Here is a 142,603-nt window from a genome sequence, read left to right as displayed (position 1 = left end):
TTCCTGTCATTTTGTCCTCGGGTACCAAAGAGAGTCGCACGACCACGGTATTGCAGCCAGTGTTTCGTAAGACAGAAACCGGTTGTGATTCGAGAAAGCCTCTTTCACTGGCAGATTTCCACTGTCACATCTGGGGCCTTGTCGCATTAACGTCATGTTGACTATTGGGACCGTTTCGCCGCCTTGAAGCACTACGTATCCCCCACCCTCTTCTGTCGGATTTTCGGCTTGCGGCGGAGCCAGAATACACGAAGCTTGTCCTTGATTTTCCCTTCTTGAGGCTTCACCTCCTTGTCCCTTTTTGCTGGACCATCCGCGACCTATAGAGTTCTTTAGTCCGGGACCAGCGCTCCGAAGCTCGATGTCCCGCTTTATCACAAAGGAAGCACCGATTCGTTGCACGCAGCATCGCTGTTGGAGGTTCAGTCTTGCGAGCAGAGTCTAACACGACTTCCGTGGATAACTTTTCTCTACCTAGATTGGTCAGGTTTTGTGCCTCTATAAAACAATCGGCATTCTTTGACAACACAGCGAGGGTCTTACAGTTCCTTTCTTTCAGGAACACTCGCAGTGACGCAGAGCATCTTCTCAAAGACTGTTCAGCAATCATGGTGTCCCTGAGGGAGTCGAACGTCCTCTCAATATGGGACATTTCAAGCCAGTGGTCAAAGTAGCCCGGTATTCTACCTGCATATTGTAGGCCAGTCTCATTGTCTTCGGGCCTTGCGTTTCGAAACTTTTCTCGGTATCCCTCAGCAGTGCTCCGAAAGCGCTGAAGGAGAGGAGCCTTCAGCTGGTCGTAGTCTAAGGCTGCATTAGAATCAAGCCGTCCCATGACCGTCAACGGTTCTCCTGTCAGGCAGAGGCTTAGGTAGAGTGCCCATTTTGCGCGGGGCCATTCCTGACTTGTTGCCACTCGCTCAAAACGTTGCAAGTAGGCGTCTACATCATCCCGGGCTTCGTTGAATTGAATTGAATTGAATTTTATTTTCGTTCATTCAAACTAGTGTAGACTGAGACTAAAGGCATAAAGCTTGACAAAGGTCTCAGCCCCCGCGAACGACAGGTTTGACAGCAGGTCACACACATATGCACAATTTTGCGCGTTACAACAGCGTTGGTTACTGTGAAAATTCATGGTTGCAATGATCATGGTGATTCGATTCTTCAAATATAGGGTACAATGTACAATAACGGCTAAGTGCAAGTAAGTATTTGAGATGCTAATGGTATGTTGATATTGTACAATTATACATGAAATAAACGTCAGGTAAATTATGGAGCAATATAGAGCAACAACATGCGCAAGAAAAGAAACATCATAATTGTGTGCCAGAAGTAATAAAACAATGGGAACAATACGTGGATGCAAACATATTTGTGTTAATACAAAAGTCAACAATAGATACTAAATGAAATATGTGAATCCTGAAAAGACAATCTGAATCTGAAAGGGCGGGATCAACTTATGAGGACTGAATAGCTCAGGAGCCGCCCTGGTAACCGACTGTTCCGTAGTTCTGTCACTCTGTGCGCTTTGTGCGCCAGCAGTTTTTTCCTGGAGCTCGATCTTGAGCTTTAGCACTCGTTCTTCCACTTCTAATCGTAGACGCTCTTGTTCTGCGTGCGCTTTCACGTCTTCCCGATGTTGGGCGCGCTGGTCGCGTTCCCTCACGATTTCTGTATCAATCCAACGATTTAACTCCGCTCCTGTCATTCCTAGCTCTTTCCCTATGGCGTACAACCTCTCAATCTCCATCGCTCCTCCTGTGCGTTTGAAAATCCTGGCAGGCTCGCCAAAATTTGTGATAGGAGGATGTGGGCCCAGGCCTCAAGCACACAGGGATGGCACAATGAACACAGAGAGGCTTCAATGACACGGGGACAGGACTAGGATAACGTACACGATAACACACACACAGTTCCTTTCATAAATGTCTGTCGCTTAAGTATAGTCACGCTCAGCGTCAATGTAGGAAGGCGTCCGATAGCGCGTCGGTATCACACACTCATGGCGCGAAGAGGCGCAGAGATGAATCTCGAGCGGCGAGTGGCGCAGGCGCTGGAGGCCGGGGCGGATGTCCGGAACACGACGAGCCACTCGCGCGACAGCAGGGTCGGGACGCCTGCCCGCCACAGGGTAGACCGTTCGGAAGGCTTAGCTGCACCGGAACATGCCGGTGTCGGATGCTTGCCCAGCAGTGGAGCAGGCCGGTTGAAGCCCAAGGACAGCCCGGCCTGTTCTTCTAGCACACCCAGGAACACCGGCCTTGGGTAGACGAACTGGTCGGCTCGTTCGGAAGGCCAGTCCAAGCAGCTCAGGCAGATCGCATGGCTGCCGTCTTGTCTTGTCTTGTCTTGTCTTGTGGCCATGAGAGTGGCGCGTACCCACTAAGAAGCAGGCGGTTTTCCGTATGGTTAGAAGTAGAGACAATCTAGATTTGTATAATGGAGCGTGGGACGATAGTACTGTAAATTAGAAGTTTAATTAATTATTGTTGGGAATTCCAATAAAATAAGTAAACGTGAAGAAATGAAATAATATAAATTATGGATAATTTCAGAAATTCAGCAAGGTACTCTTTTTGTGTCTCTGGTGAAATTGTAAACTGCCAGAAAAGCATCCCTGTGGCTGGATCCCAGTGAAGTCGCCCCAAAAGAAAGAATGGTTGGCGAGGTTAGCGAAAGGCTAAGTTTAGTAAATGAGTATTCTAATAGTTTTCTTTGTCTTAGAAAGCGGCGGCAGGAGAGAAAGTAATGTTCGATAGTTTCAGGCTCACTGCAAAAAGAACATAGAGGGGACACTGCGAGACCAGACCTGTGTAAGTATAAATTTAGAGGAGGTATGCGGCATCTAAATTTTGTAAAGGAAACTTCCAATTGCCTTGAAGTACACCAATTAGTATTCCATGGGAAGCCAAGATGGTGGAAATCAGAAGAGGGTGTTAGCATGGATATTGCAGAGTTTTGAGATATAGCGAAATTTCTGTACCTAGCCGCGGTGACATAAGCCAATGTCGGCAAAACAGATATGATAGGGCCGTTCAGGGAAGCTCGTGCGAGAGAATCAGCCATTTCATTCAAATGCAACCCATGATGTCCGGGTACCCAAAGCAAACGTACTTTTCGTAAGTACGGAGGCACCATCGAACGAAATGTTCTTAGAATTGCTGAATTTAAAGATGCAGTTAGTGCTGTGCATACAGATAGCGAGTCGGTCACAATAACAGCTAATGGGTCATTTGGGGGCAGTTTTCGTAATGCTAGTGTTATCGCTAATAATTCTGCCTGAAATATAGGTGTGAAGTCGGGAAGGCGAAGGGAGTAAGACCACTGAAGAGATTCAGAGATACCCACTCCTGCCTTCTCATTGCACACAGAAGTGTCCGTAGCTATTGCATTGTCAGTAGTTAGCTGGTGTAGGTGGCCGTTTAAGATATTAATTAAATCTCGCCTTGGTAATAGCTTAGCATGATTTGGAAATATGTCATCGAACTGAATTTTGAGGTCTGGTAAGGCATCGTTTGAATGGTAAACATGGTGTAGGGACACATCCAATTTTTGTAACTGTTCTTCAACGAATATTACCTGAGGACTGTGGAATCTCGACCACGATACTTGGAAAAACTCAGACGGTTCAATGATAAATATATATTGCGTACGCCTTCTGAAATAATCACAAATTTTTAAAAATGTCTGAACCGTAAGTATGCGGAATCTGCAATCTAGGGTGGGTATATGAGCTTCCTGATAAAGAACAACGTTGGCAACAAATCTAGGTAGCCCAAGGCATGACCGTAGAGCTTCTCTTTCTAAAAGTACCAGAGGTTTAATTTTGTAGGCCGGGCAACCGGAAAATATTACGCAGCCGAATTCTAATATGGGCCGAATATACATTTTATAGATCATCAGTAAGGTATCCCTGCGTAGTCCAGAGCGTCGGTGGCTGAGCCGGCGGAGCATACCTACGGCTCGTTCTGCCTTTGTTTTAATATATTCAATGTGACTGTGCCAGGTGAGTTTGCCATCGTAAATGACACCAAGGTACTTGACTTCGTCAACTTGGGGAATGATTTCCTGTCGGTATTGTAAAGATATATGCACCTGTGCAGTTAATGGGAAAAGTAATACCGCACTTTTGCTAATAATTAACGACAAACGTAACCCCTCTAGCCATGTCTCCAGCATTCCTAAGTAATTCTGCAACGACTGTTGTAGTGAATGTATATTATTTGCGGACGTAAAAAATGCGATATCGTCGGCATAAACATAAACACGTACTTCCGGAGACAAAGGAATTGTGCTTAGCAAAATGTTAAATAATATAGGAGAAAGAACGGAACCCTGTGGCACACCTCTTGTCTGCTTGTGTTGGGAAGTCGAAATACCGTGTTGGTAACAATAAAACTCTCTATCTCTTATAAATTCATAGATCCAAGCGGTTATATATTTAGGAAAATTCGTAGACTGAAGTTTATCGAATAAAATACCATGTTCTACAGAGTCGTATGCTTTTGATACATCTAGCGTTACCAAAGCTGCGTACTCTCGTTTGCGGCGAGCAAGTTTAATGCGGCTCTCTAAATCTACATGGGCGCACCATATGGAGTGACCGGGACGAAATCCAATCTGGCAAGGACTGAGAAGGGTATCATCCTGCATACAATTTGTTATGCGGCCGTGAAGAACTCTTTCTATTAATTTGACGACATTGGAAGTAAGAGAAATCGGTCCTATGTTGTCTAAGTGAAGTCCTGCTGATTTTTTCTTTAATAATGGAATAATTTTAGCTATTCTCTACTCTCTTGGAGCCCATGTATTTTTGAGAGAGAAATTTATTATGTTTAGGAGGTCCTGAGGCGCATAATCAAATAGAACTTTTAGCATTCCTGTTGTAATTCCATCTGGACCGGGGGCTGACGTCGGTAACGAACTAATAATGCCTTGAAGCTCTGTCGCTGTTACTGTTTCAAAGTCGTCTCCTAAGGGAGGTTTCTGTAGGCCTAACGGCAATTTATGTTTGAAACGTTGCGCAAGTCCTTTAGCAATTTTCTCAAGTGATTCCGATACTTCTTTTGCTGTTAAAACGACAGAATCGACATTCACGGGCGCCGGTATAACTTTACGAGATCGAAGAAATTTAAACAGTGCCTTTTTATAGCAAGATTTCGAAAGGTATGTGTAGTGCTTGAGGTAGCAAACGTAGGATCTAGGGCAGATCGCGACTGACCCCGTACGAAAGTATGTGCTCTCGAATTCAGGCAAGAGAAATTATTCATTAAGACCCAATCCCACAAGCGTTTTCCACAAGTGTCCGTTCGGAAACCCCACGACACATGATGAGAATTAAAATCTCCCACCAGTATGATGTTCTTCTGACTGCGAGCAATAGAGATATCCAGATAGCGGGTATCTTGCACTCCAGCGGGGAAGTATTATATCCAGTGCTAAGATTTCACAATCTGGGGACATTATCTGGTATGCTATAGTAGCTCTATGGCAGATTTTTGAAGACACAAACAAAACTAAACCACCGCCTCGAGATAGGCGATCCAATCAAAAACATCGGAAATTTTTTAGATGAAAAGTCTGACCAGCAACAAGCCAAGTTTCCTGTAAAATAATAATATCTGGAGAATATTTAGAAATAAGATATAATAAATCTGTTGCAGCGGAAAGTATGGAACGACAGTTCCACTGAATTACTGTTAAAGTTCCTATTGTAAATAAATCCGAGCAGCAGAGACTGCTTGGTCTAAAACGCTCTCTTTTAAGAAGTCCTTCTTAGTAGGAATCTCTCTAACGTACTTTTTTGCCTTGGAGTTGGTGGGAGAGCTAGGTTTTTTCTCTGTCGGTGACCTTGTTCGTTTATGAGATCGGGGGTCCATATCTACATCTTGATTGTCTATCCCATCTGTGTCGGAGAGACAGGTTTGGTCGACTCTCTCAGAAGTTGATGGCTTTGATGAATTGTTATTTGTGAATGTCTGCGTGGTCGATATTTCAATTGGTGGAGTCCGCGGTACACCCGACACCAGATCCTCAATATTGGCTTTGTTATTTAATTGAAGCCACGTAGCTAGTTGTGAAGACAGCACCTGTACAAGGGAGTCGGTGAGATTTGTCATGATACGCTCCATTGCTTTGTCAATGCCTTTTCTACGGAAGCTGCCACAGCCTCAGAGATTGAGTTTTCCAATGTTTGACGGGCCGTTATACCAGCATACCCTTGAGATCTGCTCTGGATTTCTCCAATGGCCTCACGACGAGAGCATCGACGTCTATCAATTATTTCAAGGATTTGTACTTCTTTGCACCTTGCAGGGCAATTAGGCTCATCTGCTGGGTGGGAGCCACTGCAAAGGCAGCAGGACTCATTTCGGGAAGAACAGTCATTTGAATGATGTCCTTCTCCACACGTTCGGCATCATGTGTTTGACCTGCAGCCTTTTATGGAGTGTCCGAACCGCCAGCACTTTAGACACTGAAGGACACGAGGTCATAGAGGCTCAACTCGGTATATAAGTGGCCATGCCTTGATTTCCGATGGGCGGTTCATTCCAGCAAAAGTAGCAATGACTGCTTCTGTGGGTACGCGCTTATTGTCAACGACACGGCTGCAACGATACACAGAAATCACGCCTGCCGCTGAAAACATTTCCAAAATGTCTGCCGGACATAGACTTATGTCGACACCGCGAACTAGGCCTTTCGTACATGCAAGGTGATGAGGAATGAAACTGCTCACCGGATGTGTCGCGAAAACATCGCAATTCAGTAAATCTTGAACACAAGCCTGGTCTGACGAGCAGCAAAGAATGCCCCCTCGGCCGAACTGTCGAACCTCGGTGATTTGATGAAAATTGGCCGAGGCCATCCGGAGTTCGCTTTGAATTGCTTTGGGATTCTTCATTCGAATCACTCCGCCATCACTCGGAACCAAAGCCACAGGAACGCTGCTCGTCCCACTGCGTAAGAACAGCTCCACCGGCAAATCAGAGTTAGGAACATAAGCCGACCAGGAGGAAGCCTCCTGGCCTGGCGATGACAGCGACATTGCAAAGAAACAAGTAATTACTCTGGAAGGTTAGCAGATATTGAAACAAAAGATAAAAAACAACTACGTAGAAGAGACAGAATAAAAGAAAACCGCCAGCTACTTGACCAGAACCAGTGTTCGGGAGCTCAGGCACCAGGCCACGTCAGCGAACCAGAGCCAGCGCAAAATGGAACCTAACCTCTTCTTTTCGATCGTTGGCCCGCTGCCGCACAGCAATCACGCGCATTCGGCCGCGACATTCAAACAGTCCAAACTCCTATCACAGTACGTCAGAATGCCCGGAATGCTGAAATACTTATTTTGTATTAAGCAAATGCTAGCTGCATAAAGCAGTGCCACATTTTGCAACGTTTCTTGTGACTTGACATCGCCAGCGCCACTTCGGGCCTTTTGAGTGCACTCAAGCGTTTCTGGCTTGGATATTGTATCCTTCAGACACCAGATAGCGCGCCACTCAATTCGCAGCCAGGTTTCGCAAGTTCTAGGGAAGTGCGATTACCTGAAAAATATTTAACACAGCGACATGGCGACTCGGGAGGAAATGTTCAAAAACAGTAGAATGCATGAAAGCCTGCTCCCGAGCCGCCAGTGCTGCTTTCACTAAGGCAATAGCATGCCGTTTATGCGGTTAAGCGCTACTAGAATGATTGGATTGGAAAAACTTTAATAAAAGTCCTGCAGGACGCACGTCAGCGCGCAGTCGGCGTCCTCCCACGCAGGCACCGGCAGGGGGTACCTGGCGGCCGCTACGCGAGCCGGCTAGACGGCGCATTGCTGGTCTTGTAGGAGCGGGCTTCGTATGGTCATCTCCCACTTGGCGGAGGTAGAATCGGGCGGGGCGTTTCTGCACTCCCAGAGCACGTGTGCGAGTGTCGCCGTGACCCCGCACGAAGGGCACGCATCGCTGGGGTAAACGTCCGGATAGATAGATGATGTGTAAGGTGGCGGGTTTTGGATAAGTATGTGTCTGCAACAAGCGTAGCGTTAACGCCTGCGGCTTGCTCAGTTTGGGGTGCGGGGGCGGAAAGAGACGTCGTCCCAAGTAGGTGTTTCGTGATTTCATTATACGTTACTGGGGCGTCCCTGTTCGCCGAGACGTGGTTGCCCGGGGGTGACGGCGCGGTCGGTAAGGGCGCGCGCAGCGTCGTGGGCTGTTTCGTTGAGGTGTGGGCGGGAAACCAGATGACGGTGTGGTGTCTGAGGGTGCTCGGATCAGCGCCGCGGAGTACGCGTAACGCCTGGTCAGAGACGGCTCCTCTCTCGAACTCTCTGATGGCCGGTCTCGAGTCGCTGATATTGTCTTTCGTTTATCTTCGAGCATTGCCAGGGCTACGGCCACATACTCCGCCACCTCGGGGTCACGTGTGCGTAACGTAGCGGCGTTTAAAGTCCGTTGCGAGGACGAGACCGCTACCGCGGCGAAGGCTCCGTTCCATCGGTAGGCCGCGGCATCCATGAAAGCGACGTCGTCCGCTTTCTTGTTTATGCGTTCGAGGAATGCAGTGGCCCGGGCTAGGTGCCTGCCTCGATTGTGTTCCGGCTGTACGTTTCGCGGAATCGGTGCGATCGTGATCAGGTTTCGGAGCTCGCGGGGAACCGGCGTATACTCCGGTGGACCCTGGGTGTTCGGTGGGAAGTAGCCGAGCTCGCGCAAGGTGTGACGGCCGGTCTTGGTCATCGTCAGTCGTATGATCTGCGCTCTCTCTTGAGCCTCAGCGATCTCTTCGAGCGTATTGTGCACCCCAAGCTCGAGGCTTCGATACGTCGGCGTGGAGACCGGGAGCCCAAGGGCCCGCTTCACTACCTTTCGGATGAGTACTGAGCTTGTCACGCCCCGATTGTTTCCACATGTGCATTGCGACGTATGTAAAGTGACATAGGACGAACGCGTGTACGAGACGCAGCAGATTGTCTTCTTTGAGGCCGTGGTGATGGTTGGCCACTGTCGTCTAAGCTGACGACAAAGACGGACAACGGACAATTGTGGACCGTTCGGATGTTTGATCCGCGCGCCTCGATAATCATTCCCAATACTCGTATGGAGTAGACCCTGGGGATTGGCCGACCGTCTCGGGTGCGGACGGTGATGTTGCACTCAGGAGGTAGTTTCCATCCCTTAGGCCTTTTGCCTTATCGTTTTGCGCAGTACAACAACAGCTCCGATTTGGTCGAGGAGCACTTGAGGCCCCTGTGGTCGAAGTAGGACTCGGCGGTTTCGACTGCCTCCTGCAGAGCGGATTCAATAAACCGTCCGACCCCGCGAAGCACCAGATGGTGATCTCGTCCACGTATACTGTATGGTTGAGGCCTTGTATCTTCGAGAGGCGTTCGGATAGCCCAATCATCACCAGGTTGAACAGCGTCGGCGAGAGGACGAAGCCCCGGGGGGTGCCACGCTGTCCGAGCTCGACTTCTTTCGACGTGAGGTCTCCGGTATGGAGCACGGCCTTGCAACGGGTTAGGAAGGAGCGGACGAACTCTTAGAACCGACGCCCGAGCCCTAAGTCCGCGATCGCCTTAAGTATTGCCGAGGGCTCGATGTTGTCGAACGCCTTCTCCAGGTCGAGGCCGAGTATGGCGCGGGTGCCCCAAGTGGCCCCGTCGTCTATGATCTGGTGTTTCAGGAGAAGCATCCTATCCTGCGTCATGCCGATCATGTGGTGTGTGAAGCAGTCCTGGTCTTCGAGATAGCGACCGACTCTGTTGAGTACGACATGCTCGGCCACCTTACCCACGCACGACGTGAGCGAGATGGAGCGAAGGTTATCGACGCCAGGTGCTTTGCCCGGTTTTGTAATGAGGATCGCCTGAGCGAGTTTCCAGGCGTCAGCTATTTCGCCCCGCCCCCACACGTCCGTTGATGGCGCCCGTGAGGTACACGACCGGAGTGGTCGTCTAAGTTTCGCAGGATCTATTTGCTTATGCCATCCGGGCCCGGGACGGAACGGCCGTTTAGTTCGTGGAGAGCCCGGCGTACCTCTTCGACGGAAAATTCGGCTTCGCGGAGGGTGTTGCCGGTACCAGTGTAATCGGCACGTAGGGTGGGCGGGCCTGTGGGTATCGGCATGTACTTTAGCACAAGGGTCTTGACGACGTCATCTGGCGAGGCGGTGCCTTTGGCCTGGTGAAGGACTTTGGTGAGCGAGTGTCGCTGGTTCGTGCGGGTGTTGGTGTCGTCGGGCAGGTGTTTGAAGAGGTTCCACGTCTTCCGGTTGCGGACCTGTCCATCGACCTAGTTACACACCTCGTCCCATTGCTGTTTGGATAGAGCGTTGCAGTGTTCCATTATGGTCTTGTTAAAGTCTGCAATGCGTTTGCGGAGCCTGCGGTTGAGACGCTGGCTCTTCCATCGGGTCAGTAGAGACTGTTTGGCCTCGAGAAAGTGGGCGAGGCGGCTGTCCATCTTTTCGGTTGGCATATCCGGGCTGAATGTTCGTGGCCTTAACGACGTCGGCCTTGAGCTGAGCCGTCCACGTCTCGAGGTTCAGGGCAGTATCGGGAGGAAGTCGTGAGGAGCAAGTCTTGCGAAAGAGGTCTCAGTCGACTCACGTGTACGACTTGGGCTTCCTGACGATGCTGGGTAAGTGCACGGCCAGTATGAGATGGTCGCTGCCAAGGTCATGCACGAGGCAGGTGAGATTTTTAGAGACCAGCGTGGCGGTACCACGCCCTCCCGCGAGGCCTGGTAATCACTGGTAACCGGCGAACATGGCGGTGTGTTTCTTGCAGTAGGATTACGTGGTGCTTGGCGTCGTGGCTGCGTAGGTATTGCTGCAGGGAGGCTTTCCGCGCAGTGAAACTCCTGCAGTTCCACTGCCAGATGCGGAACGCTTCATCTCGCCTGGCGATCTTGATGCTTGTGGGGGTAGGCCCGGCCGCCTGACGGTTGGCCATAGGGTGTTGTGGCGAGACCGGTTTACCAGCGGCAATGGCGGGGGCTACAACGTTTTCGAGTTAATGTTCGACTGTCCCCAACCGATTACCGTGGGCCGTGAAGGTGGGCTGTACGTGGACCATATTCTCTCCGAGAATCGCGGCTGTAAATCTGACGATTGTCGGTTTCATAGCGGCGTTTTCGCGTTTGAGTAACGCTATCTCGGATGTGTTAGTAACGTGCTCTGGGAGTGAGCCCGACCTTACCTGTGATGTCGTGTCGTTTCTTCTTCCCCAGACGACGTCCGTCCAGGTGAGGGTGCCTCGTGTCTTGTTACTCGTTGGTGGTTCTTGTTACTCGTTGGTGGTTCTGGCGAACTTGACCATCGTTCACAGGAGGGGAGCGTAGCGGGATCGAGAACGGGAGCCGTAACGGGACCCGGGCCCGAACTTGGAGCGAGAAACGGAGTGGTCCCGAGATGCGCCGCGCAGCTCACTACAGGAGTGGGCCCGGGGGTCGGCTCCGGGATGTCGATGCCCGCCTGGAGCGGCTCCGGGATCGGCCCCTGGATCTGAACTAGGATCGGTTGTTCTCAGCGGCCCTGCCACCTCCAGGGAGGTGCGGGTAGTCGCCGTGCGTGGTGGTAGCGATGGCGGACTTGCGCATCGTAGTACAGTCGTCGCTGTTCTTGGAGCCCATCGCCGTCGTCGCACCACGTATTAAATGTGGTAGCGTTCCTTGCAGGTTTGTCGTCGTTGAGATGGGGGCCACCGCATAGCTTACATTTGGGTGCACAGTGGTGCTCCCGAGTGGGGTTTGGGGCGCCACAGCCTCGGCAGATAATGACCACGGGCTTTGGGCACACGTCCGCACGGTGGCCGAGCCGACCCCAGTTGTAACATATATCGACCTGCGTGCGGTATGGCGTGCAGTGCATGAGAACCGATCCGTAGCGAACGAAATTGGACTCTCGATGGCCGTCGAATGCCACGAATACTGTGGTGGTGGTGCCTATGCGCCGGGCGGCCAATGCTAGTGAATTCCTGTCATTGACAATATTCGAGTCGATGTCCGTCGGCCCGTCTTGCACGGAGGCCCCGCGGATGACTCCCTTGCAAGTAGACTGGTACCGCTTCGTAGGCGCTGATCTTGTGGGTAACACCTTGGATGCAAATTTGCTTTACGCGCGCCTAGCGGTTAGCATTTTCTCTGGGCGAAGTGCTTGCCACTAAGATATTCTGTTCGTTGGGGCATGGCGTGTCCGAGTGTTGTTGTGCCGGCCGAGGCAGCAATGGCGTGCAACCACCGCAGGGCAAACCTTTGCTATGTTAAGTCCGCCACGAGGCCTTATAATAATACGGATGTCATCGTTTTGGCAATGGCGGCATTCTGCTCGTGCGGATGATGGCGTTTTTGCCGTTTTCACGGCCGCGGGTCTCGGCTCCTCCACGTTTCAACACGCCATATGGCGGAGTAGGGTTGACGCTCTCACGTTTGGCTGCGGCGCGGCGAGACGTGGCAGTCTGCCAGCCTTTATCTGGGCTGATTTCTGTTGTGTCGGCAGCGGCAGGCAGCGGGGGCCCGGCGTCCAGAGAGCGCGCGGCGAGCACCCGACGCAGAGAAGGAGACGCGGAGACAACTGCTCCCGATGAAACCGAACCAAGGACTGCGCCGGCTAGCGGCCGTTCATTACACGTAGACTCCACTCGCCAGATGGCACCTCCTGCTCGACACATGACCGAAGGGGGGTGCGCCATCTACCTGGACTACAGCGGAACATAAATGAATGGTAACACGGAGATCTCTCAGAGGGAGACACTATACCACATCATCCCCCCTGGAAAACAAAGTAACCATACCGTGAAACGCGCACACAAGGGGCGCACTTAAGTCCAAGAACAAATTCAGGCCGTTCCCCCCCGCCCCCCAGTTCACACACACGCGCACCAGTCTTTGGGCACCATAACACAGGCAGTCATTGAGGAACTTCCGGTGCGTTTAGCACTTGACAAGAATATACAGGTGACATGCTGCACTGCAAACAACTCAATACAAAATCCGACAAGAAACACGGGCACAAGATTCATTGCACCGCATCAAAGAAACACATTTTATACCTGTGTTAACGAAACATGTGACCTGTCTCCGTAATGTCACAGCGAGTCCCCTAGCCGTGACATTTCAAAGAACGGCAATACGCTCTACACTCAAGAAACAAAATCATCGAGCCATGGAGGCCGTTTTCTGTTACGATGAGGACGTGTGCCTACTTTAGAAGAACTTCGGGGTTTGCGACGCGTATCGGTCGACTTCGAAAACTCAGTCGTCCCACTAGCATTTCCCTCCCCCTAGTTTGACAGTTGAATGTGGGTGTCGCTCAAAGCTGGAGAGGGTTGCACAGGAAGCTCCTCTCGACGTCCCAACAAGTCCTGGGAGGCTACTGATTCCCCCGCTGAATCGACACGACTGCTGACTGTGTAGACTCGGAAGTGATAGTCAGACGAACACTTAGCTGATGCTTATGACTATGAAAACACGATGTCACGACAGACGAGTCATCGGAATGACTAACCAGGTTTGAATATGAGTACAACAATCTTTATCACTTGTGGACAATGTACTATATTTTGAATTACCTACTACTATGGTTAACTTAGACGCATTCCACATCTTCCCATTTCTCAGTACAAAAGTAGATGGTCCTATCTGGGCCTTAACTGTACGAGGTTTACTGTACTTAAAAATCCTTTCCTGTTAAGTCTTATTTTGACGGTGTCTCCCACCTTGATACGAGTTGCCTGAGCACCTGTACGTTTGTCTACATATTGTTTAGTTTGCCACTGTTTTTGCGAGACTCTCTCTCGGACTTGAGGAAGAAAACTTTCCTGTACCGCTATGTGCTTGTGCAACCTAAAGTTGCTATTATTCATCTTTGGACGAGGTTGATGACCATGAAGTAGGAAAGCTCGGGAGAGACCCGTTGTAGCATGCGGCGTAATCCTATGGGAACCCAAGAATTCTGAAATGCTTTTCGAAGTATCTCGACCTTCAAGCCTAGCTACCTGCAGATGTCCCTTAATGACTCGGTTGAACCTTTCTATTTGACCATTTCGCTGAGGTTGAATGAGCGATTCCCTTTTCCTTTAGGTAATCTTGGAATTGTTTTGAGACAAACTGCGGACCATTGTCCAAAACTATAAAGTCCGGTAACCCTTCACGGCTGAAATCCTACTCTAGAAGCTTAATGACGTCATCTGTGGAGATGGAATTAGTACGAAGTACTTCTGGCCACTTTGAGTAATAATCAACTGGAGTGACTAGATACCTAGGGTAAGACGTGTTTATTGGACCAATGATGTCCATTACCAATTTCTGCCAAGGGCCGTTAGGCCATTCGACTGGCTGTAATGGGGCTACATGAGGCTTTGCAGACTTGTCTGCCAGCTTACATACATGACAATGCTTTACATACTGTTCTACAGTACTATCCATCTGGGGCCACCAATAGCGTTCACGAAGAAGCTGCTTGGTACGAACTATGCCCTGATGATTTTCATGTGCCAGCTGTAGACATGTAGGTATTAGAACACTGGGTATTACCACACGATCACCACGCATGAGTAATCCATCTACAAAAGATAATTCTTCATTTACATGGAAGTAAGCTATTAAAGCATTGTCTGTTTTTCTTAGAAGGCCAACCCCCTGCCAGGCATTTACTGACCTTCTGAAAAGTTTCATCTGTACTTGTTGCAAGTTGCACTGTTTCCTTGTCAACGACCGATGTAACTAGGGATACTATTTCTTCATCCTGAATTACATTCTGAGAACCCTTTACTGGAAGTCTAGACAAGGCATCAGGTACTAAATTTTCTGATCCTTTGCAATATTCTATCTGAAATTTGTAACACAGAAGCCTGGCTGACCATATCGAAATGCGAAGAGGTCGACGACCTGAGTCACCGGCGGACAGTAATGCAACTACTGCTTGATGGTCAGTTCGAAGAGTGAACCGTCTAGCCCAGAGGTAAACATGCCATTTTCACACGCGAACAGACATGCTAGCGCTTCACGCTCTCCTACAGAATTTCGTTCTGCAACCGACAGAGTTCTAGATGCAAATGCTACAGTTTCTAGCTTAGAACCATACGGTTGTTGTAACACAGCACCAACACCAACATCAGATGCATCAGTCGTGACTACTACAGGCAATTCAGGGTTGAAAATCCTAATGATAGGGGAGCATGTAAGACGAGCTTTCAACTGATTGAAGCTACGTTATGCATCATCAGGCCAAGGAAAACTTTGCCCTTGCCTGAGCATGAGGCGAAGCGGTTCTACTAATTCCGCGTAGTGGTCAATGAACTTGGCATAGTAAACCAGCTAATCCTAAAAAGGATTGCAATGACTTAATATCTGTAGGAGCAGGCACATTCAGAACTGCTTTTACCTTGCTCTCCACAGGCGAAATGCCTTCCGCTGAAATTTCATGGCCCAGAAAAGTCAGTTCTCTAACAGAGAAGACACAGTTTTCATTCAACTTCTCTTAAGTTAGCATTATGCTCAGGTTTTGTCTCACCCCATACCAAAATGTCGTCAAGGTAACAGACAACATTCTTACAACTCTTCAAGATTTGTGACATCATTTTCTGAAACACTGCTGGCGCGGATGCCAAGCCAAAACAGACACGCCTGAACCTAAATAAGCCATCATGAGTTATGAATGTAGTGACATCTCTACTATCTTTTTCCAGTAACAGCTGATGATAAGCAGATGCTAGATCCAGCTTAGAAAATTATGTGGCACCATCAAATATTTGTAATAACTCCTCTACGTGCGGCAAAGGATACCCATCAATGACAATGACGTTATTTGGTTCCCGTAGGTCTGCACAGAGCCGGATGGCTCCATCCTTCTTGCGCACTACACCGAGTCGAGACACCCACTCAGAAGCCTCGACGCGCTCGATGGCGTCGCAGTCCTCGAGACGTCGTAGTTCATTTGTGACCTGGTCACGGAGAGCCAGGGGTAGTCTGCGCAACTTTTAAGATACTGGTTTCATACCTTGCCGCCGATAAATTCGGTGCACAAAGTTGTTGACGAGACCCAACTCGCCACTGTAGAGGTGATCAAAACTCGGAGGCACACCTTCGGGGTTCTGTACTGAAGGAAGCGATGCCAGGCAGCATGTCAGTGACGTACCGTCGATTTGTATTCCCAAGCGTTGGATGGCGTCTAGACCCAACACTGATGTTCCCGTAGACGTTACGTGAAACGTGACTGAGCACGACCTTTGGAAAAACTGGACAGCGGCTTGAGACAGGTTTTGAATGTCGATGCGTTGCTTGGAGAAATTCCTCAAGTCCACTGTTGTTTTTGACAGCGTGTGCTGTCGACCAAAATTATTTCTAAAATCTTCGGCAGTCATCAATGACACAGACGCTCCTGTGTCCACGAGCAGCCGCATGGCGACGCCGCTGACTACGGCCGGGACTAGCAAATCTTTTTTAGTTTCCAAAGTGCTTACCGTTAAGACAGACGCGGACGGCTGCCCTGCGGAAGTTGACGAAGACAGTGTTTCTGCAGAAGAGACATGCTGAACGGTACGGGTATTTCGGCATACTGAAGTAAAATGAGTGGCAGGCGTTGCACCGCCGATTTCTTGCTGGACAATTTTTGTACGTTGCAATATGTTTCCTGCTGCCACACCGATCGCATGGAGAACGGTCTTAATTAGGGTCTTTTTTCGCATCCTGTTCTTCATTGCGGGTCCCGGAGGAGCCTCGTGGAAAATGTCGATCATCTGGGCAGCCTCCCGGAAGAAGTCGGCCATCTTGGCGGCTCCTCGGAACACATCGGCCATCTTCATGACCTCCCGGATTACGTCGGCCATCTTGGCGGCTTCGCGGACTACGTCGGCCATCTTGGCGGCTCCCCAAAAGAAGTCGGCCATCTTGGCTCGTCGACGGAACGCCAAGTTGAGCTGCCTCGATCATTTGTATTTTTTCGGAGTCGAACGCGCGGTACGCTCGATGCAGGGCTTCTAAAAAGCGTCCGATTTCTTCCGCCTTGTCCAGGGAAAGGTTTTCGCCATGGAGTTTAAAACTTTTCGCGAACGCTGGCGTTCGCTACCCCATGTATTATTTGATCTCGGACGCGTTCATTATAGGTTGTGCCAAAATTGCACTGTACCGCCTTCTCCTTCAGTGCGGTCACGAATTCCAAGAATCCTCCCTATAACTGCCTTTGACAGGTGAATTCGTGCCTCTCCGCCAGAGCATTTGTTGACGCGGCGAACAGCCGGTCAAGCCGCTGCAAGAGTTTCTGGAACTCTGACGCCGGTGGGACCGTATCGATAGACGCTGACGCTGAGCTTTGCCTTTTAGTTGTCGAGGAGGGTGCGGTCTCTCACTGTGCGTGCCTTCAGAAGTGCCCGTTGGGATGAGTATTCATTTCTGTGAGGAATGTCTTAAATTAATTATTAAAGAAAGAAAGGACGCTCCAATTGCATCTGTTTCTTAACGTCTCAATAGCGGGCCGAAGACAGGTCAGCTGTCTCCTCGGAAGACCTGCCAGCGATATAAAAACTATGATAGCTAGTAGCCGTATCGCCTAACTTCAGCCTGGCTGAGGTTACTCGGCAGATCTCCGAGGCACTCCAGTGCCGAGGCGAGAGATTAACCCTGAGGAGCATTGCTGCAACCGCCATCCTTTTTTTTTTGGGGGGGGGGGCCTTTAAATCCTTACACTGCCTAAGGAGACACTCCTATTTCCAACGGCATCAACACATGTAGAGGTGTCTTGAGTCACTCATCCCCTGAAGGCTCCATCTGCAATAGAATGCTGTCTTCCGGCATTTCGCAAAATGGGCGGAGTGTGATGCTGCATATTTTGCGCTGGAGAAAGATGAACACTTCCAGTAGACCGCGGGGCCATGTTTTCGCTTGTAATGTTGCTCAAGTGCTACTCGTAAGGACACCAGCACGAAACATGTAGCACACTCATTCTTTGCCGGAGGATACACTCAAACAATGTCCCTGTCACAAGCCCGCCCCGGCAACGGAACCAGTATTCACTCCTGATCTAGAGGTAGAACCTTGCACTAACGTTGTGTCCACAGACGGATCTGCCACGTGCACATTTTTATTAATGTACTCGGCTGAAGAGGTCGACTTACTGGCACAATGCCAATGATGGACAGCTATGCTTTTAGAGCTCCGAAAAACGCATCCACAGCCGGAACAATTCCAGTTCATAACAAGCCTGTGCTGCTGATCATAATGGCGCTCCAGAGGTGCCAGCCGACGTTCAAGATGCGGACACAGGTGACATTCAATATTCATCAGAGGGTATAATAAAACATGTACATTGCTGGCCATGATAAAACTATTCGGTAACTATTAAAAATAATCAGAGGCCTCCATCCAAATAGCGTACGGAGGCGCTATTCTATATGCAGAACGATGTAATCAAATGCTGCATACAGACTAGCTACATTGCGTAAATAAAGGCACTGTGGCCACATTTTAAGAGCTCTGGCATATCTGTGCCCATTCAACAGGTATTCAGGGAATACAGAAAGAAGGAAAGGGGAGATGGAAATTCAAGATGATGAGCAAAGCGAGGGCAAAGTGAAAGGAGGAGCCAACGTTTGGATGAGTGGACTTGAAGAAGACAAGCCCACTTGTCGAAACGTTGGCTCCTGTTTTCACTTTATGCTCCTGTTACTACCTGTTGACTGTGAGCACAACGAGAACAAAGGCCTTTTTTTCTATTTGGATGCACCAACTTTAAAAATATCGCAAATTATAAAACAGATACATGCGCATGAGCGACATGACGTCACAAAGCATTTCATATAGGTTACACATGTTAAACATTGTATTGGAGAAGCTGTATTCATATTTTCGATGCTGTGGCTTAGCCATGCCAACTCAAGCGATTGTAATACGGACCTAAACACCACCTGGATGCAGTAAACCTCACAAAACATCACAAGTGATAAAATAAATGAATGCAGATATTGCATGTAGACCAGACACACACAAATCTTTATGAAGGCACTGTACTCACATTTTCAAAGCTCTGGGATGTCTTATGCCAACATTATAAGACCTCTGCCACCCTTCCTACGAGTATGCAGCAAAAAAAAATCACACGATAGAAACAAATAAACACAAATGTTTCTAACAGAATTGTATGGCACTAAAATATTACATGTTGACTAAATATATTACACATTCAATTTAATATAACAGCACTGCACTTTCAAAGCTCTGAAAAGTACCATGTGGACTAAAAGACTGCACTTTAGAACGTCCTTCTTAACTTTTAAAGTGCACATACCACTAAGCATTTCTTAAAGCAAACTGAATATTTCACATTATGAGATCACAAACATTTTATGGCCATATGCTATTGTACCGTCCAAGAATGCTGGACAGATTATCTCTTGAAATTATGGACCCCGCCAGAAAAGCTCACGATAAAAACAGGAGAAATAATCCTAGAACAAAGCATGAATAAAAAAAACTTCAAATAAAAACGGGGAAGAAGAAGAGGTGCCGAGCAGTGCGGACGTATCCACGTCGGCTCCCGTGTTCTTAACTGTTTTTGGGCGTCTTTCCAAGAAGAAACCTGGATATATATACCTCACCGGAACCGCCAAGTTTCAAGGAATCCGCCGATGCCCGAGTTTTATCGGTGGGTGGACTTTTCGTCATATTCTGAGGCTTTTGCTCTACGATCACGCCGGCGAGGGAGCTAGCCCTAACGGGCACAGCCTGGTCTCGGCGCGGCGGTGCAGGCAGGCCTGCCTGTAGAGGCAGCCCCACGCTTGCGTTTTGCCGTCTCTGTGCGCGACCGAAGCGACGACACGTGCGTTCATCGAAAGCGACGCCATGCCCGAAGTCGTAACTGTGGAAGGCATGGACGTAACCCAGGAAGATCTCAACGGTGCTGGGTGGATCACCGCCCTCAACAATCGTAAAAAGCAGGAGACGAACAGGCCGCCATTGCGAGATGGCCAACGTGGTACCGTGAACAAGCCGGCTGGCTGCCGCACTGCCAAGGGACCGGCTAAAAGTCTGTTGTCGCAAGTAACGGCAGCTTCGCGACTTCCGAAGCTCCCGAAGGAACAGATCAAGATTATCGTGCGCCCCAAGGGAGGCCTCGACGTATCAAAAGCCGACGTAGTGCTGCTCGCTCAAGCCCTGGCCATGGCGGCGGCCCTGCCTGAGCATCAAACGAAGGAAGACACCATGTGCCCAAACAAGGTGCAGAATATTTTAATCATCTCTACTCCGCACGCCGTTAATGCAAGGGCCTATGCGCGACTAAATAAAATCCATACTAAGTACGGCGCCTACGAAGTCTCGGCGTACGTCGCCGCCCCTGAAGACACGTGCAAAGGAGTAATCAGGCACATCGACCCCTGTCACGATGAAGGCACGCTTAGAAGAAACATGATTGTTAACGAAAGAAATCCCACGGCACTAGAAGCCAGAAGAATCAAGAACTCGCATGTAGTCGTGATTCTATTCAGAGGCATGCGTGTGCCCAACCACGTGATCTGCGGCACGGCCTTGTTGCCATGTTCTTTATACCGACGCCAAGTCGACGTTTGCCGTGCTTGCGACCACGTAGGCCACCGTGCCGACGTTTGCATCAGCAGCGAGGAAGAGAGAAGCAAATGCCGCGGTTGCGGAAAAGCAAAAGCGGACGACGCAGAAGAACATCAATGCACCCCCAAGTGCGAAGCGTGCGGCGGGCCCCACGTCACCGGAGACCGAACGTGCAACAAGCGCTATCAAATTCCATACATCGTACGACGCCGACGCCGAAGACTCCGACAAAGAGCAAGGAAGGCACAACTGGACGAAGAATCTGACGTCACCGACGCAATTGGCGACATCTCGTTGGCTGCACCAGCTGCGCGGAGTGGTTCCATCCTGGGTACCCGATCTGTATCCGGAGGGCGCTCACGCTCGAGAAGGAGAGAATCCAAACCGAGGCAAGGAGAACGCTCCTCCAGATCGAGATCCCGGTCTCGCTCCCAGTCTGTCAAGCGGGCCACGTGGGCCGACAAGGTCAAGGGAGCGACACAGCCGTCTGGGAAGACGAACGGACCAAGCAAAGAAACGACAGGTGAAGCACAGCCAGAGCATAGGATCGATCCCCGTATCCAAGCGCTCGAAGCGGAAAATAAGGAACTTAGACGCGAGCTCGCAGAGCTTAAGGAATCCTTTAACAACATGGAAGGAAAACTCATAAACCGGCATGAGGTTAGCAACAGTAAACCAGACCCGTTAGCCGGGCAGTCGAAACGCAAGGCGCTCAACCCGGAACCTTTTAGTGACACAGAGGAGGAAGAAGAAGGTGACATAACCGAGGCCAACGAGACCCCGTCCACCGCCTCGGCTTCCCCCGTCAAAAACGAGTGTAAACTGGAAAAGACCCTGAGTAGGATTATGGAAATGCTCTCCGCCATAGAGTTGAGAGTAACGCTATTAGAAAGACCTAAGGCTCAGTCCAAAAGTAGACAAACAACACGTACTGAATCGCTCCCGACAGGATCAAATCCCGACGGGGGCGCCACAGGTCTCTAAAATTTCACAGTAAACAAGATGGCTAACACAAATAACAATACCGTTAAAATTTGGCAGTGGAACTGCGCTAGCTTCCAGAGGCGCAAGGCTCCGTTAGGTCAGCTCGTCAGATCGGTGACAGACAAGCCACAAGTGATATTACTGCAGGAGACGCTCTCGGAGAAGGAGATTACTCTGTCGGGGTATCACGCAGTAGCGTACAAAGGCGAAGCGGGGAGAGGCAACGCCGCCTTAGTGAAAAAAAGTGTCTCTTTTGTGGAGCACACCGTTCCAAAATATCGTAGCGGACTAGAGGCACAACTGATCGAGCTCGTGCCCAGTAGATCGAGCAACGCGAATGTCTTTATTCTTAACGTCTACAGTTCGCCTGCAGATAAGAACAGAGACTTTAATGCACTATTCCATTCCGCAATCAGGGCAGCCAGAAACGCGCCCCTCTTAATTGCGGGGGACTTCAACGCTCCGAACACGGAATTGGGATACGGCTTTAACAGCAAGAAGGGCACAAACTTAGCCGGATGTGCAGCCGATTTTAACCTCACGCTTGTTACAGATCCTAGGTTTCCCACTAGAAGGGGTAATTCGGTCAGTCGAGACACTACGCCAGACCTCACATTCTTCCGAAATATCGAGGGCACGTGGGATAATCTTCAGGAGGACTTGGGTAGTGACCACTACGTTCTCGAAATCGCGGTGCAGGTCAAACCCAAACCTCCGGTCAAATACGAATACGTCGATTGGGATCTTTTCCGAAAAATTCGAGCCGAAACCGCCCCCTCAAGTGAATCCTTCAAAGAACTAATTACCAATCTTAAACAGGCGGTCAAAAACGCGACCAAAGAAATCAGCACAAAACTTGAAGTTCCCAAAATGGACTCTCGGTTAGCACATCTCTTGGAGGCTAAACATGCTCTTGGAGAGAGGTGGAAAATACAGAAATTAAATCGCCGACTACGAGCAAAACTAACGTCACTAAACAAGGAAATAGAGTGCTATTCCAAGCAACTGGCCCTGCAACAGTGGGACGAAACGTGCAACGAAACGGACGGTCGCATGAGAAGAGGTAGTAAGTGGAATCTGCTTAAAAGCCTCCTAAACGATAAACAGTCCCGGAATGCGCTAAATCTCGCTGTCGATAGGCTCATACATAAGCAGGTCAGCTCGGGCCTCACAAACGATGTAATTGTCGACGACCTGGCGCGAACTTACCTACCCGTTAAGGAAGGAGACTCGCAAGGGATAAGCGCGAGAGCGGCTTACACGGGGCTAGACAGGCCAGAATTAGACGAACCTTTTACGGTTCCAGAAATCAGAAACGTACTCTTCAACCTAAACGGAAGATCGGCCCCGGGTCCCGACGGGGTCACCAACAAGCTCCTCCGGAACCTGGATGACAAGGCCATCGAAATCCTAACGGCAGAGCTAAACGAGGTGTGGAGCTCGGGGCAGGTCCCTTCGGAATGGCGCACCGCCAATGTCGTGCTCATCCACAAACCGGGGAAACCTCCCCACATAAATAACCTGCGTCCCATCTCTCTAACATCGTGCATTTGCAAAATGGCAGAAGATGCAGTACACAATCGAATCGTCGAACACGTCGAAAACCACGAACTATTTAGGCATAATCTAATAGGTTTTAGAAAGGGACTCTCCACACAGGACGCGATGCTCCTCCTGAAAAGATCTATATTCGATAACGAGACGCGGGACGTACGAGGTATCATTGCACTCGACCTCGCTAAGGGTTTTGACAAGGTGGCTCATGAAAACATCTTGAACGAAATTTCCCATCTCAACCTAGGGCGGAAATTCTTTAATTTCACTCTCTCGTTCCTATCGGAAAGGAAAGCGTTCCTTCGACTGGGCACGATCTCGGGCGGTCCGTACGAACTGGGCAACTGCGGAACCCCTCGGGGCTCGGTCCTATCCCCGCTACTATTTAATATCGCCATGCATAAACTCTCTGAAAGGCTGGCCGCACTCCCAAAAATAGGCCACGCAATCTATGCAGACGATATCACAATCTGGTCCCCGGGGGGATCTTTGGCCGATCTAGAGCAATCTCTCCAGGCGGCCATAGATGTAACGGAAGAATTTCTTACATGCACGGGTCTCAAGCTGTCACCGACCAAATCCGAACTCCTCCTCTGCAGACAGTCGAGGCAGGGCGTTAGGAACCTCGAGCCTCTGGAAACGCTGCCAGTCGAAATTACAACACGAGAAGGGCACCCCATTCCGAGGTTGAACTCCATCAAAATTTTAGGACTTCTAATCAACGCCAAAGGCTGCAATGCAGAAGCTCTAAACAAGCTGAGCGCGCAGGCGAAAAATATACTAAGACTCATAACTAGAATCGCAAGCAAAAGGGGGGGACTCAAGGAGGACAACCTACTCAGGGTCCTCCAAGCTTTCTTCATCAGTCACATTACTTACACGGCACCGTACCTCAAGTGGAGCAAAATTGAAAAGAACAAACTCGACACACTCATCAGGTCCGGCGTCAAAAGATTACTCGGTATTCCACAATCCGCTAGCACATTAAAATTACTTGAACTCGGAATCCACAATACCACAGACGAATTATTTGAAGCACAGTTTATTGCACAGATCTCCAGGCTTTCGTCAACTAAGCCGGGAATCAAAATTCTTGACGAAGCTGGTCAACTCCCCATACAGGCACCGCTCAACCGACACCCCCTGTCTAAATTAGCCCGTGAAGGTATAAAGGTTGAGCCCGTGCCGAGGAACATCCACCCAATATATAACGAAGGTCGCAGAAGAGCGCGGGCTAGAGCCATCCTTCAACGAATAGATCCTTACGGGGCAGATGCATTCTTCGTAGACGCCGCCAAATATGGCAGCGAAGACAAGTTTGCAATCACGGTCGTTGACGCGCGCGGAACACTTATCAGCGCCGCATCAATCTACGCCAAACACGCGAACGAGGCGGAGGAAACCGCGATAGCCTTGGCTCTTGAAGCCGCAAAAGGCCCGGCGTCCATTTTCTCCGACTCGCGCATGGCGGTAAGGGCTTTCTCGTCCGCTCTAGTTTGTAAACACGCAGCCGACATCGTTAACAGATGGTTTCGTATTAATACGCGAGAGGAAACTGCAGGTCATATCACCATAGCATGGTTCCCGGCCCACATGGACGATGCAACTAACCGAGCGGGTTGCAACCCTAACGAGCGGGCCAACTGCCTGGCGCGTGAATTCACGAACCGCGCCAGAGCTAGCGGTCCGGATCTCCCGCAGGATTGCCCCTTCAAAGATAAACTTACAACCTTTCACGAAATTACGTCACATTACAGACACAGCAGGAGAAAATTCCCTCCCCCCAGTCCGAAACTGAACAGGGCTCAGGCTGTTACTTTCAGGCTTTTACAGACGAGATCGTACCTCACTCCGAGAGCGCTTAGTTGGATAGACCCAAACTTTCCTCAATCGTGCTCCAAATGCGGTCACGCGTGCTGCTCCTTCGACCACATGCTCTGGCTGTGCCCGTACAACGCGGGCTCCGACTTTCATAACAAGACCAAGTGGGACGCCTTGCTGAGGAGCTCGGATTTCCCAAGCCAACTACAGGCCGTCCAGAGGGCCCGCGACGTGGCGGAGAGTCACCATCTCCCTGTCCCGTCGTGGGCGGAGCCACCAACTTGATCGGGGAGCCTTCGGTTCCCCCCAATCAAGTTCCTCAGGACAATCCAATAAAGTTCTTGTCACTGTCACTGTCAAATAAAAATGCTCCATTTTAGGGGTGAGCTCCCACAAAAACGCTTCAGTCCTCTGCGCAGTAACTACGACGGACAGACTTTTGACTGCACACAAAGAGCACAGCTTTCTGTATATGAATATAGATTTCGACCTCCAACTGAGCGTAGTAGTGATGTGACTTTCTTAATACAGTTATACCATCAATTATTAATAAATATCGAAGCTCATAGTGCCATTCTTCGTATTTAATAAATGGTGAATCCTTGAATTTATATGTTCGCTTGATTTCAATCGCGACAGTCCCATTACCAAGCTGTACAAGTCCGTCAGGGCTGCAGCACAGCCAAGGGTGCTCAGGAAGAACCACCAGTCCAGTCTAGAGAATACGAAGATATGACAATGAGGTATGACAACACCTTCATTGATTCACATAAAAGGAAGGAGTCGTACCTGCATAATGCTTGCTGGTAGCTTCCTTTCCAGGTCCTCACGTGTTGCTCCTTCAGTTCTAATTCCTGTAATGATATTTTTGTGAGACTACTATACAAAATCAGTACTAATGGTTTTGTGTGTAACTAAATAAAAGCACATCATACTAGCCAAGAGCGGCCACGATTATTTTTTTCCATTTTGGTAATGTGTAGGGAAGAACACACCATAGCACATGGCAGCACTCCTGTAGGAGCTAGATTTCAGAAACTGCTGAACAGCTTTCTGAAGCCCCTTTTCAACCCTTTTTGCGCGAATCGGTTATGCCTTGGTACTGCTGATGCGAAGCCTCCTCTCCTGATGGCACGTGCACATTGTGAAATATTAAATTTGTCACTCCTGACCATAATATGCACTTACATATTTCTTTCTTTCATACCGCGTACATTCTTTCAACTTTCTTACATACCGCGTACACTATGATTGTCCTTGGGTCAATGAAGATAAGTGATAGGGGCATTGCTTGAGAGTTATCTTTTTTTTGTGGTTTTCTCTGTAATGAGAAATAATTTCAACCAAGACATCTCTTTCCTGGGTTTTCACATCGTCCAATACATTCATAACATGGTACATAGGCCGGTGTGACATTTCTTTGAGGAGGTTCTCAAGGGTACTCAAGGGTTGTTCTCAAGGGTACCCTTCTCTGCGGCCTTCGATACATGCTCAACAACAAAGTCCAGCACCTCTCTGCAAACACGCTCATGATCACTATCCCAGGGTAGTTCATCAGTGTTGTTTTTGGCACACTTTTGAAGGCTGGAGCTGTTGTCTCCTAATCCAATTTAAATGTGTACATAAAATCAGCTGTATAATGTATGACTCAAGAATAAGATACCTTAAAGTGTGTAACTAATAATAATAATTATGTGGTTTTACGTGCCAAAACCACCTTCTGATTATGAGGCACGCCGTAGTGGAGGACTCCGGAAATTTGGACCACCTGGGGTTCTTTAACGTGCACCTAAATCTAAGTACACGGGTGTTTTCGCATTTCGCCCCCATCGAAATGCGGCCGCCGTGGCCGGGATTCGATCTCGCGACCTCGTGCTTAGCAGCCCAACACCATAAGTGTGTAACTAGAGTGAGCATACAAACGTGCGCTAATAAAATAAATGTTCTTAAAAATTATATTTACAAATATAGGTAAGCAGCTTGTGTGTGTACCACTTTCTACAGGGAGCCTTTTTCCTACAGTGAGAAAAAAAAATTATGTTGTGCCACATTGATGTGAACGTTGTCATGCAACACAGTCTTCAAACTTACGAGCGAATACGTTTTGTAAGTGTTGTGATCGCTGCATCCGGTGCTTTGCACTAGGCTTTCCCCACTGCTGAGGTCGGCTTGTGCAGCTGTCCTTCTCACAGCTGTTGATGTAGAGGCATACAGACACTGCATGCTTGCACTGACCCCGTACACCAGCAACGCAACTGCAGTTGCCGAAGGAAATGCGAAGCTCTCGCTTGAGGGAGGACGACCACGATAGCTGCAACAACGGAAAATCGCATTGGCCGTTGTTGCATTTATATCAGTTTCCTAGCACAAAGACTCATGAACTAGCTCTAAAGGTGTGACCAGGTAAAGCTCCGATCACGGGGTGCACTTTCTATCGCGACCAAGATCATATTTCTCGACGACGATTAGCTCTTTCCCGCAGATTGTGCAAATGAAAGAACCGCGATTGAAGACCTCCATCGCTGTCGAAAGTGCACCATTTGACTGGGATATCAACTAGGTTTGCAAAAAAAGTGTACCTATAAGATAGCGCATGCGAAATCGTGCCAACTTTCGCCATGCGTTACCCAAAAAATAATGATAGCCGAAGTCATATCGTATCCTACGTGCGCTTGGTCAGGCGCTAGTAAGGTTAAACATCTCAAATAAAAGCTGTCACTGCGTGAGGACCGCTTAAGAGGAAGCTCTAGCTTGGGCCCAACTCCATTGCCGCCTATTCAAATGCATGTAAAACGCAGCAGCGCTTCCTGACGCTGTGCACCGATTTTAATAAAAGTTGTTGCATTTGACTGAGAAGGTGAAAATTCTAGTGACTGTTGGAAACGTAAGTTTGATGTCGGGCCTGAAATTTTTAAAAGACATTTTTAAAAATTTGTGAGTATGAAAAATATAAAGCACAATGTTTACAAGCTCGTAGCTCTGCACCAAGAACATATATCGCAGTTCTGTAAACTGCATCCATTAATTAGACCATCCAAAGCGGACACATTTGATATGACAGATTGTACCTTGCGTGAATTCATGAAATTATTTACAGGAGTATAGCGAAGTCGCTACTCACATATTACTTGCTTTCCTCTTAGAGCCATGTGCAATGTATCAATTTTGTCCTGTTTAGATGTACTATTGCATGCAATTTATGAATCTGTGACATCAATTTTTTGTTGCTGAGTTACAGAATTGCAAACATTCCACTTTAGTTTCGGAAAATTTAGATTTTTTGCAAATTTGTATCTTTAAATTGAGGACATAAATCGAAAATTTGCAACAAACCTAATGAAATTTGGTGCAGTAGTTGCCGAGTGGAGAATGTGTGGAGAGCACGCATCACCGTTTGTAAATTTTATAACAATCGAAAAATGGTGGCTCCCATATGGATTCTTAATCACGTTCCACTGTAGCAGATACGACACGAGTGAACTAGATGCAAGTTTTAAATCTGTAGACGAGCATGTTTTGTTTGCCATGATATAAAATGTAGACTCCTTCTTATTCAGTAAGCTTGCACCATACAGAGAAGACTTTTCTACTTCCTCTGGCATCGCAAGGACAATCTTCCCGCAGGGTGTCCTGTGCATTAAAATCTTCTATGACAATATAAGTTTCGGGTACGTCATAGGTAAAATTGTCATATTCTGTTTTTGAAATATGGTAATTCGGGGGGATATATAGGGACGTAATTAGGGGGGGGGGGGGTGACCAGCTTATTAAAGAGCCCCGCACAGACCCCAACTGCCTATAGGGGTGTTTTAGGCTGCAATTGCCGGCAAGAAACACCCATGTCTACTGCTATGGCCATACCGCTCGACGAAGCAAGGGCGTCATTGTGGTCTTTTTGGTAAATGGCATACTGCCGGAGAAATTTTGCTTGCGAAGAATTCGGTTGTGTTTCCTGGACACAGAGCACTCTTGGACTGAACTTCCGTGCGATTTCGTTTATGTCACCTAGATTATTACATTCTACTGTGGTATCAATGTATCATCATCTTATATCTGTTTTGTGCTGTGTCTCTAAGAAAGACTGAGTTATTGACGAGGCCTTACCAGGCCCAATGATGCAATTCTTTTTCTTCCCGGTGTACTCTAGAGACCTGCTCCGTTCCTTGGGCGTCAGACACGCCGGTGTTGTGCTCGTATCCATCAACTCGTCTGAAGCTGTGGATAGTGCCCGCTCAGCCGGCGCGTTTGCGGCGGTTTCGGACCCATCTGCAAGGGCAGTGGCCCCTGGTCCGGCAGGCCTGGGGATCTGCTGGCTCTCCTCGGCAGGGGGCGGAACAGCGCTAGCTGCTGCAACCGGGTGGGGGGGTGTGATTCCGTGTGACTTGGGCGACCGCGGAATAATGTGGCGCTGACCCCCGGCGCGCCACATCGGTGTAGGACGGACCAGACTGGTTCATGGAGAAGTGTTTGCGCGCCTCTTGAAATGAAAGATTAGGTTTAATTTTGATTTTTTTATTTCATTTTATTTCAGCATTCTTTTTTTACAGCAGAGAAAGAACACTAAGGCAAGAACAAAAAGCTGCAAAACAGCAGCTTGACTAGGTCCTTGCCCCTTTTCTTGGCAACAGGCACAGATTGATACATACATTCAGAGTACATATATGCATATACACACACTCATACTAAAAAACTTCCTGTTAATTTGTCAATAAGAGAGAGAGAAAAAGAAAGGAGTGCGCACATATTCACCAATAGAAAAAAGGACAAGTGCATTTATAGCATTTTCTTGAAACATTGTTATAACATTCATTTTTCAGAAACTTGCCATTGTAACTCATACAGCCACTTATAAGCGTATAATTTAGTACAGCAACATGCTTTCGTACAAAGGATACTCAAGAAATATAAGCAAAATGCCGTTATATAAGTCATTTTAATCATTGCTCAACCGTTTGCGTCACCGGTTCCACGCAAATGCGCCGTATTCTGAAAGTTGTGCTGTCAACGTTCGCCTAAAAATATAATTTAGGATTATATCAACACTCTGTAAGGCGTTTAGTAACTTCGGTACGCGATATGCTAATCTAGTAAAGCCATAATTTGTTCTTGAAAAGGGCAGTAGCCAAGCATTCTTTTGCCTCATATTGTACGGGACATGTGTGGGGAAAGTTAATTTGCATATATCTAAGAAAAATGTGTTGTTGTATAGGAGACTATTTTTGCACTTTAAAACAAGGTTTGTTTCGTACGAGTGTTGTACGGGAATCAGATTAAGGGAGCAAAATATCGCAGCTGTATTATCATCGTAAGAGGCGTTGACAATATTGCGAACGGCTTTTTTCTGCAGGACTAGTAGTCTCTGAAGATTCGTTTGGGAAGTAGTTCCCCATACGAAATTGCAATAATTTATATGAGGAGCAAGAAGGCTGTTGTAGATTTAAAGTTTAATTTTAGGGGGTAAAACATGTCTGAATTTGCATAGTATGCCACAAGCCCTGGCCAAAGACGTTGAAACTCGGGCGACGTGATCAAACCACAATAAATGCTCATTAAAAACTACTCCTAGAGTCTACTGTTTTTACAAGCTCTATCCTTCCCGCACCGAGCGTTAACATTATGTTTCTATCAATTTTTTTCTCTGGTGGAGCAAACAGAATAGCTTTTGTTTTCGTACTATTTATTTCCACCGAGTTAGTTTTTCTCCAGTTAAGTAAACTACTGAGGGTGCTATTTGCCAGGTTAGAAAGGTAAGCCAGACTAGTTCACTGGAAAAACGAGCTGCTATCGTCGGCATAAATTATGAAGTGCGTTTTTTTGCTTATATGAACGATGTCATTTTTGTAGATGTTGAACAATGTTGGCCCAAGAACGCTGCCTTGCGGAACTCCTTGCAAAATTTTTCGAAGAGTTGATTGGTGGGATTTCATTGAGACACACTGCTTTCTATATGTCTTAAATATGACTGTATAAGTGCTAATGGAGTGCCGCGAAACCCATAGTGTCGTAATTTATCAAATACAATTAAATGATTAATCCGGTCGAACGCTTTAGAATAGTCAATAAAAACTCCAATTGTTATCTTTTTATCTTCAAAACCGTTAAGAATGAATTCTTTTTGTGACAGTAAAGCAAGCTCTGTCGACATTCCTTTTCGAAAACCAAATTGTTGCTGGGATATGATAGAATGTTTTTCGCAATTTGATGTAACCCTTTTACAGATAATTTTTTCTAATCCTTTTGAAATTACAGGTAATACTTAAACTGGTCTGTAATTTGAAAATTCCTTTTTGTTCCCCGATTTAAGCAGTACAGTAACTTTGGCATGTTACATTGCTTCGGGAAAGACTCCAGTAGATAAAGCAATATTGAATATATGAGTGAGAACTGGCGACAGAAGATAGAGCACAAATTTAATGGGTGTTATTTGCAGCCCATCAATATCACGCGCTTTGCTGTTTTTCAGGGACATGAAAACTAAGAAAACCTCTTCCGGAGACGTTGGCTCAAAAAAAGGCTGAATGATTATTGGGTAGTACACCCAAAAACTCAATTGCTGTTTTTTTTGTAATTGCTTGAGGCTAGAGAAGTAAAGTAGTCATTAAAGCTGTTTGCTAGCTCTTCGCCCCTTAACGATTTGCCACCCACAGTAACTTCCAACTCATCTTCACGGCCTGGTTTTAAAGAACTTGTTAAGTTCACGCCAGACTGTTTCGCTTCGACCATTTGCTTGATTAAACCGATGTTCAAAGTATGCACGTTTTGTGTTTTTCAAAAGTTTAGTTACACCATTGCGGCATTTCTTGAATGGTGCGAGATCATTAATGGCATTTGTTTTCACGAATTGAGCATATAATGAATTTTTCTCGCGAATCATTTTGAGACACTCATTCGTAACCCATGGCTTGGGTATTTTAGTGGACCTTCCTGTTTAAACGGAAAACAGCAAGTATATGCTTCCTTCAGAATGCTTATAAACGTATTGTAAGCGTTGTTTGCATCACTTACTTCAAGCACAAAACTCCAGTTTATATTTTCAATTTTAGTGCGAAATTCCCCTGTTTTGCCGTTGATTTCTTGTACGAGAAATGTATCAGCGTGATGTGTATCCTTAAAACAGCGATTAAAACGGCAGAACATATAAATTGGTAAATGGTCACCTAAACTAGTGACAATCACACCTGAATCTGTACAATTTTCAGAAGAATTTGTTATAAATACATCTATTAAATTATCAGAGAGATGGCCCATGCGTGTAGGTTCAGTAATAACATTAGTACAGTGATATGACTCGAGAATCATTCTCAATTCAGAAGATTTTGGTGTCTGGCGTAAAAAAATTGATGTTTAAGTCTCCTTCCATAGTAAGGTGCAGTTCGTTCCCTGACACAAAGCTGAACAATTTTTCTAAAAAAGAAAAAAAGGTGTTTGTGTTTCCATCTGGTGGGCGGTATACAGCGACAAACACGCATTTTCCACACTTTAGTGCTAGAACTTCGTAATCTGCGGTAGCTATGGAAAAGTCGTCGAGCAAACTGCATGATAAGCGCTCTGACACAAGCTGCAACACGCCACCACCGCGACGAGAAGATCTGTTGACAAAGAAGGTGTTGTAACCAGGCAGGTACATTACTTCGTTTTCAGACGCATACCATGTCTCGGTAATCATGATAACTTCAAAATGGAAAGCAAATTCATTGAAAAGTGTAGTAAGCTGGTCATGCTTAGCAAGCGCAGATTGTGCATTGCAGTGTAGAAAGGTAATACAATCGCTGTATTTAGGGGTAACAACGTCCCTGGGTGTGACCATAGAAAAGATAAAAATGGACCGAATGCGCTTTCCTAGCTGTCTTTAGTTACCAATTTTTTGCAGATCCGCTTCACACGCAATTCGCACTATGCGCGACTCCTCTGTCTTGCGCGCGAAAACCTTGCCTCCTTTAGACCATGCGAAACGCCAGTTTTCTTCCTTTTTTTTAGCGATGGTCATTCCAAGCAGTTTCTTTAGCTGAGGACAAAGGTGTTCGTTGATGTATACTGGTCTGTCTACGGTAAACCCAATGTTTTCTGTCGTTAGCCTAGTCTTTCTGGCCTTCTCAAGCACAGCATCTCTTTTGGATTGGTGGTTGAAAACAACCACTATGTTTGGATCTGCATCGGTGTTGGCGCACAGGAACGCGGTGACAAATCTCGACATCCTCTTTCGTGATAGGCTCACCGAGTGCACTTCCAACCTGATTTAGTAGCTTCTCGAGATTCTCCGTTTTGTTATGCGGCACTCCTTTCACTTCAATGTTTTTGTTCCGGGAATACTGATCTTGCGCTGTCACTTGCTTTTTCACTGCCTCAACCTCCTGCACAAGCACCGCTTGCGTTGCTTTGAGGGTCTCGTTCTCAGTCTTTAGGGCTTTACATTCGGTTTGTAGATCCTCACAGGCTTTGTTTATGAAGTCGAAACTGCCCTTCAGTTCCCGGAGTTCCCTAGGGAATTCCCTTTTCAAGTCTGCAATATCAGTAGCCATTGTCAACGCAAGTCTTTGATAGCGGAAAAAAAATACGTATAATAACAACCGACAGCAACTTGGCAGCACGGACAGCAAGGTTATACAATTCAAATGCACAAGAATAATAAAACTATTTCAACCTGAAGAAAAGCAGAAGTTTCACAATGCGCTCACGCCGCTGTCCACGCTGCCAAGTGACCCGCGTAGCCGTCCAAGCGCACTTTTATCCCGTGCAAGCACCAGGAAAAAGGCCACGTGGTCCACGTGGTCAGATGAAGGGCTGATTTCGTTCCAGGGAGCGCAGTCTTATCGCAAGAAGCTGGGCACCAGAGTTGTTGATTGCAGCAAACGCCGGTTCCGCACCGTACACGCCTGAAGAAAAGTTTCACAATGCACTCATCCCGCTGTCCACATCAATGATTGGCTTTTTTTCCGCGATGGGCAAGAACGGGACTACGCGCGGTGATCTCAATCACATTTGGCGCGGTGGGTGGTGGAAGTGCGAGTATCAGACGAGTACTCGTTTTATGCGTATATCGCCCTCGGTAGCTTTGCTAGCCGTGCCCGATTCACTGACAATTGAAACATCGGCGTGGATTAGGAATGTATAGCCTTACACGGAGTTTGTTGTACCGTGTTTCTATTGAGTCTGGTAAGATGCTTGTTCTGAAAGTTATGATTACGTGTTGTTTGGGGATTTCCTTGCTGTCGCACCAGATGGTTACTCACTGATCCTTTACTACATTGTGATCCCCCGAGTAGCTTAGATTCGCTAAGATCGAGCAGGCCATCTTCAGAGACGACACCGTTGACAGTGTTCAATGATTTGTGTGGGCCTTGTGAAACTGTAATGTCTCCAAAAGACAATTTACTGCCCTACCTGTTGTCATGAACTTCAAGAAGGTCTCCGCTTCCCATCTTAGTTACTTTGTAGCCTGGACTGATTGAGTTTGTCAAGGATTTTGCTACAAGAGCCGATATTGTCTTGGTTTCGTGCTCACTGTGAATTACGTGGTACTTTGGGAATGTTTCTTCCGGATTGATGAAGAAATTAAAGAATTCTTCGGTACGCCTCCTCTTGAAGGAGCGATCAGTGAGTGGAGAGAAACTTGATTCCATAAGTAACGTTGCTATAATCGTCAGGGATGGCGGCCACCCACCATGGAGGCCAACCAGGGGACGACACAGGACGGGAAGTATTCAGCTGTGCGCACGCCAGTGCTACGTCCCCACTATAACTAAATACATACCCAACACTGGTTATAATGCACAAGGTTAACTCTCGCTGCCCGCGAAGTCGGAAGCAAAAGGATAATAAAGAGAGGACAGGAAAGATTGAAAGTGAAAGCGAATGAAGATGATTGGAGAGGAGGATGGGAAAAGGCAACTACCGATTTCCCCCGTGTGGGTAAGTCCGTGGATACCGCCTACGCGAACTAGAGGCTAACGAGGTGTGCTGCCTCCGTTGAGGGGCCATAGAGGTACAAACACCGGACTTGGCCTCAAGCGCCAAGATCCCCCTTTCTCCAGACACTGCTCAGCCGCGCTTACACGCGGGAGGGTCCAACCCTCATGTGCTTGGGTACGTGGTCTCGCAACACGCCAAACGCCTCCTAACGCAGACGCCCTTCCAGGTTTGTCCTGGACATTGACATTGTCCAGGAAGTTGTTCTCGCAGTTACTGTGTTGGTCGGTAGAAGAGCTAGGTCAGCTATTCTGTCACCCCCGCTGTCAAAGCCAATGCCAAGTGGATATTTGCATGGCGAGTTCGAATTCGCCGTGCTAACACCAGCGTCCATAGATAGCAGATCACCGTACAGCAGCCAAAAAAGGTCGAACCCAGGCAGCTCTAGCGCTGCCTTTGTTCGTCTGAAAAGGCTACAGAGTCAGGATGGCAAGAGTGTCGATATCTCATAATTAGTTGCGCCTTATTGTCTAGTTAAGGAATGCCGCACGTTTGTTCTCTCTTTCACAGTACAGCGCGCGCCGTTAGCACCACGCTGTTTGTCTCGTGAAACATTGGTCGACACGGGCATGTTGAGCAGTGTGTACAGCACACTGCCAGCAATTTGCAGCGATCATAAAAGGGCTGAAGCTGAAAGCAAAAGAAATATACAAAATTGGCTGTCATTCCTTACCTGTACTGAATAGAACATAAACTCAACAAAAGCGAAAGGAATCACGTAAAAGTAATCTTTCCAGGTTCATTTAAGCTGCGCGGGATTTGCAAAAAGGTGAATATGAGTCATTTGACTTACGATCGGTGGTGCAACGATCATCGACCATCAGTCCAATGCATATACACATGACGAGTCTAAGCGAATGAATAAAAAGCTGTCATTACGCAAAGTCGTGTTCTTGTTTTTTCGGCAGCGTCGGTGTGTGTGCAGCTCTGCGGCATTTCAAATGACCATCAGTCATGCCATACCAAGTAGTACCTGTCGAAGCAGTTTTGTACTGCTTCAGTTCCTTTTTCAAATCTCTTTTCGCGTTTATGCTTGTGGCGGTTCATGCGAGAGGTTTATCTTGCGGTTCCTTTTCTGACAGTTTGGTTTTCCACTGACTATTTGTACTGCGCGCGTAGTGAAACGGTATACAAAGATGTAATGTCCATGCAACTTCCGTGTCTCTTTTACCGATCACTATACACGGATTCGCCAGGTCACCATATACGAAACCAAGTTCGCAAAATGCACGTACCATCTTGCGGCAAAATATTCATTTGTAAACTCCACAATGAAACCTTACCCAAAAGGAGTGCATGACTAGAGAAAAGATGTATATTTGTGTCTTCTGTTTACTGTAGTCTTTGTGATATTCAGAGGCAATTAAACATTGTGGTAGTAGCTACAAAAACGCCATCCTGTTTTGCGAAAGAAAGACTAATATTTACCCTCGTACTTTGCGATAACCCTTGCCGACCTGTGATGACCTACCTTACGAACTGTTTTCGTCTCATGCGAATACGAAGTTTGTGCAGAGCGCGAACCATGGACCGCAACTTCGAACCAATTGCACCTACAAGGGTGCATTTCGTTCGCATGACTGTGCACCTAAACAATTTTATGATGAACGCGACATTCAGCAGGACTGGTACCCCATTTCGGTTAGGTGCCTAATGACCGCTAGTCGAAAGAGGACCTACATTTCCACCTAAACTATGAACAGCGCTTGCGACTGCGCTTCTTCTGTCGGCGAATGTCTTATTGTGGTATACACGCTACTGCAATAAAGATTATAATACAACGCAGCGGTGGTGTAGTGGTAGTTCCTCTGATTGCCATGTTGCGCTCCTCGGTTCCATTCTCTGTTACTCCATTTTTCGTTGTTTTTATGCGAAGCATATTACGAGGGCTCAACCCAGCTCCTCAGGCGCGGCGGTGACCATGAAATCACGTGACACCGTGACGTCACGACAGAGGAGAAGTGGCTTTGGCTCAACTCTTGCAAGACGGGCTGGGTGGGAATCGAACCAGGGTCTCCGGAGTGTGGGACGGAGACGCTACCACTGAGCCACGAGTACAACGCTTCAAAGCGGTACAAAAGCGCCTCTAGTGAATGCGGTGTTGCCTTAGAAACGCGCTGTTTCTAAGGCGTGCGTCTCTTGCTCAGGCGCACATTTCGTTGCCGCGCTGAACGCTGCTTTGCTCGACGCTCACCGCGTCCAATGCGGGGCGCGTAGTCGCTGCCCTGTAGCCCATTGTCTTACACCCCTTGGCGGGTCGACGGGAACGCTGTCGCGTTCCACTCTTGAAGGCGAAGAAGTAATGCATGAGTTGTTTCTTCGTCTAGCCGAACCAAATATAGCCAAGCAACAGCAGTTCACCAGGCTAAACAGTGGTTCAACAACTAAAATAAAGGCTAGTATGCTTCGCATCCTGGGCTTAACCTTACCTAAGCCACAGCCATTTTTTTTTACTTCGTTCTGCCGCAGTTCCGCTGGCCTGGCAAAACCATCTTGGCCACTTTGATCCGGTAATGGCAAATGACAATTAGCAGGGCATCCTCACTGCCCCTTGACATCCCGATCTATTGCACCATCGGGTGAAGCGCATAAGTAGGTTTGTTTAGCTATTTCAACGCTAGTTTATTTCGCTGTTTTTAACCGTGCTCTGTAGCGCCTGTAAGAACGGTGCAATGCACTTACCCAAACGCGTGAGCCGACCGTCCGATGCGTGAGGCTGCCCTACAGCAGTGAGGATCACCGGCTTCTTGTCATCTTGCCTCTTGAGATGTAGTACGTAAGAGGCGAAGAAGCCTTTCGCTGCATCAGGCAGATTCCTGCAGACAAAACTAGAAACGAAATAGAAAGATATAGCGACATTTTACAGCAGCACTAACAAAATGGCCGACTTGCAATTGTGTTTCTGTTGACGATACTGCTGCATCCTTTTTACTTTGGCGTTTCTTAAGGAAGACAATACTTGTGCGCTTTACCTTTGTTCTACTCCGACCCTTTATTTTTATAAAGTGTGAAACTCAAACAGCCACAGCATATTTCGTTAGAAAAGCGAGTCCTCGGCCTCCTTGGCACTGTTTACGATTGAAGTCGGCTACTGGAAGTTTAGTCTCCATCACGTTTACTCAGAACTCCATCTATACGGCATTCACTACGTAGACAAAACGGCACCACAGTGAAAGCATGTAATACGTAGATGGCCCAAAATGCTTTTAAATTTATGCAGAAACTACAACGCCTCATATTACCCCAGAACTTGCGCTACCAATGTCGAAGGTTTTATTATTAATGCTGCAACACGGACGCATTTGCACCAAATAAGTGGATCGGTTGGCTGTGCGTGAGTTTATCATTGGTACATTTACGAGAAGCACACGTCGTAGTATAGCATCGAGGAGCACCGGACGGAACGCCTGTTTCTTGCTATGAAAGCGCCTATCAACGCTACAGAAGCGTATGCTGCAGCTCTTGCAGTAGTGGTCAGCACGCCGACCTGCGCTGGCTGCGCCGACTCAGGCATGCTTCACTGCAATACGCACAGAATGAGCGCTTGACGCGAGGGAAACATGTATTTAGCTGTTAGCTTTTCAGTGTCTTAAGCCCGACGAATCTTCATGTTGAACAGGAGAAAAAAGTGTCTTTTGCCCGACGAATGTTAATGTATAACAGGGGAAAAAAAAGCAACGAAATAGGACGAATATATGTCAACAAACATAGCTGCGTAACCGACTTGGGCCCTTGTGCTCTGGTAAATCGTTGCAGGATGATCAACCAAGAATTTGCCACCTCTGAAGTTAAATTTGGCTTGTTTCCCCTCTGGCCTTTGCAAGCCATTTATAGTTAAAAAATTAAGAAGTTACGAATGTACGAGTAAATTTAGCGCTGCGCAAATCAAAGAGAATTCCTATATACAGGTGATAGTCAATCACCTTAGCTCGTTTCGATGACGTCACAGCGAAGTCGCAGATCTTTCAGTACTTGCGCACCTCCGTTACTACGATATCTTGAACGTATCCACAGCGTGTCGTGCGCGGTGCAGCGCAGATTCCTGGCGGAACTTAACCTTTCAGGCGCCAGTTATTTATGTCAATAATTTTGCTTAACCGCGTTCCTTGCACCTACAGAATCATGAAGAACGGATGTTTGTTTTCGATTCTACACTTTACGGAACGCTTAATACATCCGAGACCGTTCTTCGGAATGTTCCATGCGAAAACATCACTCTAGCATACTTCGGAAACATCTGTCCAGGAACTCGAAAAGTACGCGTGATGTAAAAAACATCGAGAAAAACGATGAAAGAAGTAAACTCTCTGCGTGACGACATACTGACACCGAGAGCAAACCGGCACCGAAGTACCTTTTAACTCTTCTTTGCAAAACACTTCACAGGGGTCACTCAAACCTGCAGCACAGTTCCAATGAATAGTGTTTGAAAGTGTATGTGAAGATAAACAATGAATAGCGTTTGAAAGTGCACAAAAAACGCGTATTTTCATCGGGCACTTCTGCCTGTGTATCCCACCTGATCTCTCTGTCTTTTGATCACTTGTATAGCACGTGTTTTCTTTCTTTTTATATTTGCTTGCCATATATGTTCTTCATTGTCCTTTTATTGGCATACACGGAGCGACGTAGCAGCGCATGTATCTTGTCGGCATTTCCTTTAGTAAAAATTCAGTGGCGAGACGAATGCGCCGTCTTTGTAGTTTTCCTTCCTGCCCTGCCCTTCAGCTCTGTTTGCTCTAAACCCTGCATTAAACATAAACACGCGGTACGACCGTCTAGAAAAACCAAATGCATCGAGAGAGGAGTGAAATGCAGCGTATAAATGTGCCTAAAAGGACGAGGCGAACGATAGTGCCATTCGCGGAACACATAACGCTTAGCAGTACGACTGATTCGTCTAGGGCACACTTGCCGCCCACTTGGGAGAAACACGTTCTGTAATCATCGGTCGCTGTTATCTCGCGCCCCGATTCAACATTCTGCCTGCCTTACCGTGAGTTACGGTAGACAATATTACGGGAACTGAAGTAGCAGGTTAAAGAGCACAACGCGGACCTCTGTGCCCTTAACTGCAGAAATTCTGAATACCTCTCACGCCCAAATACAACGCTTCGTGGGAGAGGCCGAGAATTGAACAAAACCTCTGCGCTGCGTGTTGCGGCTTTTTTTGGCCCACTCTTGAAGCCGAACGCGGCGCACCACACACGGTCTGCAACTGCGCAGCAACTGTGCTCAAAACGGATCCCCTACACGACCTTGTTTCATGCCTCACACTCTCAAAGCAGCGAGCGTTAACGAAGGTGACGGACGGACCGACGAAATACTGAAAGGAACGCTGCAACTTTCTTACGCTTCCCACGCTCGTTTGCATTGTGCTGCTGTACTTATGCGGGTCTCCGTAACTCTTACGCTGTTGCCGCACTTTTTTCTGTTTCCTTCAGCGCTGCAGCTGCGGCAGCTGTTGCATATGTCGTCTTTTTCTAGTCGCTTCCTCACCCACTCGGTCTCATGAAAGAGGTTCGTGACGGGAGCTCCTTGCATGCGCCTTCCTTTTTTCTCACTCTGTTCGCGGAAGCTCAGCACACGAGTAGGGGGAAAAGCGCACACATTTCCTAAGTCTCCGAATCTCGTGAACGAAGAATAGGCATTTCATAATAACGTACCTGTTATTAAGAAAGCTGGAGGGAAACGCCCTTTTACCAGGGGGGCGCACCGTGGGTAGGCAATGGGCTTGTTCAAAGCAATCGTGAAAGGCATATTGTATATCCACGTGCATTCGCCCCCGCATAAGGCGAAGCTTTCTTTGCCTCGACCATCCGCTTCTCTGGTGCTGGCTGCTTCTGTTTTGCCGATCACAACTCCGACCACTGGGTCGAAGTCGTAGTCCCGAAGAGACCATTGGGCACTGACTGTGTAGAACTAGGCATGCACTGCTGGGCTATCTGTTCGAATAGGCAATTTGGCTCACTGGGATTATGAAATCTGCCAGAACGGCCGTGTTCCACTCGGTATGTTCGCGAGAAGACAAGTAAAACAAGTGGGCAAGAAGTGACGAAGCCAGCAGAAAAAGCGTCTTGACTGTGGAGGAAGAAGTAAAGGAAGCAAAGTAAGATCAGAGCGTGCACTGAGCGAGAAACAAAGAAGTGAAGAGGACCGCCAGGATCTCCTGGACTTGGAAATATTTTTTCTTCCAAGCCCCTTACAAGCGTATCAGTTAATACCAAACATTCCGAGACCGCAGAGGAGGTAGCCATTGCACTAGCATTGGTCTCCACGAATGCTCAGTACATCATTAGCGATTCTCAAGCGGCCATTAGAAATTATTCGAAAGGTAGGAACTCTCCTGAGGCATGGCACACCATAAGAGTCAATGAAGCAAAGTTCTCCAATGCAGAGAAGAACGGCAGGCAATTGCTCTGGTTCCCAGCGCATACGACTCCAGACATTCCCGCAGTCAACCTCAACGAGGTAGCACACCGCGAAGCTCGAGGTCTTACTCGCCGAGCTGAGCAAAGAGTGACTTCCATCGGTCAGGAGAACGCGGAGGAGGAAATCTGGAGAGAAAAAGATATAATGACAAGATTTAGAGATATTACCAAATTCTATCAAAATCGGAGGCGAGTATTAACACCGCCTCACACTAAGCTGAACAGAGCTGAGCCCGTTTCTTGGAGGCGACTACAAACAGAAACTTATACAAGTGCCGTGCAACTAAAAACTTTCTAAAACCCCGATATATACGAGAGCGATATGTGCAAGCTATGCAAGTTTTTTAGAGCCACGCTTCAACACATGTTGTGGGGATGTGAATTATACCAAAATAAAATGGCAGTCTCCCCAGCAAATCTACGGACGGGGTGGTCGGGCGTGCTCCTCAGCTCAGTACTCCAAGACCAACTTTGGGCCGTCCAGCGAGCCAAGGAAGCCACACGGGAGCAGCAGCTCCCAGTGGCCATCTAGGCGGCCCCAGGCCCGGGCCTCCCAAACGCCGGATTCCAAATAAAGTTATCACACACACAACTTCGATGTTTTCTTTGGGAATAAACCCGTATTGGCCTTGTTGTAGTTTGGCGATACAGTCGAGATGGATGACATTTTTACTTCCGATATTTTAGTAAGCAGCACATAAATTTCGCTTATCACTGGTTCGCACATATTCGTAGAATCCTGCACCTTTGATGTGGGACGAATTTAAAATCGGTTAGAGGGGGTCGCGTGATGAAACCGCATACAACGAGAAAACCTGTTATGGAATTATCGCTTACATCCTCCTCAAACGTACTACCCTCATTGTACTTTCGTACCCTTGTGGAGAAGAAAGTGCCGTTAATCAAGCAATCATACATGCGTCGCGCGCACGCTCGCTTTGATGGGCCATGTATGACGCAGTCGGAGCTAAATTTAGCCTCTCGGTCGGTGCCCAGAGTGGCATAGCTGGGAGAATGTTTGTTGATCCGGAGCGGTAGTGGCCACGTTTGAGCTCACTCACCCAGCCGTAGTCAGGGCTTAGTCTCCCTTCAATTGAAGGTGGGGGGGCGGGGGGCTATCGCGCACATACACTCACGCATGCCCGTTTATATACATAATAGAAGCACGAATGAGCAAAGAATCAAAGCCAATTTGAAGCAGTGTAGTGCAGCCGACTTTCTCGAGAATGAACAAATTTTCATGGGTGTTCTGCAATGCATATGTTATTCTGAGTGTATTTGGGGCCTTTATGTATAGTGCCGATTCCACCAAGCACTTAGGAAAGAATTCGCATTTTATGAACGTTTCTTTTTTCAATATGACTCGGGAGGTAAAGGGTTCGAGCTGTGTGAACTCAACGCGAATATGTGTAGCTGCAACACAAAACATTAGTTGCCTTGCTTCACTGCGAACGTGGCAAGTACTTCAATTGTCAATTTCCACTTATTTAGTACACTTGGAAGACAGAAACGAAGAATGTGGAATCAATAATTAGTTAACGAGGACTGTATGTCAAGTTAGACAACGGGCTGAATTAGGTTGCAAGGCAGCTAAATTACACATGTACGTACTGCATCTGCGCATTTCTGATTTAACAGCCGAGAAGAGCTGGTACTCGTAGCAATAATCAACTCTCACGATTCCAAACTAAACAAAAATTCACTGGTGTGCGCATTATAAGAGACACCTTCAATAGACCGTAAAACATTTTTTTTGCAGGGAGATTAAGGTACTTAAAGAAGAAGAAAAAGAGGGCATTAAGCACTAAGAGTTATTGAGGTACAGGTAGTACATGTGGACACCTATGCAATATGCCCAACACTCTGGACAGTTTGACTGATGCGCTGAGTATGATAATCCCATAAAGATAACATCAATCGTTTTCACAGATGAGGAAAGTTCGATTTCATTACTGGTGAGAAATAATTTTTGAGATGGTGCACAGGATTTTGAATTAGCTTGGAACAATACAGCCTTAGTCTTACAGCAATTTATGTGTAAGGAGTTTTTAACAGTCCATATATAGGTATATTTTTTTCAATATTCAATTAATTAGCAGATACGAGGTTGTATCTGCTAATGCCACTTTGTGGAATGCTACTTTGGTGTATTAGACCCCACAATTTACAAGTATTTCACTATTCTGAGACTAAAATGATAGCAATGCAGTAAGGGAGATTCTTTGTTATTACAATGTATTAGGAAGAGAAAGCAAAGTGGTCACAAAAACGAGGCGTAAGATGTGTCCCTATTTGGGTCAAGTTCAAGAAATGAAAACATGCATGTGTGGCCATCGTGGCTTTTATCATGCTGCACAGGGAAGTTCACCTGTTACTTGGTGCACTTCGTCCATTCTGGAACGCTGCTTTTGGGCTTTGGCCACGAGACGCTTGGGTGCATGCCGCAACCAAGATTTTATGGCAGCCTCGATGATGACTGGAGTGCTGTTAGGTGCCTTGCTTGCAGCAGCTGGAAATATATTTTAGAGCATGTCATTAAAACAGCTCCACTTAAGCATCCTTTCTACTAGAATGTGGCACTTCATTACGTTAGCATACTACATCTTACTGTGCTACATGAATCATTGCTATGTGAGCCCAGAGCTTTATGCAGCATTCACAAAAATCCTTGGAAATGATGCGGCACTGCATAGATACCCTTATACATAGCTTGTGAAACCAATAACTAGAGCTACAGTCACTTGTGCTCTATGTCCTGGTTTCCATTTTACTTGATTGTCTGTCCAAGCCTGAAGCTAAACGTTCCAAACATCACTGCACTACATATGTTCCATATTTTAAGCAGTTATCCGAGAATAACTTGAGCCGTTTACCATGTACCAATACACATTTGAAAGCTGTTTCCATGCAGAACCCATGTTCACCATGGGACAGCCTAGACTTAATGCACTATACACATTTGGTTAACGCTCCCAAGCGTATATGATGTATTAGAAGTTATGGAAGATGCATATTATATGGCCTGCCCATATCGAATCAGGGTTGTGCATGGAATTGCAATAACATTTATGAGAAATCTTTTAAAGAGCTATGCTGCTTACCTTTCACTACTTTGGCCATTTTCAGGGCTGAAAAACAATGTTTCCCCTTCCGCCCCATCCAGGAAAACGTTGCGGCCACCTCAACTGTCATGCAGTATGCCAGTATTCTTTTTGTTGCCCAGTTTCCATCGCTGCCCCCAAGCTGCCTGAACTCATTGACCTGCATGAACACACATGACACGTGTAAGGAAATGAATAAGTCCTGAAGCATTGAGAAAGCAAATGCATGCATTGCTCCAAGGAACGTATTTTACATCCTAACTTGCCATATCTGGCAACGAACTACAGCAAAATAAACTAGAAAAGACGTGAAAACATACCAAAGCGTTTGATGCTTCTCTATCCATTTTTCCGTCAAATCCAAGCAGTTCTTCCAAGCAGCTGAAAGGCTGCTCGATCGAAGCTGTGCACGGTGTTACTGAGGTGGAAGACAGCTTGGAAGACAATGTCTTAAAAATCATATTCAGCATTTCTCCCTGTTGTTGAAGCATGTAACGAAGGATGTTCAGCAGCCGGGTTGCATTCTGCTCAAACTTTGAAACTGAATAATTGTATAATGTGTAAGAAAGAACTGCATCGAACTTGCCATATAAGTTAACTGTATCTGAATACTTTTTCCAACAGCAGTCATTTTTCGGACTATAGGTGAAGGAATTAAGGCAAGTTTGTTTTTACAGATGGTACCTGCATAAGAAATGTAACCTAGCAGTGGCAGCGTAGCTGCCGTCATGTAAGAAGGGAGACGTTGACGACCCAGTGGTTAGCCGAGAACAACGAACAAGTGTTTAATGCACGTATACATAAAGTAAAAGGGGAAAGGGAAAAGGAGGAGTGAACATAGAAAAAGAACTTGGCGCCGGCGCATTGACAGCGCGCACATGACGCGGCGGTTTGATACCACATTTTACAACAAGAAATTTAACTGGCGTATACTTCAGCACTTTAACATTTGTTTTAGTAAAAGGCCTGTGTTGCTGCTATCCTTCGCTTTTATGTAAAAACTGTATTAAGGTACAAAGTTGAGTGAGTTGGTATACATTCATAATGGGAACGCTGACAGCACGAGCGCTGTCCTGTCAGCCCTCGTCCTGTGTCTTTTCACTTCGTCGTCGTCTTGTTCGCGCTGTTCCCATTACGTGTGTATAAACTGTTGTAGCGTGCACCAACTAATCCAGCTTTCTATGTTATCAAAATTAAGCCACTTTCAGCAAGAAAAGTAATCATGTTTATGGTTATCCACAAAAGCTGGTGCAATGTTTAAACAGTTGTACTGGCTGTTTAGGCACTTAAAAACTGCTAGTCATGTCTAAGGGACCCCAAGGTATTGCTCGTATTAAATACCACACTTGCAATCTTAACGTAAAATATAACATTTTTAAATTTTATCATGAGCGACTATAGAATTTAAACATGCATACGTTGCTGCCTGTCGTGCTGACCCGTCAAATTTGCCAGTTCATCCTGGTCTGTTGCAAGATCTGGAAAAAAAAATATCAACGTAAACATTTAACAAAAATGAAAGACATCCCAACATAAAATCAGCATCAAGATAGAAAATGCAACAACGAACGCAACACATCCGTGTCTACGCCTGAAAGTTCATGCCAAACAGCCAGTGATTGCCATGCTGGCGAAAACTGGGTTGCCGAAAAAAGAAGCAAACATGCGAACTTCCTGTAGAGCAACTCGACTTATGAATCCAGTTAAAATAATATCTGCAAAGGATGAACTGCACTTACAAACCTAGGAACCCTATACCTGATAAAACTTCAACTTCTTTCACAATATTTGTACCCCCAGGGACCTCTACTCGGGCTACAGCTTGTTTCAAACGAGTGTAGGGAGTTCAGCTTCGATAAATATCAAACAAAATGCAGCTTGAGACTTAGTACTTGAATGAAAATTAGGCGCACACGCAAAATATGACGCAGTAATACAGCATAAGCATACGTGGTACATACCCATGTTCACAGTGTCTCTAGAACCAAGTCTGGATGCTTGACGACCTGAAGCTGGCGCTTGACTAGATGAAGCTGATGCTTGAGTAGGCAAAGCCGATGCTTGATGGTCTCTGAGTTCCCGAAGATGATGCTCGGCAAAGTGAGGCCAGGCCTACGAAACGAAACATTGCACACATCACACTTTGCACATAACAGGCCCTTCCCTATAAAGTTTTATATAATCTAGAAATCATCCTAAAATTTTGACTAGTTAAATGCCACATTTTGCAAATTTCGTTGAATATAGATGACAACCTACTCTTATTACACAGGTACTGAATTTGGCTCATAGAACCTGAATGGCACTGTTGTCCCCTCAGAGCTCTCTTACACAGACGGACAAAACATGGGACACAGTCACAGATGTTACACAGAGCAAGCAATCATAAACTACAAGAAAGCTTTAACGGGGGACCATCGTACGAATAAAGTGATAATTAAATTTTAATTACAACAGCTATATTTTTCTGCGTTACAAAGTTGCAGTGACCACATTTAACTCACTCTGCGGAAAAGCTTCTGGAACCTCTGGGATCGCAGCTGTTTCACAGAGCTTGGAGAAGATTGCGAGTCACTTTCATCCGAGTCCGTGTATATATATGGTGCCCGGAGATGTCTTTTCTGAACCGTGTCAGGGTCACTGCTCAGGTCCGATGTGAACTGACTTTTATTCAGCTTTTTACGTGCATGGTCGTATGTAGCTGAACAAGAAATGACAGTGCAATGGTCAAGTTTTGACTTTCATCTCGTTCTAAAAGAATCACCATACCAAAACATGGCACCTACCAAATAACCCTTTTACAGAAATGTCAAACTGTTTCCACGTTGATTCCACCGGGTGTGATTTTTTCACCATTGAAGTAAGCTTTTCGGGCTTTGCGTGAGCTGGCCACCAACACTTGTTGTCGGAGACCCAACTTGTAGGAACAACTCCCACTTCTTCAGTTTTGGTGAATTCAACAATGGCATAACGCATCGGAAGGAAGAACACATGCTTGAACAAATTCAAAAACTCTGACCAGTAATAAAATCTCAATGTTGTTGCCACTATAATGTGGCAAAACACTTGCCATTTTGTATTAGGAAAAATACATAATGAATTAACAAACCTGAGTGTGAGCTCGAAAATTACCTGCCTGCAACAGCCACGCCAAAACAAAAATAAGAATATTTCTTCCGTGGAACGAGTTACCAATTTACGAAGCAAAAGACTGCAAATATACTATTCTATGAGAATAGTTTGTTTAGTGTAAATGGTGTAAACTTACAATCACCTGACATTGCAACACAGTGCGCATATGTTAAAAATTTGCTTCAAATTAGCCTAGGTCTCAAAGCTGCTAACTTAATAATTTCTTTAGTAATTAGAGACCTTGGCGGTGTGGTAAAGGCTCAATTACACAGCTTTGCTGGATGTTTAGGCATCTACAAGCCAGTAGTCATGTTTAGGAGATCCCAAAGTATTACTTGTATTAAATGCCACATTTGCAATCTCACCAGTTAATATAATAATTTTCAATTTTATCATGTGACTAATAAAATTAAATATGCATACATAGCTGCCTGTCAAGCTGAACGGCATGTTTGCTTCCATGTGGGGAAATGCTTTCATGTGCTTGAAGGGGCCCTGAACCACCCCTCGGACTTGGTGTAATAACCTAGTCCGCTGGTAGCATACGCTGCTCTGAATTAACATCTCAGCAAAGTTTTGCTGTCGCACGCGGTGTGTGGAGCTCGCAAGCGGATGATGAAATCACCTTTCTCTCAAACGCTCTCTTTTCAACAGAAGGCCCTGTCGATCGTCACTCTCTTCTATAATATAGGTGCTGTATTTCGTCATCGGACGCACTATTTCGTCATTGCCTTAGACGGCTGCTATTTGCCGATAGCCTTCATCAAGCTGCGGTCATGGCATAGATACCACACGGCTGCCCTGGGTTGCTGACATGAGTCCGCTGGCTTAGCGCACTGCGGCTCGCTGAGGACAACCGCGGTTGACTTATGTTTAGCGCGTCAGAGGCACCAAAGGCGGAAGTCGTGGCATCTACGTTAACATCCAAAATGAAATTTAAACTGCGCGCCACGGTGACATTTAGAAGGTGTAGCATGGTGTGGGCACGCCTCATCGCCCCGTAGCCTTCGCAGTGCAAGGGATTGAAGAAGAAACGGGTGCACAGTGGAGGCCGTGTTTGATTTCCAATAACTCCGCTTCTGCTGAACGCATTGAAGTACTTTTTGCGGCAAAGTATTTCTGGAATAGCCATTTTCACTTCAAATACATCTCTCCCCTTCGATAAAAAGTAGTTCAGGGCAACGCTACTACAGGGCCCCTTCAAATTTTAAAAAGCTCTAAGGCAGCTAAAAGGTATCTCCCCCCAAAAAATAATTGTGAAAAACAAATTGCAAGGACTTCATTGCATCGGGAAGACAATCATACTTGCCAAAGTACAAGCATGCGTAAAGGCAACTGCCAAAAGTGTTACACAATTTGTTGGCATATGCTAAAGTTCGGTATAGCCCAACGCTCGTGGGCGTACAATGGAACAGAGTTTCTATTATACAGCAACACAAATAATGTCTCAATTCCGAAAAAGATATTTTTCCAAACAGCACAAGTTAGATTGAATGCAGCTCTGGAACGACCACAAACTGCTTCTTCCATGGGAGCCTGACCATTTTTCGAGCATTATGCAGAGGCCACACTTTCAGTTCTGAAAGATCTGAAACAATGTATATGCCCAGTCTCGAAGACTGAAAAGGCACTGTGTAAAGGTCTTCCTTTCGAAGAAACTCTTGACCAATGATACAGAGCTCCTTAGTTGACGTTAAGCAGGCAATATTTCGTATAATAATAATGTGCTCATCCAGCATACAGCAATTGTCTTGCCTGTCCAAGCTCAGGGTGAAACTTGAGCATTTCACACTTTGCAAGCACGGCACACAGCACGTGGAAGGAAGTGGACCGTTTTCATGACGGCAACCGGGTGTTACAACACTGCCTTCCGCACGAAGCTCTCCGACACTGCTTGACCGTGCTTCAGATAGCCGCTTTCCAAGTTGCTGCAAGGGTTTTCCATGCTTGCAAAGCTGCTTTTTCAGTTACCGCATGTTGTTTGCACTGTCATTTCTTGTTCAGCTACATACGACCGTGCACTGAAGCAATCCAGTGCACCATGATACTTCACATCGTCAGGCAGGTGTAACAGTCAGTGAACATTGAAAGACACATGGTCTTTTCCATAGGTATTAGCAAATGTATTTACAAAATGCTTGAGAAGATCTTTTGCATAGTCAGCATAACGAGCACATAACTGCTTGCTGGCTAGAATTGAAAGTGCGGCATGAAGTACCAAAAAATTTTCATAGTGGTAATCTGGAAGAACGAGTTTGAGCAAAACTGGCCCTGTGTATAACAAAAGCCGGAATTCAGCCGCCTTCCAACGATCTCCCTCATCAGGTCCCCGTGGCTTCTGTGGAAATTCACGTGGGATATGTCGACGCAAAGTACTACTTAGTTCATTGAACTGGAGACGAGAAAGTGGACCGAGCCGAACATTCAAAGGTCCTGATACCCATATGGAAAGGAGCTTTCTCACAACACCGAGAAGGACAACATGCATATAGTCAATAGGAACATCACGTACTGTATCAAAGGGCAACTCGAGGAGAATCGAAGTTCCTCTGTGATGTTCGGGATCATGCTGTTCCCTGAAGCTTTCATCAGTGCGCAGAGGGCTAGCTGAATCAAGAAACACAACCTTGCCTGCCACATAAGAGCCTTCAACTGTGCACTTTGGGCACCCATTGTAGCCACTATCACCTTTCGGCATCTTTATGCAGGACCGTGCAGGGGCATCACACACTAGTGCCTTCAGTCTCAGTTCAATCTTTTGGTTATCGACAACAAGCCCATGTGTGAACAGATGGTGCATTTCGTCAACGAAAGGTCTGAGGAAGTCATTTGAAGACAGTGGTTTTGAAGGCCCTGCATAAGAACCAATTACAAATGGTGAGGTATCAGCGCCGTAGTTGCTGACCTGGCACTGAATTGGCCACAGTTGCATTTTGGAACTCTTTGCAAGCGGTAATCCATCCACATTCAATGTAAGTCTAAGAATGCGTGGGAGCTGTTTCACGGCTCTCAGAGAGTACCGCAATCCTGCAGCAAGACCATAATGACAATGTTCACCTGGCTTCAGAGCAGTTACCGGGTATTTACCTTGCGTGCGCGGTGTTCTCAAGAGGGTACGCGCGTCACCGGGAAGGTCCAATTTAGAAAGGTCTTCTTGGGACTTCAGAAGCTTCAGTAGGTCAGTAATGGCCTTCCTTTTATTGTTGTTTTCAATTGCCCATAGACGCAGGGAATCTCGAAAACGTATTTGTGGAGTTACCACATCAGAACCCGATGAAGCTATAGGACTGGACTCACGAAGTGGAATGCCATCCGCATCAAATCTCAATCGCCTGGAGTAATCGCGGTCACAGAACGTGGCGTCTTCTGAAAGTGTGTCATATTCTGACGACTCGGATTCCTGAACAATTTCGTTCACGTTAACAGGAGGCACGGTTTCCAACCGTTTGCACAAGGACTGCGAAACAACAGATGGACTGGTCGAAGAACACTCCTGCCCGGTGCACGCAGAATGGAGAAGTTGAATGGTTTTTTCGTCTCCCGTGCCGCTTTCTCTTCAGCAAATCTCTTGCGAGCTTTCTGCATACTTTACGCGCACTACACCGTATTAATAGTGAGTAGCAGCTCCCAGCGACATATGCGACCGCAAGCAATCGCGTACAGCAGCACCTCCTTGCATATATGCGACTAAAAGCAAGGCGCTCCCGCGAACTACTGCGCATATGTGGCCTTTAGACCATACCGACAACACATGGTATAGTATAATGTCCAGGCACGCTTCAGCTTACCTTTACTGCGGGGCCAACCCGGCCATGAGCCCAGGAGAAAGAAACAACAGCCTTGATAACTTTGCGCAGCCGTAGTGACAACTGAAAAGGGCGCCTCTGCACTAACAATAAACGCGCGAAACGCTCGCCTTCGCCAGGGGGAGGACACTCCGTATGGCTCCCATTGGCCGTTTTCGAGCAGACACTCTTTTGACGCTAGCGCCAAGGTCCCCTTCAGTTACGGCCCTAACCAATGGGCGACGCAGAAGCAAAATGGCGGCGCACATAATTGTTTGCGTTGTCATGACAACAGCAACAGCAGCCGCGCGTCACCTCTTCTTCCAAACGTTTTTCTTTCTTTTTTGTTTTTATTATGCCGACCCGCTCCACTCCCTTTCCCCCATGCCGCGCGCGCCGCTCACTTTTTTTTGTTTTTACCCTTAAGGGGTGCGTTTTCTTTTTTTTTTATCGCGCGCTTTATAACGCGTGAGCACTGTAATCACAGAAATCATTCTGTGGCTCTGCAAGTAATAATAATGAGGCGGTCACATGTGCATGCATGTACGTACCTTTTACGATCACGCCGTGCTTTATAATTAGAACCAGTCCACTAACCTGCCTCCGTGGGTACCTGTATGCTCTCCACCAGAAGAAGAAAATCCCATGGGCGGGTAGAATGAGATCGAATGTGGTTTATTTTATGCTGCATGTTTGAAGACTCGCTGATATTTCGCCGACAAACGTTGATGCTTCTATTGAACAAAGTTAGCTGTGGCTATAGCTTGAATGAACTCGAGGTCGGTTATACGGTGGTATTTGCAAGCGCAGAAATGCTCAGCGAGGGAGCAGTTCGTCACTCAAATCCGAACAAAGTCCTGCTCAGGACATTGGCGGAATGTCCAGCACGAATGACCTAAGGATGTCCGCAGGAGGATAAGAAGTTGATGTTAAAATTAGTCCGATAATGATATCCACTGGATGTCCCCAGGACGACTGTTGTAGGACTGGGACGTCTGGATCTTATCCGGACGTCCGAGGGAGTTTCAATGCCCATTGGGTTGCAAGGCCCGCTTCGCTCCAATCTTTCGCTTGAAGCTGTGCAGCGAGACCTCCAGGCAAATCCTGTAGAGGCGAGCCTGCCTTGACCATTCGGACTTGAGGATTTCGCAAATGCGGTTGCCATGACCGACTGAGGCCGCGAGGCCTCCGAATAGAAGCCTCACATCTTCAGCCAGAAGCTGACACTGAATGCAGTAGGAGAGGAGGCGTGCTTTATGGCGACCAAAGATGTTGTGGCGCGTGCGTTTGAGAAAACACATGCTTTATAAAAGCCTGGCAGAGTGAAGTTAACCTTGTCGCATGTCAGTAAAAGTTGCTATTTCAAAAACACGCTTTTCTTTGCACGCACACACGACGGCTGTCGATTGCAGGAAACCGGGTCGCCTGCCTGTGGCCGGAAGTTTAAGCACAACCGACAAGGACACAACGTCCGTAGAAGTATATATGCGAGTACTAGACCAAAGCCAACACCAGAGTCACACCAAAAAGGTCCGCTGGAAAACAAACTAGAACCTCGATGATAAAATCAAATCACTAGATGCTTACTACAAAAGATGAGGATGAACCTCTTCTATTTGGACAGCTTGTCGAGCAGAAGCTAGGAAAAATTACTAACCGTCTGCATCCTAAATTCTAGAATTGCTGCCAGGAATGAATATTACGAAAAGTGTATGGCACTTGTATGCTGGTGGTTACTTTCCCATGAAACACACGCGCAGCAAGTGTCAAAGCATAAATAATGTTTCTAGCACAGCCGTTATCTTCACCAACACAGCTGTCCAACATATGGTGCAGTTCAGCATTGAAGTACATGAACGCTTTTGTGTTGGAAATAAATTACATGCGACATATATCATGTGTTTCTGCTTACCGCTTGGTTGAGGCCGAAAGCCCACCATGTGCCGAGTGCCATGGCATGGCGGCTCGTACTTTGTAACAAACTGTCTGACGACGCCCTCGTTTCAGCATCAGTTGAAGTGTTGTTCTTCGAAGACGTCAGTGTGAAGTTGTATTTGCTTCAAGGATGTGCCTCAGGGACCAGTTCCAAACATCGCAAGACTGAATACCTTCAGAGGTTATCAGAACGTGGAATAAGCCAGTACAAATTCTTGCGTGTACAGCATATACTCGACTTGCATTTTTTCAGTATACGGCATAGCACTGCGTTCAAACTATTCCGTAATCTCCATTTTTACCTTGCTATCCGGAGCGGGTAGTCGAACATTTTATGGCTTGGTTGCATGCCTTTCTCAAGGTGGGGGCGCATAAAGTCGGTTCTCACTTAGAAGGCCTTGTCCCCATGAAACACATGTGTTCAAATATCTTTCTGTTGGGGAATCATTCTCGTGCTGGCAAAGTCGCAGATTCGTCTGAAAGCAGTTTTCCCAATGATAAGACACCGTCACTGTGTGACGGAGTCTTATCCCATCATCAGCCATGAGGAATCGAGCGCCTGCATCAACAATGACCATCAAAACACGAGAACGTTCAGTGCAAAAGATAAGCCCGAAAGTCTGATCTTATTGAAGCGCTGGTGTCCGTAAGAAAGAGGTAAAAAATAGTTTATTACCTTGAATACGAGCAAGTTAAAGCAGAATAATCTTCGTAGTTGAAGTAATTCTTGCCCCCTTTCGTAGCGCCACAGTTTGGACATGTTTGCCATCAAGTGCTTCTAGACAGTTTGGAAAATTTCAATGATCTCAGAATACCTGTCCCATCTGTGCCCAACCGGCAGGTCCTGGTACCTGGATCACAAAAGAAAGAAAGCGCATGACGTCAGTTGCCTAAATCATCCATATTTACCGTACCTTAAATTAGTTCTCTCTATGACTGAAGCCGGCAGGCGCATACTTCAATACTTGGGCTTCACGCCCTGAGCGAAAGCGGCGAGTAGCAACGTTTCTGTCCCGGACGGAACCCGGCGCCGGATTCGGGTGGACCTCATCCCGAGAAACATGAACCCGGAGTACAACAAGCAGAGAAGAGCGGCGAGGGCCAAGGCCCTCATCGACTTTCACGCCAAGGACGAGCACGCAAGGTTCGCGGATGCGGCAGAATACCAGGGAGACTGCGCGGCGTTCGTAGCTACCGTCATCGAGGCGTCGTCCGGCGCGACGAGGGCAGCGGCGAGCTTACGGGTCCGCGAGGCGTGACAGGCGGAGGAGGTGGCCATTGCCCTGGCCATTGCCGACCCCGGGTGCCAGACGGTGCTGTGCGATTCCCGAAGTGCAGTGCGGAATTAGGCAAAGGGCAAAGTGTGTGGTGAGGCTTTCACTCCATCACTTCCATTGCAAGCTATATCAGTCCTATCGCTGCTCTCCCTGCCTTAGACCGAAGAAATTGAGAAGTCGCTGGCAGCGCTTGTGGGATGCTGAAACAAATAAGTTCCATGTAGTCAAGACCTTGGTGTCCGGCTCGGATGCCGCTCGCAATCCACGTGCCGCGGTCGCACGTGAGGACCGCATCTAGCACAGCAACATCTGTGCCAGACAGGAACGCTGCTCGGCACAGCTCAGGTGCGGCAACTCAGAGACCGGCGGCACCTCGGGTTAGCCAGGCTCGCGAGCACTGGCAGCAGGAGCCCTGGTTTCTCGGACGTCCTCGTCCACGCTCGGCTCTGCGATCCTCCGCAACTTGTCACGGACGTCTCGCTTGGCAGGAACTCACGCCTCGTTCACCCCAGGAGCTCGCAACTGCTGCCCGACTGGTTCGAACACTGCGAGATCACGCTTGGTTTCGCCGTGCTCGTGCACCCGTTCCCTTCTTCGTTCTTCACGGAGCTTGGGTGGCCGCTCCGATCTTGTAGTGGCACCTCGCGGCACTTACATATGACATTTTACCCCCCACATAGGAAGTTTCATTTGAAGAACTTTTCAAAGCACGTGGATGGGCAAAGTTCGCAGTACGTAAGGCGCAAAGTGTTCACATGTAAGAGTTTTTCCGCACGCACAGAAGTATTTCATGACTTGTTCACAGACGCAGTAAATGCAGTAGGCGCACTTCACGCTGTATGTTTACATTTGGATGACGTACTCAGCGCCTACATTTTGGCTGCCCTTTATATTTGCGTCATTCCACGCCAACTGTCCCAACCTTCGCGCTCGACTATCCGTGATGTCTTTGAAAAAAATTGAGGACTGCCAATTAAAAGCAAGAAGTCCCTCTGTAAAACATTTTTTGCGAAAGAAGAACTTTCAGCACCGCTAGGAACATGTGAGTTTTTTTTACAAAGCTCGAAAGTATGTGTCGTAAAACCCACTGTCAAATTTTTTTTTTCTTAGGTTAGCAGAGCACGCAATTTTCCTTTCAGAATGAATAAAGGCTTTTCATATAAAAAAGGCTTTATCGATCTTTACGTTTCCGTGAGTTTTTTTATACGGCACTAGATATGCAAAATTTGGTGCATATTGGAAATTTTTTTGCAGAACGATAACGTTTACCGAAAGGTTACGTTTGATAGTAACTAATTGGCAGCAAGTTTTCCCGTAAGTGAAAAATAATTCGGGACGAATATAACGTGAAATGGCCTGTACAGCTGGCGACAAATGTGCAAAAAAGTTTGTTTTAGCCTATCTTTAGTCGTAAATGTAGCATTGAGGTTGTCGGGGTAAAAATACGATAAATGGCGTATTTATTTAGAAACATCCATTGTCTACAAACTGATAACTCTTATCAAATTACTTTTTTTGTTTTAAGCAAAAAAAATTTTGAAGTTGTGTTATACCGGACTCTGTGCTTGCACGTGTTTCCCCTTCGTAAGAAAGCGCCTCCTTGCGGTAAGTAGAACTTGCACGGACGCACAACTCCCTGAGTCGATGGAGGAACATCTAGGCAAGAAAATCAGCTCCTCAAGTGTTTATTTGAGTGCTTTATTAGAAATTATTGGCCTAGCCAATAAAAAACGCGAGCCCCAATAGAGCGCATTTAACCGGATGTCGCCGTACAGCGACGGCCTGCATAGCGTCGTCAGGCGGCATCGGAAAGTTACGCCACTGAGTACATAGTGCAGTTACTTGCACTAAGATTTAGAAATGGGCAAAAACTTTGTGAATAAGAAAACAGTCTGTAGCTTTATTACGGCAAATATGTACCAAATATCAGCCAATACAATCCTGTTTTCGCGACGATGTTGGCAATGATGTTAGAGAAGTGATGTCGACTCGTCATTAAATGTTTTCGCAAGCTTAAGTTCAAACTACTGCATTTAAAAAACGATGGAAAGAAATAAATATGCTTAGTTGTTCGCCTTCTCTGTCTTTCTTGTTGTTAAATGTTATATTCAGACCGAATGAGGCAGTCCGCTGACCTTTGTGAAGCGCAGGATTTAACATCAAGTCTGCGATTACTGAAGAATAAAAAATGGGAAGGCTCGTTCGAGCCATCGACTGTAAAACGGTTGCGGCTATAATCCTAAAACGCCTAGGTGTGATCCTGATATGTATTATACTTTTTCACACAAAACCTAGTATGTTTAAATGCTTGCACTTCCACTGGTGGTCTGTCTTGCAGCAATGTTCAGAATAAGGTAAGAATGACGTCTCTTAGGCATTAACAGGCTCCAATAATTGCTTTAAATAAAATGAGGGAGATTTCTAGTGCAAATATTTCCAGTACCTACAGCTACAATGTATATCTGTAGTGGCTCTAGCAAGACATCAGAACTTCTATTGGTGATATCTGCCAGAGAAGTCGGGCTATATGCGCTGAAGCGTGTAAAGACTCATCCAGATCCGCCTAGAGGAACGCAGGAATAAAAAAAACGCAATTTATTGATTTCGCACACGTTTATTGCACCAATCATGGAGGAAGGAAACCCGGGAGAGGCCCCGACCAGCACGAACGTATTGGAGAAAGTGGCGAAAGTCACGTGCTGTTTTTCGCAAAGGTGCACTGGTTTCGCTGCTGCTCTCGGTCTCTGAAAGGTGAGATAAGATATATCCGCTGGTGTCGTTTTCGCAGCACATTTTGTTCGCGAAAAAAGCTGACTTTGGAGTGTGGTGTGTAAGCTTGAAAGTTCTGTTTGGATCTGTGAGTGTGAGTGTCAGCCACCAACATATACACTGAAGCAATCACGGCGCGGTTCTTCGTCGTCTTCTTTAACGTGCCATGGAAAAAAAGAGGAGCGCGTCTACTTCACTAAAACTGCTACAAAAGTTTCGTAGGCTTTGTTTTGACGCGTTTCGGCAGCACACACTTCCGGCTGTTCATAACAATGCAAGTCCGATCTTCGCGCCCATCTGCTCCGGTGAGCTGCAGAACCGCTGATTGGAGGCGCACAGGAAGATAGCACGCCAATATGGCTGCACTTCCGGCTTCAAAAACGTGACGCCAGGGCCACTCCTGTTTTGTTTCTTTCATACATGGCATCCGAGGTCTTACAATAACAATTGCGCCCCCCAAGGTGGACAACTTCTCTCATATGGAAAAGAGAGCACAGAAAAAATACAATAAACTGACCTGCAGTGTGCAGCGCATTTAGGAGCAATAAGTGCGACAACGTACTCAGGCGATTGTGCACTGCTTTTGTTGATGGCGAACTGCTCCTTTTGCAAATACGCTGAAACCATCGTGTGTGGACGAAGAACAATTCAAGCAGTTGGATTTTGCCTGAAGACAATGACTTCTTTCAGTTTTGAGCGTGAAGTCAGACCAACTTTAAGAGCATCCTTTTAGGTGGGCTTGAAGTGGTGGTACTTGCGAGTATTCTTGATGGAAATCGTATGCTTTTACCTTGCGGTGAGGAGAAGCTTTGTGGTATCGACTGAGTTTCTTGGTATTGCCCTCATGCCGAGACTATTATTTTGTGTCCACGTGAAGAGCTGGTGCGGTGTCAAGATCAGATCTTCATACGGTCTTTGTAGGCTTGCATTCGCTGCTAAATGTTTCACTGTTCCTCCTACAGCGTCACAAGCACTCTTTCCATGTGACGTTGCGAAAAAGTTCCACTCGGCTGAAACTTCAAAACCTGTTTTGTAGTGGCAAAGATTGATGAAGTTCTTTCTGTTTCTGCATTGAGAAGCAGCGCCATCAGAAAAATAGTGAATGTGTGTGTTTGCTGGAAAATCTTGTCTGACTTTTTTAGTAGTGCTTCTTGGAACGCAATGACAGCAGCGGTGTCGTGATCGAGACTGGCAGAAATCACAACAAAGGATATGATAGAAACTGGATCATTAGTGCCTTCTGTGGCTCGATAATAAATAACTACTGGATGGAACAATACCTGCGTATTGACCCAGTGAAACTGCTGTAGCGCATCCTCTACTGCAAAATGACAATTTTCGGCAAAACCCATTAACACAACCCCTTCATTGTTGCTTACATTTGCTTTCAACTGTTTCAAATAGTGTTCTTGTTGCTTGTTAACAAAATGGTTTCTTCAGCGTCTCCAAGAACCTTTCAAACAACCGATCAAGTGAAAGCAGAAGTGGCTCGAGACTGCACCGTGTGCCGTCTCCCACTGCTTAACGACTATGCTTTCGTTCTCTTTGGGGTCAAGATTCAAGCTGTTCCTGAGCAGAGTTTGGACTTGCTTTGTTCCTGGGCAATTGCTGCCATGGATGGCTCACTGTCCAGTTGGTAAACTGTTGTTGTCAGTAGCTCCTCGCTGGTCTCTCTCAACCCAGAAGCGTGGGGCATAAGCTTGCAATTTTGATACTGCATACAGACGCATACGGTGTGTGTGCCACATCCTCGTGCTAACGCGCAATGTGCGGGTTGAAGGCTGGCAAACATAGAAACACCGCAAGTCATTGTTGAAGTTTGTTTTCAATTCTTGAAGATTTCTTTTAAACTCATTAATAGCAAACGCTTTTCACGACCACGCAACACGTCTTTTTTCCCCGGAAGGCAGCGGGACACAGTCATCCTCATAAGATTGTTGAATCGAACACGTGACCTCTTTGCTTAGAGGCCGACCTTTCTTCGGTGGTGGCTCGCTCAGGACTCCGGAATTGGACTTGAGTCTCAACGCCTCAGGTACCTGTCGCTCAGACGCGCCAAAGAAGCTCATAATTTTATTCCGCGACCAGGATTGCGGAGCCAATGTTAGAATCTGGATTCTACGTTGGCGAAGGCCATCTTGCATGAATTTGTTATGACACGAAGTTATCGAGAAGAATGTCTTGTTCCGTTTCCTTCACTGCTGTGGATGTCTCGCTCAGGCTTGTTTCCTTCAAATTCATCTGCAGTTTTTTTGCTTTGTCCTGTACATGAAATTCTGTACATAAATGAGTACCTACGAGGGCCTCGTTGACGGCATCTGGAAGTGTCGCCAGTAGGTCATCCGCTGGAGACTCTGCTGCCTGATCTTGAGCTTGCATATCAAACCCCAGCGATTGTTGCTGTGGGGTTTTTCTTGGTCTTGAGCGGTAACAACGACGAGGACACCGCTGACAGAGCTTCTCTCCTGGAATTAATCCCAAGGGCGGTTGCATGTTCACAAAAGACGTTGTTATCACTGAAGTCCCCCGAAAATTCATTGTATGCCACAGAAATGGATTTGAGCACCATTTTGATGCTATAAGCGACGTGTACTTCTTCATGTACACTATGAAATGATGGCCACACAGTGTGTCGATGCATTGCTTCTGCTTTGCTCGAAAATTGGGTAAGCGGCGTTCAGGCCCGGTGAGGTCCTCAATATTGAGTAAGTACTTCTGCTTAGTGTGAGTTATTTTGCGGCATCCATTAGACCGACGGAGCACGGTGGAAGCGAAACACTTGTGAAAAGAAACAGTGACGTGTATAATTTTTGATACATTTATCTACTCTTGTTATTCAGCGAGTACGAGACAAAGTTATAATAATCGCCCTTGATTTCAGTAGCACGCAAGTCTTGTGACAGGACCTAACGAGTCATATTAGTTCATTCTGCTGAAAAGGTTGCGAAAAGACATGGCTACATGCAGAAACAACGACTTTCATTGTGGGGCGTGCGATAGGGTTGCCATTGAATAATTTTTACCAACTGCACGAATGTTCTTGCATATTGCCGTCATTGAAATGCGGCCTCTACAGCAGGGGGTCGAAACCAAGATCTTGATTGAGCTCAACTGGGCAATGCCATGGACACTAGGCTGCGTCCATCTGCTACGGATACAAGTGCGATATAACTACTCAGTTCATGTCATATATATATACATTGAATGCTATAATAATGTTTAACACCTGGGTTCAGAAAGGTACTGTTAGACAAGAGCACGTCTTCATGGCAGGCATTCGGTCAGTCGCCACTCGAGAGAGCAGTTTAAGCGATATCGAGGACACTGTTATGGTTATGCTGCTATTTACAGAGTCGAGCAATACATATAATTGAGCTAGTTGTGCATTCGTTCATACTAAAATTTGGGCCATGCACAAAGACGGTATGCAAATATGTGTAGTGTACTCCTTCTGCTCTGCCTTTTCTGTTCGTGCACTGCACCCCTTCTCGTAATATGAACTAATCACGAATGGCTACATGAGTAATTACATGTGCAATTAGAAGTAATTGTGTGCACTGACTGGTATACAGAATGAAACAAAAGTTCGATCTGTTTTCGCAACAAAATAGGCGCGTGTGGATGCAGTACTTTCTGAAAAAATAAAAATAAACGTTACAATAAATGCCATTGTGGCCACAGTGCAGAAAATTTAGACGGAGATGTCAATAAGCCTGGTCCCCAAAAGAAAACATGATTATTTGAAAATTAACTTTTCGTTATATGTTTTCAGGTTTCTAATGCGACGAAGCCGCTGCGAGACATTGAACTGCCTTCTGGTTTGGTCCAGTTTATACCATTTTCTCATTCGTCCACTGCTATGCCAGTCATAGTTACTATTATTTATTGTAACTATGTGATCAATGCACAACATAATTCACTCATTTCTTTTTAATGACTTCATTTATGTCACTCCATTAACATGGTGCTTTCATTTATTTAAAATGTCATTTGTGGACTCGTGAAAACAAGCACAAGCAATCGATTTAAAGTACGTGTTCAGTGTCTCGTCGCTTTTGGCCTTGAGGCCATTCTGTATATTATATGCTGGTTTCACGAAATAATACATACGCGAATGCTAAAAAAATGAAACTTCGACGCTTGACATTGACCACTTCAAACGATTAGCAATTGTTAGGTGCTATTAAACGAAAGTCATCGTAACGCTATGATGTTCCCTCGAAGACCAGAGATTAAGCACATATTTTGCATAATTAGTGACGTATAAAAAGCTCACGGAAACGTAAAGATCGATAAAACCTTTTTTAAGTGAAAAGCCTTTCTTCATTCTCAAGGGAAAATCGTGTGCTCACCTAATTTACGAAGAGAAAATTTTTTGACAATGCGTTTTACGACTCATACTTGCAAGCTTTCTAATGAACTTCACATGTTCCTTGCGGTGCTACAAAATGTTTTTTCGCAAAAATGTTTTACTAAAACACTTCTTGATTTAAATAGATAGTCCAATTTCTTTCAGGGAATTCGCTAATGGTCGAGCGGCAAGGCTGGGACAGTTGGCGTGGAATGACCCATATTCCACCGTGAAGTCGTACTACATTAGTATCAGATTCCAGCGGAGTATCCGGCTGTTCCTGTGCTTGGCCGAGTTAATGTAGGCGAGCGGTTGGTGGTCGCTCTGCAGTGCAAACTGTTTGCCGAAGAGATAGACGTAAAATTTCTGAACAGCCCACACGAAAGCAAGGCCCTCTTACTTCACGGTAGAGTAGTGTGTCTCCCGCGGAAGTAGCTTTCTGCTTGCGTAGGTGACAGGATTTGTTGGACCCGCGCCTTCAGGTTAATATCCAAGGTGTCAGCTACTTTGACGTCACGGTAGGTCTCGCTCTGGTGAAGTGAGAGGAAAGCTAATTCCGGGTCCTCTTCCATTTGTTCCGTCTGCAGCATGACAGCCGCGTGCCCCGTGGTCTCCGTCGAAAGTGGTCTCCCCCCATACATTTTCAGGAGGTTGATGTGGAACACACTGGCGCGGGTGTCCAGATAAACAACATAGTCGATTTCACTACGTTTCTACAATACAGTGAATGGGCCTTTCCAAGTTATAATTAGTTTGTTGTTATCGGAAGGTAATAGTAACCCCTTGTCTCCGGCGCAGAGCTGATGTGGCTTCGCTTTGCGATTGTAATATTTCTTTTGTGTCAGCTAGGCTTTCTGTAGCTCCTACTGAGCAATTCAGCACCTTTCTTGTAAACGTTCGCTATACACCATAACATAACCATATGTGGTCTTTGTTTTTTCATCAAGAGTTACTCGTGTCCATAATTCCTATAGTATGGACATTGGTCGTCTAATATACCGACCGTACAGTAGGTCGAAGCGAGAAAAGCCGAGACTAGACTGAGACACCGCTCTATAAGGAAATAATATGGCGCCAGGTATCTGTCGCAATTTAGACTTTCCTGGCACATGTGCCGTATCATTTGCTTTAACGTGTCATTGAAACGCTCAACAAGGCCATTCGCCATAGGGTGGTGTGGCGTTGTTGGCAAATGTCGGAAGTACAGTAGCCTGCTTAGTTCTTGCATTAAACTTGAAGTGAAGGATCGGCCTCGGCCACTCACCATTTCCCGTGGTATTCCCACACGCGAGAACATTTCCACCAACGCCTCCATCCTCTCCGTTCCAACGCTTGGTAACGCAACGGCGTCAGGATAGCGTCTTGCGCAGTCCACCATTGTTAGGATATAGCGGTTTCTTTTCGCCGATGTCGGTGAGAGTGCCCCAGTTATAGCAATCGCCGCACGTTGGAACGGCGTGTGACCATCGGCATGTTGCCTAAGTGGACTAGGTGTTTCGGAACAGTGTGCTGACAGATGTCAGAACAGCGCACAAATCGTGTAACCTCAGCCTGCACACCTGGCCAACAGAATTCTTCTAGTATCCTTCCTGTCAGTGGTGCGAAGCCTTCCAAAACTCCTTCGTGCGCCATCTTAAGAATGAACTGGCAGAGGCTTTGGGGAACAACCAGTTGGTCGACTTCATTCCTCGTCAGCGATCTGTAGTGTCGGTAAAGTATCCCCTTGATAAAAAACATATTCTACTTTTGCTGATAGCTTCGTCATTGCCTTCCCAATCGACGAAAAACAACCCTCCAAGAAATGGTCTGCTCGCTGGAACTCTTCTAGAACTTGTGGATCCACATCTAATGCGTTCCATGCAGCAACAAGTAGCTTCGTTTCCTTGGTTCTGTTCCGCTTGTTGACGCTGCGCTCAAGGTAACTCTATCTTGGGACACGCTTTGGTGTCAAGCAGGCCCCTCTGCTGATGTCGACCCTTTGTGCAGTTTTGACGCATCAGACGGGTCTTGTGACGTGTGGAAACCAATAGGGTAGAGCACCACGTGAATGTCCCCAAGAACAACATCATAAAGTGTCTTTTCCATGCAAGGTGCCAGTGTCGTTCCTCGGAAGAAAGGGAGCCTACGTAAACATTTTGCTCTGGAAGCTGCTTAAATGAAACGTCCGGAAGGTAAATGGTACGCATGATACTGGTGAAATTATTTTCTGGCACCAGCGAAAGTCTTACGACCACAGTCTTGCATCCCGAATCCCTCAGCACCGTCACAGGATGTCCATCGAGATACCCGGTTGCCGTCGGCATCTCTTGCGTCCGTAGGCCAAGAGATGTCTTCTCCATCTGTTTTTACAGGTGGCCTTGTTTTGTCTTCGGATTTTGTGGCAGGAGCCGGACTTTCTTCGTTTCGGGAGGCAGGCATCCTGTCGCAGTTAGCAATGGCACTTGCATTCTTGTTGCTGCCCTTTACGTTTGGGCACTCGTCATCTTTATGCCCATGTTTCCTGCATTTCCAACAAGACGAGGACTTCGGTCCTTTTGACCGCGTCTAACAATCTGCAGCATGGTGTCCTTGCTTGCCACATAGAAAGCACTCAACCTTTCCCTGGCCTCTGTTTCGCAATTCTTACTTTGCATGGCTGGTTTACGAATCCCTCTCTCTTCTTTTCCTCTGGCGAGGTTTGTAAGGCCTTGCGCCCCCAAATAATGGTCAGCCGCTTCGGCTAGCTTGTCGAGGTCGCGGCATCCTCGTTCTTTCAGGAAGATAACGAGCCTCTCTCGCCACGTACCAAAAACTGTTCCAGAACAATCTTCTCTCTTAATGCGTCATATGTTTTCTCTGTTTTTGCCACCTGCTGCCAATGATCGAATTCCCAAGCAGTCGCCCAGCAAATTGCCAGGCTTAGTTTCGCGAAACTTTTGACTGTATCCTTCTTCCGTGTACCGAAACTTTTGCAATAAAGTTTGCTTTAGATTTTGATAGTCTGTGGCATCCTCCGCAGCCATGCGTCGGACCACGCTCAAGGCTTTGCCTGACAAACACAAGCTTACTGAGAGCGCCCACCTGTCGCTTGGCCATCCCGGGCTGGTGGCTATCCGCTCGAAGCGCTGTATGTACGCGTCGAGTTCGTCGCGGCCTTCGTTGTAGGGAGGAATAAGCTTGTGGAGACTTCTAAATGCTTCACCGCTTTTTCCACCGTTCTCTACCGGTTTCTACCGTCCCAGACGCCTGCTGTTCAAGACGGCATCTAGTCTCCAGCAGAGTTTGTTCCGCCGTCAGTCGAGTGATCTCCTGTTCATGGGCTAGTTACAAAACTTTCCCTGTTTCAACAGAGTTAAGAAAATGTCCCCAAAGAGCCCCCCTGTTTTTCGAGTCTTGACGTCCGTATTTGGGTAGGGCCGAAGCCCTTCCTGTATTAGAGTCAGTACCCTTATACGTGACGACAAGTAGCCTAAGCTTAAGTGACGCGTCGTGTTGTTGTGTAAAGTGTTATGTACTGAGGTAAGCCATTAGGGAAAGTTAGGATTAATTATCGACACTGTGTATATGAAGAAAATGGAATAAAACTCAGACAAAAATAAGGTTAGCGAACAAGTGTCGCAAATCGACTCAAAACTATTATGCTCCCTAGCAAAGTTCGCACAGACAGCCAACCCACGTCCCTTCTTGACAAACCCAGACATTCCCCGGCCCTTACCGTTTCCCTACAAAGCATGGATCTGGCTCCGAAAGCCATGCCATAAATGCCCACTGTCTTATCAGGAAAGATCTCCCGTAACGCCGCATATTTTCTTTTCTTTGAAGCACACATACGGTGAAGTATTTCGTCATTGGCATCCCAGGTGACGGCGAAGTCAACAATTGTCGCTTGGCTACCATCTTCAACTACAAGGTCGGGTCTTAGGCGAACGTTGTCTTTTGTTACCAGGAGTCGTTCCGTTTGAACATTTGCTCGAGGGTTGCGTTCTTTTATCATTCGAACTACGTTCTTAGTGATAAAGTTGTGGTGTTCAACTCTAGGTAGGTGGATACTCGGGCATTCCTGGAGTATGTGAAAGGTCGTTTCTGGTTTCTGGTTGCATCTGCGACACAGACGCGAACTTGGGTCCGTGGCGTGCCTGTTGGACAGAGTTCAGGTAGGAAATGTATTTGTAGGCAGACGCAATGCCTTGATCCGATCTCCATCTTTGAGCTGTTTTGAATCGTAGGCCAACCAGGAGTTTGCTATGACTTGCGCCTTGTGGGCAAACAAGTCTTAGTTGCCATACTTCGCCATCTGCTTCTTCCACCAATCCGCAGAGCCTCTCTTCAAAGCGGCTTTGACTTGGGCAGCATCTGTAATCTCAATGGGTGTTTCGAAGATCTGTGCTATGCGTTGTCTGCAAGCGGACAATACTTCCCTAAAGAGTTCATCTACAAACTCGTCCGCAAGACGAACTAGACGGCAAAGTGCCTTATACTGGGTGATTAAGGCAATTCTTTGAAGTTGCAGCATCCCCAATCCGCCACTCCGAGTAGGCATCCATATGTGACTGTTTGGGAAGCCCTGGGGTGATGCAGTGCCGTTTTACCTCTTTCGCGATTCGCCTGTCAAGGCGCCCAGCCTCTGCCTGCACTTGTAGTGAATTCGAAGCCCCCATACAAGTACGCCGGTTGAACCAGCTGCCGCCAACAGTGGATCTTCTGGAATGGTTTGATAGCAGAACCAATGAGCTCCAAGAGCTTGTTTGCTTTCTCCGACTCGACTGAGGGTGCTTTATTGATAAAGAAATGTAGCCCCAGATATTTAATCGGTTGATCCCTCTGAACAGGAAGGACGTCTGTCCCTGCTACTGACATCGAATCAATATTGTAGTCGAATCCCTTCATCATATGGTTGACCCGCCAACCGATGTACTGAGATTTACGAGGGTTAATTTCAAGACCAACATTAGTAATGAATGTTTCAGTCTGATTGATCAGTGAAGAGAGTCCCTCATATGTGTCCGAAACCAGAATTATGTCATCAGCAAATGCCATTGCTGACATGTAAGTACCGTTAAGCTAACGCCTAGTTTCAGCTTGAGTTTCTCTAACAGAGGAATCTAAAACACAGTTAAATAGGAAAGGTGATAGTGGGTCACCCTGTTTAATACCCCGTAGAACCGGAACCCTTTTCGAATCAGTTAACCCCCCCACACCAAAATGTGGTCGAGCAGTGCTTATACATATCCTTTAATATGTGTTGCATGTGTTCAGGGATACCCCGCTCTGATAGAGCCATAAAGAGAGCATTATGGGATATTGAATCAAACGCCTTTCTGAGATCTAGGCTCATCGCATAGAAAAGACGATGCTTCTTCTTTAGTGTTCGAATTAAAGCTTGTAGCAAAAGAACATTAGATGATGTAGACTTGTCATCCTGAAATCCCGCCTGGAATTTATGAAATAGATTGCCTTCTGTCAGACGCGACAAAAGCATTTTTGAATAAACGCGGTAAAGAACTGGAGAGACTTTATAGGTCTGAAATCCCCGGGGCCAGAAGGTTGTGAACATTCTGGAATGAAGACGGTACGGGCCAATTTCATTTCAGTCGGAATGGATCCAAATGCAAACCAATTGTTGAAAAGATGTACCAATACATCTGAGAGAATTTTCTTCAAGTCAGCTATTCTAACTCCATCTGGTCCTGGAGCGGACTTATTGGGGAATGATTTGAAGGCTCGACTGACCTCTTCAGCCACAAAGAGACTCTCATCAACCTCTGTTCGAGCCTGACATTGGAGACCCCCCCCGTACCGGAGCGGATTCTGTACCAAATATTGGGTCGTATTCATTATGCAAATCCTGTATAGCACACCCCATTTGAGATCAACCCAGTAGGAGAGAGTCCCCAAGGGCAGCAGGTCCTAGGTCATATAAACGCTGATGCTCAGCATACAGTGCTCGGCGGCGATTTTTTCTTGGCAACTCTGAGTTATCTATGTGTGGCCTAGGAGGACGCGGTTTTGGAGGAGATCGTTTGATTTTGTAGTAATCGAGTAAGTGGTAGATATCTTGCATAGATATCGGACCGACACTTAGTGCAGAAACTAGGCCCTCATCTTTAATACCCACATTTGCTAGAGAAAGAGGAATGACACTAGAATCAACTTTAAGTGGCGAGATTTCTACATTTTCAAATCTACAAATTGGAGGAGGATTTAGTACACATTGCCTCGCTAAGTCAAGTGCGTCCCTATACCGAGCTGTATGTCGAACCTGAGAGATCGCTTGCACCGTTCTCGTACGTATCTGTTTGTGTAGATCTTCGTTTATGGTGCGACTACTCGGTAGTGCAGCCTCAGCAATTGCCAGCGCTGCTATATCCGAGTCTGTCCACCGACAGTGGGAATAACTTGGTGTTGTGGGGATCGGTGACGTCGGCTCTTCATCCTCGTCTCTCTCAACTTCTTTCAGCGATTCCACGGCAGTCTTGTAGCGTACTGTCCTTCTTATATGATCAATTGCATTTTCTATACGGCCTAGATAGAGCCTGGCTAGTGATCTGAGGACCCTTGCTCCCGCCGGGAGACGTATTTCGGCTGCGGCCATTCTTGTTATGTCTTCAGCAGTCCACCTGCCTTCACCAGTTGACTGGTAGTCACGCTGCTTCCCTGTCCTCAGCTCGTTTACGCGCTCTGTGCTGTGCTGCTCATCAATGCATTGTCTTAGTTATTAGCCTGACAAGCCAAGCTCCTTGTCTATCGGAATGAATTTCCCCCAGTTTATTTCCGACCACTGCGCACAAGCGAAGTGCGATTCTTAAGGATGGAATTAGAGCTTAGTCCTTTCGCGGACGCCAGAAATTGTAGTTTTTAGGACTACTCGACGCTTTTGCTAGTGCGCAGTGATGCGGAAGAAAGACAGTCATTTAGGTGCATATATAAAGATCAAAGCAACCATTAGGATATATATATATATATATATATATATATATATATATATATATATATATATATATATATATATATATATATATATATGTATGTATATATATCAGGAATAAACGGACTGAAACAGTCCCGTGTTGCAAGGCTCGCGGTTCAGCCGTCACGGCACTGCAGGTTCACCTTTGCTCGAGCTCGCTGCGACCACGACACGGTCAGGCCCCGTTCAGCATGGTTCTCGGGATCGGCACGCTCAGTAGCCGCAGCGGCAGCAGCCGGGGCACACCTTGTTCCGCGCGGCCTCGGTGTCCGGCTCGGACGCCGCTCGCAATCCACGTGTGGCGATCGCACGTGAGGACCGCGTCTAGCGCAGCAACATCTGTGCCATACTGGAACGCTGCTAGGCACAGCTCAGGTGCGGCAAACCCGCCGTGGTTGCTCAGTGGCTATGGTGTTAGGCTGCTGAGCACGAGGTCGCGGGATCGAATCCCGGCCACGGCGGCCGCATTTCGATGGGGGAGAAATGCGAAAACACCCGTGTACTTAGATTTAGGTGCACGTTAAAGAACCCCAGGTGGTCAAAATTCCCGGAGTCCCCCACTACGGCGTGCCTCATAATCAGAAAGTGGTTTTGGCACGTAAAACCCCATATATTATTATTATTATCAGGTGCGGCAACTCGGGGACCGGCGGCACCTTGGGTTAGCCAACGTCTCGAGCACTGGCAGCAGGAACCCTGGTTCCTCGGACGTCCTCATCCACGCTCGGCTCTTCGATCCTCCGCACCTTGCCACGGACGTCTCGCCTAGCAGAAACTCTCGTCTTGTTCACCCCAGGAGCTCGGAACTGCTGCCCGCCTGGTTCGAAGACTGCGAGATCACGCCTCGTTCCGCCGTGCTCGTGCACCCGTTCCCTTCTTCGGTCTTTGCAAAGCTTGGGTGGCCGCTCCGATTTTCTAGCGGCACCTCGCGGCACTTACATATGACATATTTAGTGTCCTTTTCCCCGCAGGGGCGTCTGCGTCAGCAGGCGTTTGGTGTGTTACGACATCACGTACCCGAGAACACGAGGGTTGGGCTCTCCCGCGTCTAACCGTGCGCGGCTTAGCCGTGTCCGGGGAAAAAGGGATCCTGGGGGTTCAGTCAGTGCCGGGTGTTTGGACCTTCACGGCCCCTCGGCGGCGGCAACACACCCCTTTGACCTTGGCTTCACGTAGACGGCACCTCCGGACAGACCCACCCGGGGGAAGTCGGTAGTTGCCTTTTCCTGTCTCTCTCTCCCTCCAGCCATCTTTTTTTCACTTTCCATCTTAACTGTCTTCTCCTAGCTTCCATTTACTTCCAAGTTTCCAGGCAGCAAGGGTTAACCTTGTGTGGATAGCCAACGTAGGTTATTTCATATTTCTAATAGTGATGATGTACAGCTGGCGTTGCAGGGCCTGTTTTACAGCTCCTGTAGGGTCCCCTCGTAGGGCTCCACGGTGGGTAGCAGGCACGCAGGCGGGTATCCTACCTGCCCAAGAAAACCTTTGCCGATGTGGCGCGTCAGAGGGCAGCGGCACAACGGTATCCGGCGGCTACCCGACCCACACCCAGTGAGGCGGCAGTGACGCCATCCGCCCCCCCCCCCCCCCCGCCCCGGCAGCTGCAGCTAGCGCTGCTACGCCAACCCAGAAAACGGGGCCATCGACCCCGAAGGTGGGCGCAGCCGAGGCTGCCCCAACCTCCACGGCCCCTTCCAGCGCTGGTAACAGCCGGCGCAGCCAAATCCCTCAGCGAGCAGTAGCAGTAGTAGAAAGGCTTAGTTTCGAGCTGTTGCTTGCAGCTGCCTGGATCGCTTTGAATTGTGGCCGATGAAGGTCGGGCACGCCCTTTTAAGCGGTAGCCAGTTTCGCAGAAAGGGCTGAAGTCTTGATATGCGCATGAGATGCGACTGCCACACCAAGTCACTGGATCTTCCGTATCGGGTTGTTCACGTGTAGCGGAGAGCGCAGGTTGTTAAAGGGACCAGTCGCCTGTGCAGCTATCGATGGCAACCGTAGTGCAGCAGTCAGGTCGGGCGCCCGATCCTGCAGAAAGCAGTAGAAAAGGCTTAGTTGCGAGCTGTTGCTTGCAGCTGCCTGGATCGCTCTGAATTGTGGCCGATGAAGGTCGGGCACGTCCTTTTAAGCGGTAGCCAGTTGCACAGAAAGAAAAGCAGCCCACCAGCTCCATCGACCTCCGGGTGGGCTGGTGGGCGCAGGGGTCTTGCCCTCCAAGGCGGGACTCTCCCTTATAACTTCTCGCTCGCAAGAGCACGTGTTCGGCGCCTCACAAGAGGCAATGGACACTACACTTATCCTCAAGGCGCACCAAGCGCCTAAGGAGCGGCGAGGCTCCCTCGAACGCTTGAAAAAGGGCAAAACTCCGATTAGAGGTCCTCGAAAGAGCTCTGCAATCTAATCTCTGAAATCTCTGTAATTAATACTTCTGTTTCTGTACACACAGCATCTATTTACTACCAACATGAATACACAGATAATTCACTGGAACGTCAGAGGTCTCCTTAGAAACCTTGATGTGCAAGAGCTCATCCACAAACACAATAGAAAAGTGCTGTGTTTACAGGAAACAGACTTAAAATTAAAGCACACAAACTTTCTACGACAGTATATAACTTTTCGCAAAGAACGCGATGATGCTGTCGCATCATCGGGCGGTGTCGCCATTGTTATCCATAAGAGCATTGCGTGTCAACTTTTACAGCTACAAACGCCTCTCGAAGCAGCGGCGGTTCGAGCTGTTCTCCTAAACAAACTCATCACCATTAGCTCTTTTTACATACCCCCTCCGCCCCAATTACAAATTAACGAAACATGAATTTCAATCCTTTATAGATCAATTGCCAGAACGTTATGTTGTTCTTGGCGATTTCAATGCGCACAGCTCCCTGTGGGGCGACTCGTATAGATGCTCGAGCTCGTCTTCTTGAACAGTTCCTTTTTTCTTCTGGTGCGTGCCTTCTGAATAAGAAGGCACCCACATATTACTGTCTTGCAAACAGAACCTTTTCCTCAATTGATCTCAGCATCGTCTCCCCGTCTATACCGCCCGAACTCGAATGGGAAGTTATGAACAATCCTTACGGGAGCGACCACTTCCCCATACTGCTGAGAACATGTAGAGAAAACGAATACCTACCACGGGTTCCTAAGTGGAAGATCGATACAGCCAACTGGGAGAAATTCCGAACGCTCACTAGTATCTCATGGAATGACATGTCTTCTTTAGAAATTGATGCTGCTGTAGAGTATTTTACAGCGTTCACAATAGATGTCGCATAAAAATGCATATCCGAAGTAAGTGCTTTGGCATGCAAATGACCTGTACCTTAGTGGAACAACGAATGTACGATCGTCCGTAGGAAACAGAACGAAGCGTTGGGATCGTTACGCGCCTCTCCCACTGCAGATAATCTTATCAACTTCATAAAGTTAAAGTCTCAAGCCAGGAGAACGCGCCGACAGGCCAGAAGAGAGAGTTGGCAGAAGTTTTTATCGGTTATCAACTCTTATACAGATGAGGCGAAAATCTGGAACAAGGTTAATCGGATAAAAGGACGACAAACATATTCACTCCCTCTGGTAAACACAGAAGGCGATAACCTGCTTGATCAGGCAGACTCACTTGGGGAGCACTTTCAGAGCGTGTCAAGTTCGACCAATAAGTCAAAACCCTGTCTCAAATGTAAAGAAATAGAAGAATGCAAGCCGCTCATAACAAAGTGTCGGCAGAATGAACCGTTCTACCGTCCTTTTAGTATTGCAGAGTTGAGAGCTGCCTTGAGCGTCTGCAAGAGCTCTGCACCGGGATGTGATAGAATCATGTATGAAATGCTGAAAAACTTGCACAATGACACGCAGGTTACACTACTTACACTTTTCAACACTATCTGGGACGCAGGGTACCTTCCCACCGCATGGAAAGAAGCCACTGTGGTCCTTGTTTTAAAACAACAAGGGAAAGACCCTTCCTCAGTGGCAAGTTACCGCCCTCACAAGTTGCATTTGTAAGGTGTTTGAAAAAATGATTAATCGGCGACTCATTCATTTCCTTGAACTGAGCAAAATCGTTGATCCCTATCAGTGCGGCTTCCAAGAAGGGCGCTCCAGAAGCGACCATCTTGTACGTATTGAAGGAAATATCCGTGACGCATTTGTACACAAAAAGTTTTTGTTATCGATATTCCTCGATATGGAGAAGGCGTACGATACAACATGGCGCTACGGAATCTTGAGAGATTTGTCAGAAATGGGCATTCATGGTAATATGCTAAATGTAATAAAAAGCTGCTTCTTCAATCGTACCTTCCGGGTAAATGTCGGCAATGTGCTGTGGCGTACATGCATACAGGAAACTGGGGTACCCCAGGGTGGCGTACTCAGCTGCACGCTCTTTGTCGTAAAGATGAACACGCTTCGTGCTTCCTTACCACCGGCCATTTTGTATTCCGTCTATGTGGACGACATTCAAATAGGTTTCAAATCCTGTAACCTCGCAGTATGCGAGAGACAGGTACAGCATGGTTTGAACAAGGTGTCAGGGTGGGCAGAGAAAAATGGATTTAAAATCAATCCTGATAAACGTTCTTCTGTTTTGTTTACAAGAAAGAGAGGCCTGGTTCCGGATCCTTGCTTAGAACTGTGTGGACAACAGATACCTGTAAACAAAGAGCACAAATTTCTAGGTGTTATACTTGACAATAGATTCTCTTTCGTCCCCCACATTACACATCTTAAAGAAAAATGCCTGAAAACAATGGACCTAATGGAACTTCAATCCCAGACTATGTGGGGTAGTGACAGGAAGTGCCTAATGAATCTCTACAGGAGCCTGATCTGGTCACGATTAGATTATGGTGCCGTGGTATATATCTCTGCCGCCCCGAGCGCGCTAAAGACGCTAGACCCTGTTCGCCATCTAGGTATCCGCTTTGCCACGGGCGCTTTCAGAACAAGTGCCATTGAAAGCTTATATGCCGAATCGAATGAATGGTCACTCCACCTGCAGACATCATACATCAGCTTTACATATTTCCTTAAAGTGCGCTGTAATCATGAACATGCATGTTTTGCTACCGTTACCGATATGACGTGCGCTACACTTTTCAGCAATCGCCCCTCCATAAGACAGCCTTTCTCGCTGCGTGTGAAGGAGCTTAGCGGTGAAATGCATGTCCCCGCGCAGGGGCGTCTGCGTCATTTCATTTCATTTATTGAAGCCTTAAAGGCCCGGAGGCATTACATAAGGCGGGGGCAAACAAAGTATGAGGAACTCTTCATCACGCTAAAGAGAGAAAAGAGGAAGAAAAGATAGACGAAGAATAGAAAAGGAAACAACGCTCAGGAGGAAACCGAGCAAGCAGTACCATCATCAAAATCACTGTAGGAAACCATAATATACAGCAAAATACATACTGCATAAATACTATTAAAAACATATTATGCGTGAGAACGAATCACTATCAATTAATTACTTAAAAGGGGTCAATAAGCAAGTGCATTTGAGACGAACCATTCTAGGTGTAGTGGATTGTTAGTTTCTCACGGAAAGTCGTGTGGTCGGCGGAAGAGACAATACAGTCGGGCCGAGTGTTCCACAGCGTTATTGCATTTGGAAAAAAATAATCCTTCATCGAAGACGTACAGCACTGAATGTGCGCGATTGGACAGCTGTGGTTGAGGCGGGGAGAGATTCCAGGCGCGGGCTGTAGTCGAGGGTGTCTGGCTATTGGGTGATAGTAGTAAGAGTGAAGCATGCAGAGACGCGAGATGATACGACGTGATTGGAGATTGGGAAGATCGAGTGTGCGTTTTAGTTCAGTTATGCTGGTTTTACTAGCAGGCATTTGCTGTGTTGCGACACCACGTACCCGAGCACACGAGGGTTGACCCCTCCCGCGTGTAGCAGTGCCAGGCTTAGCCGCGTCCGGGGAAAGGGGTATCCTGGGGGTTGAGCCGATGCTGGGTGTTTGGACCTTTAAGGCCTCCCCGGCGGAGGCAACACACCTCTTCGGCCTCGGCTTCACATAGACGGCACCTCCAGAGTGACCCACCTGCAGGACATCGGCAGTCGCCTTTTCCTGTCTCTCCCTCCTCGAATCTTCGTCTTTATCTCTCACTTTTTACCTTTCCTGTCTCCTTCTCTCTTCTATTTACCTCCTTTCTCCTGGCGGCAAGGGTTAACCTTGTGTGGCCATCCTACCTTTGCTACACCATATTTGGTTATAGCGACGGCGTACGACTGGCATCGTGCAGACTTGTACACAAGCTCTGCCGCGTCCCCTCGTTGGGCTCCGTGGTGGGGGGTCGGCGCTGTTGCGGAACATACACATTTTTGTCATGGCAGCGCAGGCCTCTTTTCTCTATGATCGGCGTCTGAAAAGATGCCGCAGATGCCACCGAAGCAATGTTCCAGTTCTCTTTTCGGAGCAACGTTCCGTCATTTCCCTAGTTCTATATACTGCACAGCGAAAACAACGTACCAGTGAGAAAGCTCTCTCCATTCCTAGTGGCCAAGTGTCTAAAAGAAAAAAAATCGGACCTACATACAAAGCCTCAAAAATGTCTAGCGGGGACCTCCTCCTAGAACTAAATGACAAAGACCGTGCGCAAAAGCTCACAGAAGTTACCAGTACTGGTAACGCAACAGTGACAATTTCACCACACAGAACACTAAATACAAGCAGGGGTGTGATATCAGAAGAATATTTTATTGGCTTAAGCGACGACGAACTGCTGGAAGGTTTCCAGGAACAAAATGTTACCAAAGTCCAAAGAATTGTCATCCGCAGGAACGATCAAGAAATCCCCACCAAATCATGTTATACTCACCTTCGGGACAAGTGTAATGCCTACCTCGCTGGATGCAGGTTATGTAAAGGTAAATGTTAGACCATATATCCCGAACCCTAGACGATGTTTCAAATGCCAAAGGTTTGGACATGCTTCGCATGCATGTCCAAGATGAACTACTTGTGCTAAATGCAGCTCCAACGATCATCAAACTGACAATTGCACCTCTTCCCCACTTTGTGTTAAGTGCAATAGAGATCATCCAGCTTATTCGCGGTCCTGCCCTAGCTGGAATACAGAAAAAGAAGTGATTGCTCTAACTGTCCAAGAAAAATCTCGTTCTATGAAGCCAGAAAGCGGCTATCGTACCTTCCGCGAAGAAGTTACGCCGATGTGACGCAGATGGGGGCAGCGTCACAGAGGTCTCAGGAGTCCTCCGAGACCCCTCACGCCCCCGTGGTGGAAGCAGCCGACGCTGCTCCATCCTCTTGAAAGGCCCCGCACACACCAGCCCCGCAGGGTCCTAAGATCAAGCGAACTCCAAGGCCCGAGACACGTGTCTCGGCGCCAAACTCTCGGTCCTCCAGCGCCTCTGAGAGAGCGATGGAGGTCGAAACAAAAACTCCGGTGTCATCGACACCGAAGGACAAGCGCTCTCACGAGCGCGGTAAGAGGGACAAAATCCCAATAACCACCTAAAATAAGAAGGCTCTAACCTAAGGGTTATAGCTCCGTTGTATCTGCCTTCCTAAGATCCATGTCACCTAACCTATTTCTTATCTCCCATTCACTCGTTAATATCATTTATTGCCCTTCACATTTATAATGGCTTTTATGATCCATTGGAATTGTAGAGGTCTCTTACATAACTTAAGTGACAGAAAAGACCTGTTATTTAACTTCTCTCCCGTAGCATTATGCTTACAGGAAACAAACCTAGGTGAAAGGCGCCAAAAACGTTTTAAAGGCTTCACTGTTGAACGGCGCGACCGTACTCAGGCCAACCGGCTTTCGGGTGGTGTAGCTATTGTTCTACAGAGAGGCATTGCAGCTGGAGATGTTGTTATAATACTCACTTAGAAGCCGTTGCTGTCACAGTTTTATCACACAAAACCATTACCAATGTTCTGGTTTCCATTGAGGAAAAGAAAGATGGTCTTGAGCGGGTCAGATAATGTGTAGGACAGACGATTGACAGTGAGAGCGACAAAATGGATACCAAGGGATGGGAAACACAGTTGAGGGCGACAAAGAGTTAGGTGGAGTGATGAAATTGAGGAGTTCGCAGGCTTAAATTTGAATCAGTTTGCGCAGGACTGGTTAAACTGGAGGTCTTCGTCCTGCAGTGAACAAAATGAGCTGGTGATGATGATATTTATTCCTGAAGATCACCAACAGAATGCCATATCGGTTGGGATCTCATTTTGACTGCCTTGTCGAAAAGTTTACACAGCAGGATAATAGCTGAGACATGGTAAGAAGGGCAATGCATTTTGTAAGAGATATGGCCGCCAGCTCAGTTAGTGCCAAAATGAGCAAACACGAGGGTGCAGTTTTGATTACTACTTTCAGGCGTGTTCTCCATTGGATGAAAATATTCAGTGCCTGTACTCGCCAAAAGTGTGCATGCACATAAATGTGAGGCTGTGTCCCACTGCCTGGAATATTTCTCCAGTCGCATCCATAACTCTTTAGCATGTGAGAACACTGCAGAATGATGGAAACTTGACTAATTTATATGTCCTAAAAAGCTGAAATGCATAAACGCATGACACACAATGAGCACGAAGCATGCTGCCTTGCTGCAAACAGTGATTCAAAGTGTATGTCAAACACATTGTTGTGAAAGAAAAATGAACATTTAGTAACTTACAAGGAGGAAACTTTGCTTCAATTCACGGCAGCACACTTCCTGCTGTGCAGCAGGGGTGGGCGAGTTTAACCTCACCCCCCACACAAAGAAATGTTTATGGTTTGTATGCGTATATACACATGCACACATACAAACACACACAGACATTAACACGCATACAGGAGGTTCTGTACCGGCATATAGAAGTGTTCTGTGATGCAGAACACCTTTTTTAACTTTCATCGCAATCATTGAAAGTACACTGTTCTTGCACCAACTGCTTATTTATGAATATCATTATGCACAGAAATTCAGTGTCCTTTGCAACCCCCCTGTGTTGTTAACAGCAAATCCAGCCACTTAGGGAAAAAATACTTGCCAAGCAAGCAGTAGCCATCCTCAATAAGGAGACCCCGCTCGAAGTGCTGTCTTATGGCCGATTTCCCCCAATCATGGGCATCATGGCAGGACCCAGGAAACCGGGCATCAATATCTAAAATGCGCAGGTCAGCATCGCACACCTGCAAGAAAGTTTCGAATATTTCTGCCATACCAACACAAATTACTAGTGCAATGTAAGCCAAAGCGGCCAAATCACTGCCTAAGAAACAGCATTATTTTTTATAATTATTAGAAGTATCCAAAAAAATCCAATGTGAACATGTTTGGCACATCATGTGGAGAAAAAACATTATTCTGAATGTATGTTCAAGTGTTGAATAACTCACATGGTACAACATTACACCAATTATGGCAAGCATGAAGGCAAAAGGAAGGCGTACTTGCCACCATTGTGTTCAAGGCGTAGTGTGCTTTCCTTGTAAAGTAGTCGGCGTTGACCACGTCTGGGTTTGACCTTGAAGGCGCCTTAATTCCGACGTACGTTCCGTCGACGCACCCGGCAACGTTCGTAATGTTCCCACGTTCGTAGTACGCCCGCTCAGCCGCAGTCTTTGGGAAATCCAGCCACCCCTTACGCACTGCCGCATCGATAAGCGCGTCAGACACATCTCCAACACAGCGGCTCACAGTAGTTTGATGACGTCCAATGTAACGCTCGGCGCCGACGCTTCCTTGAAAACTCCCAGTCCCGTAGAAACGGAGGGCGCAGAGGACTTGCTCTTCGACGGTGAGCGAGTGAAGCCCACCACGCTGTCTCCGCAGACGAGAGTCTTCGCCTAGCTCGTCACGCAGCCAGCGCACTGATGTCTTCGACAGGCGAAAATGACGTTGAAATTCTACGTCGGTCATGTACGTGAACCGGTCCAGACGGTCATACTGACGCTTGCTGCCGCTGGAGGCAATGACCCAGGCTGCTACTGCCGCCACCATGTTCCCGAGTTGAACCCGGAGGGGGTTTCGCGATGCACGAGTTTAACGAGTTCGCCTGTCAATCAAAACCAGAGGTCACGCCCCGCGCGTGACACACAACTTGTGCGCGCACCGACCACGGTTGGGCCACGCCCAACTTATTTCTCGGCTACAGCGACTCGGTGCCGAGCTGAGAGGCATCAACAATCTTGACCGCCGACATAACACACGCACAATGCACTGCCGTCGGTGATGTACTGAGCACCACTATCAATAACAAAGCGTTGACTGTTGCTGCATTATGCATACATCTTCTCGGGCTGAGATGGCCCCACAACACGATTTCATTGCCTGCATTGTGGCGACGTAGCGCACAGTAAATAATTTTCCACACGTGACTGTAGCTGCTTGCAAGGCATCGATGCGCCGAGGGGCACGACGATGCTGAGGAGTGCGTATCGCAGCAGTCGTTTGAGATGGCTGCTCTGTCATCTGTGATGTATCGGAGCCACAACGTCGTAAATACGATCAGCGTTCGAGAATCGCTCGCCCTTCAAGACCCTGTGCAATGGCATTCCTTCATCATAAGCACTGCTGACTCAACAGTCCCTACACCTTCCACCGTTCGAAGTCTCATTTCATAACTGCTCACAGGAGCCCTCACCTGCCAAACTGCGATTGCTGCGGCGTCGTTATGATATCCATCTGCGATCGCTGCTGGCTCCAGCAGAGGTAATCCGCAAGCACCTTCGACTGCACAACACACTCATATACTGCGTACATTCGCTCAGAGGCACCTTCACTGTAGGCGATGACAAGCGATGAATTGTGTCGCTGGGAAGCACGCACTTAGGATACGAATAACTTTAATAAAGTGCCGGCAAACGACGATTTAACGAGTCGTGACGCTGGCCAAGCGTCGACCCGGGGTTATACCCGCACGCACTTCTTCGCAGTACATCGCAGAGGCTTCGCGCACAAAGATAAACTGCTACATTTTCACTGTACTGCGTCACTACGGACCCTAATATAACGTACCGCCATTTTGCAGCGACAGCCGCTGCTCCCGCATTTATGACTAGTGCGTTGTTTTTAGTTGGTTGGGCCTTAATAGCCTAGTGAATCGTCTGCGATGAACAGCCGTACAACGGCGCTGCGTTTCCATTCCCCTAATAGAGAAAGAATGGTCATCGTCATGGGTCATGACTGACTTTATTGAGAATAGCACTGCAGCGCCCCTAGCTGTCTGCTCACTGTATGAACTGCCTCGAGCGTGCGACACTCTTCAATGTATCCGCTTCTAAGCTTTCGCCTCACAGTCTTCACTCGCGGCAAGAAGTGCGAAAGTTAATAATTTGCTCGATCTCCGTTTGTCATCAGAAATTTCTAGCATTCTAAATGAAAAACAGATACTAAAAAAAATAAAAACGTTTGTTATTTTATTTGTTGTATTTTAACGTATTCGGTTGATCTAAAGTGCAGGTGCAAGAATGCGCCGCTTGAACCCTTTTCGCATTCGACGGAGGATAGAAAGATAGTGCGCGAAAGGGGAGGCACGCCCTTGACGCGCCCGAAAAAGGCGTGGCAAGCGGCTCAAGGCAAGTGTGCAGACAGACAGCGGGTCACTCAAGGTATTGCTTAATCCGTCGCGATAATCCGTTGATAGCAATACGCGGCGTCGGCGCTTTTCGTTGTGCAGCCGTCTGCGCTTAAAACGTGGAAGCAGCGTGCCGCGCAGGGTGCTCTCATGTTGTCATACGCGGCTTTTTGTCTACATTTTTTTCCTTGCAGCCTTTGCGCGTTTCACGCTATCTCTGTTCACTGATTGCCGTCGAGCAAACTGGGGTAAAACTCGGATGAACGAGAAACTCGGCGCATCCTGCATTGCACCCCAGGGCACCATTATCTGGGAAGAAGCCTTGCGGTCCAAGCATATGAGAAAAAATAGTGGTGATGCCGTACATCCATTCGATTGCGCACCGAGTTAAGAAAATTGGTAAAAGATGTGATGTGAAAGTGATGATGTACGTGATGTAAGCACCGGAAAAATTACTGAGCATGTGTGCAAAGGTAAACCGAGGTGCCACACAGAAACGAGGCTATGAAACACAACACAGAAAAAAGCTGTTCGACTGCACTAAGGGAGTGGTATATTCCATTCCACTTCAGTGCGGCAAAAACTATATCGGACAGACTGGACGATGTTTGAATGAAAGATGAAAGGAGCATGACTATAACGTTTCAAAAGCAGTCGCCGGACACCTTGGGATACATTGTAGAGATTGCTTATGTCGGCCATTCTTTAACAAATGCTAGATTGGGACCAAAGATGGCTGCCAAATACGCGAGAAATTATCGAAGCCGCTGAGATTGCACGTTTGGGAACTATGTGCGTGAGCATGCCATCAGTCGCCCTTAGTGCAAAGGAAATAGATTTCCTTACGCGGTAATCTGGAATTTTGTATCGTGGTTCCTTTTTTTGCGATGTCACAAATGATCACATGACAAAGCTGGCTTCGCATTGGTGGATGGCCATGTTTGTAAAAATCGTTTTGTTCTTGTTTGTAAGCAAATACGTGTAGCCACGGCGTGGTGGCAAAGGGCCGACGATGTCTAAACGGAGGGTGTAGAAACGTGCATCAGGGAGATGGAATTTTCCCAATGGAGGCCTGGTGTGTCGTTGCACCTTGATGCGTTGACAGGCTGTAAACGTTTGGACCCAGTCGCGCATATCGTCCCGTAAACGCGGCCAAATTTAACGTTCGGTGATAAGATGTTACGTGGCACGTACGCCCGGTTGGCACATTGACCTCAGTGTATGAAAAACAGCACGACGAAGAAGAGCAAGAACACAATTGCGGGTATTGTTACTGATATGAAGTGCTGTGCCACACGTGTCAAACATGATTCGTTCTTTTATGTTACGTCATAGGCAAGTAGCCTATTTATATAGTTTGCTGTCACTGAAAAAAAGCAGTGCGGTAGGTGCTCTTGCATCGTCTCCGTCACTCTGCCACCCGCTACAACAGTGGCGACGAGGGTGACCACCACGCGGAGCCCCCGCCACGAACAGCGGCGTCTCGGTAGCTCTGGGAGTCCTGCTGGGTACTGAAAGTAATGTCTATAGAGCATCGGCGGTCATGGCCCTGGCTACGAACCTCGGTACCCCAAGTTTCGACGAAAATCAAAATAAGTGGGATATTTACTTGACTCGACTGGAGGCATTTTTTGAAGCAAATGATATTAAGACAGATAAGAAAAGGGCGCTCTTGGTTTCGACACTGTCAACCAAGACTGCAGGCGCTCTTGCTGGACACTGCACCCCCCAAAAAGTAAATGGCCTGAGTTACAAGGACGCACTTACCATCCTAAATAACCACTATGCGCCGAAGACTAACGAGGTTGCCGCAAGTTACAAGTTCTTTACAAGGGACCAGGCTGCAAACGAATCTGTCCGGGACTATGTTGTTGGGCTACGGATAAAGCTTGCGGATAAATGTCCCTTTGGCACCAGTTTGGACCGTATGTTACGGGACCACATTGTTTGTGGCATCCGAAATCGGGCGGTGCAGCAGACGCTGCTTGAAAAAACTGAGCTCACACTTGCCCAAGCTGAAACGATTGCCATAGCGGCAGAGACAGCCGCACTGGAAGTAAGCGCCATGACTAGACCTGATAATGAGGCAGCGGTGTGCACGGTAGCGAGTAAATCGCGCGGATATCAGACCTTCACCAAAGATAAGCAAAGCCATACTGAGTGCGCACGCTGCGGAAACTACGATCACGAAGCAAGCGACTGTCCGCACAAAAAGGAGCAGTGTTTTCGCTGTCGGAAGACTTATCATTACGCAAGAAAATGCCGCTCCCAATCGGGGCTCCGGGTTGGTCGTAGGCGCGATGGGGTCGCTAACGCAGTTCATTATGAGAGCGCTGTATCCGAAACGGAGGAAGGCAATATTTCATCAGTCTTCACATTGCAGGAATCACGGGAAAAGAAATCTTTGCTCCAGGCGTTTGCGCAGAGTTATCCGCTGGGGTGGCGTGCCCTTGAACATAATTATTGACACGGGATCACCGCTCTCTATCATTCCACAGGAGGTGCATCTAAAGCACCGTCTGAGTTGGCCACGCTTATCGAAATGCAAACAAACGCTCAGCTGTTACTTGGGCAAGCTACCCATTGTCGGTGAACTGCACCTTAAAGCCCATTTTGCGGGGAAGACTGTAGCTCCCACACTGATAGTTACAGGCTGTTGGGGTCCCAGCCTTTGCGGAAGGGACTTAATTCAAGCGTTCCCGCTTTTGCCGTCCGGGTTTCTCGCTACGGTTCAATCGACGTCAGCAGATCCCGACAGCCTCAAGACCGAGTTTTCTGCCCTTTTTGAGCCACGACTCAGATACATTCAGGGGCCACCTGTGAAATTCCACATTCCAGAAAGCGCCCAACCGAAGTTCCACAATGCGCGGTCAATCCCTTATGCTCTTCGTGAAAAAGTGGAAACTGAGCTGGACCGCTTAGTAAAGTAAGGCATATTATCGCCCATAGCACATTCTGAGTGGGCGGCGCCAATCGTACCAGTACTGAAGAAAGACGGGTCCCTTCGAATCTGCGGCGATTTCAAAACCACAATCAATGCTACCCGCATAACTGAACAGTACCCCTTACCAAACATTGAAGACATTTAAGCGTCGCTACGTGGAGGATCATTTTTCTCAACACTGGACCTTAAGGATGCATATAACCAACTCCCTTTGGATGAGGAGGCGAGGAAGTTGGCCGTGATAAACACTCACAGGGGGTTGTTCTGCTATAACCGTCTTCCGTTTGGGGTTGCCTCGGCTACCGCGATTTTTCAGCGGCGCATGGAAACGGTCCTGGCCGGTCTTCCAGCCGTGTAGGTGTATTTGGACGATGTATTGATAGCGGAACGTCAAGACGATAATGGCTCAGTGCTTCGGAACGTTTTGCGCGGGCTTCAAGAAAATGGTATCAAGTTGAAGGCCGAAAAATGCCATTTTCGCGAAGACTCAATCGTCTACCTAGGCCATCGCATTGACACAGACGGCTTGCATCCGCTTGAGAAGAACCTAGCAGCAATACGCGACTCGCCACGGCCTACGAATGTGAGCTAGCTGCGCTCGTTTTTGAGTCTATTGACTTATTATCACCGGTTCTTGCCACACATGTCAACGATGCTTGCCCCGTTGTATCTTCTGCTTTAAAAAGAGCATAAATGGCACTAGGCAACGGAGCAGGAAAATTCATATCTCAAGGCTAAACAAACACTTCTGAGTTCGCCTGTTCTGACGTATTTCGATCCCAACCAACCAGTACGCTTGGAATGCGATGCTTCACCTTCGGGTTTAGGTGCCGTAATCTCGCAGCGAATTGGGAAATTGGATAAGCCCATTGCCTTCCATTCACGCACGTTAACACACGCCGAAAAAAATTATTCTCAGCTCGAGAAGGAAGCGCTCGCACTGGGTATTCGGAGTAACAAAGTTTCGCGACTACCTGCAGGGCCGCGAGTTTGTATTGGTCACGGACCACCAACCGCTGGTGGGACTTCTACGAGAAGATCGACCTGTGCCCCCAATGGCGTCGGCACGTATTCAGAGATGGGCTCTGTTTCTAAGTCAATATAGCTACCGCATAGAGTACAAGGCCGGCAAGGAAAACGCCAACGCGGACGCACTCAGCCGCTTACCCGTGCCGATAACAGATGTTTGTCTATCAGGCACCTTACCAGAATACGTGCTGTCTTCAGAGACCCTTGACAGCTCGTTCGTGCCAGCGGATGCCATACGGGCGCTGACGAACGGAGATGAAAACCTTAGCGTTGTGCAACACTTTGTACTGAATTGATGGCCTAAACGCTTGTCACCGTGCCACAATCACCTTCAACCTTATTTTTGCGGAAGACTGGAGCTGTCAAGCCTAGAAGGCCTGCTATACTGGGGTCATCGCATCGTCGTACCCCGCAAAGCGCGAGTCTCCATGCTCGCTGAGGTACATTGGTCACACCAGGGTGCATCTGCGATGAAAAGACTGGCTCGGACGCTGTTCTGGTGGGCTGGGTTGGATGGTGAGACCGAAAGCCTTGCACGTTCATGCATCTCATGTGTACAAGCTCATCCAATAATGCCTCATCGACAGGTTCCTATCTCTTGGCCAGAAACGGGAACCAAATGGTCAAGGCTTCACATTGATTATGCCGGACCAATGGAGGGACGCATGCTGTTGATAGTCGCCGACTCGCATACAAAATGGCTCGAGGCACTTCCCGTCAGGTCGGCGACCACAGAAGTCACAATCGCGCGGCTTCGAGAATTGTTTGCTCGTTTTGGCTTGCCGCAAACAGTTGTATCAGATAACGGGCCTCAGTTTGCAAGTCAGCAGTTTTCCCAGTTCATGACTGTCAACAACAAAACTCTTCTACGTAGTGCGCCGTACCACCCACAATCTAATGGTCTGGCAGAGCGCGCGGTCCGCACAATAAAGGATGACCTTCTTAAGCACTCGATGGTGAACGATCCCGAAACAAAACTAGCGCGCGTGCTGCTAGGCTATCGACGTACCCACTACCGTGCGGCATGTCTCCTTCAAAGATGCTGCTGAACTACCAAATTCGTTCGCTCTAGGATACTTGCGTCCCTTCTCTACCTCGAACTTACTCGCAGCCTCCCAGATTCCAGTCCGGCGACCAGGTGTGGGTGCGCAACTTTCGCCAAGGGAAGCGTTGGCGTCCAGGCATCGTCAAGAGCACAGAGGGTTCACGCCTGGTAACGGTCGACACTCCAGATGGCCTAGCCAGGGGTGCGATCGGAGATGGTTGTTCAGCGCGTTCGTTCGGTTACCGGCGCGCGCGACTGGCCTACTCCGCGCCGACGTCGCCAGCCGCGGGGCGCCGCCCCGTTTTTGGTGACGTCAAAATGACGACACGCTCCTGTCAATCATCCGCCCACCGAGCATTTCTTCCGAACGCGACGGGAGTTGAGAAGTTTGGAGCGATCATTGCTCGTTACGAGACCGGCTTGGCATGGCGCGTCTGACAGATTGGATTAGACCCAAAGGCGGCTTCGGCAGCTGACTAGCACGTTCGGATCCAATCCATAGTTTAATACGAGAAAAATGGCGCTTGCGTTGGAAACTTCGGTTGTTGCGTTGGCGTTGCTTGAGGAGGAAGGAGAGCGGGTGGAGGTGCGAAATGCGTTCGAAGAGATGACAGAAGGCGAATTCCGGCGTCGTTATCGTTTCTCGAAAGAAACGGTGCGTTGGTTGTGCGGCGAACTCGACCCCATCATCGGGTGCCAGCGAGCCAGCGGAATTTCTACCGAGCGGAAGGTGTTGTGCGCGCTGAGGTTTTTTGCAACGGGAAGCTTCCAGCGGGGCGTCGGCAGCGAAGAATTCATCGGCCTGTCGCAGTCGTCCGTCAGCGACACCATCCACGAAGTGGCAAACGCCATAACTGTCGTTGGCGGGCAAAAGCGGTGGGTGGACTTCCCCCAGACGACAGCCGCGAAGGCCAGAGCAAAGGCGGCGTTTGCGCGGCTCGGACGGATCCCCGGTGTGCTCGGCTGCGTCGATGGCACTCTCATCGCCATACAGCAGCCCCAAGGCCTGAGCCCCGGGGATACACAGAGCTATATGTCGAGGAAGGGTTTCTACGCCATGAACACCATGATCGTAAGTACTATTCTTGCATTGTATCCTTAGTGATATATTTTTGTTCGTTTGTGTCGCAGTAATTTTCCATTTCACTCGGACTGTTGCAACAGAATGTAGTAGGAGCGGTATTCTCGATCTATCCACAATGGGAATTGATTCCTTTTGAGGGTACACCGCGATGGAACAGTGACGCAATCTTGCGGCGCGGGACACACTGCGGCTCAGCGGTCTCCACAGCGCATGAAATTGACGTTGCTCGATCGCGGAGTATCCCCGAAGCTTGATTCACGATTTCGATGGATTCAAAACGCCGCTCCTGCTGGATTATGCCGTTGTACTCGCTGTCCTGTGCTGCCGTCCTGCACACGTTTAATGATGGGCGCTACGTCTTGCAATACATGTGCCATTTAATAGCACTAAAGGAGTTCTTTTATTCCGGTTTTGTGCCTGCAATTTTTCATGTTGGAGGTGTTGCGGGACATTAGCTGAAACGCGTAACAGTAATGTGGGTAAACGCGGCGGTGCCAGCAATTTGTGACGTTCCGAGCAGTTAACAGGCGGGCTTGTCTGACAGTGCCCTGACGAAAACAAGTCCGCGTGTTGAAACTTGAACTACAAAACGAACCATGTCCGACCGAGATTTGCTCATAGCAGTATTCGAACAGTCTGTCACAGTGTGCAGATATTCAATTAGGTTCATATAAGAAAGTGCATTAAAGGACTTGTACGACAACTGTTTGCACTAATTTTTAATCTGCAGACGTGCGATGCAGACCTCTGGATTGAAGACATCAACCCCTGCTTCCCGGGGTCCTGTCATGATTCATGGGTGTGACGTAGGAACCCTCTCCGTATATACCTTGAAGCAGAACTGCGCCCTGGTGAATGTTTGCTTGGTAAGTGCTGCAAATGTGCGCCACAATGAAGTAGATATCGCTTAAACTGTCACCCTGCCATTGCGCAGGAGACTCCGGCTATCCCTTGGAGCCGTGGCTCCTGACACCAGTGCCGGGGCATCCAGCTGGCAGCACCCCTGAGGGCCTCTACAACAAGGAGCACACCGCCATGCGCAATGTTGTGGAGAGGTGCATCGGGGTCCTAAAGAGCAGGTTCCGCTGCTTCCAGCGTTACCGGACCCTGCTCTACAACCCCGATCGAGCGGCGACCATCATTGCCGCTTGTGCAGCTCTTCACGTACAACATTGCCTTGGCGGCACGTGAGCCTGCCCCGGAAGAGGAGGACGACGACAGTGACGTTGCTCCAGCTGTCCAGCAGACTGCAGATCTGGTCGACCCGCCAGCACCACCCATGCGGGTCCCACAACCGCGGGAGCTGTACCTGAGGGGCCTGCAGCAGCGCAACCGCGTGGTGAACCTTTTCCAAGGACCACGCGGAGTGCATACTGACCACCTCCGGAGGGTACGCCGCCGCCTGCTGCGACCTCATCGGCAGCAGCCAATGTAATGCTGCAACTGCTTGGTACGTTATTTTTTTTCCACAGGTGGGAAAAGAAAGTGAAACGAATGCTGTCGGTATGCCAAAGTTTACAAACACACTATTGGCGTGGGCTCATTAGCCACGGTGAATTTATTAGTCACTTATTATCAAGTCAACGTCAAGCAATACAATGCAGTTTCCTCCCCAGAGCATCACGCTGCGACTCAGTTTACTATGTTCTCCAGTCTGGCGCAATATTTTTGGCATGATAACATCTTGTACATTAGCTACCCATCTCAATAAAACCACCCAGTTGAAAAACGCAACAGGAAATTTTCACAGTCTGTCGTATTTTGGGACGTTGTTTCTGTAGTTCCGTTGCCTGTAGTTCTGTTGTCTGTAGTGTGACGTCCTGTAGTTCTTGATCAATATTTAATTAAAAATTGACAGAGATGTCCGTAAGGTTATGTAAATTTGTTAGTACAAAAAAGAAAAACATAAAAGTAAAAAAAAAACGTCTTCCCCTAGGATTCGAACATGCGACCTCACGATTCCCAGCCCGGCATCTTACCATTGCTCCACCCCTGACTTTTTTTTCTTTCATGGTATTTATTACAGTAGCAACAACCCGATATTCACCAGCTGTGCGTAGTCAGAGAATGGAGAGCACACTGACAGTCACTCAGAGAAAAGGCATCGTTCATACTGTGGGTAGAAATGTGGTTTCACTTTAGAAGGGTGGTAAGGATAGGCACCTCACCAAAATGGGGCACCAGTCCGGCTGGGTATCAAGTCCATCATAAACCTGCTTTAGGTGTAGGGTCATTTGGATGAAATTCACCCTCGTAGGTACAACCGTTTCGGCGTTTCTGTCCATCATTCGCGTTTTCCACAAACTGTGCATTCCGATGAGAAAAAACATGTCAAAAGGCGCACTATTATCAGCGGTAGGCAGCAGGTATCGCACAGTATGAGCGTTGATGTCAAATTCTTTTTTTAAAGTCCGTTGGAGGACATCCCAAAATAGTATGGCGTCGGTGCAGCTAATAAAACAATGTTCAATTGTCTCTGGCACGTCACAAACGCGAAAGTTAACAGAAGAGACAAAGATACCCTTTTTCTGTAGCCATGTTTTAACCGGTATGGTTTCACTATGAAGTTTATAAAAGAACGTCTTGCAGCAAGGGGATACATACATTTTACGAACTCGCTTTAGAACATCGTGACTTGGCCATTGAATGTATAGTGATCGGTAAAATGGAGGCGGAAAAAGCATGCACAAAAGATCTTTGTATAACGTTTTACGCGACGCAGAGTACAAGTATTCAGTGGAAAACCGAACTGTCAGGAAACGAATCGCCAAGTAAACTTCTTGCATGAATCCCCACAAGCATAAACGCGAAGAAAAATTCGAAGAAACAACCAAGTCGGGTAACGCATTAACAAGTGTGACTTGCATGAATGACCGAAGTATAGGATGCGATGTATCGCGAAAAAAGAAGAAACGAGACACTATTTGCCGCACATAAAGATGCACTAAACCCAGCCCACCTTCACTAACGGGCCTGAAAATATTGTCTCGCCTCATGGGCTCAAAAGTTGAAGACCATACGAAGGTTGCAAAGATTCGGTGAAAGCGTTGGATGTAGAGCCTGGCACAATGTATAACTTGCAATACATAGTAATTTTTTGTTGCCAAGAACTTATTGCAGGCCTCGGCTTTCCCAAAAATAGAAAGTCGGTGTGGAACGAATGTCTGTGCGTAACTTTGCAGGGCCGAAACTTGTTCTTTCCAATAGTGTGCGCTTAATTTATATGCGTCTAGCGGCACGCCGAGATACTTTGGCGGGACACCGGTCCAATTAACGCCTGCAAACTGTTCTGGTGTATAGCACCATGAGCCAAACCATAAGATAAGCTTTTTGCGGAGTTCATTCGTGCTCCTGATACGCTGCCAAATTCCTCTATTGTTGATACTACCTTGTCAACACTCGTCTTATCCGTGCAGAAGAACGCTAAATCATCTGCATAAGCTAAGACTTTTACTTCATGACCCAGTATATTGAAGCCATGGATGTAACTCGACTGAATAACGCTTAAGCATAGCGGTTCCAGATAAAGGGCGAATAGTAATGGGGACATAGGGCATCCTTGTTTTACCGAAGAGCAAATGGAAACGGGTTTAGAGAGTTGGCCATTAATAACTAAACGAGTAGTACAACACGTATAACAAAGCTTAACGCCTTTAAGCACAACGGAGCCAACATTGGCATGCTCCAGAAGTGTAAATAAATAGGAGTGACTGACACGATCAAAAGCTTTAGCAAGGTCTACCTGGAGCATTGCAAGCTGCTCAGTGGAACCGTAACAGTATTGAAGGAGTGTACGGGCGATATGTATGTTGGTTTGAATGGATCGGCCCCTAATTCCACACGTCTGATGGGAACCAATGAGAATTGACATCGCAAATTGCAATCTATTCGATAAAACTTTTGCAAAAATTTTATAATCCACGTTTGACAATGTGATTGGTCGGTAGCTTTCAACAGAACGCAGTTTCTCCTTATCTGCACTTTTAGGAATTAAAACTGTGTGGGTTTTGCAAAAAGATTGCGGAAGGGCGTCTACCTCTAAACTTGTAATAAAAATGTCCAATAATATGGGACTGATAATTGGTTTGAAAGCTTTGTAAAATTCACAGGAAAGTCCATCAGGGCCGGGTGTTTTCGACAGAGGCAGCTGATCAATAGCTAGTTCAATTTCTTGGATCGTAAGGCTACCACTCATAACTGCACATTCATCATCCTGTAATGGTTTTACAAGAGATACAAAACTCTCTAAAACTTTTGCATCGTGATCATCCGGAGGGGCACTAAACAACATAGTGTAGAAAGTTTCGAACTGAGAAATTATGTCATTAGTATTTGTTAGAAGACTACCGTCGGAGTATATTTCCGGAATTACTTTGGAAACAGCGTGACGTCGCTCGTCAAGTAAAGCTTGACGCGTTGGTTGCTGAGACTGCAGAACACGCCTATTTCGAGATCGAACTCGCGCACCTCTGTAACGCAGTGCATCATACTTTTGCAACTCACATTTAAGATTTTCTATGTCAACAATGTAAGTGCCTGGCATTTCGCATTCCATCTGATAAAGGTTGTGTAGGCTTTTAAGAAGTATTGTTTCTTCATTCTTTCTATAGAATGCTTTCAGTGATCCAATTTCTATAGCCACTGTACGAACCTCTTGTTTAAAGAGTTCCCAAGCTGCAAATAACGGCAAGTCAGTAGAAAGAGAATTTTTTAGGGTCATGCGCACGCGATTAATAAATTCCTGATCATTTAGGAGCTCAGAGTTAAGCTTCCAGAGTGCCCACTGTGGTCGGAAATTAGTTACAGATTTCTCACCAATCTTTGCGATAACCATGCAATGATCAGAGAACGAAACTGGGATAGTAGTGCAGGACAGTTCCCGGGAGAGGAGGGATGAAGAAACATAAATCCGATCAAGGCGGGCGTAAGAGCGACCTTGAATTCGTGTATAAGAGCGAGCTCCCTGTCCCGACACTCCTATATCAATGAGCCCTGCACTTTCTATTAGGTTAGATAAAACTTCACCATTCCTGTCCCGCTTAGTGTTAATGCCGCTTCGATCCCACGGATCACATACACAATTGAAATCTCCCATTAACACAATGCAACGATCACAGTCCATTAGACTACGCACAGTATCAAAGAAGACAATTCGTTTTGCAGCGTCATTAAATGCATAGACGTTGACTAATCGCCATGGCACACCCTGCAACACAAAATCACAACATATATATCGACCTTCAGTGTCTACATGGTAACTAAGTGCTGAACAAAATAGGCTCTTTTTCAGAAACAGGAAACAGCCCGCGGATAAACCAAGAGCGTGTGAAACGCAGACATTATATAATGACATTATAATGCTCCACCCCTGACATGCTATTCGAGTGTACGTTTTGGCCATGTGAATAGTACGACGTGCTGATACGCTGGTGTTTACATTTGCATTTTGAGAGGCAAGATCCGCTATCACTCCACCGCGTCAAGTGCCGCATGTCTAGAAGAGCACGAGTGTTCGTACCATTGACAGGTACATCGTGCAGTGCTAGAACATCGATTTGGTGTACAATATCCATATTAAATAAGGAATTCAGAAATAGACAACGTTGACTTTTAGGGTTATTACTGCTAGTTTCGACAGTTGTCTCTCGTTCTTTACACTTTTGAGCGCGCATATATTTCGTGTGTTCAATGCAAAATAGCTAGATAAACATTCGTGGATGAGAGTTCTTTCTGACAGCATACTGGCTTCTCACGGCAGCACTGTACCAGATTAATGAGACCCGAGCGAGACAGCTTTTCAAACCCAAATCTTCTTTTCCGCTTCGCATAGGCTTGTGAAATATTCCTGGGAAATTAACTAATGTGTCAGTGTAACAGCACATGTAAGTGCACAGGCCTGTGTGCCGCATCTTACCAAAAAAAAAAAACGGGGACGCAGCCATTCCCGCAGATGGTATGATTTTGTTCAGCGGCCGATTTTGAGGAGGCCGGTAGGGCGTTGCTGGTGCCGCGTCGTCACGGCACAATTATAACTATTCGCCACGTCGACTTTAATACCGGTGTCGGTGCCATCAACACTGCCGGCTTCAGAGAAGCGCGATTGAATACCGCGCAAGAGAAAAGTGCAGTGTACACCACCGATGCGAAAACATACAATTTTCAAGGACCGCGACGGATAGCGCTTCTGTTGCGACTTCGGAACTCTTGGCCGTCGCGACCGAATGTTTCTGCTGCGACGTCAGAATTGGTGTCGTAACGTCGGAGTCGCTGTCAGGATATAAAGCTGTTGTTCCGACTTCAGAACTCTTGTTGCCGCGACAGAATGCTTCTGTTGCGAAATCAGAATTTCTGTCGCAACGTCAGAAATGTCTCCCAATTAAGAAATGTCAACAACTTCTGTCGTACAACAGAATTTCTGTAGTTGCGACAGGAATTCCTTTTGTCTTTTTCAACCGGGCACTACAGAAGCTTGTCGCATCACACAATTTTAGTGCACTTCTGTTGTCATCATTGGGTACATGCTGCGGCGATAGGTTTCCGTTGTGGAACAGTTCTCTGTAGTACAACAGAAGTTTGTCCATTACTTCAGGAACACTTCTGTTATGACAACTGAGGGCCTGTTGCAATGATAGGTTTCTGTCGTACAACAACATTTTTCTGTAGTACAACAGAAGTTGGTCGCATTACTTCAGGAACACTTCTGTTGTGACAATTGGGGGCCTGTTGCCACAATAGGTTTCTGTAGTATTTCAACAGCTCTCTGTAGCACTACAGAAGTTTTTCGGGTTACTTCAGGAACATTTCTGTTGGGACAACAGGGTGCCTGTAGTGATGACAAATTTTTCTGTAGTACTACAAAAATCTGTTGTAGAGCTTCAGCTTTCTGTTGTAACAACAGACATACAACAGACTGTACTTCTGTAGTAGCAACAACAAATGTCTGTTGTACATCAGAAAAGTCTGTCGCTCCATCAGGAATCTGTAGTTACTTCAGAAAAATCCTGTTGTACAACAGAAATTTCTGTAGTACTGAACACAACCTCAGTTGTCATTTTCAACTGGGCATGTTCTTTTAATTAATGACCCTATGGCTGCACAAGCTTGTGCACAATGCGATCCTGATGAACTGTGCATATTGTTTATGCATAAGATAAGAAGCATAACATAAGCGCATGTGGCATGTGCTTCTTTGTTGTCCTCTTTAGCACACAATAACTTGCTATCATTCCTGTGAAGTATGTTGCCTAACACTTATGCACAAGCAGCGGCCTAACTGTGAATGGGACACGGTGTCGGAGTTTGTCACCGAGCCAAAGTGACCACACCGCAAACTGGCGGGTAGTCCGAAAAAGCCTGTTTGAATCGGGACTGCAACGCCGGCAAGTCGGAATACTGAATCATGCTTAAAAAAATAAATGCACCACATGAGTGCCATCTTAGAACTGAAATTGTATCAGAACTGCGCGATATAATATAGTTGAGTAAAAGAAAGTTGCCCTTACTGTAAGGTAAAAAGAAAAAAAAGTCATTTTCTAATATACGTACAGACGTTAAGAGGCGCCTGCCTCTCCTCTGCAGAGACACATACACATAGCACAACAAAGTCGAAGCAATACACAAAAACAAACTCCCGCAAGTATTTCAGAAGTCGCGACACAAAACCTAGTGCACAGTCCAAGTTCTTAAGTGCCCTCATGTGGAATGCGATATTTTTGAAAGTATACAAAAAAGGCAACCTTTGGTGCTTGTTTAAACATATACACAACAACCTTCGCTGCAGGTTTAAAAATATACGTAACAACCTTTGCTGCAGGTTTAAAACTACACACAACACCTTTTGCTGCCGGTTTAAAACTATACACAACAGCCTTCGCTGCAGGTTTACAACTACACACAACACCTTTTGCTGCAGGTTTAAAACTATACACAACAACCTTCGCTGCAGGTTTACAACTATACACAACACCTTTTGCTGCCGGTTTAAAACTATACACAACAACCTTCGCTGCAGGTTTAAAACTACACACAACACCTTTTGCTGCCGGTTTAAAACTGTACACAACAACCTTCGCTGCAGGTTTAAAACTACACACAACACCTTTTGCTGCCGGTTTAAAACTATACACAACAACCTTCGCTGCAGGTTTAAAACTACACACAACATCTTTTGCTGCCGGTTTAAAACTATACACAACAACCTTCGCTGCAGGTTTAAAACTATACACAACAACCTTCGCTGCAGGTTTAAAATTATACACAACAACCTTGGCTGCAGGTTTAAAACTATACACAACAGCCTTCGCTGCAGGTTTACAACTACACACAATACCTTTTGCTGCAGGTTTAAAACTATACGCAACAACCTTCGCTGCAGGTTTACAACTACACACAACACCTTTTGCTGCCGGTTTAAAACTGTACACAACAACCTTCGCTGCAGGTTTACAACTATACACAACACCTTTTGCTGCCGGTTTAAAACTGTACACAACAACCTTCGCTGTAGGTTTACAACTACACACAACACCTTTTGCTGCAGGTTTAAAACTACACACAACACCTTTTGCTGCAGGTTTAAAACTATACACAACAACCTTCGCTGCAGGTTTACAACTATACACAACACCTTTTGCTGCCGGTTTAAAACTGTACACAACAACCTTCGCTGCAGGTTTAAAACTACACACAACACCTTTTGCTGCCGGTTTAAAACTATACACAACAACCTTCGCTGCAGGTTTAAAACTACACACAACACCTTTTGCTGCCGGTTTAAAACTATACACAAGAACCTTCGCTGCAGGTTTACAACTATACACAACACCTTTTGCTACAGGTTTAAAACTATACACAACAACCTTCGCTGCAGGTTTAAAACTATACACAACACCTTTCACTGCAGATTTTAAAAAATCTACACTGCAGACTTAAAAAAAAACTGCAGCAGCCTTTGCTGCAGATAAAAAAAACTGCAGCAGTCTTTGCTGCAGATAAAAAAACTGCAGCAGCCTTTGCTGCAGATAAAAAAAACTGCAGCAGTCTTTGCTGCAGATAAAAAAACTGCAGCAGTCTTTGCTGCAGATAAAAAAAAACTGCAGCAGTCTTTGCTGCAGATAAAAAAAACTGCAGCAGTCTTTGCTGCAGATCAAAGAATATAGCAAAATTTTAAATTATTGTGCAGGCCGCCGCAGTGCCGCTGCAATGGCCCGTGAGAGCACCCCCACGCTGCGCAGCTCCTGCAAAGCCTGGCCCTGTTGCTGCAGGATGGCCTCCAGGGCTGTAGCCTGCCTCTCTGCAGCCTCCCTGTGGAGCCTGGCCTCGGTTGCCAGCTGTTCGAGGGCCACAGCCTGGCGGGTGGCCGCATCCCGGAGCTCCGCAATCAGCTGGAAACGAAGAAATATGTCGCCAATGTCACCTCGGAATTCTTCGCTACCGAAACTTCGCTGGGAGCTTCTGTTTATGGAGTCTCAGCGTGCACAACACATCCTCTCCGCTGAAAATCCACTGACCCAGCGGCATCCGTCAATGGTGCCGAGTTCATCGCACAACCAATTCCCGTTGTTTGGACAGACCATAGTGGTGTCAGAATTCATTTTCTGTCACCTCCTCGAACGCATCTCACACCTCCAAGCACCTCTTCGTGAGAAGAAACCAAACAGCCCTTTTCAGGGCTACGCACCAGTTTGCCTGGCGGGCGATTGTGCAGTATGAGCGATTCTCTGTCCTGTATACTGCTCTAGCATGCAAAACATACCCCAACTAATGATCGAAGAAGGCGTGCATATGCAACGTTATAATTGCAAAAATGTACATTTGTACTTGGGGACTATGCTGAGGATTTAGTTCCTTACATACTTAGGTTTGGTTTTCTGTAGGAGTGTGCAAATAGTAAATGTTTGGTACGAATTAATTTTGAAGAAAATACCTAATAGAAAGACACTCCATCGAATATTGTAATATAGCAAATATTCGTCCAAAAATGTTCTTATGTTCCATTTGCCCAGATTCACCATAATGTTTTTGTTTAATTTCAAGGCAGAATGACTGTTTATTGCACTTCAAAGTTATTGAAGAAAAATTCTCGGCTACATCCATTTGCACCCTATCTCTTTTTGAGATATATCCGCTGTGCACAGAAATAGTATCCACGAACCGTGTTGGTTTGCTGCTGCTGCTCACTGCTCCGGGTATGCAGTTCCACTAGGCGTGGGAGGGCTTCACGGGCACCCGCTGGCGGCACTCGGCGGCGCCTTTGGCGTTGTGGTGCTGAAAGCATACAGGTTATGCTATTTTTTTCACAGCAGAAGCCTATGTAACTCATGTTTAAAAGGAATGACATGGTAAGAAGCATCACATGCCGATGGGTGATTCCATTAAACTTAATATTGGTACAGCTAACAGGACAAGGCGACTCCAACTTACGAGCTGGAGCACTCAGGCACTCCTGGACCGCATCCTGCTCGGCCACACCACCGGCACCGCGTGCAACGCTCTGAAAAGCCCGTTCAAGTAAGACACTGCTTTATGCACACCGAGTGCAATAAACGAAAAAAAAAGAAATGTGATGTGTGCAAATTCACCTGCAAGCCACTGGTGCCGGGCGTCTCGCCAACCGAAACTGTAGGCTGGGCGGGCAATGGCTGGATGGGCTGAGGGCGCCGGAAGTCCCCAGCGAGAGCTCGCGCCTGCAGGCTCTCATCTGGGAGGAACAACTGTAAGCATGTGCTGAGAATGTGTCACAAAACTTCTCCGCACGCATAGCGATGTTTGTGCCAGCAGCTACTAATCATAACTGATACGGTTTAATGTAGCGAGTCTGCACGTAATGGGGGCAGTGCGCAGCTAGATTTTTTTTTTCTTTTCGAGGGGTGTTTGAAAACATAGCATGCTATCCACACAAAGACCTTCGAGAAAGGGGGGGGAGGGCGTGTTTGGTGCGCGAGCCACTGGCTATGCCCCTCAGTCGATGGTCTCAAACAGTTTCGAGCACGTAGGTTCCTCTAATATGCCTCAAAATTAACTTCACGGGCGTCCTTTCACCCCTGCAGATTCGACCGTTTCCGACAAAGTTCTAAGCAACACCGCGCTAGCGTGAACTTTTCCTAAACGTTTGTAGGCAAATGAACCCACTTTTTACCGTCTCGACGCGACGCGCAAGCGGATATTTTCGTCGCCTAACGTGAGCTACACACCATGTCGCGACAAACGACACACCGTAATACGCTTTTTGTCACCGTAGGCCGCGTCGCATTGAACCTCGCTTGCCGAATTTCTGACGGTCACAAAGTGCTAGTTCAAAACACTTAGGCGATAATAGTATTCTAAGCCAGTGCTTACCGCTTCCGACCGCCCGTACGCAGCGGCTCGCCCACCATCCACCCGCGCGGTTCCGGTTAGCTGCAGGATGCGGCTGTGGAATCCAGCAAGCTGACCGCCTCCGGTGCCCCTGTAAATAACAAACCGAGCGTATGAGACGACCGGCTGAAATTAATCCGCGCACGCTCACCTTTGCTGCTGCCTGACAAGGGCCAGCGCCTGGTCCGCGTAGAACCGCTGCTTCCGCCAGAAGGCCTGCCACTGCTGCACGGTCTTGCGTGCAGGGCCTTCGGCATCCAGCAGCGCCTTCAGCTGGAGCCACAGCGCCTCCTTGTCGGCCTTTGTGAGCGATGACCCCAGTGGGCACGACGGCGTCACGAGGGCGGGGTGCTCCTCCATAAAAGACAGGAGGAGCTCCCTCTGACGCGCCGAAACCCGGGGGCCAAGCGGCGCGTTTCGGTGCGACGACATTTTGAAAAGTGCGCCGAGTAGACCGCTCTTTCTTTTTTCTTTTTCTCGCGCCGTGCGCAACACCACCTAGCGACCTTGCAGAAAAACTGATTCTAATAAATTGTAATAGTCGTGCACATTACTATTTGAGAACGTGTTTAAGCTTGAGAATAAAAATACATATTTTTCAAACAGACATTTGATTTATGAGAAAGCGAAAACCATTTCGGTTTATAGTATATGGTCCCCAAGCAGACGACAGACGAGGCAACGCAACGTCCGGGGAGTTCACCGCTTGCTGATTGGCTGCTCTCTCCGTCCCCTTGTCACAAATTTTGCATACTGCCAATTCGTGACGTTGCAGCAACTGAACAGAACGCGTATCGAACAAAATATCTCCGATCGCGCCCCAGGCGTCACTTCGACCAAGTTTTCCGTCGCGTGCCTGTGTCACCCGTGACCCCAAAAGCGGAGGCTCCCGACTCGCTTCAACCCAGCCCGGACAACAAGAATCGGCCCACGTCAACGCCAGAAGGCCGGTGCAGCCTTGCCACTCCAGAACCAACCGGTGCCTGTTCCTTCGACAACACCTCCAACGTCCCTCCCAGCCGAACAGGCTCTCTGTCCCCCAAGTCCGCCGGTCTTACGGACGTCTACCCGACAACGAAGACCCGTGCAAGGACTGCAGTTTTAAAAGAAAGGAAGAAGTGATACGAAGTGCTGTGCCACACGTGTCAAACATGATTCGTTCTTTTATGTTACGTCATAGGCAAGCAGCCTATTTATATAGTTTGCTGTCACTGAAATAAAGCAGTGCGGTACGTGCTTTTGAATCGTCTCCGTCACTCGGTCACCCGCTACAACAGTTACGTAAAACGTCGCACCACAGTGTGACGTCATGGTTGGGCAAGTTCTCTTCCTCCAAGCGGGGGGATGCAGGAGATCGGAGTCGTGGCAGTTCATCGTCGGATACTTAAGCCGCGGGGAGTAAAAACAAGGAAAGTTGAATAGAACGTGTCGTGGCGTTGATGGTAAAACGACTGAGGCGATTCCTGACGCAAGTCGGTGACTTGAGATGCGAGCTCTTGTACGTTTTACCAACGGGAATCCACTTACGGAAGCGGAGAGCTACGGACAGTATTTATGACTGCCGGGGCGGTGACCATGATATCGTTGTCCAGGTTGGCGAGTTCCGACAAGGGCTTAATTATACTTGGCTCTGATGAGAGCCGTGCGTTATGTTGGCTGGAGGACGTTGTAGAAACAGCTCACGTAATACGGCCGTGTCCAAGGAGTCTAGTTGGTCAACAATGAGATGATGCAGGTAACGTAGAAACTGAGTTGGACGACGGTGACCGAGGTCTTCGTTGCACAGGAGCTGCTGCGTACACCTATGCACAGGCAGGACTAGACGGCGAAGAGCCTCTTTGGTTTTCGTATATACTGTTTCCTGATAGGCTGGACGAGGATGTCGCGTATCACGGCTATGGCCGTGATAGTAGGGTTCCATATTTAGGACAGTCCGACCTGACACGCCGACTGCGGAACTTAGCTTGTATAAACCATAACGTGGAATCGGCCAGCCATAGCTGTGTTAGCGTAATGTTAGCTGTAGCTCCTATAACACCCGTAGGAGGTACCTGACCGGCTGCAGAGGTTGCAAGGACGCGTTGGTAGTCCGGGTCATCAGTAACTGTGGAACCAACGAGCAAACTTAAAAGCACAGGGTTTTTATTTGTAGGTCCCTTCACTTGATCTACTCCATCGTTTGTAACTACTATTCCTAGTGTCTTAAGCCGTACGCCACTACACGCACATGTGAGGAATACCGAGAGTAGACGAGAACTCGTCAATGTGATGCTTCTCAATTCCAGACATTCTCCGAAAGCCGTTTTCTTCGATGCTTCCGACGTTAAGCCAACCTACGCTAGACGTACACTGCCGCGGCCCGCGCTGTTGGTACGTCAGTTCTGGGCGCCATAGAAAGAGCTCGATGTCACCGCCAACGTAAATCAGCGTACAACAGTAGGCTGCAGAGTAAACTTGCCGTGTGCCGGGGGATTTTTGGCAGGTTTTTCCGCAACGAAAGCAGGTGCTAGATGAGGTCAGGCCGGCGTTCGTCAACCCCCCCCCCCCCCACTCCCTCCCCCTTAGCTTAGAAAGGGCAGAAATAAGTCGTACAAATACAATCATAGTTACTATTTTTATCAAAACATTATTCCACGCCCTTCCTTTCTTAAAAAACGCATTCTTTTATGTTACCCTTGTAAAAAAAAAAGACTATAATTGCTTCGCTCTCAAGTGTCTTCTATTTTCACCGCTCCGGCGTCCCGAGCGTGCAACCGAACGCTGCTCTCGTCGCAATTCTAATGAAATCAACTCTGATCAAATCAAGTATTGAGTAGCAGGTATAGACGCTGCGTGGGATTTGTGCCTGAGTCGGAGCGCACGGTGCGGTGTTGTCTCTCCCCCTGTATCATGGTTTGCTTGTGCCCACTGGGTTCGACAGCGTTTGCATGGCGCGGGCTCTCTTCCCCGACCAATGCACCATTAAAGGGACACTAAAGCGAAACAATAAATCAGTTTAGACTAATGAAGTATTGTTTCAGAACCCTGCAGGCAGTCATCTCAAAAAATTGTTTGATTCTTAGATGAGAAAATGAAGGTCCAAGTATCAGTTTTTGAATATCGCGCCGTAACCCCAGCGCTGGTACGTCAGCGTGACGTCAGGGATTCCAAAGTATGTTTTCGCACTTGAGCTGCGTTGGCTGAGTAAAGGCTCCCGAAACTTGCCATGTTCAATATTTGGTTCCTTTAGAACACAATGTAGTCAATCTGTACAGCTATATATAGTTAGTAGGCCCTAGAAGACGCCGTAAAAATCCATGACGTCACAGCCACCAGGTGCGGAAACTGAAGTAGGCGTCGCCACCCGTATTGCGTTCTTGCGCATTTTCTGGCTTACCAAACGTCTTATCGTTGTGAGAGTGATGTTTTTGGTGTTGTAGAAAGTTAATTTACTGATGCAGAAGAAATCATTTTTCACTTTAGTGTCCCTTTAAGAAAGCCGAGCGTCGGACCGCGCGACGTCTGTTCCCATTTGGATAACCGATGGGTAGCCGGTGGCCGCGTCATTTGAACCCGCGACCTCCCACAGCCAAGGCGGACGCCCGACGACAAGGTCACAGGGGTGAAGCCGTACCAGTACTTGCGCGGGACACCCCTTGCCACTGTCTCTCTTTAGAGACACTGGTAGATGTTAGACAAAAGACTAGGTTGGATGATGACGTTAGGAAATTCGCAGGGGCTACTTGGAATCAGTTGGCACAGTACAGGAGTAATTGGACATCGCAGTCCTGCAGTGGACATAAACTAGGCTGTTGATGATAGTGGTGGTAGAGATGTTCCCTGGCCTGGTGATCGGCTCTCGTGAGCGCTCACATCTCGAAAAGGGTGCCCAGTAGAGATTTACTGGTTGTCTCTGGCCGCCTGGTTGTCCAACCACAGACGACGCCGTTAAAGACCATCCGCCGCGGCTGTGGGAAGCTGGTGCTGCCGCCGGGTACATAGCGGTAAAATTGGTGCCAGCGCGCTCGCGGCCTGGTGCTCGGTCATTGTGGAACTTCGACGCTTGGAACGGAGTGTTTGTCTCCAACCCTGTTTCTCTCCTGCCCTAGCAATCATTTCAATTACGGGCCCTCAACTCCTCCCGTGTTGTTATTTTTCGTCACTACGTCCCCGTACCGGGAGTGGATAATCTGCGCGCCTGCTAGCTTACTTCGATGTGGTAGCCGTTTCTCACGCTCCCTCTCCGGAATCGAACCGCGATTCTCCGTTGCCCGTAACAACCATGGTAAGCAAGTAACCTACCATCGAAAGGCAGACACTTGAAAAAAAAAAAAGAAACGTTGCGCGCTCGTAGCCATGCGATACGTACAAAGTTATCCAGGCTCGCCACACAATACGGGCCGAAACTTCGTCGATCTTGGTCCAATAAAAGCAACGATCGTGCATAGGGCTTCAAGCTTACTGCATGTATTACGCCTAGAATAGCCACATTTATCCAAGTAGGATGATGTGATCTAACGAACCATAACTGATCTAATGAGCCATACGCGCTTTCGCCTTATTTCGGCATGTACTTACACATGCCTGGCTTAATGTTTGAGACAACCATATGATTACTGGTGAAATCAATAAGGGAAAACCATGGTCAACCAGGTTTAAGCAGTTGCGCAATACTAAAAAGGTTTCCTCGGAAAGCAGTCTTCAGTGAATCGGTTTAGGTAAAACTGTGTACCGTTCACGGTGCATCCTGAAACCTTCGGAATGGAGCCCGAATGACTAAGCAAGAAATTACTGAATTGTGGCCCGTTTGATTTCGTTTTTCCCTTTAAAATCTCATTAGGTCCTCTCATGCAGGTCGTTGCATCGCTTCGTTGATGATTCGATTTAACAAAAGTAATGCTGCAGAAATTCTGAGAGCTGTCTACTAATGCGTAAGCATTCCTTGGTACGACTACTATATCGCTTTTGCTCACTTATTTAGCTAGCTTATGTACGTCTACCGAATGCAACCAATCATCTACTAATACACTAGTATAGGGATTACATATGCTGACTTCTTTTTCCTTTTTTTGTTACGACATCGAGGCGGCAACGGCGACGTAACCATTCTTCTTTTTTTTTCCAGCGATACCAATCATGTACTATTCTTATGACGATTAGATGTGTTAACTTCATTATTTTTTTATTACGACTTTGACACGCCTACGTCACCAGTGTTTTATGTTTATTTTTCCTGGCGCTACCATTCATCTACTCTTATATCACACTGTTATAACGATTACATGTGTTAACATGACCAATTGTGCATTGATTTTGCAGACATAAGACGTCGCGGAACGGACAGATTTTGCACTTGCCAGATAAGGCTTACGCATTCAAAAAAACAAAAGCTCTAAAACTTCGTTGACAGCACAGCTGCCTCATCTTTAAAATTTATTCAACCAAGGTGTTGAATTCAGCCTCTAATTCACTGCAGTAACGCATCTTGTGGTAAGGAATAATACACGTATTGTCTATTAGAAAGCGTAGATTCTTTTATGACCAAGACGATTCAGAATATGTAAGGCATCTTTCAAAGTTTTTACCCGAACAATATTCAGATCAGTTTGCAGTAATATTATCATCAGTCGTTACCACGTACCGATTACGGAAACTGACTGTGACGGGCGATTCAGACCTATGCGTTTCAGCACTGACAGACATGTTCAGAAAATAAAAGCGATACTTTCAATGCCTTCTTGGGTGCTGCAAAGGTAGCACTGTCAAAAACAGAACAATCTTTTTTTTTTTTTTGACATGACAGAGAGCGCGAATAGCGCCTTTGTTTCCACGTGACAGCCGTATGAATGCGCATTATTACGTTCGCTAGTCTCGAATAGAGGCATTTTTTGAAGTTAGCGCTCGCGCGCGTCCCCTTCCTTCACGCCGTCCGTCACTCAGCCTAACCGTTCTGAAGTAGCTCCGTCGAACCGCGCTTCTGAAGATTTCTGTTTGTGCTGCTGGCGTCAAGTGGCAAGATCCCGAATGCACTGAATTATTAAATGATGCATGTACAAGGAAAATATGTATTCAGCATTACTTAGCCTGCTCCCCCATCGCCACAGCCGCGTGCTTCTGTTCGTGCGCGTCTGAGCGCAGACGCAGGAGAGAGAGAGAGAGAGAGAGAGAGAGAGAGAGAGAGAGAGAGAGGAGGGGGGGGGCGTGACATGCTATATTAATTAACCCGATTAGGACTTCGCTAACAATTCATGACTTCACTGCAAATCAACGCCCGCACTTCGCGAGGTCGCTGAAGGCGTTCTCGACGCAGGCGGCGCCCGACGAGTTGGCTCCATTGAGACGGCGTTCGAGCAGCGCCAGCTGTCGCGTGCATTCGTCAAAATATTTTACGATCATCGGCACGCGACATCTGCGTCGCTATACTGCGTAGCTGGTTCTCCCCCGGCAACACGCCTTTGTCACAACCTATTTTCCACGCGCCTAGCTAAGCTGTCACGAACTTTTCTTATCACAGGCTTTCAAGCTGCACGACATATTCACTAATCAGCAACTCTCTCCTCGCTTGGGAGCATCTCCTTCCCATAGTGCTTTCTGCATGTCGCGCTAAAGTGTATAACAGTTTCCGTTCCTCCTGGCTGCCGCTATGACTGGAAACATTGGTCGGCAGACCTTTCTGGTGATCCCGCATCCTAGATAGCTTTGGACACTGCGACGGGGCTGAGTGGCTAATATCTTCAAACGGGTAAGTGTGGGACCTCGGCAGTTCTCGAGTAAGCAAAATCAATGTGGCAAAACGACTTATGCGTATTTTTTATTCTTTCTGTGAAAAAAATGTGGGAAAAGTTCTTGTAGATCGCAGTAGACAAGATGGGAAGATCTGTATGTTGTGCGGAAGTCGAAGGTTACCCTGAAATTGACGCTACACCACTATCCTCTTTGTTGTGATGATTTTCGGTGCGGTAATATCAGTATAAGTCTTGCGAATAATATTGGGCTTGACACAGCGCCTTCTATATTTGCAACCATCGTTGCGTAGCTCATATAGCTTGGACCTCTGTCAAGCCTTTATCTATGCAGATAGCTTCGCTCGCAATAATTCTGGGTGTGAACGACGAGTCTATTTATGCATGACAGCTGCACGACAGTTTTACAGCGAAGCTATTTACGGCTAGGGTTCCGTAGGTCTTTCGTGTCCGTCCAGAAATATACGTGTGCCGAAACTCAGCTCCCGAATTAAACGCAGAATTGCTTCATTCTGTGCAAAAGCTTATATGTCTCATCACTTGGATATGCACATTCAGTAGATTAGCAATGTATAGGCACCATATTCAATATCAGTTGACTCTCAGGTATATAATAATTTTTTTGCTTGCTTACGGGTGTATTCCATTCATTGTCTTACGTAACGGACAAGATTATCGTTGGGTGGGCCTAGAAATTCTTACGCATTTAATAACAGAGGTTATAGGATAATGCGTGCGTGTACCTATCGTCACTCTTGTTTCATCAAAACAATCTCAGAAAATTATATGGCAATTGGCCGCTAAGACAACTCTATCATTACGCCGACTTTCATTTTCTCTTCATCAATACGCAGTTTCCAGTGAAGTTGTAAAAGTTCTGGAATTCCCGCGTGCTGTCAATACATGGGCTCCAAGTTTGTCTGCTTGGATGAAACTCTAGTCCTTTTCATTAAGTTTCATTAAGCTAATTAACTAGAAAGTGTGCTCAGTCGTAAGTTATAAACGTGTTTTGTTTCGTGCACTCCTTTGCATTTGCTGCCCAACCACGTTCAAACCATGGATTGGGGGCGAATTTGGGGGCGAATTTGGGGGCAGAACGACAGCTTCACTGGCATTCCACCTTCTCAGAGTGGACTGGGCCCTAATTTTTGATACTTACCGTCTTTTCATTGTTAGTCATTTTCTTTTTTTGTGCTCATTTCGCTGTTTGCGACAATTGGTTCTGTTCGTGGCAGAACTGCTTGCAGTGGCTTATACTGCTAGACTTTCGCCGCGTAATCGCAATAACAATTCATGACTGCTCGTCGACATTCACGGGATATTTTTCTTTAGCGAATTCATTCTCGTGTTTGCAGGAGCGTAGGTTCGAGGCATATATATATCGAAGGCTTGTTATGAGCGCTTACCTGGAAGGCTTCATAATACTGGTAGCAGTTTTGGCACGTATGTATTCCTCTATTTTTCCTCGTGAGGTCCAATGAAAAGCGAAGCATTGTTCACAAAAACTAGTGCTCCGCGTAACGGTTGCTCCTGTATCCGTACGCACATACTACGAAAAATATAACCATTTCTTCGACGTTTTTGAGGCCTATATCACTATTTCTCAAAGAAAGTGCACTAAGGGAGCTGCGGAAGACAGTTGTGGGGCATGCATGTTGATATTCAAAATAGCCTGACATTATCGGCTAATATTATGCGACTAATGTGCGTTATGCAGCTTGAAAAATACAACTTCAGCACCGTGGAAAGCTGAGCTGTCATGTACCAATATGAAAAAAGAATTATAATGAAAAAAAAGAACTTTAAACGACGTGTTTACTTGCTTAACAGGTGGCATCGCATTTGATGCATTCATGTCCCCACTTATATTTGTTATGAGTAGAATAAGCAGGAAATTCTACGAATGCGCCGCAAATGTCGGGAAGTTTCGATAAACTCGGAAGGGTTAGGAAGCATAAGAAGGACAAGAACACTGTTCATCTTTTAAAACATTCTTTAAAGCCGCTGACTCGACAATTTTTACTTCTCTTTAGATATGTGACAATAGTTGGGCATTTCACGGAAAAGAAAGCGAGAAGCGGCTTCCTGCATGATCAGTTTAGCCGAGAATATTCAAATGGCCGTGCGCATATTTGGAATAAAGGTAGCATGCCGCTTGACCAGACGATTCTCACCGGAAATCACTAAGCTAAATATTCGAGGCCACCGTATCCGCTGATACGAACATGCAGGATGGCACTACTGTGTAGCAACTACAAAGCACGGTTCGATATTTCAAGCTGTAGTCACTGTGGTTCTTCGAGGAGGCATCACGGCTACACTGTTGTTTCTCTATGTTAATCAAACCACTATTACTGACCAACCGAAAGATATGTATGGCCGTAGCCTGCTTTTAAGGCAGCAGAATTCAGTATCTTCACTCAGTTACTCATAATACAATAGGGAAAGTCACTGCACCGAGCCCAACAACCCTTTCGCATACAAGTTTTTTAGACATCGCTTGTGCGGCAGGTTCTTTCTCATGGGAACCTGTCATGATGTTCTATAATTCAGGTATATAAATTACAGATAGGTCAAAACACTTGGACTGCCGTTTAAACTGAGCAGGAGCTGGAAATGTCCGCTTCATGTTTATTGTTTATCTGATAACAAATAGTAAATTGTTGCTCCTATCTTGATGCATCAGTAAAATAATTTATCTATAGCTAACTGTTTTTATGACACCCGAACTATTTTTTGTTTGTCCGGGGAAACACCACACACACTCCTACAATAATCACGAAAGGTACTAGGAAAGAAAGCGGTACGTTATAGTGCTAGTTTTGATTGTAATGCACACACTTACAAGTCTTTTAGTCAGTATAAGATGACAGGTGCAACCAATACATCACTCATTGTACAGTTGGTTCAAATATATCTATAATATATGTATATATAGAATCATTTTTTGCCCACAATTTAGTTTTAAAATTTCTTCAAGATATCTGTACATTGGGAGTAATCAGCACCCTAGATTCGCAGTAGTAGCAGCCTCTGGAGAGACGCTGACGCTACTGCGAGAGCATGTTTGCAGAACACCTGCCTCCCGACCTTTGCTTTCAAGGGCCATGGTTAAGCATTACTGTTCCTGTCAACGATATGTATTGCTCCATCACCCTTTCAGAGAATACTTCCTTCATTGTGGACCTGGTTACGCTTTCGCATAGTTTTATTGTATATGGAAATTTTACGCACATTACAGCGGATGCATTTAGTCCACGATAGAGCCACGATACACCTGGAGGTGCCCTTCGTCACTCTTTCTACCTTCTTGCCTCGCTGTCAGCTGCCTGCACTCTTTGACCTGACCTGGCCCTTGCGCCATTAAAACATATACATCAGCATCATTTTTTCCGTTACCGACATCTCCTTCGCTTCTGTGCAGCTCAACGCTCCTTACTCAATGCGCTCCGCAGTACCGTTCCGCTTATTTCACTTCTTTCTCCGCACTCGGCTGCTTTCCATGCTAACTTTTTCACTTCTATGTAGCTGACGTTGTCCGTTGTCTGTTGCCGAATTCACCTCTTGTCTCGTGTTCTGCTTGTCTATCCGGGCACCTACTGGGTGGAACATGCCCATTCTGGAGCTTTGGTCTGAGTCTTCACATACCTATAATAAAAGGTAAATGAGACAGCCACCCAATCGTAGCAATTGCTACAAAGGAAACCCATACGGGTTCCTGGAAAGAAAAGCCTCGCAGTTGAAGAAAAATTCGTCCCGGTCCGGGACTGGAACTCGAGACCAGCGCCTTTCCGGGGCAGCCGCTCTGCCATCCGTGCCAACCAAGCGGCTAGCAGATGGCATGGCGAAGTCGAATTTATCGAGAACTCGAAGCAAAGGAAAGTGTTTGACGTAGTAGTTCTGCGGAAACCTGCAAGGTGGAGCGTTGTAATTAATAATGGGGAAATGAGACATCCGCCCAATCGTAGCAATTGCTACAAAGGAAAACCATACGGGTTCCACGAAAGAAAAGCCTCTCAGCTGAAGAAAACTTTTCCTTGTGCCGCATGCCCAGTTGCACGTGCCCAGTGACCGAAAAAACCCAGGCGCGCCGAAATGTTTTAGCCCAGATATTTGATTATCGGAAAGGCAAGTACTTCCTCAAGACGTGCAGGAATTTCTCGTTTCCTCCGCCCTTAGTGTGTCTGCGACCGAGTCTCTGCGGAGGCTCAGTATATGGCAGCCATCACCTCGGCACCGGCACTGACACACAGGAAATATTAACAAATGATCGCAGCCTCGCCAAGACGACTGTTAAGGTATTTCAAGTGAGTATAACGGTCTCATTTGATTTTCTATGTCCTCTGCTCTTATCAACGTTTGATGTTGCTGAGGTTGTATCAACAGCATTTGTGAGGGCCCTTTAGTACCACTCGAAAACATCTTAGAATATCTGAGAAAAATCAATGTCCTAAAGTCAATTTAAACATCCGTGTACGAAAAAAAATTGAAGATTTCTAGCATTAGTAGGAGCCACAGCATTATATCCGTACGTATAACTTCGGTGGGATATAAACTTTAGGTGCCCGGGCGCCTGCATGGCACGTGCCCATAAAAATCAGCCGTCGGGAGTCTGGTTTTTCGTGTGGAAGACTCTGAATATAAGAAAATACTTTTTTCACACGTGAACGGTTTGGGCCCCTATAGAACCTTACCATTGCGTATTTTTATGAACTAACATGTAACAGCTATAGCACGTGTTTGGCTCATTATGGCTTAAGATGCCACTGTACTAGAAAACCCCCAATTACTACTACTACTACTACTACTACTACTACTACTACTACTACTTCTAAACATATCGACATGTAAGACCCACGGCTATCAAGCTTTACTCGTGCTATTTGCTATGAAGCAGTGTGGCGTGAATACACGTACTGGAGTGAAAACGTCTTTTTATACGAATGAAGTTGGAGGAGAGAAATTCACGATTACAGTCATTGACAAAACATAACATTGACAAAATATGAAGATCTCTCTGCAGATAAGCAGTTCTCGAGAGACTAATAATTAACACAATTAGCACCGAAGTGAAAGCGTGGCAGAAGGAATTTTACGCATATTCTTTCTCTGTTTTCTATTATTTACGCGGCGTTTTAAAAACAGCGGGAACGATATTGCGCGCTTTACGTGCACTCGCTCTATCGAAAGCCCGACCATGTTTTAAATTCATTTGCTGTTGCAAAGACAGTAAGGCAGACGAACGTTATTTAAATTAAAGAGACAGCCAGAAACAGAGAAGGGAAAGGCAAGGAGGTTAACCAAACCCCAGTCTCGAGTTTGATACCCCGGACATGGGCCGGCGAAAACGGGTTACGAAGACGATATAAGAGTACAAAAGGAGAAAAATAAATCAGTAACTATAATAGGCGTCCAGATCGCAAGAAGCACAGTTCTTCGACATTTTTCTAATAGGATATTGACTCACTTTCATGTTGGAGGGTTATGTCTTCTGAAATAGCTGGTTCGTCAGACTTATTGAGCACAACGGTAAGTGGTCGGCACTTACCGTCGTCCAGATTGCTGCGCACAGTATCCTCTGAGCTCAATACTACGGACGCTAGCATAGAATATGACTGACCGTCTCCTCTTCACCGCAATGGTCACAAGCCGTAGTGTCGGCCATTTATATGCGGCTGCCGCAGGCCTTGGTGAACGCCACGCCCAAGAATAGCCGCTGTAAACGGGCGACATCACTTTGCCACAGTCGTGATGGTACCCAAAGGCTTAAGTTAGGGTACAGGAAATTTTGTCGGGCATTTCTACAGTTATGTCTGTTCCAATGAGATACTGTGCATTGGCACGCAAATATGCAAAGCTTTAGCATCAGTCTTTTAAAGCGGGATTGATAAATACTGACTTTATCTGCAAGATAATCGTGATGCTTCATCGGCACATTCTTTACAGATATTAGCATGTAAGCTTGGTAACCACTGAACAACGTCGTGGTGTCTCTTGTCAATTGTGTGGTGTATCGCTCCTCAAATGTGAAAAGCAATAGTTCATGAGGACCACGATTCAATTAGGACAATGAAATCCGCAGTGCCGCCTCCGATTCGCAGCTTGTTCTCCATCAAGGAAGCGCAGTGCGATAAGGAGGGCGACAACTTCTGCAGCTGTGAACGTTGTCCCGTAAGATGTCTCGAAGTTGGCGATGGTGGCCGTCGTTGTGACGAAACAGCTGCGATAGTGCTCATCAGCAGGGCCCAGCCGTCGGCGTACATGTGCAGGAGATCGCTGTCTTTTATATAGGAAGAGCATGGTAAGCTGCTAGAAAGGTGGCAATGGCACGTCCAGTTGAGGACACCGGGTATAGTCAGGTGGACTTGGGGTTGAATGACACACGAAGGATGCGTCGAATCTTTCGGTGCAGGATTGAAGCCAATTGGTAGTGACTCACGTTGACCTGATACCGTGTTGCGGAACGAGCTAAATGGTTTGGTCTCTTAGTAGGTCGAAAAGTTCAGTGGTGACGACACGACCAGGGAAGATGTCATATCTGTGCCCAGAGCGATTCAGCTGTTATATGCATAGTGATGAGGCAATCTAGAGCGATCATGATAGTTCTCGTCGTTCGTGCAATTCGCGAAAGGCCTGGGCACATGCGAAAAGCCTGAGCCTGAGTGACATGGATCATACGAAGCCTCGTTTTGCTTGCATCGCTCTGGGCGAGAAAGCTGTATCACAGTTAGTCAAGTACACTATGCTCTACCCTATATGAATAGAGCATAATGCTCACAGATGTTCCCAACCTCAGTACTTAAAAACTCGATAAGACGACAGGTACGCTTATCAACCGCTTTTTCATGTACGACGCATGATGGATTCACGAGATGTCTCGATCAATAATGAGATCTAAAATTTTGTCCAGGCTTGCCGTATAATTTGACCATTAGTTGATATACTGTCATATCTCATGGGCTTACGCGTAAACACCACAACTGCGCATTTCTCAGATGATACCTCGAGGCTTGATTGTTCTGTTCATATAGGAGGTTGTGGCCAAGTGCTGCACCAGGGTGGCCAATCCTGCTCTGGTGAGGGAGTGCGTTACCGGTTCTGGTCACCGGGATCAGGCCACACTCCAGGCCTGTTTATGCAATTTTATCAACACGCCGATTTTTCTTTTTATCCGGTGGAAAATTGCCGGCACCGGGATTCGAACCACGGACCTCTTGCACGCGAGGCGGGTGTTCTACCTCTACGCCACCGCTGCACCCTAGCAGGTTACCATTATCCCTCAAGAGAAAAGTATATAATAGCTGTGTCTTACCAGCACTCACCTACGGGGCAGAAACCTGGAGGCTTATGAAAAGAGTTCTACTCAAATTGAGGACGACGCAACGAGCTATGGAAAGAAGAATGATAGGTGTAACGTTAAGGGATAAGAAAAGAGCAGATTGGGTCAGGGAACAAACGCGAGTTAATGACATCTTAGTTGAAATCAAGAAAAAGAAATGGGCATGGGCAGGGCATGTAATGAGGACGGAAGATAACCGATGGTCATTAAGGGTTACGGACTGGATCCCAAGGGAAGGGAAGCGTAGCAGGGGGCGGCAGAAAGTTAGGTGGGCGGATGAGATTAAGAAGTTTGCAGGGACGGCGTGGCCACAATTATTACATGACCGGGGTTGTTGGAGAAATATGGGAGAGGCCTTTGCCCTGCAGTGGGCGTAACCAGGCTGATGATGATGATGATGATGATGATGATGACCTCGAGGCATTGACTGCGGACACGGCTTGTCGCATGTGCTGCAGCTTTCTGGAGCCTTGACCACATCTGCAGGCCTGTTACACCGGACGCCCACACGTAGATACCATCCGCATGCATTTGTAGTTCAAGTGTGCCTTGAAGGTGATGAAGGGGAGTGACCAGCGTTAGAGTAAACAACGTAGGTCTGAGTACATCACGTTGTTATTTTCACCGATGGTTGATGACTTAGCTCCTTTGTAGCCTCTCTAGTCGACGAAGAGTACGGTGGCAGAGCTGTGCACAAAAGATCCCATTTGTGCAGCGCTTGAGGTACGAGGCAAAAATAAGAGACGGCGCTTCTGGAGTATTAATCGCTGCGAGTTATTTAGTTTGTTCACCTTGCTTGTTCAATCCTTGTTCACCTTGCTTTGCCTTGCTGTGGGGTTCATTCCCCCTGTTCTTTCTTAGAATCGAGGTGGCTGCCCGACTGGGGCGCCACCACAGATACTCGGCAAACCTGCTTTTACTTTTGAATAAAGCCAGTCGACTCGCCGTTCTCAACCTGTCAAAACGTGCACTCCTTGCCTCCGCTAAATGGAGCACCCAACAAGTCATCAGCCGTGCGTGCTTAAACGTGACATGCAACATCTGACAGGCTGAAAGTTCGAAAAGTTGAAAAGAATGTTGAGTAATTTAGCGTGATGTGCTTTCTTGGGTCGCCAAGAAGAAAGGCGAAAATGACGAAAGCTCACTCAAATCTCTTCCGACCTTCACAGGCGTCGAAGCACGATCTCAATCACGAGAAAGAAGGGCGTTCTCGTACCAAACGGTTTGCTCCTATACAGTGGATCTACGAGGGATTCAAGTCGCAACTCATCAAGAAGGTAACGCACGAGCGCGGCTGTTCTGCGAGGAAGTCACGCAGATAAGGTATCACTTTGTCATTTAGTACTTGCCTAGTGGCTGTGGGTTTACTTGTTATGATAAAATTATGCGAAAGCTGGTCACCGCGAGGCCGACTATGCAATAGGAACTGCGAAATGTTAAAGCACAGAAAAACAGGAGCAAGAAACGATGTTACAAAGAAAAAGGAAGTATCGATGCAATCAGCTATCACCTAAGGTAAGCCTTGCAAATATGTATGGTCTCTGTACTAAAAATAAAATGAAGCAGCCTTCCCGACAGAATAGAATAAAAACACATCACTGTAAATTGTTATTATAGTTCAAAGTTGGACACCGACCATAAAAATTAGAAATAAGAATATGGTTCGGCTGCCGCACAGGAGCCTCGTCCGCGGCAGTTTTGTAAACAAAACGTCTTTTTGTTTACAATTTTCAGGTTCGGCGCCCAACTTTCAACTACTTACGATGTCTCCTCCCGACCATACGGGTTTCCGTCAAACTCTTCATTTCGCCTTTATACCTTCAACAGGTAATCCGGTGGAAATAGCCTCAAGAGAAAAGAAGAAAGGACTAATACAAGATTATATAGTTATGCGCAAAAACACCTTCTGATTGTATGAATGGACGATCATCCATTCGGAATAACTTTTCACAACATTTCTTTGTGCTGATAGCTGCTACGGTCTGCATACGCGATAGTGAAGCGCCTCAAATGCACACGCGCGCAGAGATTAGAAATGGCAGCTGAATTCATTAATGCTATAATTCTAAAGGGAAAAAGAGGCCAGCAAAACTTGACCTTATTTGATGGCGCATGGTATCCTCACGCTGATGCGCACGTCCTGGCCATTCTAGCGCAAAACCTTCGCGTCTCACGCTTTCGTTGTGTTTTTTCCCCTTTGCCACGAATACCGCGCCGGTATTCTTGAATTGCTGAAGCCTCAGTGAAGTCGGTGTCCAGTGATAGTTACGTAAGGGAACCGCGAGTGAGGGCGCGTGCGAAGTCTTGAAAAATATTTTGATTTGAATCTATGTGCTGGTCGCGTTTTTTTCAGGCCAGACGCCTTAAGCGACGTCTCGGCTCGCGTGGGCTCTGCTACCGTGTCCTCGGCTGCTTCAAGCTGCGGGACAGGATGAGGCTTCCGTCCGGCTTCCCCCAGCGGCCGCAGAGCATTGGCGCTCGGTTCTCGCTCTACTGCGCGCCGGACTTTCGCCGAAGGACCGTCATCAAGGCCGCCCATTACTCGGCACAGAGCCTAGACGGCTGTGTGAAAGTCGGGCATCGGCCACTGGTCGTCATCGTCCACGGCTTCACCGAGAGCGCAGCTGCCTCGTGGGTCAAGCACATGACGAGAGTCCTGCTCAAAGTGGTACGTTAGTTTACTGAGTGATAAGCCTACGTTAAATTACAGAGCTGGAAATTAAGTTTAAAGTGTGAGTGAGAAAGTGAGTAAGGTGATTATGATGTGTACGGTTAAGGATAAACTATGCAAACGGGAAATGCAGCAATAAACTAGAAATACACATCTTGGCGAAAAATATAAGCTAACCTAATAAATAAAAGACAATAATGATCAACTAATGAGGAGAATAACCAAAATACTAAAATCAGAATTAGTAAACGCAGCATGAACGAATAAATCAATACTATTCGGGCTGCGAAACGATTGACTCTGTCCTGACCCGATGTAAATCAGCAAAAGTTGAGCGCTGCATGTTGTTTACAATCTTGCGATTGGGAAAGCATGGCAAGAATATAAGTTGTTATAGTAGTGCCAAAGATGTAACCATCAGCGCTGAACATTCGCGGCCCAAGTCAGGATTGGGAATTTTGATTATTTCTTAACGATCACAGGTGTCCATAGCCTCATATGTCTTCCTATTTCCTGTTTTTTTAGAAGGCTCCGCCCGCCGGATCGACAATATATGCTTAAGCGTAGTTTGTTGCAGGTATTTGTCAGCCGTCGGCGTTATTCTGGCAAATGAAATCCGTTGCCACCTCCTCACCTCCAGACTCACGCCCGCCCCCCGTCTGTCTTTTTTTTTTGAACTGAATATGAATTTAGCATACTGCAAACAGAAAAAAATACTAGGCGAGGATTCTTCTCCCATGTTCAGCGACATGTCACCTTTTACTACTCGGTTTTCTGGTAAGATACATATAGCGAAAATTCTAAACAGACAGTTCACAGTCTGATTGAGTAACGCTGATTCAGTCATATTGTTTAACGTCCTAACGCAATCAAGAAGCTATCATAAAGTTCACCCAATTCTCTATTCACGAAAGTTCTTACATCCCTTCCTCATTGGATAATTACAGCTGGACAACAAATGAAAACTACCAGCTTACCAAAAAACAAATGCAGCCGTTGAACTACCGTGGTGGGACCAAAAAGTGACCACTGTAGCTCAACCGATATTATTAATTATTTCCATTGGACTGCTACTGTATTTTAAGGTTGGATAAATTATGAAATCCGGAAATACCCCAAAAGAAAATCCGTTTGGTTTAATTAATGAATATTTTTTTAAATTTTCAGATGCTGTAGCCCCTGGTGGCGCTATAGCAATAGGGGATAATACAATCGAATGCAAAAAAAAAATCAGCATGCTACAAAAAATATAACAAGAAAAGTTAAGCGCAATGTTGACGAAGTATAGACAAGAATTCGTTTAATGGGATAGAACGGTTGGTACCTGACAGTGAATTCCTAGCTTCGATTGTTTGAGGTTAAAATATATATTTGAAAGTACTAGTGCGAGCATAAAAGGGTTTAATCTTAAGCGCCTGATGTCTCCTATTCGACGATAATTTAGCAAAGGTGATATATTCATTTGCGGGAGAGGCGACAGGACGAATGAATAATGCCCTGAAAAAAAATTTAAGAATTAGCCTGTCGTTATTCGGCGAGAGATGTTAATTAAGTGAGGACATGGTTGACGACGGTCAGAACCGGTGTTCATAACAACGGTAGATAAATGTAATGGATTTCCTTTGGACGGCCTCAACTCTGCCACAACGGCCGCCGGCGCCTGTTCGGCCCACACACAGTGAGCCGGCAGTGACGCCATCTGTTCCCTTGGCGGCTGCAGCCAGCGCTGCTATGCCGTCCCAGAAGAAGGGGTCATCGACCTCCGGGCCGGTGGCCTCAAGGGTATCGTCCATTAAGACGAAGCCCTCTCTTCAAAGACAGTGGTCGCAAGGGCGCATATCCAGCGCTTCGCAAGAAGCGATGGAAGTTGCACCGATAGTGACGGCGTATCCAGCGCCTGAGGAGCGGCACGATTCTGTCGACCGCTCCAGAAAAGACAAACCTCGCGTCATGGCGCCTGGAAAAGGCCCCGTGGCCTAAATTTTGTTTCTTCAACACACGGCATCACTACTTGTCCTATAAAAGAAACTCAGATAATACACGGAAACGTTAGAGGACTTCTCCATAACCTTTACGATATCAGAGAGCTGCTCCTTAGCTACAATCCAAAGGTACTATGTGTTCAACCTGAAGCCTGCAGATAGAAACTTTTTCCCACAGTACACTATATTTTAATAAAGATCGTGAACATGCTAATGCTTCGTCCGGTGGTGTAGTCATCGTAGTTGATAAGAGTGTAGCATGTCGCTTATTTGAACTTAGGACGCATCTTGAGGCAGTCGCGGCACAAGCAATCTTGTTTAACAAGATACTTATAATCTGCTCGTAGTACTTGCCAACTGATCAACAGCTGCAAAAAAAAAACACATTTCGATTGCCTAGTGGATCAGCTTCCTGAACCCCACATGATTGTAGGTGATTTCAATGCCCACAACAGTCTCTGAGGAGACGCCCCCGATGCTACACTGGAGGGCGACTCATCGAAAATTTCCTTTCTCTGGTGCATGCCTTTTTAATAAGAATGAATCGACATAATTAAACTTCACGCATAATTCGTGCACATCTACTGATCTTGCTATTGGCTCCGCTTCATTAATTCCTGACCTGAAACGGCAGGTAATCAAAATCCACTAGGGAGTGACCATTTTCCTGTTTTGCTCAAGCTAGTAGAGCAACATGACCGTTTTCGCCACGGTCATGTTGCGCCACATATGCCTCGATAGAAACTAGGAACGGCTGATTAGAAGCAGTTTCATGAATCAACTTATTTAACGCAAGATTTTGTCAATGATATTAGTATAGATGACGCAGTACAGTATTTTCCAGCCTTTCTTATCGGCGCAGCAGAAGAATGCATATGTCAAACAAATGGCCATTCAAGGAAACGAAGCGTTCCATGGTGGAATCACGATTGCAGACAGGCACGGAAAAAGCAAATGAGGCATGGAATCACCTCCGTGACTCTCCGACTACAGAAAAATTTATCAGCTTCAAGAAAACAAAATCGGAAGGTAGAAGAGCGCGCCGCCGTGCCAAATGGGAAAGTTGGCAATAATACTCCGGCATTAATTCTTATACAGACGAAAGCAAAGCCTGGACCATGGTAAACAAAAAAAAGGCCGTGAATCTCATCCTCTACCATTAGTAAGCCCACAAGCAGACACTCCTGAGGACCAGGCTGATTGTCTAGGAGCATATTTCGAGCACAGTTCGAGTACATCCCATTACACAGATACATTCCCAAGATACCAGCGACAAGCGGAGCGACAGCCTCTGGGTCGGAAGGCCACAGCCAGTGAAATATACAATTGTCCATTTAGCATGGCGGAGTTTGAGGCTTCAATGAATTGTTGCAACAAGTCTGCCGCGGGAAGTGACAGAACGCTGTATAAAATGATTGAATGCTTACACCCTGAAACACACAGAACACCACTGTTACTATTTAACTTCATGTTCTCTGCTGGTTACATTCCGTCCACCTGAAAAAAAGCAATTGCAATTCCTATTCTAAAAGAGGACAAGGACCTTTCCTCACGCAGTGGTTGTAGGCCTATAGCTCTGACAACTTGTCCATGCAAACTCTTTGAGAAAATGATTAACCGGCGTCTTATCCATTTACTTGCAAGCAACAACATACTCGATCCCTTACAGTGCGGTTTCAGGGAAGGTCCACAATAGATCACCTTGTCCGCGTCGAGACAAATATCCGTGATGGGTATACGCACAGTATTTCTTGTCAGTGTTTTTAGATATGGAGAAAGCGTACGTTACAACTTGGCGCTTTAGAATCCTCCATGAGCTGTCTGAAATGGAAGTCTGAGGCAGCTTAGTGAATGTGATTCAGAGCTACCTCTCCTATCGCACGTTCCGTATTAGAGTCGGTAACGTTCTGTCTCGTCCTATTACGCAAAGGGCTGGTGTACGACAAGGTGGTGTGCTGAGCTGTACCTTATTTATGGTCAAAATGAACTTGCTGCAAACTGTCGTACCACGTACAATGTTTTACTCTGTATATGAGATCTGATTGGGTTGCTGATCATGTTATCTAAGTACCTGGGGACGACAAGTACAGCTTGGCTTAAATAGGTTGTCTAAGTGGGTGGACGAGAACCGCTTCAAACTAACCCCCCCCCCCAAAAAAAAAAATGTACGTGCGTCCTCTTCCTCAACAAGAGATGTGTACTACCAGACCATGCTTTAGGCCTTCATGGAGAACGACTATCTGTAAGCTCCGACGATACATGCTTAGGTGTTGTCTTAGACAGTAGGCTGAGATTTATATCCCATCTAAATATCTTAAAGCGAAGTGCCTGAAGACTACGAACCTGTTGAAGCTCATGTCACGCACATCCTGGGGAAACCACAGGAGATGCCTAATAAGCTTGTATAAAAGTCTAATACGATCACGCCTTGACTATGGAGCGCTTTGAAAATGTTAGATCCTATCCACCACTTGGGTATCCGTCTTGCTGCAGGCGCCTTCAGCACTAGTCTTGTAGAAAGCCTGCACGTTGAATCCAATGAATGGTCTCTTCATCTGCAAAGGCTGCTTGCCCTTGTGGGCTGCTTGTCAGCTTGCCCACTGTGGGCAAGCTGACAGCATTATTGTGGGTTTAATGAACCCCACAATAATGTAAGGTTCATGAAATTCCGCTAATTTGCTTGGAGATAATTTGCTAACCAGACATTGAATGCTATGAAAATGCATAACTTTCACTCTCGCCTCGCATACGGTTGCAAATTTCGACAAGTTTTTATTAGTTTTTCTTGTTTAACTTGTGTATTTCACGTTTTTCCCACCCTTTGTTTTCACGTATAATTGTTCAGAAAAGTGTTTTGTTCACCAGTGAGATGTAGGTGGCGACTGTGGGGAGGTCTTTTTTTCACTAAATGTAAAAGCTGTATAGAAACGCAAAATCCGCGTGACAATCTTACACACTCCTGCGCAGATCGACGCCAACGTTCTAGTGGTGGACTGGCGCCGAGGCGCCGCCGCACCCGTGTACTCTGTTGCCGCTGCCAACACGCCTGCAGTGGGCGCTGAGCTCTCGGTGGTGCTGCAGCAGCTGATGCGGGGTGACACCAGCCTCGTGCCCCATAATGTCCACATTATAGGCTTCAGCCTGGGCGCTCACGTGGCCGGTTTCTGCGGCAGGCACTTCCTGATGCACACGGGCAAGAGGATCGGACGCATTACGGGTGGGACACGTGTGCCTGTACTCGCAAAGCGTTCACGTTGCGATAACTTTACGCCACCGACCGTTCAAATTCGCTACCTCCAAACATGTTTGCTGTCCCTGGTAACCGGCTCCCCTTTTTACGCACAAAGATTGGTAATGACATCCATATCTGCACCTTGAATCACTAAGTGCTGGGTCTGATTTATTTTACTGTCTGTTTCAGTGAAAGGTTCTGTCAGCCATTTATTGTGTGATCGGAGGGCACAGGGTAGAGTGAGCGTCCTAGAAAAACAACACCCTCAAGAATGCAGGCAGTTACTGTTCCACAGTCTAAAAGGTGTTTGTTTCATAAATGCTAGCTGTGCTGCTCCTTCATAAGAATGAAATTTGACTCAAAGTTTATCCTACCCTATTTTTTTCCCTATCCGAGATTCTGCCAAGTCTGCAGGATCTCGTGCACTAAATACCTCTCATCATTCATTGCATACTATACTATACTATATAAACCTGGTGGTAACCGCTTCTTTCCTCTTGCCCAGCACTCGATCCGGCTGGTCCTCTCTTCGAAGGCACTAACGTATCGGTGTCCAGGGGTGACGCCGAATTTGTGGATGTCATCCACACGAACATGGGCCTCTTAGACAAGTTGAAATTCGGTCTTGCTGCATCGGTGGGTGACGTGGACTTCTTCCCGAATGGGGGATCGATACAGCCCGGATGCTATCGACTGGGTGAGGAATAAATGTTACTAATTCATTCCGCTTCGAGCGCACCGGACTCTTGGAAGAAAGCTAACATAATCCTAATCCATAAGAAAGGGGACGCCAAAGACTTGAAAAATTATAGACCGATCAGCTTACTGTCCATTGCCTACAAAGTATTTACTAAGGTAATTGCAAATAGAATCAGGAACACCTTAGACTTCCGTCAACCAAAGCACCAGGCAGGATTCCGTAAAGGCTGCTCAACAATAGGCCATATCCACACTATCAATCAGGTGATTAAGAAATGTGCGGAATATAACCAACCCTTATATATAGCTTTCATTGATTACGAGAGTGCGTTTGATCCAGTCGAAACATCAGCAATCATGAAGGCATTACGGAATCAGGGTTATACGAGCCGTATGTAAAAATACTGAAAGATGTCTATAGCGGCTCCACAGCCACCGTACTCCTCCATAAAGAAAGCAACAAAATCACAATAAACAAAGGTGTCATGCAGGGAGATACGATCTCTCCAATGCTATTCATTGCGTGCTTACACGACGTATTCAGAGACCTAGATTTGGAACAATTGGGGATAAGAGTTAATGGAGAATACCTTAGTAACTTGCGATTCGCTGATGATATTGCCTTGCTTAGTAACTCAGGGGACCAATTGCAATGCATGCTCACTGACCTGGAGAGGCAAAGCAGAAGAGTGGGTCTAAAAATTAATCTGCAGAAAACTAAAGTAATGTTTAACCGTCTCGGAAGAGAACAGAAGTTTACGATAGGTAGCGAGGCACTGGAAGCGGTAAGGGAATACATCTACTTAGGTCATGTGGTGACCGCGGATCCGGATCTTGGGACTGAAATAATCAGAAGAATGGGCTGGTGTGCGTTTGGCAGGCATTATGAGATCATGAACAGCAGGTTGCCATTATCCCTCAAGAGAAAAATGTATAACAGCTGTGTCTTACCGGTACTCGCGTACGGGGCAGAAACCTGGAGGCTTACAAAAGGGCTCTATTTAAAACGAGGACGACGCAACAAGCTGTGGAAAGAAGAATGTTAGGTGTAACGTTAAGGGATAAGAAAAGAGCAGATTGGGTGAGGGAACAAACGCGAGTTGATGACATCTTAACTGAAATCAAGAAAAAGAAATGGGCATGGGCAGGACATGTAATGAGGAGGGAAGGTAACCGATGGTCATTAAGGGTTACGGACTCGATTCCAAGGGAAGGGAAGCGTAGCAGGGGGTGGCAAAAAGTTAGGTAGGCGGATGAGATTAAGAAGTTTGCAGGGACAACATGGCCACAATTAGACCGGGGTAGTTGGAGTAATATGGGAGAGCACTTTGCCCTGCAGTGGGCGTAACCAGGTTGATGACGATGATGGTGATGAATTCATGAATACATGGTCAGTCCCAAAGAATGGCTGCTCAGGCAAGCAAGCCTGTAATTGGCAGAGTCCTTTAGCATATTACACTAAAAAGTTCGGCTTAAACTTGCGCAGGCATCTTCGAGTTCAGAAGCAGCAGCTACCATATTTCTTTATTTATTTATTCATTTATATATTTATTTATTAAAATCACTACACGAGCCCAGAGGGCAGTACTGTAGTCGTGGTGCATCACAGGATAAACAAGAAAAATACAATGAGCGCTACGAAAACAAAACAAAACAAAAAATAAAATCAGTGTCAAAAAGTAGCAGTTTCCTCAGAAAGCGGAAGCATCGTTTGCCATAGCAAATTAGCAGACAGCCAAACGAAGTGAGGATAGCACTTTTATTGACCGTATAAGCTTGCAAAGGTTCGCTTGCTAACTAATGAAAAGCATCACGCGCAGCAAACATGAGCAAATCACAATCGATGACCGCGGACACCCGCTGTCGAAACGATGGCTTCAGCAAGCGCTGCAGTAGCAGCGAGCGAAGCGACCTTCGTGCTGTCTATCGCTTCAATGCAAGCTGAATGCTGAGAACACACAGCGCGGACAAAGCTACGAGCTGTGGACGCACCTACACTCTTAAAACGGTTGCACCCTTTGGGGTGTATATTTGTCCCACAACAATAATCGTCATCTGCCTTGCTTGCGTTTCCATTTCTGAAAACTCGGCGCTCGCTACTTTCCTGTCGAGAATGCTGCGTCACACTGATAGGGCGCATGTCGGTCGTGACTGGAAAGTACCGGGCTCGCAGCGTTAAAGAAAGGAAACGTGGCAGTACGGATGACGATTATTGTTGTGGGACAAGATACGCCCCAAAGGGTGTAAATATTTCTAAGAGTGTAGACTCTGCCCCCAATGCAGACCGCTCTCAAGATACGGCCGCACCACCGCGCGCAGCCGACACATACCCAGTTGCAGTCGCAGTTGAGCGTCATCTCCCTTCCTCCCCTCACCCCAGTACCTGGGAACGTTGGGTGCCTGGCTCGCGACAGAAGACGGTGCGCTTCCTGTCTTTCGTGAGAGCGAGATTGTGCCGCGATCGTCGGCACCCCTCACACGCTATCACTCGCACATACAGCGTAGGGCGCGCGTGGACGGTGTTATCGCACTCGTACTTTATACGGAACACGACGGCAGAAATGCGCCTGGAATGTCCGTATAATTGCCATAGCAATAAAAGAACCACACGACTCTTGTCGACGTACAAAGACACAAGTGATGGGTGGGCGTAGGTGAACACTTCTGCATCATGACTGTGTTTCATCCAAATGTTGCTTGAGTAAGGCGGTAAACGGCTCACTGGACTTGGTAACAACAGCGTTAGATAAGTTGGTCCACTCACCTGCTGTGTGTGGAAGAAATGACTGCAGCACTGATAGTGCGGCACTTGATTTCTCTGACTTTCTTCCTATTGCGGCTTGTTCGGCAATAGTATGTGGTAGGTTTCAACTACTTCTGGCGATCGATGTGGAGGTTGCCATGGGCTAACTGGGTGAGAAAGGAAAGCCTGGAAAATCGACGACGAGTTTCTCATAGATCCCAAGATAAACTTCTTCTAGGGCGTTAACACTAACGTGACGACTAAATGAATCATTTGCAAAACGAGTGGCATTGCTTTGAATCTCTTCTAACTTGTTAATTCAAGCTTTAGTGTAAGCATCTCTCATGAAGACAGCTTATTAGAGAAATCGCAGCGTACTCTTTTGAGAGTGCCCATGAAGGCGGCACTGAGGTATTAGCAGGTGACCGTGATGTCGCATATTCACATAACTAACTACGCGGCCTCCACAAAGCAATTGAGCAATGTTGAGTAGGAGCTGTAAGTGCCTAAGTTTGGTTTATTCAGAATTCTCTCTAGCAGCTGCCTTCGTAGCTCTCTGTCCTAAAGAAAACGTGAATGATACGAAGCATTTGCATGTAAAGCCGACTGTGAGGGAAAATAATTTGTTACAGTGACAACTATGCAAATTGGTGAATTGAATTCGCCAAGCGTGAAATGAAGCTCCAGAAACCGCGCCTAGATATTGGTATGACCAGGAAGCCTAAATAAAAACGACCACCCAGCAGGGAAGCTTGAACTGGAACAAATGATGCGACACTACCATATAACCACTTTGGGAGAACCTTCCTTATTTATTTGTTTGTTTGTTTAATCCGCATGTACTGCCAGCACCAGTATGGCGCCATAAGCAGCAGTGGGTAATACAGTGGAAAAACAAAAAGGCGTGTGGAGATCAACGCACTTCATTTAAAGGAACGCAAGAAACGATGTAAACGTGAAAGCGCAGAATTTAATTTACCTTTTCTTGAGTGTAGATTATGAGAAAAGATGCGTTCCTAGGATACCTTGACTTCAACAATGATGAGGTTCTGCAACAAAAACATTGAAATGTGGCAACGCAGACGAAAACAATTCGTTGAATGAGTTCGCGATCATGGATTTCTCACATACGATATTGCTGCCTGTAGAAATATTGCTCAAAAGTTTACCTTTATGGGTGAAATGTTGCCAGAACATTGCCGTGGGCGAAAGAGGCAAGTTGTTCGTTTTGACTTTATTATGCGAAGCATATTAACGTAGGTTTCGTGCCTTCGCGCGACGCCCTGCGGTGGCCACCATTGACCCTGAAGTGGGGTCACGTGACATGACGTCACGTGATGACGTCACACAGGCTGCAGATGGGGCCTCATATCGCGCCGTCGGTCGCCTCCCGGCGGTGGCCACCATTGACCTTCAAGTGACCTTCAAGTATGTCACGTGACATGACGCCACGTGATGACGTCACACCGGCTGCAGATGGGGCCTCATATGGCGCCGTCGGTCGCCTCCCGGCGGCGCCCACCATTGACCCTGAAGTGAGATCACGTGATGTGACGTCACGTGACGACGTCACACCGGCTGCAGATGGGGCCTCATATCGCGCCGTCGGACGTCGCCCGGCGGAGGCCTGCACGCTTCGGTTCGCGCCATCGCGCGCGACGCGGCGGTGGCGCCATCATCGCTCCATCACGTGATATGTGACGTCACGCCAGGGATGAAGCGGCGCGCGCCCGCCGTCGCGTCAGTCTCTGTGCCCGCAACCGCGCCAGCGTCTTTGCGCCGGGCGTGTATGCGGTCAAGATGCCTCCAAACGCTAAGGATACGCTAAGCCCAGTGGATGCGAAGCATCCACTGGGCTTAACCTTGATAAGCCTCCAATTTTTGTAGTATTCTTTTGCACTTCTCTATTGTGGAGTTTAGGATGATTTTATAGAGTGCAAAGCTCACGCATGCTAGTCGTTGATAGCTTTACAGCGAAGCTGTTAGCCTCTAGTTGGTCGGTATTTTTCGTGTCCGTCAGCAAAAAAAAAAGAACGCAAGAAAGTGCACGTGCCCTTTGGAAAGAGACGTACAACACACAGCTCAGTAATCATTTCAAGAAATAAAAGCGCGAAACAAGCGTGAGGACGGATGATAAGACGCCTGTCGACATTCTGAGGCACGTTCCTTCTCCCCGCGCGTGTTAGCCGGTGAAGAGTACGGTTGTATAAGCTGCTCCGGTGGGAAAGGGGCAGCAGCAGCATACGAATCAGTGAGTGACGTCACGAAACTTCCCATATAAAAAGAAGACCTGCCCAGCAACTCGTTAACATCATTGCAAGATCGCTTTCGTGCTAAGACTAGGCAGAACAATAAACTTTTTATGTCCCCACTGATGGCATTTGAGTGGTTTTCTGAAAGTTTCGTTGGCCATCCAGTTTCGCGGAGTCGGGATGGCGATTCCATTTTTTCTTCCTAAATTGATTTGTCTTTCGTTCCAGGCGTACAGTTCGCCCACGGGCACCTACTTCCCAATAAGTTTGTTGCCGAAATTTGATGAATGTACTGTAGTAAAAAATATAGAATAAAATGCTGGGCTCTTACGTCTAGAGTCACGATCTGATTATGAGTCATGCCGTATCGGCGACTCAAAATTTATTTTGACCACCCGCTTTTCGTTCACTTACCCAATGCACGGTACACGGGCGTTGTTTTGTTTTCACCTGCATTGAAATGCGGCCGCCGCGGCCGAGATTTGATCACCCGAGCTCCTGTCTCGTGCATAGCAGCACAACGCCATACCTATAACGAACCACGGCGTTTGCACCGTAGTACAACGTTTTGCAAATGATACTACTAATTTTCTCACAGTTATTCCCAACCAGACAGATGGTTCACCTTTGAATCTGTAGTACAAGCATCTGCTTCGGAAAGCAAGGAAAATTCAGAAAAACGTATTTGATATGTTTCATGTTTGGACGTAGTCAGGTCGTAAAAAGGCAAACGCTGCGCACTTTGGCAAGTCTAGTCGCTCTGTGTAGGTGTTCAAGTGACTAAATTTATGGTGAGGTATTTCGTCAAATGCATGTACTTCGGAAACGTGATTGAGCATGTTGTTTAGAATGTAAGCCATAGTTTCGGGCGTAGTAGATGTTGGCTAAGGAAATAAATTTTTACAGTTAACTGAAGGAACATTCAAATCTCCGCTCAATATTATATTGCATGAAAGACTAGTGTTAACGCAATGAAATTTATTCAATACCATTTTCACAAACTGCATCGTCTGCATTTCGGGGTGTCTAAAACCCTGCCACCATAAACTTTTATCATCGCGCAAATTTGGACGATAACGGACTCGACGCTATATGTATCGGCTAAAGATCGAACTTGTAACGATTTCTTTGATGAACAATAGCAATTACCCGACCCAATCTCTACGATGCGTCATGTAGCCTTCCGGCGTAACCTCATCGTCGTCGATATCTGGGAGCGGCCAGGTTTTGGTTATCATCATAAGGCGGAGGTGGTACCGTGAGCGCAGTACTTTCCAAATCGTCAGCTTTTGCAACAGTGTTACGGGCGCGAATGTTTGCGCATTGAAATAATGTTTCGTCTGTGGCCGATTCATCGTGCACCTTTTTATTTGCAAGTTTCCGTGCTCACAGGTATAATTTTAATAAATAAATGATTATGCAGATCGGCACTTACCGAGGGAACCGAAGTTATGCGAAACATTTTGCAGGTAGCGGGCTATAGCATCGACCCTACGGCGGCGTGCCGTCACCGGCTCTTTGTCCTGGTGACTTCGAGCAGGCGCTCATTGGAGGTCGGTCATGCTGAGCGTCAGAAAGAACGTGGTCTTACCTAGCTGCTCGATGACCGCGAACACGTTTCCCTTCCTATGCCTCGAGTAGTACCCCTGTAGTACGCCATCCTCGAGCTGCTCAGGTATACCGCTAAGGAACGCTGTGTCCGAGTTGACGCATTTCTCGACGAAGCTGCGGTCTTATACGAGCTTCTTTGTAAGCGCCATGCGCCGGTTCGCGTGCACGGAGTGGGAAACTTGGTTTTGAATTGCTCTTCGTATCGAGGCAACCAGCACCCGATGTCCCGCAGTCGTAATGCCCGGATCTCGCGCGGGTCAGCTGGCTCGGCTAACGTGAGAATCAGAGGCGAGTGTTGGATGATGGAGCTCGGATGACGACGATGCCGGGACTACGCCGGCAACGGGAACATGAAGCTTATATATATACCTAGCCGCTCAAGTTGGTAAACACCGCCAGCCGCCGGCGTAGGAACCTAGATAAATAGACGCTCTCAAAGCGCTCGAGGTTCGAAAATAATGCTTCGCAATTGAAGAAAATAAACTCAGGGGTCTTGTATGCCAAAACCACGATCTGATTATGAGGCGCGCCGTCGTGTGCTTCATTAACCAATTCTTTGACGTTTTAAGCACACGAACGTTTGCGAATTTCGCTTCCGTGGAAATGCATGCGGCCGCCGCGGCCGAGATCGAACCTGCGGCCTTGAGCCCAGCAGCACAACGCCGTCGTCGATGAGCTACATTGGCGAATACTGCAGAAACTCGTGTCGCTACAACTTAATTTGTACATATTTTAAATAAATGATATTATTAACAAAGCATTGTATAATTTTGTTTAATTGTTTGCTCTTTACATTGTGTAAACTTCTTGTTTCCCTTACCCAATGCCCATTGTTCGGGCCTGTAAGGTATTTGGAATAAATAAAAAAATAATAAAATTCGTTAATATATCGGTGCATGACAGCTATACTTACTACATAAATTCCTGTACAAAGATACCTGTATCACACATTTCATGTTGCATTCTTGATGGCTTCTCATTTTTAGCTGCAAACTGTTATTACACTTAATAAACTAATAAAGATAACCTAATGGAGGAGGAGGAAAGAACTTTATTGTGAGCCCTGCGAGTTGGTGGGGAGGGCCAGAGGCCCCGCCTAGGTGACGGCCAGGAGTTCTTGGGTCCTGGCGGCATCCTCGGCCCGCTGGACGGCCCATAATTGATCTTCGAGGGCGGAGATAACCTAATAAATAATAAATTTAAGAAAGCCCCGCGCAGGGGCTTTACGTTATATAAATGCACAACTCAGGAAATGAATGGTAATCGAAGGTTTAAGTCTCTTATGTCGTACGTCGCTTCTCATACGTTTCACGCATGTGACGTACGCATTAGTAAATACATATTCTCTTTGTGACATTTGCTATTATTTAAGGCTGAGAATCTATTTGCACTTTGTCCATACCTTGCAACGTTTTTATTCCAGATTCTCCCCACGGTTAATTATCAATGCCTAATAAGGTCAGAGCTATCTTGGAAAGGCACAGTGCTGACCAAGTGGCGTTTTTGGTGGAAGTGTCACATATGACCGGTAATCGCGACGCTTGCCAACGTGGTGCGTCAATCATGGCGTTAGTGACGTTGCTGTCCGATATTATCGGCACGACGTGGAAATCGACACCAACTACCAGCAAACCGCCATGCCTGTCGATTGCGATCAAGAATGCGAGATTGGTGCTCATAGGGATTTCTTTCCTGACAACAGCACCTAAAACGTTACCGAGTGCAGAGGCGCAAATAAGAAGCATAATCTGATTATGATCATCTGGAATTGCCTCCACGAAAACGATTTCTTGCTTTATCTCTAGCGCTTAGCAGCCTTACGTATTTTTTTTCAATTAGTCGACAAATACGCGTGACACCAAACTGCTTCCATCGAGTTGCTTTAGGTTGACTGTCTTCGCTGTACTGATCCAGGTTGCAGTCACAGAAGAGCGTATGCTCTCATGATCGAGTCCATGACCAACCACCACTGCATCTTCGTGTCACGTCCCGGCCGCGACAAAGGCGGTCGAAACATAAGAGGGCTTCACTTCAACTCGCGCTCGCTGCAGCAAAACGACGTCTCTAGCCGAGGAGCCATGGGATACGACAGCATCACTGCCAAGGGCCGTGGCAGTCAGTACGTCGAGACCAGGAGCAAACCGCCTTTTTGTATTCGTAAGTATGCGGAAATGACTCTATTGTCGAAATGAGGATCTACGTATCCACTGTATTTTCCAACATCTATTGAATTCTCCCTCGCGCTTCCTTACAAACTTAAGATTTTCTTGCGTGTTCTGGTTTGCGCCATTGCCTATTTCTTCATTGTAGCACCATCCGATGTCACGCAAAGCGAAAACTGTGGATTGATGAATAACAGTAAACTTCAATGCATTTCTTTTCAGTTCCGGTTATTCAGCCCACTTTGTGACTCGAAGCGTCACCTTGCTATTCTGCTCAGGCTGGTTTGCCGGGCAATTTTCCATGTGCACTTGAATGCACTCTACCCGCCGTGGTTGCTCAGTGGCTATGGCGTTGGGCTGCTGAGCACGAGGTCGCGGGATTGAATCCCGGCCAGGATGGCAGCATTTCGATGGGGGCGAAATGCGAAAACACCCGTGTACTTAGATTTAGGTGCACGCTAAAGAACCCCAGGTGGTCAAAATTTCCGGAGTCCTGCACTACGGCGTGGCTCATAATCAGAAAATGGTTTTGGCACGTAAAACCCCATAATTCTTTTTTTAATGGAATCTGAGAAATAGCGAAGCATGTCGCTCGTTTGTACGACGCAGCCTCGATATACTTTTCTGGTACCCGCACCCTTTGGCGACTTATGTTTGCAGTGTCATGTGCGAGCACTGCCATAGATTTTTCGTATAGGAAACCTACCTTGGGAAACCGGCACCGGCACTATGCGTTATGCATATATATATACATATATATAGCCGAGCAGCGATCTAGTTATGCTAAACATAAAGAAACAATTCCGAGTGAGTGGGCGGGGTGAACCGTTGTCCTCGTATTTAATGCTGCTGAGCATGAAGCACGCTTTACACGTTGCTTCCTGCTGTTACTCTCTTAGCGATTTACTTAACTTGAACAGCACATTTCGAAATAGTACAAAGGTTTGCGAACAAGTGAGACACGAAATGTATAACGGGACAGGGACAAAGAATCTTCGATATAGCATTGACGTTTCACGAAGAGGACTTTCCATCACAGCGAATACAAGTCCGAAGACAAGGCGCCTTTCTGATGGAGCCTTGTCAAGACGCTGGAGCAGAATTGAGGCTTTCCGCCGTCTTGCTCTCCTCAATTCACGAATGCAGTGTCCCAACGCAGGCTGAGTCTTGGCTAACTGTTAGGCCATCGTTGTGTAGCCTTCCTTCTGAGATCGCACGAAATATTTGCGTTGACTGGCACAAGGCGAGAGTAAGCATGCGACGCGATGTGGGCTACCACTAAGTGTTACAAAAGAACAAAGTAAGAGACCCTTCGCTTTCGACAGCGAACTAGATGTAATGCCGGTAGCCGAGGAGAACCCACGTGTTCTGTGATACATACATGACACCAGCGCTTCATTCGCAGTGCGCATACGTCATCTGCAGTGTTTTCGTATCTTATTGGTCATGTGTGTCTGTTTTCAAATCAAATAACAACAGTAATATCGTATTGCAAGGAGTAAAAACTAACAGCTATACCAATTTAAGCAGGTTGGTTATATAGCATAGTGACCCGTCAACGAGAAAATAGACAGGGACGAAACAGAAATGAAGGGGCTTTATATGTCGCCTTCATTTCTTCTCTTTGCATTTAACTTTGGCATAAAGTATACGTTTAATTGCGGTCAAAATGAAAACATACAAGTGCCTGGTCCCAGAGTCACAAGGCTAGTAGGGGGTACATAGCAAAGTAGGCATACAAATACGACAGGACGGAATTACACAGAAATCAAATATATTTAGACAGGCCGTAAAAACAACATTGGCTCACGCATGTCACCTGAACCAATATTAAAAACATACACTAAATAAGTGATAATCATAATTTCTGTTTCTGTCAAACATGTGAAATATCTATCATTATAGTTCTAATAAACAAGGCTTAAATTATCGCTTAACTCTTAAAGAACTCTCCTTATCGTTCATACTACGTACGCTTCTCAATCAGTGGCATTCCGTGCTACAAGTATTTCAGATTTTTAGACAGACCACGGCGAATATGGGTGTACGCACAGAGATATCGGCATCTTGAGGTAGCGTTTCAATGCTTTCAGCGCGAGGGTGTACTTTTCAGCGGAGCGCGCACAGAGCTCTGTGCCTCATTGTATTGCAACCAATGAATACCCGCCCTCAAGCACTGGGTAGAATAGCCTCGCTGGAATAGCCTTCCTGTTCAACGGCCGTTTTCATCCAAACTTCATCCGTAGAATTCTGTTTGTGATCTGTATAATCGTAATTGTCGTTAAATGTAATTGTGAATAGTCGCCTGGATTGTTTGAATTCTCTCCGAAAAAGAGAACACAACTTTCTTTCTTTCTTTCTTTATTAGAACATAAAACATGCAGTCAAATACTTTGTCAGCCCGCCAAAGCAATGATGCTATTGAACGGAACTGGGCAGTGCTCTGGCCCAAATCGCACAGTCTTGTGCTCTAAGAACAGAGGAACCAATAGGAAGAGAGAAAAATAAAATGTACTATAGCAAAGTTAAATTTCTTGTATGCGCCACAAAAAGTACCCTGTAGTCCGCGAAAGCACCGATGCTTTTATGCGGACCACTGTGTATTTGCTTTCAACAAGGCATAATACGAGTACACAATTTCGATCCCCCTCCCTTTCATTCCCTCACCCTTTTCCTCCATCACTCGTCTAATTTCTTATATTTGTTCCTGCACGAGCCATAAGTTTAAGCAAAGACATATTACAGTTAATGACATCTTAGTTGAAATCAAGAAAAAGAAATGGGCATGGGCAGGACATGTTGTGAGGAGGGAAGATAACCGATATTCCTTAAGGGTTACGGACTGGATTCGAAGGGAAGGGAAGCGTAGCAGGGGGCGTCAGAAAGTTAGGTGGGCGGATGAGATTAAGTTTGCAGGGACGACATGGCCACAATTAGTTCATGACCGGGGTTGTTGGAGAAGTATGGGAGAGGCCTTTGCCGTGCAGTGGGCGTAACCAGGCTGATGATGATGATGATAGTACAGCTGCAAAATATATGTACAGCACATCCCTCCATTTCATCATATACAGTTGTCAATGTGTTGGAAAAGTATCAGTCATCAATCACTATTGGAAAGTAAATAGAACAAAATACGCATAGAAAGAACACAATACTCTGGTCTGTTTTATAGAATTGTTAGCGAAAGTTCATCAGAAAATTCCTGCCACATGGTTTGCTTCTGCTATTCCCAGCCACTTGTCAGAACCGTGTGACGTACAAAATTATTTATTTATTTGAATGACGATACTTTTGAAGCTTGTATTTTATTGAAGTAGAACGGTACGTAAAATTACCTCGTTCCTTTACCGTAGTTCGTGAATGCTTTAGCCAGAACAAATGTTTCAGTCTTGCGCAGATCACGGGTTTTGATGTTTTTTGTTTTAAAGGATTCACCAAAATAATGCTTCATAAATATCACGCAGAGAAAAAGTTGTCACTTACTTAGAAAATCACTTGATTAGACTGTCGGGAGCAAAACAAAAGAAAGGAACTATAGTAAGTGTCGTAATTTTTAAGTTGCAAGAGGTTCCTAACGCATAATTGTGTGAAAGAATTGCAATTTTCCCTATTACGGGTAACTTGCGTTTGCACACAAGGGTCGGAGCAGACGTTGTTACATTAACAGCTCCACTCATGATTTCGATATCAGCCAAGCAGTGGTTGTATTGAAAGTATAATTTGTACGTTCAATTTTTAAGCCAGATAAAGCTGCATGAAGCCGTCTCCGACGATGACAGGTCTATGCCTGCATGCACCCACGTGGCATATTTCATTATACGCTTAAAAACGAGACTAATGATAAAAAACTTAAGATGCGCTTTCTGGCGGAAGTGGCAGCGATGCCACAAATTATACATTTCACGTTAGCATATCAATTCAGGCTTTAAATTGTTGGCCCATCTCACTTTCCTGGTAAGAACTTAGCGGTATTCATGAGCTTTAACAGCGAAACGGCGCGAGCGCTTAGAAAAAATTTAGCTGCTGAACGCCTCATTAGTGCATGTGTAATCTACGCTTAGGCGCATCGAGTTTTATTCCACGACTGTTTTCCAATACGTAATTTCTCTGACGTCATGGGAAGATGTTTTCGTCTGTGTACGGCTGCACATGTTGACTTCATTGTTTCGAGGCAAACGCGTCAGGTCACAACTTTATCTTCTTTTCTTTTCAGCTTAACGTCACTTTAATACGGCTTGGCATTTGAAAGACACAAATATCATGGTGCTATGCAAAAACGCAAGAGGAGAGCGAGCTCGGCGAACAATGACAGAAGACCAATTTCATCTTTCATGACAATACGATTGTCCGGAAAGCAGAAGGTACAATAGCGGAACGAGTTTTGTCCAGGAACCACCAACCTGAATCGCTAATAGGAGGCGAGGAAGAAGAGATGGCCAATTCACAACTATTCATGTTATCGCTGAACTTGAATAAAAAAAAGAATCAGAAAAGCCTCTGAAAAAAAATTTAGTGCCATCCCACTCTATGAAGATGGATGACCAGCGAAGCTGTGTACGTGGGCCCCTTAGTGGCGGACTCTCCATTGCCATGCGTCAAACGCCGTATGCAGATAGAAGGCGAGGCGCCTCCACGTTGTTGCGCCTCGGAAGGTGATGAAGCACCGGGGGTTTATACATACGCATGCATTGCAAAACTGGGCACGACACATTTTACTAACAAATCCCGGCACGTTGAAGACACACGCACGTTTCTGCCCTCCGAGGGTACACACTGCTTCACCGTAGCCGAGCGGATCGTGCGTTGGTCGACGTCCCGCAGTGCAGCAATGGTTCTGAGGTCACTCGAAAATCACAAGCGCCACACGCAACACAGACCACACAAAATTGGTTCCCCACAAACTCCATCTGAAAGCTGGCCATTGCTCCGGTGAAACGTCTCAAGTTTGTGGGATCGGGGCCACAGTGAGGGTTCGTATTTCTTTCCGCCACAGGTAGTAGGGAAACCACAACGCGTCTGGGTGGAGGGCTCTATGAGCCCGGGTCCAGGAGCCCGTCAAGGCCGCGCCTCCGCACCCCAGCAGCCTTTCTCAAACGGTCCCTGCTTACGTCCTGCCCGGTAGACTCCAGGCCGTCGGGGAAGCTTCGATGCGGCTGGCTGAAGGCCTTGTATGCTCGGGTCCTTGTGGCCCCACGAGCTCGCGCAGCTCCGTGAGCTCGCAAGCCTTTGATGACGTGTACGTTGCAACTTAGCGCGCATCATGACACATGGCGAGCTCTAACATTACCCGCTACGCCACAGTGGGCGGGCAACCACTGAAGCACAACCGCCACTTGAAGGCCAAGTACAACGAGATTTCACTTTGGCTAAATCTGTAATAAATGAGTAGTACATACCGCTAAAGCAATCTTGGCAAACCCGCAGGGCTGTTACTTGGATAGTTTCTTTATTTACCTGCCTGTAAACCATTTAGGCGGACAACGCGTCCACCTTGGTGGTTTTCGTTATGACGTGAGTCCCAGCATGCCGTCCCGCGAAGTTGTCGGTTCACCGCGAGAAGCCCCAAGCTCTGCCTTTATGCCGGAAGGTATGCTGAGGAGCCGCGCGCTCTTGTTTATGCGTCACTTCTGGCGAGTGCTAATGGCGGCGTTTTCTTTTTCACTTTTCGTATAAATATGGCTATGTTTTGGAGCTTTTCGTCAGACTTCCACTCGTATTTCAAACGTGATATTTTGCACGGAGGCTCCTTTATTTCTGCACTGTCTTAAGCTAACCATTTTACGCGGTCCAAGATATTGTTGCAGTTGTCCAGAGATGTCCTGTGTGTTCCTGCCTTCTGTCTTCGGCAAATTGCGCTGCCCCTTCAAGATTAATGTGAACTTCATTGTGTGTAAGCAGGTCATGTCAGTGACTCGGTGGATTTGCAATTTTGGTGTCCTCACGCACCGAATAACTATTCGTCAACCATTCGAAATTCACCACTTGCCAGATTGTTGCTGCAAATAATAAGCGATGGCTGCTGGCAGTACAACGAGCTCATTAGCTGTGGTTGATGGTGCATGATTGAGTTTCTCTGAGATTGTGGCCTTCGCTGCCGGGATTGAGATACCTATGATTGAAAGCGAGATTTTTTTGTTTAAAAGCAGGACGAGAGAGAGCGGAAACTTATTTTCACCGGGCACGAGTAGTGTTGAATTCCCGTGGTGGATAGGGCCTTCAGTCCTGGGAGGGTATTCTGTAAGAGTCCACCTAGTGGACTGTCCATTTCGGCCGCTGCTGATTGGCTAGGGCCGCTCGTCTCCTTCTCTCTCGTACAGCTGCATCCAATCAGCAGCGGCAGAAATGGACAGTCCACTAGGTGGACTCTTACAGAATACCTCCCCCCCCCCCCCCAGGGCCCCAGCGGCGGTGGCAGCAGTTTCGGATCTGGCACTCAGCCTTCGCTGGTATTCTGATGCCTAGTTCGTCAGGTTTGCTGGCGTAGCACTATTCGCGTGCATGCTGCTCTACACGGAAAGGGTAGAAGGGAGAAAAATGCCGGAGGAGGAGGAGCAGCGCAAACAATATGAAAAGAGATGTGACTATGTTGATAGCGGATGAGCGAGGGATAAGTTTGAATACATACATGTTCTCAACGCCTGACGTGTTTCCCGAATCCGCCATTATATCGCAGCGGCTTTTATTATGCACACAAGTAGCGGAATGACATACGTTTTGGGAACGTTGGCCCAATGGGTACCGGTATGAAATAAGAGCTTCCTGCAGCATCAAACAGGCCCCTTCACTGAGGATCCAAGTCGAGGTCTTAGTTCTCCAACACGACGTTTACAAGCCCCGAAAAGCCTAGAAGATGGGCCTCGCTCAAGAATTGTATGTAGGACAAAACGGAAGATCATGCCTTGCGAAAATAAGTGCGGATACCAAAATCGAGAGAGCCGTGCAACACTTGTACCCGGTAGGGGCTGCACTCGACAAATTTCGCGCGCGGAGTAGGTTGTTCAATTAAACCTTGAAGAAAGGACGACGAAAGACACGAGGCACGCGACGCGCCTTCTTAGAGCAAACCAGCAGTCGACAAAGACACTTCGCAGGGTTATTAAATGCTTGTCCCTCACGCAACACGCTCAGTACCCTTAAATAACGCCTAGAAAGAGATAAATTTGTTTACAGAAGGGCACAGAGGTCGGCCTGAGCAACAGCTCACTCTGGTCTTCTACTCTACGCTGGGGAAAAAGCACGGGTAGGAAAAGAACTTATGACTGATGATGATGATGGTATGAGTAGGCAGGGCGTATATTACAAGGAACCGCTTTATTTCAGCGGAGCTCGTGCTGCTACCACGAAGGTCAAGCTGTGCAGCTGATGATGATATATAGAGATGAGGAAGGTGAACAATGTGTGACCATATTTAGAGATAATATAGATGAAAGTCAGGCATGTGTTGCACTCACATAGTTCCCTAACGTTGCGGAATCGGGTGCGTGGTTGCGCAGGAATGGTATTGCATGCGTCGAGAATATGGTTTTAAACGAGAGACTATTTCTGTTCCAAGGCAATGGTGATCTGACAGCGTTCTAAGGTTTGATAAGCGGTAATTAACAAAGCATATCTGCTCAATTACCACGTAGCGTACAATAATAAATCGAGTGGTGAGTTTTTCACGTAAGCCGGGAACCCGCACAGGAGTCCAAAGAACTTCGTCACTAGGAGAAAAAGTCAAAGCAGGCTGAGTCTAGTAGCGAGACTTGCGAGCGTCCTCGGAGATACCGGTGTTAATGCTGGTTAGGTGACGGCTGTCGGCGAGGCGAGACAAAAATAATTTCTGAGCAAGGATCTGCTGGGGGTGCAAGAGCCGAAAGGAACGATACATAAAACTACGAAACTTGGTGAACGGCCTTACACGAGGAACAACGGAACAAAGGCGGTAGTACGTTGCGTAGCCGTTTTACAGGCGAATGTCACAAACGGCAGGATTGCGTCCCGCTCGTGTGGTCGGGGCGGATGGAAATTGCAATCACGTCGGAGAGGGTACCATTAAAACGCTCCGTCAAGCCGTTGTTCTGCGGATAGTAACTGTGTGTCGTCTTTTAAATGGTGGTTGAAGCACACAGAACTTCGACAGGGATAAAAAGACATGAAAACATTGCCGTGGTCGCTGATGAAGACGCGCGGAGCTTCATGGCGTAAAAAAAACGTTGCGTAGAAACAAATCAGCGGCTTAAGCCCTAGTCCCCTATCGTAGAGTGGCTTGCATCCGCGTAGCGCGTTAGATGGTCAGCGTCCGTCGCAATCGAACGATTGTCATTTGAGGTAGTGGAAATATTGCGGTAAAAGACTATTCCAACAACTTCGAAAGGCGAAGCGTGACAACGAAGAGGTTGCTAAGAACCAGAAGGAGCTGCTGTCGGTAGTTTACCGCTTTGACATTGAACGCAGTATACGACGTGCTTCGTGACGGCTGAAGAGAAGGCAAGCCAGGGGCAGCGACTTCGTATTCTATCGAAGATATTGTGATAGCCTATATAACCGGCCTTCGGATTGTGATCTCGGATGGGATACGTGAAGGCCTTCGAGCACCTCACGTTGCAGGGAACGTGGTATGATTGTGGCCCATTTGTTGCCTTCAACGTGATAAATGTAGCGATCTAAAGCCCGACTGTGCAGTTTGAATTGGTTAATTAATAAAGGAAAAATAAGACATCCACCCGTTCGTAGCAATTGCTACGAACTGGCTAAGTTGTCGACGAAGTCAGGCGTCCGGAGGTGAAGAAGAACATTTCATGCGTTCAAAAATACTTGGGCAGTATCGGTCGACACGTTGGTAGGATACAAGGAAAGTTGGGCTGTGGGGTATTTGCCACTTGAGCAGTGCGAGGGGTGAAGCCGATGAAGAGGACTCTGGGGATGTAGGATAGTACGATGAGGCGATGGTGAGTCGTCATGGTTAGGCCGAGCATAGCTAGATAGAACATCGGCATCTTGATTCTTCTTTCTAGCCATGTAGGTGACATCGAAATCGTAGGTTTTGAAAGCACATTGAGGATTTGTTGAAACGTCATTGAAGAAATTGTTCACAGGTGTTGATAATTGGCCCGCGACATCTAGTAGAAACATCATTGGTGCCCCTATATTTGAGAAGTCGTAAGTGTATTGAAACAATGTTGGATATCAAGGATGAAAGCCCGTTGAAGCACTATTGAACATGTGTTGATTGTCAAAATTGAAAGCCCATTGCGGAATTGTAGAAATATGTTGAATATCAATGTTGAAACCCCATTGTCACGTTGTCGATATGTTGAATGGCAATATTGAAACCCCATTACCATACTGTTGGAGATTTGTTGAACGGCCATATTGAAACGCCATTGAGATATGCTGCTAATTTTTGTTGAGTAGTGTTTAAAACTTCACTCTACTTTTCTTAATATGCCGCTGAGTTATGTTATGTCGTAGCATTACTGCTGCCACATTGGTATGGTCCTTGCATACTAGAGGACAGGTGCAAATTTAAATACAGGCGCTTCTGTATTGGAGGCCTGTGTCACCCTCGGATCAAAAGAACTCTTTTATATAGCCTGTAATAAATCATATTGTAGATCTGCTAGCAGAACCTTTATGCCAGTTTTTCAAATGGCTTAAGAAAGCCCGGCCAATGCTCCTTCACGAAATCAACAGCGCACTATTGATGTGGAAAAAAAAACGTTTTTCTAGATGAAGTGTTTATTTTAGCCAAACATTTGCTAAATGTACAAACACTGGTGACTTGAAATAAAAACTTCTTGAAAAGTAATGCAATCTACAAACTGCTTGCAGCTTGATACAATAACGAAATCGAATACAAAAAATGTAAAGATTGTGTTGTCCTAAAGCAAGCAAAGACAATTTCTCAAATAATAAATAAATAAATACACTTACTAGCATGACATTAAACAAGACCACTAAAAAGGTACTTGATTTCTCCATTGGGTAGCCAGTGACAGTAATCATGGCACAATTTGCATGAGCCCACAGCAGACAGATATACATTCTGCTCTTATTTATTGATTGAATGGTGCGTGCCAATTTTACTGAACATTATCTAGCTCTGAAACAACTTGGCAATTAGAATAAATGATTCATGGCAGCAGTTTATTGTGCCACATTGCTTGTCGCACGATCCAGTTGAGTTTTCTGCCATTATTACGAGTTCATGGGCAGGTCATTCCATAAAAAGCTTAAGATTTGTATCTGAAAAATCGTGGCTGTTAGTGACCTGCTGGAAGGCGTAAACAAAGTTATTTTTCCTGTCAGTGCCACTAAAGAATTTAGAATGAAAGAATTCGCAAAGAATTAGGTTTCATGCTTACATGAAACAGAGCACATCTTTGTCATTACCCGAGCGCATTTGTAGAACTTTGAATTTAAGGAATTTTTTCCCTTTTAATCCTTACTGATCTTCTGGGGGAGTAACATCAACAATTACTGCGAACTTACGTTAATATGTGGTTCTTCTTAAACAGAACTACTGACAATGGCTAAGATGGCACTTTCAGGCGTATGTATTAAACCAAATGTATCGCAATATTTCTGATTGTAGCTACTTTTGTTTTATCAAACAAACTTGAAATGATGTGCTGTCATGAATGTTTTGGATAACTGGGTCGTTAGGCATGAAATGACCCGAGACACGTAAGAAATACAGTAAAGAAACACTATTTTTGGTAGAAATATATTAAAAATTGACATAAATATCTACTAAAACACTACTAAGCACAACACAACGCTTGTGTTTCAGCCATCAAACCTGTGCTCTTCGGGTGACTAGAAATAAATTAAAATAAAGAAACTGTAGGGGACTACAAAATGACAACACTTGTATCGTCCGACTTCGATTCTTCTGGTCACTTCAAGTCCCGCGAAAGGAGTGAGGCAAGTGTGCTTTTGATGTAGGCCATGTTTGTGCCAGGGAACTTGCGACAGATGAAGCCTGCAAGAAAAGAGCCTGAGGTCTGAACTAATTGTTGTGTGCGTTTTTTGCCTGCGCACTGATAATGACGCCATCTATGTTTGTGTATGCCTTCGAATAAAATTAGTTGTGAGTTCTGCGCTGTCCTGTATGTTCCTGCCTTCTGTCTTCATCATATTGCGCTGCCCCTTCAAGATGTTCATCCTACTTATAACTAAGTGCATTTCCTGCCTCAATCGCTCCGTTGTAATGAGAATTTACTGCAGTTCTCTGCCAAGCTGGTTGCGCTAACATGGGCAGAACATGACAGCTATACGAACAACTGATCAGTCTCCTAAGAGAAATATGCAAGTGGACTGGCTTCGTTAATCCTTTGAGGGTCACTGCCGTACATGTAGAGTGGCGGAAACAAATTGTGTGGTCACAGCCATACATATGTGGCAGCAACAGAATGTATGAAAAAATGTGCTTTTCATAACGTAATGTCACCCAGGGTCACATTAGAGGTACTGCAGCTTTCAGTGAAGACTCTACAAAAATTCTTATTGTGCTCTCGCCCCTTGGCTTTCTCCAAAACTGATTTTTCTATTTGAATTAAGGCGGATGCCACCACATTAGTTTCAAGATATTGCTGCTTCACCTAGTTTATAAAGTAGGTATGAAGCTTTATTTCATCGTTCATCTTTAGTACAGAAGGTCCCGCAGTTACAAAAACTCTCAGGGGGACCTCCTATAAGTAATTTAACATTACAGTAATTGTTACGTTATGGCAACACAGCAGTGACAGACATCAGAACAAACGATGCTAATGAAGAAAACAATGAAATGCAAGAAAGGTGCTCACAATAATTGAATTTCAAGTCAAATACCAGCAAATTAAATAGATACAGCATATCAGTAAGTAAAATTTAGTAATTGCCATGTTAAGAAAGCATAGGAATGACATATACCTAGTTCACTAATCTTTAGTGAATGTCATTATATTCAATCCCCACACCATCACTGATTTAGCCCTCACCTTTCTACTCAAGATGCGATGTTGCAGTTCAAACATCAAATACTAAACGAACGTTCCCGTAACACGAAAGCCATCCTTGGACTCGACCTCACTCAGGCCTTTGACAGCATTTCCCATGCAGCTATCCTTGGCCTGGTCTCCCACCTCCACCTGGGAAAGCGAGCCTACAATTACACCTGTGACTTCCTCTGCAATCGCACGGCCACCCTCTCGGCCGGGGATTTACGATCAGACCAGCTTAATCTTGGCAGCAAAGGCATCCCGCAAGGTTCAATTATCTCTCCCATGCTCTGTAACATAGTCATGATTGGCCTTGCGCAGCAACAACAACGAGTCGACAGTGATGCCATCTACGCCGACGACATCACCATCTGTGCGTGCCGAGACAGTAATGGTCAAGTGGAGCCAGCCCTCAAAACGGCGATTGACACGGTTGAAGCCTATCTCCAAGGAACCGGATTGCGCTATTCGCCGGCTAAATCGGAGCTTCTTCTCTATTGCCTGTTGGTGGGTGTTTTGGTAAACTGAAATAATATAAGCGCCAGCAAACAAGGACGGAAGGTTCCTGAAAATGAAGTTATTAAATTTAGAGTATTGTGGTGTCGTCTCCCTTCCGTATTTGTTTGCTGGCGCTAACTATGCCTTCTTCTCTACAAGCCCAATCAGTAGGGACGCCCTCCCAAACACCAATCTGATCACCGAGCGTGTCACGCCATCACCCTACGCCTTCAACACGGCAGTCCTATCCCACACGTCCCTAGTATCCGCGTCCTCGGTGTTACCATCTCTACCAACGGCTCAAATGCCTTGGCTCTCAACAAGATCTGTGCCCAATCTCAAAACACCATACGCCTTCTGAAATGTATCTCCAACCGACGAACGCCTTCTCCGCCTCGTGCAGTCATTTGTCATATGTCACATTACCTACGTTGCTGCGTGCCTCAACTGGTACCGGACTGCGCAAACCAAGCTCGACACCCTCATACGAGGGGTCCACCAGCAAGCACTTGGCCTTCCGCATTGCACCAGCACTGAACTCTTCGACCAACTGGGAGTTCACAACACCCTTGCTGAACTCATTGAAACCCAATAACGCTCTCAGCGTGAACGGCTCACCCTTGCTGAAACGGGATGCTTTATTCTATCTACGCTTGGCTTCACTTACATCAGCAACAGGGCCCGAAACAATCGATCCCGGCTGATATCCGTAGCTGGATCCACACAGACCTTATCCCGAGAAACATGCACCCTGAATATAACAGGGCCCGGCGCCAAGCTCAGGCCAGAGCTATTGTAAAAGCCCTTGCTCACGTACCTGGCGTCACATTTGTTGATACAGCCCAACATTCCCATGGCACACGATTCGTGGCCGTCGCCACATGCGATGGAGTCCTGCACCACGCCTCCAGCGTCACTACCACTATCGCCGAGACGGTTGAAGAAGTGGCCATCGCCCTGGCCCCTCTAGATCCCACCTGTCACGCCCTCGTGTGTCACTCGGTAAACCATGGATAACAAACTATCTAAAGCGACAGATAAACCATAAAAATAAACTTTACCAGCAGTTCGTTAAAACACGTAATGCGGACTTATGGACTGAATACAAGA

At 46.8% G+C, this 142,603-nt stretch overlaps 3 protein-coding genes across 4 annotated transcripts; 1 reads left to right on the top strand and 2 right to left on the bottom strand.

The window, feature by feature from the left end:
* Positions 1-75,848: 75,848 nt before the first annotated feature.
* Positions 75,849-78,586, bottom strand: LOC139049253 (putative nuclease HARBI1). The gene is made up of 2 exons (XM_070524626.1): positions 78,037-78,586; positions 75,849-75,994 (listed from the first exon to the last, which is right to left on the bottom strand). Exons 1-2 carry the CDS (start codon positions 78,584-78,586, stop codon positions 75,849-75,851), a joined length of 696 nt encoding a protein of 231 aa, XP_070380727.1.
* Positions 78,587-95,314: 16,728 nt separating this feature from the next.
* Positions 95,315-98,051, bottom strand: LOC135921663 (uncharacterized). The gene is made up of 6 exons (XM_070524625.1): positions 97,771-98,051; positions 97,602-97,710; positions 96,845-96,976; positions 96,687-96,756; positions 96,418-96,530; positions 95,315-95,647 (listed from the first exon to the last, which is right to left on the bottom strand). Exons 1-6 carry the CDS (start codon positions 98,049-98,051, stop codon positions 95,435-95,437), a joined length of 918 nt encoding a protein of 305 aa, XP_070380726.1. The 3' UTR covers positions 95,315-95,434.
* Positions 98,052-104,018: 5,967 nt separating this feature from the next.
* Positions 104,019-139,847, top strand: LOC135921636 (pancreatic lipase-related protein 2-like). 2 transcript variants are annotated; one of them, XM_065455914.1, is made up of 9 exons: positions 104,019-104,340; positions 105,697-105,784; positions 108,521-108,648; positions 112,850-112,957; positions 114,034-114,348; positions 119,301-119,550; positions 120,071-120,262; positions 128,785-129,027; positions 139,807-139,847. In XM_065455914.1, the coding sequence occupies exons 2-9, from the start codon at positions 105,736-105,738 to the stop codon at positions 139,830-139,832; spliced, it is 1,311 nt and encodes a 436-aa protein (XP_065311986.1). In that variant the 5' UTR covers positions 104,019-104,340; positions 105,697-105,735; the 3' UTR covers positions 139,833-139,847. The 2 variants fall into 2 exon arrangements, with proteins under 2 accessions (XP_065311986.1, XP_065311987.1); XM_065455915.1 differs by lacking the exon at positions 139,807-139,847 and adding an exon at positions 133,246-133,514 and having other exon boundaries at positions 104,020-104,340.
* Positions 139,848-142,603: the final 2,756 nt, after the last annotated feature.

The sequence above is a fragment of the Dermacentor albipictus genome, chromosome 8, assembly GCF_038994185.2.
Source record: "Dermacentor albipictus isolate Rhodes 1998 colony chromosome 8, USDA_Dalb.pri_finalv2, whole genome shotgun sequence".
NCBI classification, from domain to species: domain Eukaryota; kingdom Metazoa; phylum Arthropoda; class Arachnida; order Ixodida; family Ixodidae; genus Dermacentor; species Dermacentor albipictus.
This window is presented reverse-complemented; position numbering and strand designations above follow the sequence as displayed.

Coding starts and splice junctions, on each gene's coding strand:
- LOC139049253 (XM_070524626.1), bottom strand. CDS start 78,586: ATGGTGGCGGCAGTAGCAGCCTGGGTCATTGCCTCCAGCGGCAGCAAG. Junction 75,995..78,036: donor CTTGAACACAATGGTGGCAA/GTACGCCTTCCT, acceptor TCGCTCTCTCAG/AGGCGCTGGAGGACCGAGAG.
- LOC135921663 (XM_070524625.1), bottom strand. CDS start 98,051: ATGTCGTCGCACCGAAACGCGCCGCTTGGCCCCCGGGTTTCGGCGCGT. Junction 96,757..96,844: donor CCGGCACCAGTGGCTTGCAG/GTGAATTTGCAC, acceptor CGGGCTTTTCAG/AGCGTTGCACGCGGTGCCGG. Junction 96,531..96,686: donor GTGCCTGAGTGCTCCAGCTC/GTAAGTTGGAGT, acceptor GTATGCTTTCAG/CACCACAACGCCAAAGGCGC.
- LOC135921636 (XM_065455914.1), top strand. CDS start 105,736: ATGAGCGCTTACCTGGAAGGCTTCATAATACTGGTAGCAGTTTTGGCA. Junction 112,958..114,033: donor AGTCGCAACTCATCAAGAAG/GTAACGCACGAG, acceptor CGTTTTTTTCAG/GCCAGACGCCTTAAGCGACG. Junction 120,263..128,784: donor GCCCGGATGCTATCGACTGG/GTGAGGAATAAA, acceptor GTACTGATCCAG/GTTGCAGTCACAGAAGAGCG.